This window comes from Pseudoliparis swirei, chromosome 16 (genome assembly GCF_029220125.1).
Source record: "Pseudoliparis swirei isolate HS2019 ecotype Mariana Trench chromosome 16, NWPU_hadal_v1, whole genome shotgun sequence".
Taxonomy (NCBI): domain Eukaryota; kingdom Metazoa; phylum Chordata; class Actinopteri; order Perciformes; family Liparidae; genus Pseudoliparis; species Pseudoliparis swirei.
In genome coordinates, this window is record NC_079403.1 from 19,556,716 (window position 1) to 19,700,894 (window position 144,179).

At 41.7% G+C, this 144,179-nt stretch overlaps 4 protein-coding genes across 5 annotated transcripts; 2 read left to right on the forward strand and 2 right to left on the reverse strand.

The window, feature by feature from the left end:
- Window positions 1–14,590: 14,590 nt before the first annotated feature.
- Window positions 14,591–70,833, reverse strand: tgfb2 (transforming growth factor, beta 2). Of its 2 annotated transcripts, XM_056434482.1 has the most exons (8): window positions 70,277–70,833; window positions 69,724–70,053; window positions 37,861–38,024; window positions 19,067–19,199; window positions 18,858–18,968; window positions 15,905–16,085; window positions 15,239–15,392; window positions 14,591–15,164 (listed from the first exon to the last, which is right to left on the reverse strand). In XM_056434482.1, the coding sequence occupies exons 2-8, from the start codon at window positions 69,983–69,985 to the stop codon at window positions 15,006–15,008; spliced, it is 1,164 nt and encodes a 387-aa protein (XP_056290457.1). In that variant the 5' UTR covers window positions 69,986–70,053; window positions 70,277–70,833; the 3' UTR covers window positions 14,591–15,005. The 2 variants fall into 2 exon arrangements, with proteins under 2 accessions (XP_056290457.1, XP_056290456.1); XM_056434481.1 differs by having other exon boundaries at window positions 69,724–70,833.
- Window positions 70,834–72,168: 1,335 nt separating this feature from the next.
- Window positions 72,169–75,656, reverse strand: rrp15 (ribosomal RNA processing 15 homolog). Its single transcript, XM_056434484.1, has 5 exons — window positions 75,592–75,656; window positions 74,082–74,404; window positions 73,252–73,349; window positions 72,979–73,168; window positions 72,169–72,515 (listed from the first exon to the last, which is right to left on the reverse strand). Exons 1-5 carry the CDS (start codon window positions 75,629–75,631, stop codon window positions 72,402–72,404), a joined length of 765 nt encoding a protein of 254 aa, XP_056290459.1. The 5' UTR covers window positions 75,632–75,656; the 3' UTR covers window positions 72,169–72,401.
- A 6,723-nt stretch (window positions 75,657–82,379) lies between these two features.
- On the forward strand, window positions 82,380–94,993 carry LOC130206474 (alpha-N-acetylgalactosaminidase-like). The gene is made up of 9 exons (XM_056434480.1): window positions 82,380–82,474; window positions 85,383–85,539; window positions 86,215–86,355; window positions 88,258–88,469; window positions 88,616–88,710; window positions 90,651–90,812; window positions 92,183–92,380; window positions 92,541–92,681; window positions 94,400–94,993. The coding sequence occupies exons 2-9, from the start codon at window positions 85,385–85,387 to the stop codon at window positions 94,604–94,606; spliced, it is 1,311 nt and encodes a 436-aa protein (XP_056290455.1). The 5' UTR covers window positions 82,380–82,474; window positions 85,383–85,384; the 3' UTR covers window positions 94,607–94,993.
- A 1,900-nt stretch (window positions 94,994–96,893) lies between these two features.
- Window positions 96,894–140,149, forward strand: hace1 (HECT domain and ankyrin repeat containing E3 ubiquitin protein ligase 1). The gene is made up of 24 exons (XM_056434487.1): window positions 96,894–97,148; window positions 100,004–100,058; window positions 100,250–100,339; window positions 101,320–101,424; window positions 101,582–101,657; window positions 101,789–101,920; window positions 104,201–104,283; window positions 105,196–105,292; window positions 105,387–105,488; window positions 105,562–105,668; window positions 106,750–106,879; window positions 109,397–109,701; window positions 111,420–111,488; window positions 111,650–111,737; window positions 118,990–119,101; window positions 119,544–119,641; window positions 119,789–119,876; window positions 120,009–120,158; window positions 121,729–121,925; window positions 123,178–123,309; window positions 124,985–125,083; window positions 137,050–137,120; window positions 137,212–137,325; window positions 138,085–140,149. The coding sequence occupies exons 1-24, from the start codon at window positions 97,061–97,063 to the stop codon at window positions 138,185–138,187; spliced, it is 2,691 nt and encodes an 896-aa protein (XP_056290462.1). The 5' UTR covers window positions 96,894–97,060; the 3' UTR covers window positions 138,188–140,149.
- The last annotated feature ends 4,030 nt before the right edge of the window (window positions 140,150–144,179 follow it).

Below are 144,179 nucleotides of genomic sequence, written 5' to 3' on the forward strand. Positions count from 1 at the left end.
CAGAAGTGGGGCGGGCAGGCACAGTGAAACGGACTGAGATGGTATCAAATTCGGTCAAATTGCTGTCAATGGAATGCCTTGGCAGCGAGCACCCAAACACACACTATGCAAGGTTAGACTGTAGAATGTCCTTTCTGTCAGTAGCCTAGCCTCTCAGCTGATGGGAGCCAGTGCATTGCTGGCTGCTGATGTCACAGTTTGAGTACCTCTCTCTGATTTTGTGTTATTGTGTGCCGCCAGCTGCAGCTGAGTAACCAAAATCTCCACATCGCTTTTCTCCCTAGAGACAGCATACACTTTAACCCTGCAAATCTGCGCCGTCCTCGGCTAAAGATTTGCACCGCATGCTGTATGGCTGAGGACAGGAGATTTTCACCGGCTGTGTGCAGCATTCAGCAGGACTTTATCATGCCTTCTCATTATTCATACATTTATGGCATATTCATTGAATGGGTTGTCACTCTAAAACGCTGTTCATTCTGTACACATGACATCTATTGCTTCTGTCTATCTGGGGAAAGAGATCCTCCTCTATTGCTCTCCCGATGGTTTCTTCCCATTTTTCCTCGTGAAAGTTTTTTTTGGGAGTTTTACCTGATCCGATGTGAGGGAATGTCGTATATGTACAGATTGTAAAGCCCTCTGAGGCAAATTAGTAATTTGTGGTTTTAGGCTAGACAAAATGAACTGAATTGAGTTGAATCTCTGTCTCGGTTCACACTGTGGTGGTTATATGTGCAAGACAGATACTGAATCAATGTTTCACCATAATCTGAATCTGATTTGATTCAATATTCAAGACGAACACAACTGGTTAGGCGTGATGATTAGATCCAGTCTTCTTAACAGAGCTCAATTTGAATGTTTTTGAACACAGCTGAGATTCACAACAAATTTGTTTTTGGTGGGCATAAGTGATGCAATAATAAATTGAGGAAGTGTATCTTTGCCCAATGTTAGTACGCTTCAACAACCCTACACTTTTGTGGAACAGCTATGCTACAAGCTGCTCCGCAAAAGCAGATATGGACACTGAGGATATAAACCTCAAATGTCACAGGAACCAATTATTTATCAACACAAATCAAATCCATCTTGTTACTGAAAACATCCTTCTGCTGCTTGGATATTCTACCAACACACCTTTTCAAAAATATTTCAAACTGCATGACCACTGATCTTTTACAAATTGTAAACACTTCATTAGTTGTTAGGTGTCTTCCCAAATATCCTAACAACTGCACTTATTAAACCACTCCTAAAGAAGGCTAGCATAGACCTCGAAATAATGAAACATTATAGGCCAATGTCAAACCTCCCATATTTATTATTCCAAATTATGGAAAAAGTATTTTTTCAACAGCTGAACAATTTCTTGGCTAAAAATAACTGTTTTGATGTCTTCCAGTTTGGCTTTCGTCAGCACCACAATACTGACACTGCTCGTGTTACTGACACTGAATTAGACATGGTCGACCATGACATACTAAGAGAGAGACAGACTAAAAGTCTGGGTAGGACTCTCTGGTTTTGAATCCCACTTGAATGACCGACAACACTTTGTGTCTGAAGCTAATAACATATCAGAGCTGACTAGGATGACATGTGTTGTTTCCCAAGGTTCAATACTGGGGGCCTCTTCTGTTCAACTGAGTTCCACTGGCTCAGATTCTGAAAAACAACAAAGTGTTTTATCATAATTATGCAGACGATACACAACTCTACATAACTATATCACCAGGGGACTATAATCCCATACACAGTCTGGCTCCCATACACTGGATGTCTCTTGATCCAGAGTTTGTGGTGTCTTGTTTTGTGTCTTAGTTTGAAGTCCCTGTCTCTCGTGTCATCTGTTTACCTGCATTTCCTGTCCCTGTGATTGTCTGCCCTGTTCCTGATTGTTTCCTCCTGCGTGATTGCTAGTCCCGCCCTCAATGTTTCCACCTGTGTCTCGTTCCCCGGTGTCCAATCACCTGCACCTTCCCTGTGTATTTAAACCCTGTTGTCTCATTCCCCAGTGTGGGTTTGGACTGTTTAGTTATTGTGGTTGACCTGTTTTGAGTTAAAAAAAGATGACATCGTCTGTTGACCGTTGTTGGCATTTGGGTCCCATCTCTCTCTGACAACAGCCATCCTGACAGGATGTACCAGAAGTATTTATTTTCGGTCCCAAGGACGAATGATTGAAAGTCAGTGCTCCGCTTCAATCGCTGATGTTAAAAACCACAAACCAAGCCAGAAATCCAGGTGGAGTTATGGATTCAGACCTCAACCTGAACAGCCATATCAAGAAAATTACAAAATCAGCCTATCACCTGAAGAATATATTTTAAAAAATTGAAGATGTATGTTATAACAGGATTTGGAGAAACTTGTCCATGCATTTATCGACTAATGCAATGGTGTGTTCACAGGTCTCTGTAAAAAGTAAGTCAGAACGCTGCAGCTTGAGTCCTCACTAAGACCAAGAAAGTGGATCACATCACTCCAGTTATGGATTCTTTGCACTGGCAACCTTCAGTTCTTTTGCTCCACATATCTGGTACAAGGTCCCTGAAAGCTGCAGGTCTGCTGAGAACCTCACCTCCTTTAAAGACTTTCTGTTGGCTGTTTCCTTTAATTAAACCAGATTCAAGGATATTAATCAATGTATGCATCTCACTACTGCATTTTATTTCTTAACTGCATTGAAACCGTTTATAGATTTTTGACTTTTTAAGGTTTTATGTTTTTAATTCTTGTTTTCTTTTGCATTATGGTTCGAAATAAACTTTCCTTGCATTGCTTTACTTCAACACTTCATTGGTAAATGACTGGCACTGACTTAATTTACATAGTTACACTTGTGTCTTTGCTGAGTTAGTTAAATGGCTTTTACACCGTAGTGTCAAAAGACGTGTGTGTGCCTTACGTAATGGCTAGATTTTACTGTCTGACTGATTGGCTCCGCCTGCAGAAAAGGTTAAAAGTACTCCAGCTTGTACTCCCATAACATTATTGGACTTCTCAACACAGCTCCTTCTTGAGACGCAAAAGGCTTTATGCTACTTTTTTTAGTTGTGTTAAGTTGTAATAGGTCATTTTGACTTTGCACATGTACATAGGGAACATTTGTGCTTTAAATTAATACATATAGCAAGATATTATCATCGGAAATATTAGGGAGAATATTGATATTGTTGTTGATGTGTTATGAAGCATAGGGGTAATGTCTACTCTATCTCTATGTATATGTCAATGGCAGAAGTAATGTTTATAATTGTTTATGTGTTTATGATTATATGTATGCCGAATGAGAATGAAAGTTAGTTTATTGTTTCAATGTTGACACATGAGTTGGAAGTCGGTTGAAGTCCGTGACGTTGCTTGAATCAGGAGAGTGACATGTGGGACTTTTATTGTGAAAGGGAACTTTCATCACATAGGTGACCGGAAGTAATATTGGTCGCGGGATCATGACGTTTGACCCGGCTATTTTATGACCTGTTTTATTACCTGTTTATGACCTGGCCGTAAGCCAACTAGAGTGTAGCATGCTGAACTGACCAATGGAACTAACTTTTAGGATTAAGATGTGTGGATGCCGTTACTAATAAATACGGGTGGAAAGGGTGAGTTTGTTCTCTAGACGGTCGGAAGGTTACAAGACAGTTGCCTATCAGCTACTTTGCTCTTAGTCTGTGGCGTAATATTCCGGTCGGCCCGACGATCGTAGCTTCAATTTACTGCTTAGACTTCTTGCCATTAAATATTGTTAACCGTATCTATCGGATTCAGATTCTCATTTTTTCTCGAGCACGGGACCTCCAGTTTGATACACTACAATAATTGTTTTGTAGTTTCTCAAAGCGACAATCAGACATTCACAGCCTCCTCATGCCATGATGGGCCAGTGTGGAGATGCAACTCTCTAGCTCTTCATTAATTTGTTCCAGAACTAATTCTTTCACTTTTCATGTCAACAACCACGTGCAATACCAATAATACTGCCATCGGGTCGGCTGCCCTGCGCTTCAAGACGGATATACTCTAGCTAGAGAGCGGTTCAGCGAGATTATGGAACTCAGAAATACAGAAATGAGAGAATTCATAACTTGGATGAATTTCAAATGCCGAATTGAGAGAAGTGAAATCTCTCAAATAAAGCTCAATAATACATCTTACTACTGAGAATATTTGCGTTTATACTGAAACATCTTCCGGTAGGAACACTCAAAGTTGTATGTGTTCATTAATAGAAGTAGAAATCACTGAACCATACACCCAAGTTATTCAAACATCTGCTTATGTTGACTGAATGGTAAAAGACTGAGGTATAACACAGTAATCCAGGTGTGTGTGTGTGTATGCGTGCGTGCGTGGGATTGTGCAGTTCTGCTCTGCTCAACATGATCACCAATGACCCAGATGATGACACAGTGCAATAGTTTCCATCTGATATGTAATTGGTGGAGGTCCAGGTTACGACTTGGAGCCAGTGCCAGGCTCTCCTCGCAGCCTTTATTTATCACTGGTCCGCCATGCAGACCTAATCCCTCTTACAGAGCCTCATTCCAGAGCTAACACAAACCTCCCACACTCCCCTAATGCTGCTCTCACTCCATTTCTCTGTACTCTACCCAGCCCTCTTTTTTACTGTCAGCATCTTGGATTAATGTGTATATATATATATGTGTATATATACATATATATATACATATATATACATACATATATGTTTATATATATATATATATATTTATAAGCACAATTGTTCTCATTAATTCAAGATGCTGACACTAAAAATAATAACACTTTTACTGAGCCTAACCGCATGTTATATAAAATATGCGGGTTAGGCTCAGTAAAAGTGTTATTGTTACTGGTAAATAAAGACTAAAGTAATTTGGATAATTAACTCCGATTACCTGTAAGAAAGTCAAACATACTCTCCACCCTAACTTTTACCTTTCCACCTTTCCTTTGAACCTACATCATGAGGCGCAGACTTATACGAGCTGTACTTCAGTCTCAAGACAGGAACATGCAACTCCTTTCTGATGAAGAAACAGCAGGACGTGTGTCCTTTTGTTTATGCTGATGATTGTTCAATAGTAGTTTTACGGATCATTATTGATTTGTGATCTGGGCGTATCCCTTCTCGCCGTTTGGCAGGCATGCTAACCGCGGACTAATTATACAGTTTAACGTTAACCATCAGTGTGAAATAAATATTCGGTAAAATATGCAATCAGAACTTTAACAATAATGCTTTCTAATTGCCGTTCTCTGATAATGTTATATGGTAAACAACCAATCTGTAATAAGATTGACAGGAAGTGAGCGAGTAACGTTAGCAGCACCACGAACGGCCTCTAACGAAGGTTCCGTTCAGTAAGAGGCATTAGGATGCTTTCAGGCTCTGTTCAGTAAACGTGAGTATTGATGTAAGTTATGATGTTATCTGCTCCTGAACGCATCATCTCACTCTTCCGGTAAGCTCTGGTTGCCAGCTCAGCAGCGAGCATGACTTCTTCTTCTCTCCCTCCCGCTCCCTCTTGCTCAGTGTGTCTCATGTATAGTTATCCCCCTGCCTCCCTTAATGATAACGATACATGCAACAAGTGTAGTTTATTTGCTAGGTTGGAGGCAGGTCTAAGTGGGTTAGATGCACGGCTCCGCGCTATCGAAGCTCAGACAGCTATGCTAGTTAGCCCGCCCTCTCCCGTAGCCGGCGCGGAGCTACAGTCAGCTGTTAGCTGTTCCCCGGCGGTAACCGTGCAGCCGGGTGGTTGGGTAACTGTTCGCAGGAGTAGTAAGTCTACACAGAAGCCCGCTGTGCACCAACCACTTCACGTTTCGAACCAGTTTTCCCTGCTCAGCGACACACCCGCTGAGGAACACACCCTGGTTATCGGGAGCTCTATAGTCAGGAACGTGAAAATAGCGAAGCCGCGGACCACAGTCGTGTGCCTCCCGGGGGCCAGAGCGGGCGACGTGGAGTCTTGTTTGAAGCTGCTGGCTAAGGATAAGCGGAGATACAGTCAGATTGTAATACACGCCGGTGGTAATGACGCCCGAACCCGTCGGTCGGAAGTCACTAAAATTAATGTGGAATCGGTGTGTGCTTATGCCAAGACGCTGTCGGACACCGTAATTTTCTCTGGCCCTCTCCCAAATTTGCAGACAGACGAATTGTATAGCCAAATGTCGTCTTTCAACCGCTGGCTGTCGAGGTGGTGCCCAGCGAATAATGTGGGCTACGTAGACAACTGGAAGACTTTCTGGGGAAAGCCTGATCTGATGAGGAGAGACGGCATTCATCCCACGTTGGACGGAGCACGTCTCATTTCTGCGAATATGACCAAGTTGATCACCGGATTTAATCCATGACAACCCATGGTTCAGATCAGGAACCGGGAGCAGAGTTGTAGTTTAACACCCTTCTCTGCTCTTCCATTCGAGCAGTTACCCACCCATGACTCTAGAGTAGAGACTGTGTCTGTCCCACGGCCACTTCAATTAAATAAATCAAAAGTAAGCAGAAGAGGAGTCGTACACAATAACCTTATACAAGTTAACACCATTATTTCAGCAGTGCAACAAAACAGGTCTATTAAATGTGGTCTCCTAAATATTCGATCTCTGTCATCTAAAGCTGTGTTACGAAATGATTTAATATCAGATAATCACATTGATTTATGTTGCCTAACTGAAACCTGGCTGAGCCATGAAGAATATGTCTGCCTAAATGAATCGACTCCTCCAAGTCATATTAATACTCACATTCCTCGAGGCACCGGTCGAGGAGGTGGAGTAGCAGCCATCTTTGAATCGAGCCTATTAATTAATCCTCAACCAAAATTACACTACACCTCATTTGAAAGCCTTGTTCTTAGTCTTTCACATCCAACCTGGAAAACACTACAGCCAATTCTATTTGTGATTCTGTACGCCACCAGGTCCATATTCAGAGTTTATATCTGAATTCTCAGAATTTATATCAAGTTTGGTTCTTAAAACTGATAAAGTTATTATTGTTGGAGATTTTAATATCCATGTGGATGTTGATAATGATTGCCTTAGTGCTGCATTCATCTCCTTGTTGGACTCGATTGGCTTCTGTCAGAGAGTACAGAAACCCACTCACAGCTTTGGCCACACGCTTGATCTTGTTCTTACTTATGGCGTTGACATTGAGCATCTGAAGGTCTTCCCACAGAATCCTCTTCTGTCAGACCACAACCTCATAACTTTTGAATTTATACTACCGGAGTGTACTCCGTTAGTCAAAAGTTTCTACACCAGATGTCTAACTGACAGTGCTGTAGCTAAATTTAAAGAAGCGATTACTTCTGTATTTGATTCGATACCACGTCTCAATATAACAGAGGACTCCTGGTCTAACTTTAGTCCGTCCCAGATTGATCATCTTGTTGACAGTGCCACAGGCTCTCTGAGAATGACACTGGACTCGATAGCCCTCTGAAGAAGAAGACAGTGAGGAAGAGGAGGTTTGCTCCTGGTATAACCCTCAGACCCGCAAACTGAAGCAAGCGTCACGAAAGCTTGAAGCATATGGCGTTCAACTAATCTCGAAGAATCCCGCTTAGTTTGGCGAGATAGTCTTAAAACATATAAGAAGGCCCTCCGTAATGCCAGAGCAGCCTATTACTCATCAGTAATAGAAAAAATAAAACAACCCCAGGTTTCTCTTCAGCACTGTAGCCAGGCTGACAGAGAGTCACAGCTCTGTGTGGCCGAGCATTCCTATAAACCTCAGTGGTAATGACTTTATGAACTTCTTTAATGAAAAGATTTTAACTATTAGGGACAAGATTAATATTCTCTTGCCCATAACCAGTGCCAATCTGTCCTCAAGTGGAATGGCCTTGGAAACCGCTGTATGCCCTGGTGTATATTTGGATGGCTTTTCTCCCATCAACCGTGACCAATTATCTTCAACGGTTTCTACTTCGAACACGTCTACCTGTCTCTTGGACCCCATCCCGACGAGGCTGCTTAAAGACGTTTTGCCTTTAATTGGCGGCTCTCTATTAGATATTATCAATGTGTCTCTGCTAACAGGCCACGTACCACACTCCTTCAAAGTGGCTGTTATTAAACCTCTCCTGAAGAAGCCCACTCTGGATCCAGAGGTGTTGGCTAGAGACCGATCTCTAACCTCCCTTTCCTCTCCAAGATCCTTGAGAAAGTGGTCGCAAATCAGTTGTGCGACTTTCTACATCATAATAGTTTATTTGAGAAATTTCAATCAGGATTTAGAAAACACCACAGCACCGAGACAGCACTGGTGAAAATTACAAATGACCTCTTAATGGCAGCAGATAAAGGACTCCTCTCTGTCCTGGTCTTGTTAGACCTTAGTGCTGCATTCGACACCATTGACCATGACATCCTGTTACAGAGACTGGAGCAGTCGATTGGCATTTCAGGCACGGCACTAATTTGGTTTAAATCCTATTTATCAGATCGATCTCAGTTTGTATTTGTAAACGATGACCACCAACGTTAATCACGGAGTTCCACAAGGTTCTGTGCTTGGACCAATTTTATTTACCTTATACATGCTTCCTTTGGGCAATATTATCAGGAAACACTCCATAAACTTTCATTGTTATGCAGATGATACTCAACTATATTTATCGATAAAACCAGAGGAGAGCAACCAACTCGGTAAAATTCAAGCATGTCTTAAAGACATAAAAACATGGATGACCTGCAACTTCTTGATGTTAAACTCAGACAAAACCGAAGTAATTTTAATCGGCCCTGAGCACCTCAGATATCAATTATCTGGTGATGTGGTTTCTGTAGACGGCATTGCCCTAGCATCCAACACCACTGTAAAGAATCTTGGCGTTATCTTTGATCGGGACTTGTCCTTTAACTCCCACGTAAAGCAAATCTCAAGGACTGCATTCTTTCATCTACGTAATATTTCAAAAATCAGGCACATCTTGTCTCAAAAGATGCAGAAAAATTGGTTCACGTTCGTTACTTGAGACTGGATTACTGCAACTCCTTATTATCAGGCTGCTCTAATAAATCTCTTAGGTCCCTCCAGTTGATCCAGAATGCTGCAGCTCGTGTTCTCACTAAAACTAAGAAAAGAGATCACATCACTCCTGCACTAGCTGCTCTGCACTGGCTCCCAGTAAAATCAAGAATCACTTTTAAAATTCTTCTCTTAACGTACAAAGCCTTGATTGGTGATGCACCATCATATCTTAAGGAGCTTGTAGTACCATATTGCCCCACTAGAGAGCTGCGCTCACTAAATGCGGGACTACTTGTAGTTCCTAGAGTCTTAAAAAGTAGAATGGGAGCCAAAGCCTTTAGTTATCAAGCTCCTCTTTTATGGAACCAGCTTCCAATTTCAGTCCGGGAGGCAGACACAGTCACCTCGTTTAAGAGTAGACTTAAGACTTTCCTCTTTGACAGAGCTTATAGTTAGGGCTGAATCAGGTTTGCCCTGGTCCAGCCCCTTGATATGCTGCTATAGGCTTATAGCTGCCGGGGACGTTTTAGGATGCACTGAGTACCTATCTCCTCTTTTTCTCTCCTTAAGGATGAATTTTCATCTCTCAATCACACGTTACTAACTCTGCTTTCTCCCGGAGTCCTTGACTTCACGTCTCATGGGGTCATCGGACCCTATGAGACGGCATAGATCCTATCTGCCTGATGGATCATCGAGGTCTGGGTCGTGGAATTCCTGCTCCTGACTACGCCACTGTCCTGTTGAGACTCCGCCCACTCCTCCTCCCCACCGCCATCTGCCTGATGGATCGTGGAGGTCTCCATCGTAGAATATGCCTACTATGAACTATTCATACACTCTGTCATATTCATTGAATGTATTTTAACTCTAAATCTGTCCTTCTGTACACATTACATCTATTGCATCTGTCCATCCTGGAGAGGGATCCTCCTCTGTTGCTCTCCTGCAGGTTTCTTCCCTTTTTTCCCCCCTGAAGGGTTATTTGGGAGTTTTTCCTGGTCCTATGTGAGGTTTTGGGGCAGGGATGTCTATGTGTACAGATTGTAAAGCACTCTGAGACAAATTTGTAATTTGTGAAATTGGGCTATACAAATAAACTGAATTGAATAATGTGTAATCTTGCAAAATATAGATAAATCCTGTAGAGATGTTTTCGCAACATAAATAGATATTAGGATGAATTATTTGTTCAATTTTGATTTGTGATGTTTACAATCGGCTTAAAACAACTGACAAGTTGTGTTTTATTGCGATATTTGAATTTTCATGAATAAAGAAATATTTATGAATTGAAAACGCCATAAAATACTAAAACAAGTACTATTGAACAATCATCAGCATAAATGAAAGGACATTTCGGGTTTACTGACTTCAGGGGAGTTGAAATGATTTGGGATGGTGACAAACTAAAATAGTCTTATAGAACATCTTCTTTAATCAAAAAACAAAAGGGATCTGTATCTGTCAATATGTATCTTCAATGATCATCAATTTCATAATAATAATGTATCCTTTATTGATACCTTTATTGTGGAAATTATTATCTACATTTGTTTTGTCTCTAACAAGAGTATCGTCCTTCGATCAAATATCATATTTTGAGCTAAATTGCATAACAAAAATGATGGAAACGTCAGCGTCTTCTTTGTCTTAGCAAGTGTTCAAGTTCGCAGAGGACAGCAGGAAACTGCAGCAGATTAAATATCAGAAATAACACAACACTGAATTCCCTTGAAAACTTAAATAATTTATTTACCACCACAACAACAATGTTAGCAAAGTGGGTCACAATAACATCATCATCATCACAACAACAAATACACATACAAAATAACAGCTCTATTGTGACAAAGTTGATGCTTAGTTCTCGTAGCACTAAGCAGCCAAAAGGGCTGTGGGTCAGGTGACCAACATCGAGACTATTGGATAACAGGTGGAATTCTGACTAACAAGAAAACAAGGTACATTAAAATAATTTAAAAAAACAGTGCAGTTGCTTTGTATTTAAGAATAATGAATGACAGAATTTTCAAACAGTGCAGTTGCTTTGTATTTAAGAATAATGAATCTGTGGCTGCGCTGTGAGTATGACATGTGACTTTGTGTTCAGCCAGTAAACAAACCGACAATGGAACATGAAGGACACTCTCTGTTTATGGATTTCATGTAAATTATTCTAGATTAGACAGCAATAATCTGTGTTATTAACATTAATGGATAATTCTGGTTTATTACAATTTGGGTCTATAATTGGCAGTTGTCTTTTGGTTTCCACATGGCGTGGAGTTTGTGCTTTCACCCACAGACAAAAGACATGCAGGTCAGGTTTACGTTTTAATGTAAGTATGAACAGTTGTCTGTTCTATTTGTCGACTTACTCAAAAGCTTGAATGTGGGGGAAGATTTTAAAATTCCTTTTCTAATGATCTGTTCAAATTCAGAATTCACAGTAACTAAGTGCAACAGGTTGTGCTGAGTAATTTGTGCGTGAGTAGAGCCGAGCTGTGGGGTCAAACAAATCCAGGACACGTTCCGGTCCCACGTCAAACTATAATCTGGCTGGATTGTTGTCTTTGTTTATGGACAAACAGACAGGCTGGAATCAAACCAACACTTTATCAAAGCTATTCAAAACACTTTTTTGGGAGGTCAAACTTAAAGTGCGAACACCTGAAACATCACTAATATTCCCTCATTGCACAGGAAAACTGTGTACGCTACAGTAAGTACAGCAGGTCAAAGCTGAACTGTGTAAACGTCATACAATGTAATACTACATCAACAAAGAAACTGATGATGTCACTTCTTATAGCCACTGGTTCACAAGCCTCTGTAAAGCAATGCCATCTCTAGAAAGATTCTTTAAATCTTTACCAGTTACAAAACTACATCCAAACGTAAATGACGAGATACCACTAGAAACCTAGCCATTAGTAACCTTTATGATTTTCATCTGTCGGAGTACAAAAACTACAGCTCCTGAGAAAGACATTTAACTAGTATGGCATGGTAACTGTTGGTGGCTTCTTATCCATTATAACCACTGTCACTCTCTTCTAATGCCATTTTAATATATATCCAAGCACAAGTCTAAGGTCAGGTAGTGTCTTTTGCTGCACCGACTGTAAACTACAGCTATAAAGCAAGGAACGTCTGCCTGTCTGTATATATGTCCTTTGCATATCTTTCAATGTGGGTCAATTTGGACATGGGACATGTTTAATATTGATCAACTTTGAATAAACAAGAACACAATCGCTCAGTGCAGCAGCTGAGCTTCAGGGCTCATTGACTGCAGTTCCCTTTTACAAATGAACTCCTCCACAAATCTGGAGTTTACAGGAGCAGATGGCTAACTGGAAGCAGAATCATCAGTGTGATTTTCCTCATGGTGTAGGAGCTGATACTAACTTCTAACACTAATAACGTTATTGCTGGGAAAATACCTCCACTAATTAAATCCATGCTCTACTTTATTACAAGCGACGAATATGCCTATTTGAAAAAATTACCTCCAATAAGTACATTTCACCTATGTTTCTGACTGTGAGTAACAACCACCTGGGAGTGTTTATCAAGGGGCGGAGTTAGTGATTTGGAGGCCCAAGGCAAACGCTGTCCTGCTTTACTCCTCAACCTTTCTCTTACTGTTGGTATTGGCGATAGAAGAATGCAAATCATAACTTTCCTTCAATTAAAGGTAAAACAATAAATACTGCACAAGAAAGCCCTGCATTTAAATCTTTACTTCAAGTGAAGAGTGACAGAGAGGCATTATCAGCACAATGGACTCAGATTTATTTTACGTTGTTTCAAGGTGCTGTCAATTCAAACTTTACTGTGTCTAGTAAATGTAGAATCACAATGTTTTCTTCTGAAGTAGAACTACACAGTTAGTTGTACGGCTGAGTTGCATATGTTTTAAGTGCTTTTTTTCTCTCTCCAGGTACAATGAGTGAGTAATAGAGACATAATTCAATATTATTTACAGTATTTCATGGCAGCAAAGGACCAAAGGAAGCTCAGTGTGAAGTTGTTTGTATGAGCGGATCTAAAAAAGAACACAGGCCAAACATTAGGCAAATTCTTAATCGGCATGTTTTTTTTACATCGATCGCACCAGTTAATAATTGTCTTGAATAAGTAAATCATTGTCTTGATGAGACATCGTGATTCTAAATTAGCTTCTATTTAAAACACTGCAAAAAAATAAATCAAATTAAAAAATTCTGGTTTTACCGATTTGTAATATTGAATGACATCTATTGCTTCTGTCCATCCGGGGAGAGGGATCCTCCTCTGTTGCTCTCCTGTAGGTTCCTACCCTTTTTCCCCTGTGAAAGATTTTGTTCTGTTTTTCCTGATCCGATGTGAGGTCAAAGGTCAGCGATGTCGTATGTGTACAGATTGTAATTTGTGATTTTGGGCGATACAAAATAAACTGAATTGATTTGAATTTAAAGAGATGATGGCCAGCTACAAAAATAAGACCATTATTGTAATAAACTGAAATTATCCTTTAAGGAGCTCCTATGTGATGTTTTTCTGTTGTGGTGGCTTATGTATTCATCATTTGTATCTAATAAAAAAAAAGTAATAGATTTAACTAAACTAAAAAAGGTACCCAACAAATACAAACACAAAAATAAGGACATGGTTTTCCTGTGGTGAGGTTGGGGGGTGCAGTAAAGTGGTGGGTGGTGTTATTTTCAGGATTTATTTCATATATCGACAATTATCACTTATACTTCCAGTGTTTGCCTTACTATTGTGAGTCATGTGATAATCGTGTGAGGTGATTCGTGTTGACAGGGCCTTTAAACTGCAAAAAGGGTCGTACCTGTACAAAAAACATGTCTGTCACTGTACGCCTATGCCTGTGTGTATATATTTGTAGCCATAATTATGTATGTGTTTGTATGTATGTGTGTGTGTGTATATATGTATTTATTTATGGATAAGGATGTGTGTGTTTGTGTGTGTGTTTATATAAATGCCTGTGTGTATGTATGCATATGTGTCCCGTGCAGTGGAATCACAATAATAAAATTGGCATGACTAACCCTAACCCTAACCCTAACACTGCTAAGGATTATTTTACAAATAAATTCTTGTTTTCATTCAATGTTTTTTGCTTGTCAATAATCTCTAGGCAGTGCAGATGTGTGCACTGGAATATCAAACAATAACCAGGGGTGTTTTCAAAGCAACTGGCACTGAAATCTTATAGATTATAACATTCAATTTAATAAGTACTAAGCAAATACACATCGGATCGGCCTACACATCTCCTTTTGTAATACATTTTAAAACAGTCAGATACTTAAACCATGATCTTCTCTGGATTCATCACACGGTTGCTGCTTGGTATCAACCAGTTTCTCATGAACAGGATCCCATTCCATTTAACCCGGTTTATCAACTTTTGCCTGGAGCCGGACATGGAACTATTTCACTGAGAGACAGCAGTGATGAACACCTCAAAACTCATATCACGGTTTTCAACTGCATATAATTACATATGTTGACGTTTTGCTGCCTATGGTTTGGTTTGCATGGCCACATAAGAACAATGTAATGTCATTAACACTGGGCAGATACTCCTCCAGGAGAAGAAGGTTTAATGGGTATAAAAGGCTGCATGTTGACATTGGATAACTCCTGGTGCTTGGAAAGCCAGACATTACACACCAACCACATCATGCACATTAATGAGGCAGTGAGATCCTGTGTCAACCAACCAAATACTGCAATGCAGCGCTGTATTTATGGTACTCAGCATTGGCATCAAAGTCAAGTTCCTGGTATGAACACACTGTGTATGCATTGAATTGCTCTGCACACACACTGCTGTGAATGTACCAGTACATGGACAACAAAGTACAGTTGCGGTTTGACTGTGTATGCACAAATCCACCATGAGTGTGTATGTGTGTGTGTGTGTGTTTGTGAAGGAGGAAGAGAGGGAGAGTGTGTTTGTGCTGGCTTGTGAGGGAGTCTAGCTGCACTTGCAGGACTTGACCTTCATGTTGGAGAGCTGCTCTATTTTGGGGATCTTGCCGATGTAGTAGAGGATGGTGAGGGGCTCCAAGTCCTGAGAGACGCAGCAGGGCGATGCCGATGCTTCAGGGTTGATGGTGTTGTACAGGCCTAACACCTAAAACACAAGCATTACAGCCATTACATGAAGACATTAGGACTTTCAGAAAATTGAAACCCTGTCTACAGTACCTTGGAATGCTGGGTGTCTGCACTCCACAGATAGGGACAGGCTCCGGCACAGAAGTTAGCCTCGTAGCCCTTTGGCTCGTGGATCCACCTCCAGCCCAGGTCCTTCTTAAAATCTATGTAGAGTGACCGTAAGCAGCAGTTGTCCTGAACGTTTCTACAAAAAAAATGCAGGGAAGAAGTGAATTGTAATGTGTCGAAGAAACTGGAGTTTGAGCTCCTGCCTGACTTTGGTGGATACAGTTAATTATAGATTGAGGGTCACTCCAGGATGAGACACCTGAAGAGTCCACCAAAGAAAGAAAGGCTGAAGCTCATAGCGAGAGAGAACATCTTATTTATTTAATTACCAGTATTAATTTATCCTTGTAGCCTATATTTGTTGGCCAATTATTCTGTCAATTCAATGCAAATACCACTGTCAATTACATTTGAACTATTGCCATGAAATATAGCTCATAATTACTGTCGCTGGACTTTGCTGTGCATAGAGCTTGTATGCAAATGATGTGAAATGGGAGTATTTGGCTGCTTATCTAAAAATAAAAACATCTCCTGACAGCGAAGAATACTTTGGATTCCTGACACCTGAAGCAGACTTTAGATCAACATGTAAAACTCAAAGAGAGAATCTCTTCTGATGTGCGAGTGTACATTCCAGATCAGTACCTGGAGCAGTAGGCGGCATCCAGCGCTCTCTTGGATCGATGGCTTGTGTGCTGGGACTGGGACTGGGACTCCAGTCGGTATGAAGGCAGCAGCATGAGGAGAAGGTGTGGAGCTCGAGTGCTGTGCCGGCGCTTCTTAAACACCTTCAGGTCAACGCCATGGATGAAGCGGTCATCAATACCTGGAAACACATACAAAGCTGCATTTTACTGTATGCACGTCAATATGTGAAACAGACACACACTGGACCGTGTCTGCTTAACTGACAATCTATCTATATCTAATCATCTATCCATAATCCTGGACTTTAAAATCAACCACTCCATCTTCCTCACCTGCCTGGAATCCTCTTTTGGTAGCAGAGACACTGCCCTCACCTCTCAAACAGATATAACTTATTAACAACTGCTAATTTGACCTCTCACAAGGTATCCTCTTGATCTTTTACATCCTCCCCCTTGACTACATCATTCGTCAGCATGGTCTCCAGTTTTACTGTTATGCAGACGACATCCAATTATACAGCTCTCCTTAATATTTCACCAACAGTTCCCAATCGGGGCGGCTGTAGCTCAGTGGGGTAAGAGGGCCATCCTGCAACCGCAAGGTTGTGGGTTCGATCCCCGCTCTCCCCATTAGTTGCAAGTCGAAGTGTCCTTGAGCAAGGCACTGAACCCCCAGTTGCTTCCCGGGCGCATCACTGCAGCCCACTGCTCCTTAATAACTAAGGATGGGTTAAATGCAGAGAACTAATTTCCCCTTGGGGATTAATAAAAGTGTATATTTTTTTTACATTTTTTTTTTATCCACCATTCAGGACAAACTAATGTTAATGAGAACCAATTTCCTCAACATAAACTGCATCAAATCTGAGGTCATCGGACACCAAACACAATAACAGCTTCTCCCTGCCTGTCGGTGGCACCACTGTCTCCCCTTCCAACATTCGCAACTGTGGAGTAATGTTTGACTCGACCTTTCCATTTGAATTTCACATCAACCACATTGTCAAAACAGCCCTTTCCATCGATTAAAAAAACAAGGCTGTCTGCATCCACCCCTCTCCTTTTCTCCTGCTGAAATCCTCATCTACTCATTCATCACCTCAAGGCTCGACAACTGCATTTGCCTCTTAGACACACTTGTTCCGTAGAACACATCACCCTTCCACTATGTTCCATGCAATGCACCAATTTCAAACGTCTCCTCATCACCTATACATCTCTCCCCCTCCTACCTTTCCACACTCCTTCAAAAGCACACTCCTAAAAGTACCCTCAGATCAGCAACCGCTAACATCCTCAACCCCACAACAAGGATCAATCACCAAAGCTGGGGTGACTGGAACTTTCTTCTCACTCACCTCCAAAACTCAGATGTTCTCCCTCAAAACAGACCTTTATCAAGTATGTCTTTAACCTCCAACCATTTTAATTGTTAGTCTAAATTGATTTATTTTCTATTGTTGTGATTTATGTTTTTAAATTTTTAAATGTATATCTCTATGTCATCTTTGTGAAGCTTATTTAAGTAAGATCAGACATTTTCAACATTCCCGTCCAGATGCCCGATGATAATTGCAGCCGAACAAACAGTCCCTGGAACCACATCACCGATAATGTTTAGTATCAAATTTGCTGAATACGTATTTTTCACTCATCGCTTTAGAAGCTAATTTAAATGATCAACAGGTTTTTAAGGATAGAAGTGGCTTTGGGTTCCAAAATCTGAATTTTTTTAGTTTATTAAGTCATACCAAATATGATCACTAATATCCTATTATCACAAATGCATCCGGATGTTATGGTTTTAACAGAAACTTGTCTGTCTCTTTTAGTGATTTAAAAAATGTTTGAGCTGGTAGAGCTGATAAATGTGGCAGTGTGTAAAAACATCTTTTATGTACTTAAGCTTAACTTCAGATTCCATTCAATATTTTGAATTTATTTCCTTTTAAATTGATCTGGGACACAATAACTAATGTGATGAATACAAATATTTTGTATGTACAGACCCCTTCAGAAGCCGTTATTAATGTTGATTAATTGCACCATCGCTTGATCAGGAGGTTAAACTTGGTGATCTCAGTTTAGACTGGTTTACCTTGACATCTAAATAAAATTTGTTTTACAATCCTTACTTTAACTTCTCAAACTCACTCCATCTTGAACAATCCCTCCAAATTCAGCTATATTTATTTATTATTATGCAGCAGACCCTCTCCCTCCAGTGGTGTTTTTGACCTTGATGCTAGTGACCGTGGCTCATTTGTTTGTATAAGAAATTCAAGACAGAGGAAAACCAATTCACAACAAGTTATCAAGCTCCTCTTTTATGGAACCAGCTTCCACCTTCAGTCCGGGAGGCAGACAGAGTCACCTCATGTAGAGTAGACTAAAGACTTTCCTCTTTGATAGTACTTATAGTTAGGGCTGTTCATACATTCTGTCATACTCATTGAATGAGTTGTGACTCTGTAATGATTCCTTCTGTACACATGACAGAATACAGAGCAACAGAGGAGGTTCCATCTGGGGAGAGGGAACCTCCTCTGTTGCTCTCCTGAAGGTTTCTTCCCTTATTTATCTGTGAAAGGGTTTTTTTCTATTTTGTGGGAGTTTTACCTGATCCGATGTGAGGTCCTGGAACAGGGATGTCGTATGTGTACAGATTGTAAAGCCCTCTGAGGCAAATTTGTAATTTCGGGCTTTGTAAACTGAACTGAACTGAAACTTTACAGGAGAATGTGCGCACCAATATGGAAACTTTTGCCCATGTGTAGGGATGATTTGGAGACACACAAAGTGAGTTGTTGAACTGAAGCCAGACTGTGGCAATGTAATGTTAGAGTCATCATTACAGGTATATTGATTATTAGAAATAATTGCAAGAAAGAATATCACCAACATTATCTTGAAACAAAATGTTGTAAGAATCTTCTTAATCAATTAACCTGCAAACCGTGCCTCCAGCTCCTCACTCTTGTTGGGAATGATGTAGTTATTTGATGGTACAAACGTACAGCACGGGCAATGCAGGCTGAGCTTGAATCCACTGTTTCTGTCTGGAGAAACAAAGGTCACCACAAGGGGATGCAAAAATGTAGCACATGCAATAAATTATGAGAAATGTGCTGCAGTGATTGGAGGACTATACACTCACCTCTGTGGTTTAGCCATTCATTCACTGCCTCTGTCACGTCAAAGGACAGCCACTCTCCCTCTGTTTGTGTTCGTACCACCTTGCTGTCGATATATCGCTGTGTTGGGGATGTCAAGTCCTTGTGTCCTAAAATCTGTGTACAAAACAGAGGTCAAAGTTGAGAAGCAGAAATTATAGTTTAGACAATGTATTAATATATATATATATATATATATACATACATACATACATATATGAAACAATTCTTGATTAGTTTGAGCAGTTGAGAATGCTGCTGAAGCATAGTTAATGATTTCACCTGCCATTACTGGCCATTATTTGCAATTATTACTGTGCATTTAAGTTCTGTTGTAAATTGCATTTCTGGCAGGTTATGTGTTAAAACTAATTTCTAATTACGTAATAAATGTTTTAAACTAATAACTTATGGTAATTTGTTGAGTTCACAATATTGACTGTAATTTGCTAGCTTCATAAGAAATCTCCGCTCCGTGGAGTAACCACGAATGGCCGGAATTGAGCGAAGCGAAAAATTCGCCTCATTCACCTCAAGTTGAAATAGTTAAACTTTGGTGGAAAATACGTCTGACGTCAAGTTGTGAAAGCCAATCAGCGTTGAGATGCTCCGCCGTTGTTGAATTGTTGATTCATAACATCATCCAGTAGCGCTGGATGATGTTATGAATCCAAACACGAGGGCGTTAGATGTTCCGGCGTTTGTAGGATGTCCACAACAAGTAAAAAGCAGAACTCGTGGTTATTTCTTGAATGTTGGATTGCGGAAATAATAACCGTTTCCCCTCTAAGGTGAAAATGAAGTGTATGGAGCGAATGAAGGGGATAAACCACACCTTGTAAACTCACGCATGTTGTGAACGCAGCATTAGGCAACTTAACTACTTAAACCTGTTTATGTTTGTCATCATGGTTAAAAGACAAATATTGGTACTGATGGTAGGACAAGGTGTTCAGCGTAAGTAACCATGGTGATCTATCCCAGTAAGAAGTGAACCTCTGTCGTAGGTTGTCTGAAAACACAGAGTCAACCCTGAAGTTACCTCGTTAACCCCAACAAATCCTACTTTGTAGTATAAGCTTCCGGTTTGAATACAGGCAGCCGTAGATGCACATATCCAATTAAATGGAGTTGTCCCAGTCTGAATGGAAGCAGACAATGATGGAGGGCTCTCTTTTGATCAACTTAATGCTACTGCAATGTTTCACATCCAAATATCGGCTGCCATGTGAAGTCTGGATAATAGTATATTGTTTAGCAAATGCATCCATAGCAGTTATAACATAATACAATACAACAACATAGAAGACACACAAACAGCCATAGTAGCTTTGGAGGACAGTTGGTTGAGGTCAAGCAGCATGCTCTTTTCTATCTGATTGATTGGTTTGGTCTGAGAGGAGCAATGAGAGAGTGTAACCAGATGCTGGACAGACCTCTGTTATTCTGTCCTTGAGAACCATGTGTTTATGTTGGCTCATCTCTGCTTAATGTGTAAAACACAATCCCTGCTGCTTTTATTGAGATCTCCTGTTAAGACTGGTGTGGGAAACCTATGGGGTCAAATCAGTCTCAATATTTGCAAATGCACACAGAGAGACTCGCGAATGAAAACACGAAGATTCACAAATACGCACAGAACAATTCACACATATATTAAATAAACAAATGCAGGCAGAACAATTCACAAATACATTCCGATGTACACGTAAATAAATTCTGATTTATATAAATAGAAATGCATAAATATATTTGTGATTTTTCTTTTACATGTGGGTTTGTCTATTTGTTTCTGGATTTATATGTATATGTATTTATATGTATTGTAGATTTATATATATTGTAGATAGTTCTATGTTGAAAAAAACAACGCATTTACAGATTGAGCAACGCCAGAGGAGTCTCAAAAATAGGTGTGCAAGTGCAGCGATCCACAAACGCATGCAGTGCAATCCACAAATAAATACATATACTGTAAATCCACTAATAAATTGACAAGTCCACATTGAAATGCATAAATATATTTTTGATTTTCAGGGGGGACTCAAGCGCGTGAAGAGCGGTGTAAAGAGCGGTGTAGAGAGCGGTGTAGAGAGTTTCAAGTTTTTATTGTCACATCCCCTTTTATACAAGTATAATCGGTTTGTGAAATTCTTATGTATAGAGCGGCGAGCCTTGGTACGAGAGGAGGTTTTGGGAACGGCTGGCTGCCGGTACTGGGGGCTGTCGAACCCACAGGGCGGTAGGTGAGATTGTGGGATTGTGGGATTGTGGGAAAGGCTGGGAATCTGTTGCCAGAGAAGGGAAATCATGGAGAGCAAGGATATTGTATTTATTTTCCAGCTAGACGTAGACGTTTTTAGGGGTAGGAGAGGGATGCCTCCCACTCCAGCTGCTGCAAGCACCAACCGGGAACCATGGCTTGTGATAGGATGGAGTGGAGATGATTGGGCTTAAACCAGGGGTCCCCAAACTTTTTCCTGTGAGGGCCACATAACGTTTGCCTTGTCTGATGGCGGGCCAGCCGGGGGGGGGGGTGCTAGTGAGAAGTGAGAGTGTGCTCACCTGTGCGCGCGCATCACGGCTGAGTGGTGCGCGTGCAGACAGCATTTAACGGAGCAGCGCGTGCGCTCTGATCGCTCTTTTAATGTAGTATCGATACTAAAAATATGGGGGGGGGGGAATTATAGAGTGGCGGGTAGAGATTTCACCCTGTTATAATAGTAGGGATAACACTGGAGTTGATAAGCGTGTCTTCTTGTCTGATCAATACGCAATTGTGAGGTGCGCGAATGGACCGAGCGGCCAGCTGCTGATCACTCACTCAACAGGCCGATTTACATGAGCAGACAGTGCGCGCGCAGCATTTTGTTTTCAGAGCACCGAAGACTCATTTTGACCCAGGAAAAATCCTGGATGCGCGCGCCACTCGCTATCAGTGCATGCGCGTGCAGACAGCATTTAACGGAGCGAAGCAGCGCGTGCGCTCTGATCGCTCTTTTTATGAAGTATCGATCCTAAAAATATGCTAAATCACATCGTTTTTAACGTACGGATACTTTGTTAGTATCGCTACACCGTGCAGCGTGACGGCAGCAGATGTAGTGGGCTAACATCCAAGCTAACCTAACTTCCCAAACGCTGTGGACATCTGAACGCTGATTGGCCGAGACGCGAAACGTCCCATCAAAGATGTTCTATTGCGAAGAGCAACACTCCACATTTTCTCCTCGTCTCACTGCAATCTCAACGGCAGCGGGCCAGGTCAAAAAAATAATAAATCGGAACGCGTCTCTGGTATTGTTCAGGGGGCCGGTCCAAATGGGGAGGCGGGCCGGATCCGGCCCGCGGGCCGTAGTTTGGGGACCACTGGCTTAAACCTTTACCCCAAGCCAGGAATACCTATCGGACTGCGAATGGGAGAGTGGCATCATGCACTCGGGTTACTGGTTGTATCGTTTTTTGCAGGAATGAAGATTACTATGTCCATTAGCTTCTCAGCATCCTGGATCTGGTAAAGTCTGGATATCATTCCTTCCAGATGTTTGATTTGATCTGGCTTTAGCTAAACAGATGATACACAGAAAGGATATTAAAAAGCCAAACTTACCAGCACGGGCCCAACAAGTGGACATGCTTTAACCCTTGTGTTGCCTTCGGGTCATTCTGACAAACTTGTTCGGCCGCTCAGAATAACTAAAGCTCAAGTATCATTAATAAACTGTGAAATGCATTTTGTTAATGTGTTTGTTTGCAGTCGACCACATGCTGATTGACCACACACAGAAGTAACACTAAAACCCCCTATGTGTACACACCAACAATTTACAATACACTCTATTTACAACATTATTTTAAATAAAGGAAAACCCTAAACCACAAGCTCACCACTCCTTCCACTCAGAGAGAGAGAGAGAGAGAGAGAGAGAGAGAGAGAGAGAGAGAGAGAGAGAAAAAAAAAAGTCTTCCAAGACTGGAACATTGATCGAAGACGGTGTATTATTTCAGACTCTTATACATCATCCGATTAGTCAGACAACAAACACTCTGAGGACTTCTGGCAAGGAGACACAGACTTCCTTTACCAGCCTGGTTCTCAGTCTGGTTTATTATATGGAGCAGTTCAGTTTGTCGGGTGACAAAAGTCTTTCTGAGATGCACCAGCTTAACTGCGTTAAGGCTGCGATACGTAGGGTTGGGTACTGAAAACCGGTCGTTTCGGAACCTGCATCGGAACCTGCATAGGAACCTGCCCAATAAAACACTCCTCCCCAATCACACACTCCTCCCCCATCACACACTCCTCCCCCATCACACACTCCTCCCCCATCACACACTCCTTCCTAATAACAGACCCCTCCCCCATAACACACTCCTCCCAAATAACACACTCCTCCCCATCACTAACTTCTCCCCCATCACACACTCCTCCTGAATAACAGACCCCTCACCATCTCACACTCCTCCCCCATAACATACTTCCCCCTAATAACACTCCTCCCCTATCACACACTCCTCCCCCTTCACACACTCCTCCCCCATAACACACTCCTCCCTATCAAACACTCCTCCCCTATCACACACTCCTCCCCCAAAACACACTTCTCCCTAATAACAGACTCCTCCCCAATAACACACTTCTCCCCATCACACACTCCTCCTTAATAACAGACCCCTCACCATCTCACACTCCTCCCCATCACACTCCTCCCTGATAACACACTCCTCCTCCATCACACCCTCCTCCCTAATAACAGATCCCCCCCCCATCACACACTCCTCCTCCATAACACACTCCTCCCCATCACACCCTCCTCCCTAATAACAGACCCCTCCCCATCACACACTTCTCCCCCATACCACGCCCCTCCCCAATCACACAATCCTCCCTAATAACACACTCCTCCCCCATCACAGACTCCTCCCCAATAACGCACTCCTTTCCAATAACACACTCAGTCCAAATAACAGACTCCTCCCCCATCACACACTCCTCCCTAATAACAGACTCCTGCCCAATAAAACACTCCTCCCCATCACACACTCCCCCCTAATCACACAATCCTCCCCCATAACACACTCCTTCCCCATCACATTCCTACCCCATCACACACTCCTCCTTAATAACACACTCCTCCCCCACCTCAAACTCCTCCCTTATAACAGACTCCTCCCAAATAACACACTCCTTCCCAATAACACACACCTCCAAAATAACAGACTCCTCCCGAATCACAAACTCCTCCCCCATCACACTATCCTTCCTAATAACAGACTCATGCCTAATAAAACACTCCTCCCCAATCACACACTTCTCCCTAATCACAGACTCCTCCCCAACAACACACCCCTCCCTATCAAACACTCCTCCCCTATCACAAACACCTCCCTCATCACACACTCCTCCCCCATCACACACTCCTCCCCCATCACACACTCCTCCCCCATAACAGACTCCTCCCCCATCACACTATCCTTCCTAATAACAGACTCATGCCCAATAAAACACTCCTCCCCAATCACACACTTCTCCCTAATCACAGACTCCTCCCCAACAACACACCCCTCCCTATCAAACACTCCTCCCCTATCACAAACACCTCCCTCATCACACACTCCTCCCCCATCACACACTCCTCCCCCATCACACTCCTCCCCCATAACAGACTCCTCCCAAATCACACACTCCTCCCTCATAACAGACCCGATACAGTAATAGTTACGATAGCCTATCATTTAACTTTGAAAGGAAGGCATGCGCCGTGAATGACTGCGTGAGCCGTGCCGAGCACATCAGTCAGGCTGTGCGCGATGGGGAGACCGGTCTCCCCTGAAAACGTGGAGACCGATGATGACTAGGGATGGGTATCGGTTAAACTGGTACTTTTAAAATGATACCGGTGCCTAAGCGGTGCCTGAACCGATACTTTAAAAAAAAAAAGAAGCACAATGAGGACATTAAAAACCTCTTCGGCCATATTCCCTGTAAAAGACGTTACCATGGCCGCACTGACAAAAAACACATTGGCACCGGTTTTCGGTAACCAACCCCAATGATGACAAGAGCAGCCACAACTCGATTCGTACTGTCACGTTGATTGCAAGTCTTGCATTCATAAAAGTAGGCCAACAAATAATAAATTAGCCATTATAATCATGTTTAAGCTAGCTACGAGCACGACAGTCTAATATCCATGTTTTGTCAGTGCGGCCATGAGAACGGCTTTTACAGGGAATATGACCGAAGAGGTTTTTAATGTCGTCATTGTCAATCGTCATTTTGTGCTTCTTTTTTTTAAATAAGTATCGGTTCAGGCACCAGTATCGTTTTAAAAGTACTGGTTTAGCACCGATATCCGAAAAGAAAAAAAAACGATACCCATCCCTAGCGATACGTGCTGCAATGCTTACCAGGCCCTGTCCGCCCTCCTGTACGGTATTGCTGATCTCTGCTAGTGGTGCCCTGACCAGAAGAAATCCACAACTGCCCTCTGGATCCCTTGAACCAGGCCTCTTGGTAGAGGTAAGTCTGTGCCAAAGTATCGAGGCAACCAATAGGAAAGCTGAGGCAGCAGCTATTTCCATTAGGACAGTTTGGCAAACACTCGCTCCATGACACCCTTCCAGTTTTTACACTGAAACTCCAAAAACCCAAGATCGTTATGCCCTGCCTTACCCAGCGGAAGTTTCCTGGTACCTTTGGAATTTCCTTGTCTGCCCTTTGCTCAACCTGCAACACTCCACTCTTTTTGCTGATTTCTTTTTCATAAAATCCAAACTACTACCCATCTGGTCTCTAACAAACACATTAATTTCATCAGTATCAGCTGAAACCAGAGATAGGACAATGCCCCTCTGAACATGTACTGGACCACTCAGCCCAACACAACTTTTACCAAACAAAAAAATTCCTTATACAACAAACTCAACGCCAAGATAAAGCCTTCCTCAAAACCCAACAATTTCTCCTGAACTCATGATAGAATTTCAACATCAATGTTGTACAGTTTACAACATATCAAACAAGTCTGTGGTTAATTGATTCCAGAACGTTTTTTTTTAAAGCCTGTTCAATTCAATTCAATTCAGTTTATTTGTATAGCCCAATTTCACAAATTACAAATTTGTCTCGGAGTGCTTTACAATCTGTACACATAGACATCCCTGCCCCAAAACCTCACATCGGACCAGGAAAAACTCCCAAATAACCCTTCAGGGGGAAAAAAAGGGAAGAAACCTGGAGGAGAGCAACAGAGGAGGATCCCTCTCCTAGGATGGACAGATGCAATAGATGTAATGTGTACAGAAGGACAGATTTAGAGTTAAAATACATTCAATGAATATGACAGAGTGTATGAATAGTTCATAGTAGGCATATTCCACGATGGAGACCTCCACGATCCATCAGGCAGATGGCGGTGGGGAGGAGGTGGGGAGTCTCAACAGGACAGTGGCGTAGTCATGAGCAGGAATTCCACGACCCAGGCGATCCATCAGGCAGATAGGATCTATGCCGTCTCATAGGGTCCGATGACCCCATGAGGCGTAAAGTCAAAAGGACTTCGGGAGAAAGCAGAGTTAGTAACGTGTGATTGAGAGATGAAAATTCATCCTTAAGGAGAGAAAAAGAGGAGATGGGTACTCAGTGCATCCTAAAAGCGTCCCCGGCAGCTATAAGCCTATAGCAGCATATCAAGGGGCTGGACCAGGGCAAACCTGATTCAGCCCTAACTATAAACTCTGTCAAGAGGAAGGTCTTAAGTCTACTCTTAAGCGAGGTGACTGTGTCTGCCTCCCGGACTGAAATTGGAAGCTGGTTCCATAAAGAGGAGCTTGATAACTAAAGGCTCTAGCTCCCATTCTACTTTTTAAGACTCTAGGAACTACAAGTAGTCCCGCATTTAGTGAGCGTAGCTCTCTAGTGGGGCAATATGGTGCGACAAGCTCCTTAAGATATGATGGAGCATCACCAATCAAGGCTTTGTAGGTTAAGAAGAATTTTAAAAGTGATTCTTGATTTTACTGGGAGCCAGTGCAGAGCAGCTAGTGCAGGAGTGATGTGATCTCTTTTCTTAGTTTTAGTGAGAACACGAGCTGCAGCATTCTGGATCAACTGGAGGGACCTAAGAGATTTATTAGAGCAGCCTGCTAATAAGGAGTTGCAGTAATCCAGTCTCAAGTAACGAGCGTGAACCAATTTTTCTGCATCTTTTGAGACAAGATGTGCCTGATTTTTGAAATATTACGTAGATGAAAGAATGCAGTCCTTGAGATTTGCTTTACGTGGGAGTTAAAGGACAAGTCGATCAAAGATAACGCCAAGATTCTTTACAGTGGTGTTGGATGCCAGAGGCAATGCCGTCTACAGAATCCACATCACCAGATAATTGATCTCTGAGGTGCTCAGGGCCGATTAAAATTACTTGGTTTTGTCTGAGTTTAACATCAAAGTTGCAGGTCATCCATGTTTTATGTCTTTAAGACATGCTTGAATTTTACAGAGTTGGTTGCTCTCCTCTGGTTTATCGATAAATATAGTTGAGTGTCATCTGCATAACAATGAAAGTTTATGGAGTGTTTCCTGATAATATTGCCCAAAGGAAGCATGTATAAGGTAAATAAAATTGGTCCAAGCACAGAACCTTGTGGAACTCCGTGATTAACGTTGGTGGTTATCGGCGTCATCGTTTACAAATACAAACTGAGATCGATCTGATAAATAGGATTTAAACCAAATTAGTGCCGTGCCTGAAATGTAATCGACTGCCCCAGTCTTAGTAACAGGATGTCATGGTCAATGGTGTCGAATGCAGCACTAAGGTCTAACAAGACCAGGACAGAGAGAGTCCTTTATCTGCTGCCATTAAGAGGTCATTTGAAACTTTCACCAGAGGCGTCTCGGTGGTGTGGTGTTTTCTAAATCCTGATTGAAATTTCTCAAATAAACTATTATGATGTAGAAAGTCGCTCGCCTGATTTGCGACCACTTTCTCGTGGATCTTCGTGAGGAAGGGGAGGTGAGTCATCGATCTGTGGTTAGCCAATACCTCTGGATCCAGGTGGGCTTCTTCAGGAGAGGTTTAATAACAGCCACCTTGAAGGGTGTGATGCGTGGCCTGTTAGCAGAGACACATTGATAATATCTAATAGAGAGCCGCCAATTAAAGGCAAAACGTCTTTAAGCAGCCTCGTCGGGATGGGGTCCAAGAGACAGGTAGGCGTGTTGAAGTAGAAACCGTTGAAAATAATTGGTCACGGTTGATAGGAGAAAATCCTCCAAATATACACCAGGGCATACAGCGGTTTCCAAGGCCATTCCACTTGAGAACAGATTGGCACTGGTTATGGGCAAGATTATTAATCTTGTCCCTAATAGTTAAAATCTTTTCATTAAAGAAGTTCATAAAGTCATTACCACTAAGGTTTATAGAATGCTCGGCTCCACAGAGCTGTGACTCTCTGTCAGCCTGGCTACAGTGCTGAAGAGAAACCTGGGGTTGTTTTATTTTTCTATTATTGATGAGTAATAGGCTGCTCTGGCATTACGGAGGGCCTTCTTATATGTTTTAAGACTATCTCGCCAAACTAAGCGAGATTCTTGAGATTAGTTGAGCGCCATATCGTTCAAGCTTTCGTGACGTTGCTTCAGTTTGCGGGTCTGAGGGTTATACCAGGAGCAAACCTCCTCTTCCTCACTGTCTTCTTCTTCAGAGGGGCTATCGAGTCCAGTGTCATTCTCAGAGAGCCTATGGCACTGTCAACAAGATGATCAATCTGGGACGGACTAAAGTTAGACCAGGAGTCCTCTGTTATATTGAGACGTGGTATCGTATCAAATACAGAAGGAATCGCTTCTTTAAATTTAGCTACAGCACTATCAGTTAGACATCTAGTGTAGAAACTTTTGACTAACGGGGTACACTCCGGTAGTATAAATTCAAAAGTTATGAGGTTGTGGTCTGACAGAAGAGGATTCTGTGGGAAGACGTTCAAATGCTCAATGTCAACGCCATAAGTAAGAACAAGATCAAGCGTGTGGCCAAAGCTGTGAGTGGGTTTCTGTACTCTCTGACAGAAGCCAATCGAGTCCAACAAGGAGATGAATGCAGCACTAAGGCAATCATTATCAACATCCACATGGATATTAAAATCTCCAACAATAATAACTTTATCGGTTTTGGTTTTGGCTGTAGTGTTTTCCAGGTTGGATGTGAAAGACTAAGAACAAGGCTTTCAAATGAGGTGTAGTGTAATTTTGGTTGAGGATTAATTAATAGGCTCGATTCAAAGATGGCTGCTACTCCACCTCCTCGACCGGTGCCTCGAGGAATGTGAGTATTAATATGACTTGGAGGAGTCGATTCATTCAGGCAGACATATTCTTCATGGCTCAGCCAGGTTTCAGTTAGGCAACATAAATCAATGTGATTATCTGATATTAAATCATTCAGTAACACAGCTTTAGATGACAGAGATCGAATATTTAGGAGACCACATTTAATAGACCTATTTTGTTGCACTGCTGAAATAATTGTGTTAACTTGTATAAGGTTATTGTGTACGACTCCTCTTCTGCTTACTTTTGATTTATTTAATTGAAGTGACAGCTGCTGATCACTCAACAGCCCGACCTGCACGAATAGACGGTACAAGGAGGCCAACATATTTTTTGGGAGCACCGAAGACCCATTTTGACCCAAGAAAACCCCTGGCCATGACACCCAAAAAATTTAAGACCAATCCAATCTGAATTTAAGACAATTTAAGACTTCTTAAGGCCTTATTTTTAGGAAAAGCAATTTAAGACTTTTTAAGACTTTTTAAGGACCCGCGGACACCCTGTTCACTCAATCCTGAGGATTTCCTCAGCTCAGAGCCTGACCCCAGACATTGATGAACTTGTATCCAAGATGAGACACCAAGTGTCTGCTTCAGATCAGTGAGCATCACAGAGCAGCAAACGGTGCATTGACGCATTTTCGGTTTTTAATGTAGTTTCATTTTTGCATTTTCTTTCTCTTACCACTACAAGACATCTGATTTTTCTTTGAAGTAAATTATTTTTGGCTGTTTGCCTGTAGAAAATGTTTTCAATTGCAATTACTCTGGAGAAACTGCAGATAGAACCATAAGCAATTAATGAAACAGATTGTATTATTTGTATTTGTATTTATTTATGTATTATTTATCATTTTTATTTCATAATTAATGTTGTTTTATAGCTAATACTCTCTAGGCCTCGTTAGTTCCAGGTTCAATATGTGCACGAAGGTTCTTTCAATATGTTTTCAATAAACGTTGAACCCATCTGGCCATTGACTTGTATCAATTTCTTTATTTCGGCCCACTGTGTATTTCAGTTTGACACCCCTGCTTGAGTCCAATACAAAATAGCAGTTTGCTGAGTACACATTATACAACAACAGCAAAAATCAAAAACAGCATCCCCTTTCATATGGACAATATCAGCACATGGTACAGTGCTATTCAGGGAAATTAGGCAAGCCCATTCCAACAATGTTCCGACACAGACCACTGCTTTTCAACATGATATTGTTGTTGAAGATTCCAGGGCCCATTAAACAATATCAATGTCGTATTAAGAAACCTCCGACAACACAGTTTAGCAGTGCCCACCTCCGCCCCTGGAGTTCTTCATGTTTTCTGGATCCTTAAACTGATGGCTTTTCATAAACATTACTGTCCCTAATATTACTCTTTAGAGTAAATGGGGAATTGTATCTATAACTTGGGAATACCCAGTATGTAAGCAAGGTAGAACTGCTCAAGGGCTATTGGCTGGTACTCTAAAAGGGCGTGACTCCAATATTTCTGCCAGATCATTTCTTGCATTACACTGGCTTTTTGGCATGTGTAATGCCCTGGCATCTTTTCAAAGATTGGTGAACACTGTTTTGACTTGGATGAGTATCTGTAATGCAGATGTGGATGATCTGATTGTTTAGACTAGTGGTCTCCAATCACTGGGTCGCGGACCCATTTAAATCGTGTCCAACAATACGAAGAGGAATGCCAGAAAATGACGTAAACATGGCCTGCTTGTCTAAGTCCAGCACTGCATTTTTAAAACTTGCTGTGTGCGAGCGACCCCTGCAATCAGAGTCACAAATAGTTTACTGATGAAAGCTCTATCAACATGTCTGACGATTATATGCAAAAGCCCAATATCTTTTTAAACGCTTGAGAAACAGGAGGTCTTAAAAATCTACATTTGAGTACATATTTTGCAGCTATATGATAGCAGCCACAAATTGTTCAGGATATAACACCTTTGTTCTATTTAAATAATGCATTTTATACTTCACTTCTTTCTTTACAGGGCTTGTATCGAAGCAATAAAGCAGGCCATGAATAAAAGATATGTGTCTACAGTTAATTACGATTCCATCCTCAGGATTGTGAAGGTTTATTCATGGCATGTTGCCGGTTACACGCGTTGTCTTCTTGCTTCCTCATAGTACATTTTATTTCTACGCCCTCTGGTGATCCAGAGAATAATGCAACCAACAGCGTGTTGAGCGTGAATTCCTTTGTGTTTACTCGAAGCTGGTCGCCATCTGCCGAAGCTGGCGCTACTGTAAAAAGCGCAAGTATAAACAAAGCTCCGGGCTTCATTCTGGTTTGAACAGTGAGTCATGTGGAGACTTGGCTGTGGTAGGATAACAGAGCACCAGCAGAACTTGGATCTACTAGAACATGTTCACCCTTCTTCAATTCATAGAACACAGTATTTTTTCTCATAATCCCATTGCATCGTCTGAAACACTCCATTTATACATTCCATTAACCAAACCGCTTATCCTTCTTTTAGGGGGGCGCTGGAGCCAATCTCAGCTGACATTGGGAGAAGGCAGGGTACACCCTGGACAGGTTGCCAGTCCATCTCAGGGCACATATAGAGACAGACAACCATTCATGCACATCACATTCACACCTATGGATAATTTAGAGTTCAATTAACTTGAACTACATGGATTTTCCCAGCTGCTCCTGAACGCATCATCTCACTCTTCCGGTAAGCTCTGGTTGCCAGCTCAACAGCGAGCATGACTTCTTCTTCTCTCCCTCCCGCTCCCTCTTGCTCAGTGTGTCTCATGTATAGTTATCCCCCTGCCTCCCTTAATGATAACGATACATGCAACAAGTGTAGTTTATTTGCTAGGTTGGAGGCAGGTCTAAGTGGGTTAGATGCACGGCTCGCGCCATCAAGCTCAGACAGCTATGCTAGTTAGCCCGCCCTCTCCCGTAGCCGGCGCGGAGCTACAGTCAGCTGTTAGCTGTTCTCCGGTGGTGCCCGATCAGCCGGGATCATGGGTAACTGTTCGCAGGAGTAGTAAGTCTACATAGAAGCCCGCTGTGCACCAACCACTTCACGTTTCGAACCAGTTTTCCCTGCTCAGCGACACACCCGCTAAGGAACACACCCTGGTTATCGGGAGCTCTATAGTCAGGAACGTGAAAATAGCGAAGCCACGGACCAGAGTCGTGGGCCTCCCGGGGCCAGAGCGGCGACGTGGAGTCTTGTTTGAAGCTGCTGGCTAAGGATAAGCGGAGATACAGTCAGATTGTAATACACGCCGGTGGTAATGACGCCGAGCCCGCCGGTCGGAAATCACTAAAATTAATGTGGAATCGGTGTGTGCTTATGCCAAGACGTTGTCGGACACCGTAATTTTCTCTGGCCCTCTCCCAAATTTGCAGACAGACGAATTGTATAGCCGAATGTCGCTTTTCAACCGCTGGCTGTCGAGGTGGTGCCCAGCGAATAATGTGGGCTACGAGACAACTGGAAGACTTTCTGGGGAAAACCTGATCTGATGAGGAGAGCGGCATTCATCCCACGTTGGACGGAGCGCCTCATTTCTGCGAATATGACCAAGTTGATCACCGGACTTAATCCATGACAACCCAGGGTTCAGATCAGGAACTGGGAGCAGAGTTGTAGTTTAACACCCTTCTCTGCTCTTCCATTCGAGCAGTTACCCACCCATGACTTTAGAGTAGAGACTGTGTCTGTCCCACGGCCACTTCAATTAAATAAATCAAAAGTAAGCAGAAGAGGAGTCGACACAATAACCTTATACAAGTTAACACCATTATTTCAGCAGTGCAACAAAATAGGTCTATTAAATGTGGTCTCCTAAATATTCGATCTCTGTCATCTAAAGCTGTGTTACTAAATGATTTAATATCAGATAATCACATTGATTTATGTTGCCTAACTGAAACCTGGCTGAGCCATGAAGAATATGTCTGCCTGAATGAATCGACTCCTCCAAGTCATATTAATACTCACATTCCTCGAGGCACCGGTCGAGGAGGTGGAGTAGCAGCCATCTTTGAATCGAGCCTATTAATTAATCCTCAACCAAAATTACACTACACCTCATTTGAAAGCCTTGTTCTTAGTCTTTCACATCCAACCTGGAAAACACTACAGCCAATTCGATTTGTGATTCTGTACCCGCCACCAGGTCCATATTCAGAGTTTATATCTGAATTCTCAGAATTTATATCAAGTTTGGTTCTTAAAACCGATAAAGTTATTATTGTTGGAGATTTTAATATCCATGTGGATGTTGATAATGATTGCCTTAGTGCTGCATTCATCTCCTTGTTGGACTCGATTGGCTTCTGTCAGAGAGTACAGAAACCCACTCACAGCTTTGGCCACACGCTTGATCTTGTTCTTACTTATGGCGTTGACATTGAGCATTTGAACGCCTTCCCACAGAATCCTCTTCTGTCAGACCACAACCTCATAACTTTTGAATTTATACTACCGGAGTGTACTCCGTTAGTCAAAAGTTTCTACACCAGATGTCTAACTGACAGTGCTGTAGCTAAATTTAAAGAAGCGATTCCTTCTGTATTTGATTCGATACCACGTCTCAATATAACAGAGGACTCCTGGTCTAACTTTAGTCCGTCCCAGATTGATCATCTTGTTGACAGTGCCACAGGCTCCTTGAGAATGACACTGGACTCGATAGCCCCTCTGAAGAAGAAGACAGTGAGGAAGAGGAGGTTTGCTCCCTGGTATAAGCCTCAGACCCGCAAACTAAAGCAACGTCACGAAAGCTTGAACGCATATGGCGTTCAACTAATCTCAAGAATCCCGCTTAGTTTGGCGAGATAGTCTTAAAACATATAAGAAGGCCCTCCGTAATGCCAGAGCAGCCTATTACTCATCAGTAATAGAAAAAAATGAAAACAACCCCAGGTTTCTCTTCAGCACTGTAGCCAGGCTGACAGAGAGTCACAGCTCTGTGGAGCCGAGCATTCCTATAAACCTTAGTGGTAATGACTTTATGAACTTCTTTAATGAAAAGATTTTAACTATTAGGGACAAGATTAATATTCTCTTGCCCATAACCAGTGCCAATCTGTCCTCAAGTGGAATGGCCTTGGAAACCGCTGTATGCCCTGGTGTATATTTCGAGGGCTTTTCTCCCATCATCCGTGACCAATTATCTTCAACGGTTTCTACTTCTAACACGCCTACCTGTCTCTTGGACCCCATCCCGACGAGGCTGCTTAAAGACGTGTTGCCTTTAATTGGCGGCTCTCTATTAGATATTATCAATGTGTCTCTGCTAACAGGCCACGCACACACTCCTTCAAGGTGGCTGTTATTAAACCTCTCCTGAAGAAGCCCACTCTGGATCCAGAGGTGTTGGCTAACTACAGACCGATCTCTAACCTCCCCTTCCTCTCCAAGATCCTTGAGAAAGTGGTCGCAAATCAGTTGTGCGACTTTCTACATCATAATAGTTTATTTGAGAAATTTCAATCAGGATTTAGAAAACACCACAGCACCGAGACGGCACTGGTGAAAATTACAAATGACCTCTTAATGGCAGCAGATAAAGGACTCTCTCTGTCCTGGTCTTGTTAGACCTTAGTGCTGCATTTGACACCATTGACCATGACATCCTGTTACAGAGACTGGAGCAGTCGATTGGCATTTCAGGCACGGCACTAATTTGGTTTAAATCCTATTTATCAGATCGATCTCAGTTTGTATTTGTAAACGATGACGCCGATAACCACCAACGTTAATCACGGAGTTCCACAAGGTTCCGTGCTTGGACCAATTTTATTTACCTTATACATGCTTCCTTTGGGCAATATTATCAGGAAACACTCCATAAACTTTCATTGTTATGCAGATGATACTCAACTATATCTATCGATAAAACCAGAGGAGAGCAACCAACTCTGTAAAATTCAAGCATGTCTTAAAGACATAAAAACATGGATGACCTGCAACTTGATGTTAAACTCAGACAAAACCAAGTAATTTTAATCGGCCCTGAGCACCTCAGAGATCAATTATCTGGTGATGTGGATTCTGTAGACGGCATTGCCCTGGCATCCAACACCACTGTAAAGAATCTTGGCGTTATCTTTGATCGACTTGTCCTTTAACTCCCACGTAAAGCAAATCTCAAGGACTGCATTCTTTCATCTACGTAATATTTCAAAAATCAGGCACATCTTGTCTCAAAAGATGCAGAAAATTGGTTCACGTTGTCACATTTGAGACTGGATTACTGCAACTCCTTATTATCAGGCTGCTCTAATAAATCTCTTAGGTCCCTCCAGTTGATCCAGAATGCTGCAGCTCGTGTTCTCACTAAAACTAAGAAAAGAGATCACATCACTCCTGCACTAGCTGCTCTGCACTGGCTCCCAGTAAAATCAAGAATCACTTTTAAAATTCTTCTTAACCTACAAAGCCTTGATTGGTGATGCTCCATCATATCTTAAGGAGCTTGTAGTACCATATTGCCCACTAGAGAGCTACGCTCACTAAATGCGGGACTACTTGTAGTTCCTAGAGTCTTAAAAAGTAGAATGGGAGCCAGAGCCTTTAGTTATCAAGCTCCTCTTTATGGAACCAGCTCCCAATTTCAGTCCGGGAGGCAGACACAGTCCCCTCGCTTAAAAGTAGACTTAAGACCTTCCTCTTTGACAGAGCTTATAGTTAGGGCTGAATCAGGTTTGCCCTGGTCCAGCCCCTTGATATGCTGCTATAGGCTTATAGCTGCCGGGGACGTTTTAGGATGCACTGAGTACCTATCTCCTCTTTTTCTCTCCTTAAGGATGAATGTTCATCTCTCAATCACATGTTACTAACTCTGCTTTCTCCCGGAGTCCTTTTAACTTCACGCCTCATGGGGTCATCGGACCCTATGAGACGGCATAGATCCTAGCTGCCTGATGGATCGCCTGGGTCGTGGAATTCCTGCTCATGACTGCGCCACTGTCCTGTTGAGACTCCGCCCACTGTTGAGACTCCTCCCTCCTCCCCACCGCCATCTGCCTGTTGGATCGTGGAGGTCTCCATCGTGGAATATGCCTACTATGAACTATTCATACACTCTGTCATATTCATTGAATGTATTTTAACTCTAAATCTGTCCTTCTGTACACATTACATCTATTGCATCTGTCCATCCTGGAGAGGGATCCTCCTCTGTTGCTCTCCTCCAGGTTTCTTCCTTTTTCCCCTGAAGGGTTATTTGGGAGTTTTTCCTGGTCCGATGTGAGGTTTTGGGGCAGGGATGTCTATGTGTACAGATTGTAAAGCACTCCGAGACAAATTTGTAATTTGTGAAATTGGGCTATACAAATAAACTGAATTAAACTGAATTGAATGTCTTTGGACTGTTGGAGGAAGCCGGAGGGAAACCACGCTGCCACGGGGAGAACATGCAAACTCCACACAGAAGGACCGCCCAGCCCGGGAATTGAACCCGTGGCCCTCTTTCTGCGACAGTGCTAGCCACTACACCACCGTGCAGCCCATCCATTTATACATACATACATTTATTCATACACGCCTGTCTCTTTCAAAGTTCTTCCAAAAAGCCCTGGCTTTGATTGGTCAGTGTTTTCTGATATTCAGCCAGGAAAACACTGTTAACAAGTTCAGCTGTACTACTACCAATAATCTTGCTTCTAAACCGCTTCTAAACCAAGAAGTTGGAAAACACCAGAAATTTGAAGTCCATTGTAAAAAAAAGATTACACTGACTTTATCCTCACGTAAATAGTGTTATTTCTAAATTTCGTCATGTCAGGTTAGTGATCAAACTATCTTAACTTTAAGTATTAACTGTTTAACATATAACAGGATGTTGGTATCTAAAACATTCTACTTTGTAGTCTAATATTAACCAAGTTTGAGTAGGCTTTGGTTGCATGCATGTAAAAAGTCCATGTTGAAAGCAAAAGAGGTGCAAATTAGAAACCCAGCGGATAACATTAGACGAAGATTTAGCTTTTTATTAGTTTAGAATTAGTTTGTATATCTGCTAGTTTTGAAAGAATCCTTTTGTAGACATCGTCCCTCCAATCTCGCATCTGAAGTTGGCTATCGCTGGCTACAACTATCAAAATATTGTCTGTTGACCTTTTCAGTTGATACAATTTTCCTTGTCACAAAACATGCTTTTAACATTAACTTCAGATTATTATCAGATAATTAGTATGTTCATCCTTCTAAAATACTTCATGAACAGGCTACGACGTGTCCACAATAAGTTAAAGAAATGTCTTATTGTTTCTTAACAATCTACAACAATATGTCCCTGAAAATAATGTAGAAAAAAACAATGGGCAAAGGTTGTCCATTGATTTAGTTATGACATTTAAGCAAAGCCTGTACAAAATCTTAACACTATCTCTTTGGTTATTGTTAGAGATCCCTGGGAGCTCCTTATATCAGACCAGTTGAACGTGTGCTTACCTGGTAGAGTTCGATGCGCTGCTCAGACACTCGGGCCCCATGGTTTTGAAGACGAAAGATCCGAAGTTCAGCCTTCACCAGGTTGGAGGCGTTCTTTTCCATGGAAGACACATCAAATGTCAGCCGCCTGAAGTATGGGTTGAAGTGTGTTGGAGAAATGACATCTACAAAAAAGGAGAGAATGGCTGATTTAGGATATTTGTGTAGATCTATTTATTGGTACCAACCATGGTTGCTTGTGGCCAAATAATGTTAAAAATGTAGGCGAGGGGATGACTGGTATACGTCCATATTCACATGGGTATCGAGACCTCAAGATATTGTAATTAAAATGGGTTCTCTGGGTACGCACACATTTTCTTTTTACAGGCAGGGGATCAAACCGCCGATCCTCTGATTGAAGAACGACCCTGCTCATCACTGAGCCACAGTCGCCACCATTTAATGCCAAACTTTATTAGCATAAAGTGGACCTGCCTATAAAAAGGAAATGTGTGCGTACCCATACAACTCATTTTCATTTAAATATCTTGAGGTCAAGGCACACATGTGAATATGGCCATACCACTCATTCCCTCGTCATTGTGGCGTATGCACCCAAGTGTTATAATGGTTGGCGAAATCCTGGGCTAAAATCTTGGAAAGGTTATGTAAACAAACCCATATGTAAACACAACAGGCAATATAGTGGTAAGCAAAAATAAATGAGAATCCATATGTCCTACAAAAAGTCAAAAACTGAAACTGTTACCTCTAAATGTAATTCATATTTAGCTGAAAGGTTCTTTGTATAACTGCCAACACAGTGGTTAAATGGACAATACTTTACCCACTGAGCTTATGCCGACTATGATGAGAACATTAAAAAATAATCAAGACCATGTCGTTAAGTCAATAATGTAAAGTAATGTTTATACAATGTGCAATAACTCAATAACTTAAAATGAGCAAAGTCATGTCTATATAACGTGCGATAAGTCCATGAGGGTAAAAATTATCAAAGTTCTGTCTATATAACTCGCAATGTCATTAACGTGAAAGTGATCAAGGTCATGTCCATATAACGTACAATTTACAAGTATATTTTTCGTTGCATAGCTTAAAGACTCCCTGTTATTAAACATTTGAATATCATCACTACCAATATAAATACAAGCGCAGTATACACTGTATAAACTGTCATCTTCATGTGTTGAGAGCAACATGCTACATTAATCATTTATTGCATCACCTTTTACACTCTGCACCATTGCACAACGTCAGATTTGACAATGATCCTCCTGAGCCACATTACACAATTGTTTTCCTAGAAAAAGAACTCCAGAGAGTGTTCCTTTAAAGATCAGTTTGATATTCCTACAGGCATCAAACTTTGAAAAGCCGGGTCAGTTGAACCCTGACACCCACGGCTACACGCACTGCTACGGGACGACAGCAGCCACACACGGTAGCAGCAACACAATCCCTCTTATACACTACTGAAACCATGTGTGGTAGTGTTTGACATACGCTTCCATAGGGCCAGGGTGACACGCACAGTACTGACAGCCACATGTGTTTCCATGCCTGACAGATGCTGCCGAACACACACAAATGTACAGCGTAATACTGGAAACCATGTGTGCGGTCGAGTGTTTGACAGCGTCCCACAGCACGATGAATTATGAGGCCCGAAGGTCATAAATTGATGGCTGTAACGTAAGGCAGAAGCCCAGGATTAGCAAGATACTGATTTGTTTAAGGAGACTATACAACCTCAGCAACCAGCTAGACACATGGACTGGGATCAGCTGACAATGGCCAACACAGAGAAACAGAAGAGGTCTTTTGCACATTCTTTAAATATGGCCAGTTTTGTCTGTTGCTTTGATAATACTGTCTATGATTAACAACCATAATGGCGAAATAAATAGGTATTAAGAGTGAGAGACAGGAGCCAATGGACAGAGTAAAGGAGGATTGCTTTCAGACTGGCACAGTCACACTGTAACAGTAGGTAGCATTTTTCCCATAGAATAAAATAGAACACAACTTTATTGACCTATAGAGAAGAAAACTGTCCAGTTCAGAAAAACATTAAACAGTCTGAATACTCCCATGTCATAAAACTGAAGAGAAGATATAGTCCTTCTCAAATCTGGTGAACAGAGGACAAGCACGTAGCCTTCCTCCTCACTCTCTGTTACCCCTATCTGGCTATGATCGTTTTCTTTATTGATCGTCTTTCATTTCCAGCCTGTCCAGCTTACCATCCTATTGATTGATATGGGTAAAGCCTCCTATCTTCAAAACATTGACAGAGAAAAAAGTTGACTAGCTTAGAATATTCCTAGGTACATGAAGTTCATAAATATTAGGGCTGTAATCATACTGCTATCTGAACCTCTTTATTTAACAAATATAGTGATAAAATAACTGAGGATGTTAATAAAAATACAAGGCAAAAATGCATACTGCATTATTTTTTCTTGTTTGTCTACGAGAAGGCAAGTGAGCAGACTTGAATCACCCTGGCAACTGGGATGGTCATAGCATATGATTAATTTCTTTTGTCACCGTGTGTCATTTATGTGCTGGCAAAGGAATTATTTTTCTTTGCTTGGTGAAAAAAAAGTGACATCCTCAGAGGATTTGAAGTATCAATGTAGGGCTGCAACTAACGATTATTTTGATAATCGATTAATCGGTTGATTATTCTATCGATCAATCGGATAAAAAAACAAAAAAACTTTAATTTTCAACCCTTTATTCAAAACAGGGTTCGTACGGTCATGGAAAACGTGGAAAAGTCATGGAATTTTTAAATGGCTATTAGCAGGCCTAGAAAAGTAATTGAAAAAAATAAAATCCCAAAATATTTGGAAAAGTAATACAAATTTGGTTTATTCCAATTTTAATTTACACGGTATATATACGGTATGCTTTGGAATTATCATTGTTAGTTTAAATACTGCATCTTCTCACTTTGTCACGTATAGACAGAGTTTTCACAAAATGTTTAATCATGGAAATTTGGTTTAAAGTCATGGAAAGGTCCTGGAGATCCACTGGTCAGCATGTGATGAACCTGTTCACTGGTCAGCATGTGGATGAACCTGTTCACTGGTCACCATGGTGATGAACCCGTCACAAACAGACTGACAGCTTTCCTCTCCTGAGCAGTGGTCCCCATTTGGTCCGGCCCCCTGAACAATATCAGAGACGCGTTACGATTTATTATTTTTTTCACCTGGCCCGCTGCCGTTGAGATTGCAGTGAGACGCGGAAAAAATGTGAAGTGGTGCTCTTCGCAATGAAACATCTTTGATGGACGTGTCGCGTCTCGGCCAATCAGCGTTCAGATGTCCACAGTGTTTGGGAAGTTAGGTTAGCTTGAATGTTAGTCCGCTACATCTGCTGCTGTCACGCTGCAGCGATACTAACAAAGTACCCGTACGTTAAAAACGATGTGATTTAGCATATTTTTAGGATCGATACTTCATTAAAAGAGCGATCAGAGCGCACGCGCTGTTCCGCTCCGTTAAATGTTGTCTGCACGTGTAGCGCTCACAGCGAGTCGTGGCTTATCTCCGTTGCCTTTCTCCATGGAAAGATATTTTCCGCTATCCGCCACGGAATAAATAACCACGTTTTCTACGTTATACTCTTGTGGAAATGCCACACACGTCGTGACATGTAGCGCCCTGGTGTCTGGGTTCATAACGTCACCCGTAGGCGCACTTAGCTCCGTGAATGTCTCCGACGACGTGAATGACTTCCGCATCCAGCGCCACGTGAGCAGCAGCAGCCAATTAGATTCATCAATAGAGGAGCAGCTCAGCGCTGATTGGCTCTCACAACGCAGCGTTCAGTCTCTCCTCTCCCTCTCGCTCCGCTCTTGTTTCTCCTGCGCCGCTCTGCGCTCAACTCAACTTTGTTTATACTCCGTGACTTATTGAGCGCCGTAATAATCGCGCGACACAACGAATCGATAATGAAATTCGTTGCCAACTATTTTAAGAATCGATTTTTATCGATTTTATCGATTCGTTGTTGCAGCCCTATATCAATGCAAGTGACGACACAGAAACACACTGCAGCAGAAGAATGAAGCCTCACTGTTTGCCTCAATGTCTGACTGTTTGTCCAGCCAGCTCTCAAGATTATCACAGCCACCTGTGAAATACCTCGTCTGCTGATGTTTTTCAACATGTCTGTCTCTGGAGAGTCTCTGTACCTCCTTATATTTCCTCATGGGGTTTGTATTTATCATCAGGCACTACGGTTTGCACCAGGAGATTTGTCCAATATTGCACAACAACTCCTGCAGCGTCTGTGTTTATATCATATTTTGTTGTTTAGGGTGTGTCACCACCACATTCATGAATCTCCTGCTTTTCTGTTCAGAGTAACAACAATGTACAAACCTGGCAACTCCATTATGAGGATAATTTCATTTGTTGCGATGCTGAACCGACTTTTCTCCAACCAGGAGTTATTAGAGTTGGAACAATCTCAAATCTTTCAAGGACCAAGAAGTATTTCTCTAGACAATTTCTCTGAGCTAACTCATCCTGTTCAGACTCATGCGAGACTGGAGCCTATCCCAACACACATTTAGCCAAAGTGTCTATAATTACGAATAGGGTTTGCCCAGCCCCACAATATTATACAATATATGAAGAAATCAGAATGTATGTTCAAAAGCAAATATTTTAAGGTCATTGAATAATGTTGGGATTGCAGTTTGGCTCAAGTATTTTCACCCTATCAAGACAAAAGTTGACCTCTAGTCCAGCGTTTTAATTATGGATCTGACGTCCTTCTCGACTGTCGGTAGCAAAACCGTGTCCTTCACAGGTGGACTGTTGTAGTGTAAATTCGCTCCACCACTCCCTTTTCTGTCATGTGCAGTGTCTCAATGCAAATGTCTCTTTAATCGATATCTGACCTTTGACCGTTGACCTTAACTGGCGTAACTGACGGCCTCGAGACTGACGACCATGATTGCACTCTCCATCTTCCACCACGTTCTTGAGGTGACGGCCATCGCTAATGTTAGCGCCACTTGGAACAATAGTGGCCACTATGATTTTAAAACAAAAACGCAGCTCCTCTCGAGGACACAGGTTCTTCTAATCTAAAGCATCTCTGATTTCCCTTTCTTCATCCTCCATCTCTGTTTTTCTTTTCTTGAATGTGTGTAGTGACGGAGCCTCTCCCAGCTGATATTAGACTGTAATACTGTCAGTTACTGTATATATTAGGTTTAAATTTATAAATGTTTTATGTCGTACATTTGTAAATGTACAAATGAAAAGGGTGTGCAATACGGTCCACTCTCAAAGCTCCCCCTCTTCTGCTTGAGCGCTCTTTATGGCCATTTTGTAGTATGTTAGTATATGAAAATGTATATTGTCAGACAAACATAACCTGCATATCATAGGAAACCGTGTTTTCAACAATAATAATTTGAATGCCAATGTTATGTATGAAGCTTTAAACTTTTTGATACAGGCCAACCTGTTTTAAGTTTGTCCTGTATTAAGTTTGTACTGTATTATTTTACCTGGACCAGAAATTTGAAGCGGTTTACTTATTTCCGACAAACCATCTTTTCGTAGCAAAAGGAAAAATCTTGATGAGATGAAAAGTTCAGAGCCTCTTGCTTTGTGGTACATGGTCCTGTACTATGATGTTGTTCCCTTTTTCGGCTTTCCATACAGAACAATGCTGAAATTACCACCCAATAAAGGCATGTTTTTCACTCAGCCGACACCTGACAGCACGGCTCGCAGTGTGTGGTGTCCACACTGACAGATTACAGTCACCTTTTATCTGCATCATAATTAAGTAAAGCCGTTCCATGTAATCCGTTACTCCCCAGGCCTGCTAGTTCATCAACACTTTCACAAGCAATTTGAAATGTCGCCAACAGTGAAATGGAAACATCAGTGATGCAATCCACCTTAAACTACTGTTACTACATCCCGTTGTATGAATGCTATTTCCAGAAGCAGATCAACAAGAACCGAAGCACATGGAGAAGCATGGGGCCTTCAGGAAGAAACCTGATGACAAACCATATGCGCAGCTCTATGACAGGCATGGGACCCAAATGAACTCTAAAGTAATTCTTCGGTCAAACAAGCACACATCAACATGTGGCTGTAGCTCATTCGCCAATGTTGAACAGGATGTAGTGTGAGTAGCTGAGGCAGATGAGCCAAGACCAACAATGCTCTGTCCTGCTTTGGAGAAAGTCACACTTCCAGCTCTGGAGGACCAGCTGAAGGCGAACTGTTTACACAAACTGCTCGGAGCCTCATGAATGAGTTTGCTGTGCTTGAACGCAACACTGGATGCATTGAGCAGAGGCCACGCTGACACATGCTGTGGATGGGGGACACACAATCGACATCCACAAGCCCTGATGGACATTCCCTAATAGAGCTCAGTACTCGGGCTGGACTGATACCTGCTTTTTAAATGCTATTATATTATATAGGCTGTTATACTCAAAAGAAAAATGCTCACTCTGCCCTGAAAGACAGATTAAATGTAATTGGTTAGCAGCTCCTTTAGGTAGAATGAGACAGATACACTGTGTAGTATGACACGTACACAAGTACTGAAACTGACACGGATATAAATATGTTAACTAGGTCTACTGACTGATGAGGGAGAAACCTCCACCACATTGGAGCTGCACGACACTGACCTCACAGCAAGGCCTGGACAGCCTCAGTATGCTTCACGCAAAAATGGTGTCGCCGTTCAACGCGTCGTCCACCCATGATTAACAGCTGAAGGTGATAACCCTGCTATCATAGCCTCAAACCCAAAGCATTACAGTGCCTCTCCAAGAACTCTGTCGTTGTGGTCTTCATGCAATTGCACACATGGGGATAACAAAGCACACTTTCAGGCAGTCGACCGGAAAGGCATTCATGGAGTTGCCCTAGATTGTTCACACAAAAAGCAACCGAAGTATCCGAGAGTACGCGTGTCCTCCACACACACACACGACCATTCACCATGCATTAGGTGGGTGTGATTGTCAGAGATTGTCTGCTTTGGAAAGGCAAACAAATGTGAATTGCAATTCTTCATTTTCCTCTTTTTTTCAAGGGTGAGTTCAGATGGATATCAGTCTTGTGGTGTGTATTAAGTATGGAAAAGACTGTGGAAACAGTTTGTGGTTTAAGGGGGCGTAACATGTTGGAACCATTTCTTGACGAACTGCAGTATTTTAGTCACAGTGAAGTTACCAGGTTGGTTATCATGGAACAAAACCAGATATTGCTAGAGAGCAGCAAAAACCATATCTGGCAACCTGCACTGCACACTGCGTAGAAATACTGGGTGAATGGATACATTCATAGTTGTCAAGAAATAGTTTCACCATTTAACTTCCTCTAAACTTCCTTTGGGGCGGCTGTAGCTCAGTTGGGTAAGAGGGCCGTCCTGCAACCGCAAGGTTGTGGGTTCGATCCCCGCTCTCCCCATTAGTTGCAAGTCGAAGTGTCCTTGAGCAAGGCACTGAACCCCCAGTTGCTTCCCGGGCGCATCACCGCAGCCCACTGCTCCTTAATAACTAAGGATGGGTTAAATGCAGAGAACTAATTTCCCCTTGGGGATTAATAAAAGTGTATATTATTATTATTATTATTAAAACCTGTTCAGTTCAAACAAACGAAAATCAACAATCAGGGATCTTTAGAGGCGTTCTTGGAGTAGCTTTAAAAAAAATGTGGACTGGGCAAGGCCAGCTGTCTCCACCTGTCTTCATGCTAAGCTAGGCTAACCTTGCGGCTCTATACTAAACACATAGAAATGTGATTGATACCCATCTTTTCATCCCGATGTTGTCAACAAATATTTTGAAGTATGATTTTTAAATGCTTTACTGCTCATCAACATATTAACAACAGTCATATGATACGATAGGTATAGCTAGGATCACAGAATGAGAACAGCCTACATATCTACAAATAATGCTCAGCAATCACATTTAAATCCTCACAGACAGTGCAGTAAGTGGGCTGCCAGTTGAAATGCAGTTATTATTCTAGTAAAAAGAGATCTGCAGGAAAATTCCAGAGGTTGGTTGACAGTGTGGGCCATAAGCAAATCACTGCTTGACTGCCTGGAGGCAGCGGTATACAGCAGAGTCAGCCCACATTACCACTGATTTCTCCAAAGTTGACATGAAAAGGATCCACCACAACTGGCGCCGCTGTGGTCTGGCTGTGAGTGTGTTTGTGTGTGCGCATTGCTCCAGCACATTGACGTGACTAAGACAGAAGTGAAGCGAGTGATGTCATATCGCCACACATGTGTGTATATACACACAGTGACTTGGATGCTGCTCTTTCATGCAGTTCCTCCCTGAGAGAAAAGCTGATGTCACACGAGAGCTGTCACACACAGCCAACACAGGGCCCCTGATTCCTGCAATCATTCAATTCATTACTCTTCACTGCCTTAAATACACGCAAAGCTTGAACACATGTGCTATGTTAACAGTAAAAAAAGTAAACTGTCTATAATATTCCTCTGTTGGTTGTCAACTGATTCAAATGGTTATGGTGAGTATAGAATACATTTTTCTTGTTTTCTATAATTTCTTACAGTCCTACTTTTAATATTCTTGTGTCTCCTGGTTTGAATTTAAAGCCCCATTATGTAGTTTTTCCCTTTTAGCGACCCCTTCAGTTTTTGAGGTATTTAATGTTTACTTCAGTGTCGTAAATACCCAGTTACGATAGATGCAGCCCGGTAGAAGCAATCCGGCGACTGTTTCTATTTTGGATTTATACCAACGGGTGGGATCACTAATACGAAGACTGCGCAGGAACACTGTGAACTGGGCCCAGCACCTACCGGACTAGGGTGAAGTAGCGCGGGGATTGAACGCGGCGCCTCGCCACGTTTCCGGCTCGTCGGTCAGCTGTTTGCCGGCTTTTGGGGGGAGGGGGGGTGTGTGCCCGTGCAGTCATTTACTTTTGTTTTGGGGGACTGCAAAGACTTTGGGACTGTCGGGATCCGGGGATTATACTTCGTTTTGAGTGGGTTTGATTGTTTGTAGTGTATGTGTTCATTTTGGGGGCTTGCAGATGCATTGAATTTGATTTAATATAATAACATTTGGGTTTCCGCATATCGACTGTGTTTTTCTTTTACGACCATTTAAGCAGAGAGAGTTCACACCAGAATTCGCAGCTCCGCCCATTCCCTTTTTGTTAGCGTATTGTACCTTTCCCCTTGTTTGAGTTGCTAAGGGCGAATTGTTACAACATAACCAAAAGAATGACAACATTTAGTTTAGATGAAATACCGATCGTGTTTTCAGCCTATAAACGTTGTTTTCTAAATGTTTGAATGTGGAGTACGTGTGATCGAATACAATATTGTTGACAACACCAAAAAGCTACATAAAAAAGCTACCCTTATACTGTAGCTGCGAGCGTGGAGTGGCACTATATGACATTGCGTAATCATTGCCAGAAAGCAGGTCGAAGTACATCCGCCCCGGATCGGGCGGCTCCAGAATCCTACATAGCGGAGTTATTTCCCCACAGACCCCCGATGGCAATGGCGGAGCCGCAAATCGCCATATTAAAAGTCATTGTAGCGGCACAATTTTTTTCAAGCTGTTATTTTAAGGTACAATTGTTACATAATGTTACTTTAAACCCCAAAGAGAGTGTTGATTAGTGTCCTATCTTTGTATTTACAGCCACCTAGTTTGTTTGGGACCTGATGACATGTGATGCTCTGAATACATTCTATGCGATCGCCATTGCCAGTTACTTACTGTCAACACTGTCGGTGACTGTCAAACACAAGCAGAATATGAGAATCCTGGAAACAAAGTCACAAATCTGCGCTTAGCTTGGACCGCACATTCACATGGTTTGGCAAATGAGCTAAATTTATCAAAATGAAAATTGTAAATGAAATAAAATAAAATAGGGATCATTGGTATATGCTTGGGTTAGCTGTGGAAAGTTACATTGGACATAATCCCTCCAGTAGGGTTTCATGTTCTAATGTGTTTTATGGCGACCATGTAGGAATATTTCAATTCAATTCAGTTTATTTGTATAGCCCAATTTCACAAATTACAAATTAGTCTCGGAGTGCTTTACAATCTGTACACATAGACATCCCTGTCCCAAAACCTCACATCGGATCAGGAAAAACTCCCAAATAACCCTTCAGGGGGAAAAAAGGGAAGAAACCTTCAGGAGAGCAACAGAGGAGGATCCCTCTCCCTCATTTCACAGGACATTGACACAGTACAAGAGACAGAAATTCCCCAAGTGCAGTTTAAATAGTGCGCCGGAAGCAAACGGGGGCCCATCTGTCAGTATTTTAAATAATAAAACCTAAAAAATCTTCCTGGCTGCAGCTTGCAATAAGGAACCACATAGAGGACAGTTTCCTACTGATTAATACACTGGTGCCAATACCAGTGTTACCATTTATCCATCCATCAATCCATCCATTCTCATCCGCTTAATCTGGGGTCGGGTCGTGGTGGCAGCAAACTCGGCAGGCTGACCCAGACTTCCCTTTCAACTGCAACACTTTCCAGCTCATTCTGGGGGATCCCAAGGCGTTTCCTGGCCAGCTGGGAGATATAATCCCTCTAGCGTGTCCTGGGTCTTCCCCAGGGTCTCCTGCTAGTGTTACCAATTACTTGAAGTATAAATCACTAAAATGAGACTAGCTGGTCCACCTGAAAGGTCACCTTCAGTGAGCCTGAGCCAGAGTTGTTGCAAGTTTTAGGGTTCTCAGATTATATTTGGGCAGATGCGTTCCGCCTCTTTTACTCTCCACATGGACAGTTTACCAGCAATCAACCGAAGCCTGCTCCGACGTGATCAGTCAATACAACTCAAGACTACACATCCTCTAACATTGTATTAGCGTCACTTTATAAGTGAGAACCGAGTCCTGCTACTCTGAGCGGCTGCTCTGCTGCTGCTATTATATGAAGCAGACACATTCCATTTATATCTGTCGCATCCGCTGTTCTACTAAGAAACATTTTTGGGTGGTGGGTATTAAATGTAATCGCTGTAAATCCAAACTCCGTGTAATACTGACGACCGTGAAAAGACTTCTTCGGAATTTATAGGAAACCTGTGTGAGGATCCATCAAACACAGGCTTCCTTCCTGGGGGGAGAGGGCTGAGAGTGCTGTACTTGGCTGCTCTCCTCCTCCTCCTCCCCTGGCTCTATGACTGGTGGCTTTGTCAGCAGAAACCCCTGGCTTCACGGTTCTCTTCCGCTCTGCAATGACAGAGTTAGTACCACTATGAGTGCCGGACCTCGAGCTAATCTGTCATGACAACATCTTTTCCATATGAAATGCAATGTAAAAACAGTATTGGGCTGCAAACAAATCTGTGATTAGAGCGGTAACTCTTAAATATTCTCTTACTTGGGTCATTAAAAATAATATTTAATTATAATACATTAAACTATTCATCCTTCCGGATATGTTCTGGGAGATCATAAAGACTGGAGAGGACTCAGTATAACTAGATTTGAACCCAGAAGCAGTTTAGATCAAAGTTCAATTCAGTTCACTGGTGGTCTGAACAGATATGAGAAGGAATACTTATCCAGTTAGGTATCAGGCAAAGGGTCAGAGGTCAGGCAGACAGATGTGAAGGCTGGAATGCTACATAGCAAACACATTCCAAGAACTGGCAGGGAATGATCTATATCAGCCCATCAGTTATATAATTATGTCAACAACTTTAACTAGTGCTATATGTGTCGGAATCTGTCTATAACTTTAAGTTTGTCATACTTGGTGACTATTTCATAAACACTCACTTCAGTTTAAATGTACAGATTTCTACAGTTTTCTTCAGAAAATTACAACAGTCTGTGTCACATCCCGTGTTATTGTTGCTGGTTAAAGCGAAATGTATGCTGGGATACTACCCCAAGTTCACAAACACAAGTCTATTCCAAAAGGATCCTGGTTAAACTGGACAGAGCAAGAATACTTCCAGCTATTTGGTTTTATATTTTAATTACCTTCCCAAAGCCTGGACATTTTTTGTTTGTTTTATGTTTGTCATGTCATGTATTACCTTATATATGCTTCCTTTGGGCAATATTATCATGAAATATTCCATAAAATGTCATTGTTATGCAGATGATACTCAATTATATCAATCAATCAAACCAGAAGAAATCAACCAGCTGGCTAAACTTCAAGCATGTCTTAAAGACATAAAAACATGGATGACCTGCAACTTCTTGATGTTAAACTCTGACAAAACTGAAGTTATTTTACTCGGCCCTGAGCACCTCAGAGATCAATTATCTGGTGATGTGGTTTCTGTAGATGGCATTGCCCTGGCGTCCAACACCACTGTAAAGAATCTCAGCGTTATCTTTGATCAGGATTTGTACTTTTACTCCCACGTGAAGCAAATCTCAAGGACTGCTTCTTTTCATCTACGTAACATTTAAAAAATCAGGCACATCTTGTCTCAAAAAGATGCAGAAAAACTGGTGGACACGTCTGTTACTGTTAGACCAGATAACTGCAATTCCTTATTATCAGGCTGCTCTAATAAGTCTCTTAAGTCCCTCCAGTTAATCCACAATGCTGCAGCTCGTGTACTCACTAAAACTAAGAAAATAGATCACATTACTTATGTATTAGGTGCTTTGCAATAGCTCCCTGTAAAATCAAGAATCACATTTAAAATTCTTCTCCTCACCTACAAAGCCTTGATTGGTGATGCTCCATCATATCTTAAGGAGCTTGTAGTACCATATTGCCCCACTAGAGTGCTGCGCTCACGAAATGCGGGGCTACTTGTAGTTCCTAGAGTCTTAAAAAGTAGAATGGGAGCCAGAGTGTAACAGCCGAGTGTCTCGGACAGGGACAAAAGAGGCAACACACGGGATCTTGCAATTTACCGGTTTTACTAGTTCCGTTTCACTGCCGGTTGGGTTTCCTCTTCCCGAACGCTCCACCGGCATCTGCTAAATGCTACTTGTAGTTCCTAGAGTCTTAAAAAGTAGGATGGGAGCCAGAGCCTTCAGTTATCAAGCTTCTCTTTTATGGAACCAGATTCCATCTTCAGTCCGGGAGGCAGACACAGTCACCTCATTTAAGAGTAGACTTAAGAATTTCCCCTTTCATAGTCCGTATAGTTAGGGCTGAATCAGGTTTGCCCTGGTCCAGCCCCTAGGTATGCTGCTATAGGCTTATAGGTTGCTGGGGGATGTTTTAAATTACACTGAGCTCCTATCTCCTATTCTCTCTCCTTGTGGATGAATTGGCATCTCTCCATTGCACACAACTAACTCTACTTCCTCCCCGGAGTAATTTTGACTTCATGTCTCATAGGGTCCATCGGATCTGGCTGTGTCTGAAGCTGGTCCTGGGTCTCTTTCCTTGCTTCCTCTATTCAGCCTCTGGCCTAGACCTGGCGTCCTTCCCAATGGCCCTGCCTCCTTCTCTGTGCCTCCTGCCTCAAAGGCCGACCTCATTGGTCTGGCCTCTTTCGCGATGCCTCATGCCTTGTGGGCCCGCCTCCTGCCATGGCCCTGTTGATGCGCCCTGCCCCCACCGTCCTCTCTACTTCCTCTGTTTCATGGATTGTGGAGGTCTGGATCATGGTACATGCCTGCTAATTATTCATACATTTCTGTTATATTCATTGAATGTGTTGTAACTCTGTAATGCTGTTCCTTCTGTAGACATGGCATCTATTGCTTCTGTCCAACCCGGGGAGAGAGATCCTCTGTTGCTCTCCTGAATCTTACTTTCCTTTTTCCCTGTGAAATTTTTGTACTCCTATTTTCTGGGAGTTTTTCCTGACCCGATGTGAGGTCCTGGGACAGTGATGTTGTATGTCTCCAGATTGTAAAGTCCGCTAAGGCAAATTTGTAATATTGGGCTAATTAAAATAAACTGAGTTGAATTTAATTGAATGTCAATGCAATCTGAGCCTAGTGGGAGAAACTCTGTGAGCATGTGCAGAGGGTCCTATAATGCGAAAACAAACCCGTAAGCTCGGAAACGTTTTTGTGCTCTGTGCTCTCATTGGAGATAAGATGAAGTGGGATGCGGTTTTACTTTCAACGTATATTGTTAAAACATGGCCAGTTGTCTGATAAAAGTCTTGCCTTCTAAATTTGATATAAATGCATTATTTCAGCTAGTTGCGGTTATGCACTGAATGTCTCAAGGTCATAACTCAAATCATTGTTGATTCAGCAGGTTTGAGGTACCGGGGTCAGGCCTCCCCACCAGCAGCCCCCAACCTCAGCTGAGCTGTGCATGTGTCAGTTACAGGCTGCAGCTGACCAAACTCGGCTTTTTCCATACCAAGCTCGATGGTTTCTGATGATTCAGCTGCAGCTGGACTAGACTTAACAGGCAAACTTTACACACTGTCAGGGAGTTGGAGGTTGCAACATGAAAGGGTCATTTTAGGCTTGGCCGGAGCAGAGCAGGACACCTGCAGTGGTTAAACATCTGACCTGGAGCACAGGAAAAAACAGTTTGAGCTAAAACTGTTTATTTTGAAGTCGGCTTGTGAGGATTCAGGCAGCCTTGATACTCCACTTCAGCTCAGGCTTATTACTATTTCATATGTCAGTTTCCATCCCTCTGTTCTCTCTCATGACCTGAACAGGTGGCAGCCATATTTTTCAGCTCTATCCATGAGCGGAACAATAACAGATTCAAAGTGTGGGAATACATAAAAGAAAACATTTGCTGTGAAATAATTACACTGTGATCCCAAGCTGTTAGGAATTCAGCTGTGACTGTATTTCCAGATGTACTGGCATGAAGTAATCCACATGTGCATGCGTCTCTTCAGCACTGGCACCCACATCATCATCATCATCATCATCTCTTTCTCCACACACACACACACACACACACATATGGCAATATTATTAGTTTTTTTGTGTCATACTTTTTACATTTTAGTTAACAGAGATCTTTACTGCAAACACGCAGAGTTAATAAAACACAGCATTAGGTTGTATAGAGTTTATGAGGAAATATTTCTGTTTGTGTAAATTCCCCAGAAGTCATATTTATTACCAGATGCAACTGTTTACTACCTCAGAATCACTTTTACCATTTGAGAATGGAAACAGGGACTAAATATTGGTCTGCAGTCTTGCAATGCTGGGACTGACTTAAGGGGAAACTATTTGACCTACTTTTGAGTATTGCTCACTTCTGCAAGGCATGCACAGGGGAAGAGCAGGATAGGAGAGAGTAAATAAGTTAATTTCGAGTGAAAAATCAAAAATATAAAAAGAAGATAATTATAAAATCAGACATCCTGTGATCTGGAGGTCCATGTGTGCGATAAGGATGTGCTGCTTCATGGGGAGTTTTGGAGGTAACAAGTAGCAGTTTGGCGTAAGACCTGGACAGAATCAACATGTAACATTGTGTGGTTGGTTGTTGTTCTACAGGTGTGTTCTATTACAGTGATTCAAACAAAAAATAGCTATGAATTACAACTCATAACTTTAGCTTCATTTTTTGGGGTATGTAACCAATGTGAAGACCAGAGAGCTGTCTATGGGGGAAAAGCAAACAATTCTGAAGCTGAGAAAAGACGGAAAGTCAATTAGAGCCATTGCAAAACATTGGTTATAGCCAGTACAATCATTTGGAATGTCGTGAAGAAGAAAGAAACCACTGAAGTACCGAGAAACAGACGTTGAACCATTGGACCAAGGAAAACATCCGGGGTTTATGACAGAAACATTGTGAGGCTTGTAAAGAAAAGACCTTGGACAACAACCTGAAGGTATCACAAAAGATTTTGTGAGTAAGAAGATGCAAATCGCTCATCAGTCATAACAAAGCTAAAAAGAATCGCAAATTTGCCAAAATGAGTTCTGGGACGAAAATGTATGGATTTAGGGCAAAGATTAGCGTCGACCAAGTGATGGAAAGGCTAATTTGATTTATGTTTGTTCAAACCAGACTTTTTAAACAGATCTTTTATATAGTTTTGCTATTTTTCATTGACATTTCAGGACATTCCCTACATTTCAGGATTTCCGTTCACCATGGAAGCAGGTGCGTGGCAGCGTGAGTATCACGAGAACCCAGTGGCGTGCCGTGGGCCTGGGGCCTGGGCCTTCAGTGAGGTCCTACACTCAAAGAAATGACTCATTGGATGAACTCAATTAAATTGTTGGCAGGTTTTCCATCCAATAATTATATGCAACTCCAACTCAAATTTAGCACATCAGTGCAATAAAATGTAATTAAGTTAGTCCAACTCATTTGTATCAAATACATCTAAAATAAAATAACGATATTCATTAAATTAAATTAATTTGTGTTTGTCCAACTCAAAATATAAACTAACTAACTAAGAAAATATGCAAACTCCACACAGAAGGAACGCCCCGACTGGGAATTGAACCCACAGACCTCTGGCTTTGAGGCGACGGTGCTAGCCACTACACCACCGTACAGCCTTGAAAGTGTCTTCACCTCATGTAAACAACTGATTTTCAGCTGGCGCATGCGCAAAGGGTAGTCCTCAATGAAACACATTTATTTTGAGTTGATATGCACACCATCTAACCTAAATAAATCTAATAAATGAAAGAATTCATACATTTTGTGTTACACCCATTAAATATAAATATCTATTTTTGTAATTGATTTATTTAAATGTATCAAACAATATTTAAATGTGTCACCTCGAAGAAGGGCTTGAATCGTTTTTGTGAGTGTAACCTAAATAAATCTAATAAATGAAAGTATTCATACATTTTGTGTTACACCCATTCAAAATAAATATCTTCGTTTTGTAATTGATTTATTTAAATGTATCAAACAATATTTAAATGTGTCACCTCTAAGAAGGGCTTGAATCGGTTTTTTGAGTGTACACAGTCCCACCCGAATTAATCCACCTCTTATTACTATCATTATAATGCCATGGCTCTAGACACTATACTGTTAGACAGAGACGCAGTATAACCAGGCGTTGCGTCACCTTGAAATTGACATTTTTATTCAGAGAATTGCAGGGGAAGAGTACAATACAGTACAGTTCAACTAATAGGCAAGAACATACTCGAGTGCAACAGAGTTATATTAATATTCGTCTTCTATCCATTTCTGGTCCACAAATTTTAAACTTTAAGTCCAACAAGTGTGTTCACTAAACAGCGCATTGTCACCCAAAGCAGTTTCACCGTGATAGATGAAAGTTCCTGTTTACCCAAATACATGACACAATAATGAGTCTTTTCAATATTTCCCTATATTTCTTCACCTTTTCATTGTGCAGCTCCGCTGCCCTGCGCGCTTGTTCGTTGATCTGTAGATCCGCTCCGTGTCCCCAAAAGTTTTCAAAAGCAAAGATGCTTGTAAGTGCCGAGCCGTACTTTTGTGTCTCGTTGCTGCCTTGGTTAGACAACTCAAGTTTGCAAAGCCAGTGTGGCTCCAAACACCAAATCGATCACTTGCAAATAATAGGCATTCCCAGCAGTCCGGTGTGCAGAGCTTCTCGGAGCCTGAGCCATTGGTAGCGCTCGTAGTTGGAACTTTGAAAGTGGCGAACGAACCCCTTCCCCGCCTGTGACGGGCTTTGTAGCGTCGGCGTCGGTCTTAAAGTTCGTCTTGAGAATGGCGTTATAATTATATCCTCGACCAAATCGATATCTTCTCCTCCTTCCGCCATTGTGGGTTGAAAAAACAGCTTAGTAGTACGCAAATTAATTCGTTTATCAAATTCAGTTTCCTAGTTCTGAGGTTCTGCATATACCTGCCCATAGGCCCCGCCTCTCAATATTGGTAATCCAATCAAAAGACGTGAACGCCCTCCGCCTGCTAGCTGCTCCTGTGCCGGTTCCGGGGCCAGCTAGCAGGCCTTCAGGAGCCAACTCGAAAGCTGATTGGTTGACACAAAATTGTCATTCCCATTCACTTTAAGCTACCAGCGCCCGCAATGTTGATTCTGAAGGCCTAAGGGCAGATTTTAGCCCCCTGGCAACACACAATGGCTGAATATGATTGGATAAAAGATCTAACATAAAGACCAGCCCTCCAAATCTCAACCTGGGGCTGGAAGCAGTGCAACCAAGAGGAATGCTAATGAAGAGTATAACTCTTACTCTGGGGAATAATTTAATACATATTTGTGGGAACATTTATTTAAAAAAATATATATATTCTGATGATGTTTAGGCCAGCAGAGAAGGCCTTGCTGGCCCTGACGGCCCACCACTGCGAGAACCGAGCACTGGAGATTGAACATGGGGGCTCTCCGATGTCCAGCTTTAGGAAGCCAAATGAGCCCAGAGGAAATCATATAAAAACAAAACCAAAACCACATGACATCTTTTTCCTTCTTTCTTTTTCTGTCTTTCTTACAGTTTAAAAAACAGACAAATATGATGATTGACAGGGACTTAAAGTAATTAATCGGCGACGCATAGCTGGCAATCTAAGCAACTGGCAAATTATTAAAACAATACATGAACGATGTTGGTCTTGGCGACAGATGGAGAATGATCATCCAGAGAATATTTTTCATTCTACCCACTCTACAAATGATTCTCAAAATTAGACTGATAAGTAATCAATTCAAACTAAAGAATAACACCATACATCCAGTCATTAGTCTACACCAATTTCACTACCAAACACCCAGCTTGCGCTTCAATACCTTTGTATTGCTTTTATACAGAGAGCCTGGGCACTCTTTATGGAATTGAACATATGGGAAACAGGTAAAGCAGTAATTAGAGGAAAAATAAACAAACACTCAACAAACAAGAAAAAAAAGGAACAGGAGCAAGAAGTGGCTTTTCAACATAGCATTCACACCACAATTTCTTCAAGAATGGACTGCTTTACTTTTTGACTCATACGCTCCTTCAGTGCCTTTTTAGAAGACAATCCATGAAATAAAAGGAGGAAGAGAGAGAGGGGGGTAGTTAGTAGTGTGCAATGGAAAGTTGTCAATTCATCCATAAGGAGAGAGAGAAGAGGAGATAGGTGCTCAGTGTATCCTAAAACGTCCTCCAGCTGCCTATAGCAGCATATCTAGGGGCTGGACCAGGGCAAACCTGATTCAGGGGCAAGGAGGCAGGACCAGTTTAAGCTTAACTGAGAAAGCAATTGCGACAAAGCAGAGGAAGAGGAAAGAAAGTATGATAAAGAGTGCAGCAGATAGGAGCAGACGGCTACAGACACACAGCAGCCAAGAGGAAATGAAGAACACAGCAAGAGGACGGGGGACAGGAGGAGTCGGCATGGAGAGGAAAAAAGAAGCGCCTGAGAACAAGGGGAGAGACTGAGTGCGAGAGAGGAAAATAAAAGGATCTCCAGAGAGGGAATGTGAGCAGACTCCTCCACCCAGACTCTCACCTGCCAACAGTCAATTGAAAACAACTCTGCACATAATCCCTGGGAACTAAAAATACCCAGCGCTTTGAAGGCCTCTCAGTCTCCACACCAGATCCATGCTCCTTTGGCTCTGCGAGGGGATTATTCAGGCATGGGTTGAACAGAGGCAAGGGTAGAGATACACATTTATATTTACTCTGTGCACATATGGATGGAAGATAAAAAAGATATTAGAAACACAACTAAGAAACTAATGTTACTGCAAGCTTTGCAAGAACTATGTGTTCAAAGCTTATTTCATTATCACACGCATATACATATATATATATATATGATGAGATTACTGTGCATTCTACAAAATTATTAAAAACACAACTAGAGACAAGGCCAGTGTTCAGGACTTTGAGTGTTCCACCTCTGCAGGACAAGTCTCCTGAAGAAGTCTGTTTCACGGTGACCAGAGCTCCAGCCGTCTCAGCTCCACCAACCTGTTGCGTAACTCAAGGCTGAAGCCTCCAGCATGAGAGCCTGTTCACTCTCATTTTACACAGGACTTGTGTCGTTGTTGTAAACAATAGAGAAAGAGCTGGAGGAGAACTCTCTTTCTCTCCCTTCTGTTACGCAATGCTGCTGGCCACAGCGCCTGATCGCTGCAGAAGGCAGCGGCGTCCAGCTCTTGCGTAAGTGAACAGAGAGCGGGCTCTTAACAACAACTTGCGGTGAGGGCCGTCTCTCAGTTGAGTGACACTTGAGTCATCACAGCTGAACGCTGGCTCTTCACAGAGCTAAAAGATGTTGGTTAGTGACCGTGCGGCAATAACAGCAAGACCGCCTGAAAACCATCATCCATTACGGTAACAATCTCAGTCCCACTCTAAGAATAGTAGTGGTGAAAGTGTCTCATTCTGCTGATTTCACACCTTGTCTTTTAAGTCCAAAACACTGTGCTTGCTTTTATGCATACGTATTTTTAGATGTAAATATATGTATTGTTATGTAAAGCATTACTTTGGTATGATGTGGTGCCAGTTGAGTGAATGAAAGACCTTCCTTCCATTCATCCAAGACCTTTCTAGTCCTTCCTTCTTTTGAAAATCTTCTAGTCCTTCCTTCCATCCAACAACTTTCTAGTTCTTCCTTCCATCCAACACCTTTCTAGTCCTTTCTTCCATTCATCCAGGACCTTTCTAGTCCTTCCTTCCATCCATCACCATTGTAGTCCTTCCTTCCATCCACCCATAACCGTTCTAGTGCTTACATCCATCCACCCAGCACCTTTCTAGTCCTTCCATACACCCACCCAGCACCTTTTTAGTCCGTCCATCCATCTAGTACCTTTCTAGTCCTTCCATTTCTAATCTTCCGACCTACATTTACACTACACGTCATCATTCACCCATGTATACAAGTCATGGACAAGCGGAGCTAGGGATCAAACTGTCGATTCTTAGCTAGAAGAACGAACCGTTCTACCACTTAGCTGTCCATCTTTTCGTCCATCTCCTGCCAGCAAACTGTATTTCAGAGAAAAATGGAATTTAAAGTGTGTAAATAAATAGTCAAACTTCATAATAAAGAACAGAACAGCAACTCAGTGTCACAGAAGCATTTTGCTTCCACAGATCAATTTACCTTGACAATAGAAGCAGACCCCCTCAAACTGCCACTCATTCACATTCTGGTATGGAGCTTCAATATTAAAGCCAACTGAATGTCCCAAACCGATTGTGTTTCCTCTAAAATCAGATGAGCTAACTCGAATGATCAGGATGGTATGAGCATACGCCTCAAGCCGTTAAATCAAACAGTTATCTATTTTAGTGACAGTATAAAAATATCTACAAATATCATATCTCATGTTATAGCCTTTCATTTTAAGATCCAATGCTACATTTTTCCAATGCAGTACTGACTTTTAAGCACATTCCATTAACTCTCTCTCTCCGCATGAACGGAGCCACTCCTTTCAGTCGTTCTGCTTCCTATTACAAAAGTGACACATCCTTCCTGCACTCTTTAAAGGCCTGATTAGAGGCAGATCTGAAACTTGTGCCAAACAACACTTTCTGTCCTGCACCCCTCTGCAATTTACACACCACAGGAATGTCTCTCCATACTGTTGGTACCTGAAAGACAACAGCTCTCCGCTTCCAGATGATCAGCTCTTTTCAATGTTTAAATAAATCTATTGTTTTAGTTCCCCCCATTGGCTTTAGTTCATGATATTCATAGTTCATCTCTGGTTCATGCTGCAAACTGAAGTGTTAGAAATCCCTTTTACTGTTTTTTTTGCCAACACAAATGCTGTATAAAGCAGGTTCAAAGTGTCTTGTGTGGTGAATTGTTACCTGATGGGGAGCTAATTACTGCCTTTGAATTCAGCTCACTAAATAAAAGCAGAGAGCAACATGTGGTTTGTAAATAAGCAGTAAAGCTTTGGCTCACCATGTTTTACTCCTTGTAACTTTCTTTAAATGCTGTTTGAAACAGGATATTTACGGCCATGGGCCCTCTGTGTCACCTTATGATGCAGGACTTGACGCTGTGATGTAGGATTGTGTCTGTGTGTGTGTGTGTATCCAGGGCACTTCCAAAGAAAACAGCAGCACAAAACAAATGCCAGCTATCATTACAGACAAACATTGGCTGAGAAAAAGCTGTTTTTTTCAGGGGGAGTGTGTTCAGCCATGCTGAAAAGCCGGTCTGCCTTAATCATAACGTTTCACACCGTTACTCTGCACTCCACAGGAACAACACGACTCTCTGCTCCGACATCAACCTCTCAGAGAGTATGTGCGTGTGAGTGTGTGTGTGTGTGTGTGTGTGTGTGCATGTGTGTGTGATACAGTTAACAATATCTGCTGTAGTATGAAAGACTTTGAGCAAAAAATGCTGCCCAACACACGCTGCACAAAGCAAAGATTTTAGGTGACCGTAAATGTGCAGAAACAAGTATTCATTCATATTCTCCTATGATTCCGTCAATATGCAGCTAATGCTGTCTGGACGGTTAATGAACAAACAGTGAGAGATGTTTTCTCCTAACATGTTGAGGCCATCTACACTTGATCGACGGCTGAACACAGTTCAGAGGCAACAGGTTGGAGATATTTCTGTCAACATCATGCAACAGGTAGCAGGAAATAAACCCATAAGAAGCTTTGCAAAGGGAGACTGGTATTTATTCTGCTTTGAAGAGCAATACAGGAAAGGAGCTGATAATCAAGAAGAGGTTAGGTATATGAAACCGCTTTCTTGATTCAAAGAGATTAAACTAGAATTTCGCCAACTGGTCGAGATGTAGTTTACATCCACGTCGGTCCAAAATGTCTGTTTGTAGACTAAGAAGTTGCTAGCTGTTTCTCAATATGCGTTCTTGTCCATACTTTTCTGTACTTGTGTTCTTGTGGACTCGTGAAACGTCATCAGTCGTAGCCCGAGTATATGTTCTAATTCAAAGTTCGCTTCTCCCAAAGCACGGTCAAAATGCCCGGATGTGACTTGATCCTCCCACTTTCCGGAGGATGCATCAGAGGAGACGTGTGCGTACTCTGGCCAGCCGATATCCCAGAATGCATTTCGAACCAGCAACCGGAAACAATAGCGGAGGAGAAAATAAACAACTGACAGTTGACTTTCTCTAAATACTATTGTTGTTGAGTCATGGAATATAATTTTAGGATGTTTTCAGGCGAGAAGTTAGTAGTTTAAAAATCAAAACTGTGGTCGGTTTGTTATGATTCAGCCTAATAAAGATATGCGCCGTAGATTTGAGGTTCCGCTCGCGGGACCAGCGAGCTCCGCAGCACCGGGCGGTCAGCGCGCTGTGTGGCCGCCGAGAACAGCCTGATCTCGGCAGGACTTTTTAAATGCTCCGATGTCTCCGTAGCGGTTAAAAATGAGATAAAATTCAGTTTGGAGGATCTAACGAGCAAAAGTAGTTTTCTAGTTATTCACAGATAATGTTAAATCAGTTTGACTGAGGGTTAAGATTCCTAACTTCATATTTTAATTAAACTTTAACGTTGAACTATAGTGGTGTCTTTACTTTTGACGGAATTGTTTGCAATTACATGTGTAATATAACAATATTATATATATTGTATTTACACTCCCGTTCAAAAGTTTGGGGTCACCCAGACAATTTAGTGTCTTCCATGAAAACTCACACTTTTATTTATCAAATGAATTAAACATTTCATAGAACATATAGTCAAGACATTGACAAGGTTAGAAATAATGATTAATATTTGAAGTATTAATTTTGTTCTACAAACTTCAAGCTCAAAGGAAGGCCAGTTGTATAGTTTATATCACCAGCATAACTGTTTTCAGCTGTGTTAGCATAATTGCACAGGTTTTCTAATCAGACATTAGTCTTCTAAGGTGATTAGCAAACACAATGTACCATTAGAACACTGGAGTGATAGTTGCTGTAAATGGGCCTATACACCTATGGAGATATTTCATTAGAAACCAGACACTTCCACCTTGAATATTAATTTACCACATTAACAATGTATAGAGTGTATTTTTGATTAATTTAATGTTAACTTTATTGATAAAACAGTGCTTTTCTTTGAAAAATAAAGACATTTCTAAGTGACCCCAAACTTTTGAACAGTAGTGTATATATACAAATATGTATATATATATATATACTGTATATAATCTATATATTTATAAAATATATTTGGTATATATATTTATAAACAATATATATATATTCGTTTTTATTTTTTACACAATATACAGGACTGTCTCAGAAAATTAGAATATTGTGATGAAGTTCTTTATTTTCTGTAATGCAATTAAAAAAACAAAAATGTCATGCATTCTGGATTCATTACAAATCAACTGAAATATTGCAAGCCTTTTATTCTTTTAATATTGCTGATTATGGCTTACAGCTTAAGAAAACTCTAAAATCCTATCTCATAAAATTGTAATATTTCCTCAGACCAAGTAAAAAAAAAGATTTATAACAGCTGAGTGTTTGTCAAGGCTCAGTAAACCCTTGCAGGTGTTTCGAGTTAATTAGACAATTCAAGTGATTTGTTTAATACCCTACTAGTATACTTTTTCATGATATTCTAATATTTAGAGATAGGATATTTGAGTTTTCTTAAGCTGTAAGCCATAATCAGCAATATTAAAAGAATAAAAGGCTTGCAATATTTCAGTTGATTTGTAATGAATCCAGAATGCATGACATTTTTGTTTTTTTAATTGCATTGCAGAAAATAAAGAACTTCATCACAATATTCTAATTTTCTGAGACAGTCCTGTATATGCAATTATTTGTGTATGATTATTTTTATTTTGAATTGTGTGTATATAAATATATATATATATCCAATCACATAATTTAAAATCAGATAATTATATTTAAAGGATAATAAAAAAAACAGGGTTGTCATTTTTTGTTTGACTGTAAAAAATTATTTACAGTGAATAATTGGATAAAACTCATTAGCAGGAAGAACCGATGTGGTGACGTCATCAAGTCAGCTGCTGTTCCAATCGCAGAAAGACAGTCCTCCCGTTATTTAGAGTCTGGACTCCGAAGACCTAACTCCCAAGTCCAGACTCCAAAAGACACAAGTCTGTACTCAGTGTACTTAGAATTGAGAAACGGCTAACGTCTTTATCCATTATCCCGTCTCTGACAAGCTCTCCCAGCACCATGTGCCCGACTACACTTGCAAGCGGATCACAGACTTCCTGTCTGACAGGAAGCAGCACGTGAAGTTGGGGAAATATATCTCTGAATCTCCGACCATCAGCACCGGACACAAACTTTATGGGTCACTTGCCTCAGCTTGCCTCTGGCTGCAGCCCATCAGGACCAAAAGCTCCAAACACAACAAGCCCCCGGGTCCCTACTGACTCAGATCTCTTGTACAAATATGTACACATCCCTCCACAACTGTACTCATTAAAACAAGATATGTGTACATATTCATATTCTATTGTAAAATGTGTATATTTTAATTAGTGCTGTGAAAAATAACGCGTTAACTCAGTTAATCCAATTACAGGTTTAACTAGTTTTTTTTTTTTTACGCATTTAACGCATGCGCAGAATGAGCTTCCAATCCGTCTGTTGTTGGTCGTCGGGACGAAAAAAAAGTCACTTGCAAAATGAGCTTCCAATCCACCACTTCAATCTGAACTCTGTCCGCTCTCATGCAGACGGTCTGTTCATCGGTAATGATCCTTCCGCAGGTTCACCTCCGGAAACCTTGTTACGACTTTTACTTCCTGTAGATCAGGGTCTCAACACGTCGATCGCGACCTGCCAGTCGATCGCGGCGTAGTGTCGGTAGATCGCATGACATTAAAAAGATTGGCCCGCCCCCTGACATGTTCTCTATAGCACGTCTTTGTTCTTTTATTAAACTAAACGTCTGTTGTTGATCGTATCTCCACAGCAGCATGTCATTTCTGTCTCTTCGCGTTGCGTTAACACTTATCGATCTCCGTCTGGCGCGCCACAGAGCTCCGTGCGCGCGCATCGGGACCGAGCAAAAACAAAGTCACTTGTCAATCTGTCCACCTGTCTGGGCCGGTGAGGTTTCAGCTTTGCAGCGGTGTCCCCGCCGTCCCTTTCATCACGGCCCAGTTCATGAAGAAAACCCACACAGTCAGTTTGCCTCAGCAGCTGCTAGAGGAAGACTAGAGGCCTTTAGATTGTATCATGGTGGAGTTAATGGTTGACAAACAAGAGACAAATGTTCTGTTTAACCCTCCTGTTACCTTTACATTTACTCACATATTTTACCCTCGGGGTCAATTTGACCCCAGCAATTAAAACCTCCAGAAAATTATTAGAATTAATATTGCTTCCCAAGTTTAAGTGTTTGTTTGTTGACTACCTAAATAGCCCTTTAAATAAATAAAAAAGTTGATATTTCTGATATGTTTGACACAGTGAAAAACAGCCTGGGGTCAAATTGACCCCAAAGAACACCGACATTAAACATCGAATGGGGTCAAATTGACCCGAAAGGTAACAGGAGGGTTAAACATTCTGTTTAGGATGAAGATGTATTAATGTTCCATATGGAAGAAAACTGCTAAATAACTGCTGAGTTGCAGCACCATTGTATAGAAGAATGTATAAATGTATATATCCGTCTTTTGTCATAAATCTCTATGTTCTCACAAAATATACCGAGAATATCGGTAATATGTGATTAATCATGATTAATCCACAAAAACCTGTGATTAATCAGATTAAAATTTTTAATCGTTTCACAGCCCTAATTTGAATTTAAATTGTTTGCTCTATGCTCATTATTATGTACCCGTTTTTAAATGTCCTGTATATGCAAACATACTTGACAATAGACCAATTCTGAGACTCTTTACATCACTTACATGAAAATTGACTGGACGGACGCTACGGAAAAAAAAATCCAAAAATAGTTTTAGCAGTTATTCACATCACAATGGTGCTACCGTGCGAGGTATCCATCAGGACTCTAACATTCATACAACAGTCACCACTACGGGGGTTTGGAGTTAAGTGTCTGGCCCAAGGACACGTCAACATGGACTAGCAAAGCTTGGGATCGAACCACCGATCCTCTGATGTCTGATTGAAGGGTGACCCTGCTCTACCACTTATCCACAGTTGACCCAATTTAATTATTCAATAATCCCCACATGATATATTGTGGATTGCAATAGTTATACACTTTGTTATGGGAGAGATGGGCTTAAACTATGAATACAAAACCTTAGCTGTCTCAGTCAGACTCCTCGGTACATGACACTATGGTTGTTGTCTTTTCTATTGTACAAAAATACACACAGTGAAAACCTTCCATCCTTATGAAATGTAAATATAAATAGCAAAGTAGTCACGTGTGGAGAAATCCAGTCAGAGCAGATGCAGCAGTGGGGGGTCTGCTGTGGAGGAACTGGAACTCGATAGCACTCCAGAGACATACGGGGAGCTGGAGGGCACACCGGCATCCTGTCCTCAAACAGAGAGGCACTGTGTCAACCAGCCCACACTATTAGAGTCTTTACAGCTGAGGCTCACCGCTATGCCATTACACACATTCACATACAAGGGGCAGTTGAAGTGATGCACTAGTAAACAGTAGCATTACTGCTTTTGTTCTAAGAACACTACATTTCAAAGTAAATTAGAAAAGTTTGGAGGGTAAACATCGGAAACATTTGCATGTTTTCGAACAGTGAGATTAGTGTTCAAACTTTGTGCGAATGGCAGATTTTTACTTTGAGCAAACCCCAGAAGGAAAAACACCAAAAGTGAAAAGCTGATAGTGAAACAAACTGATTCAGTGCGATTAAAACAAGATGTGAGGAGAAAACACATTAATAGGACTGGTTCCAAATGTTGGAAATACACGCGGCGATTGAGACGAGAAGATTTGAATTAAGACTGAAAACTGTTTGGTCTCCGCTTTCTCAACTGGCAGGTTTTAGTGAATTGTGTTTGTGCCTTCAAATAGAAATCAAAACATTTGTATTTATTACTCGATTGTTTATATGTATTACATTATTGTTTGTATTTGTGTTTATAGTTATTGTGCACAAGAATTTCCTTTAAGATTAATAAAGTTCTAGTTTGGCTTATAATATTATGAGGTAACTTTTATAGAGTGATGCGTCATTTTCCAAAAACTTTAGTCAAGCTTAAAAAAATGCAGGTTCCTACATTTCACATGATGCAATTTATATTTATTGTCAACAGACCCATGTTTTTCCATGAACCTGTACTTGACCTGTGGTTGTTTATGGAACCAGCTTTGACTTTCAGTCCGGGGGGGCAGACACAGTCATCACATTTAAGACTTTCCTCTTTAACATCGCTTATAGTTAGGGCTGAATCAGGTTTGCCCTGGTCCAGGCTCTATATGCTGCTATAGGCTGGAGGACGTTTTAGGATACACTGAGCTCCTCTCTCTTCTTCTCTCTCTCCTTATGGCCGAATGTACATCTTTTCATTGCACATTACTAACTCTACTTCTTTCCCGGAGTCTTTGTGCCTTCTCGCCTCATAGCACATATGACCTGGCTGTGTCTGAAGCTGGTCCTGACTCTTTGCCCCCAATTCCTGCATCCAGCCGCTGGCCTGGGCCTGGCCTCCTTCCCCATGGCCCTGCCTCCTTCCTTGTGCTTTTTGCCTCAAGGGCCTGGCCTCAATGGTCCGGCCTTTTTTGTGATGCCCCCCCCTTCCTCTCTTCCTCTTCCTGTTAATGGAGTGTGGAGGTCTGGATCGTGGTCCAGGCCTACTACTCATTATTCATCATTGTTGCCATATTCATTGAATGTGTTGTAACTCTGTAATGCTGTTCATCTGTATAGATGACATATATTGCTGCTGTCCATCTGGGGAGAGGGATCCTCTTATATGGCTCCCCTCAAGGTTTCTTCCTTTTTTTCACTGTGAAAGTTTTTTTCTCTTTTTTTGGGGAGTTTTACCTGATCCGATGTGTGTACAGATTGTAAACCCTCTGAGGCAAGTTTGTAATTTGTGATTTGTGGCTGTACAAAATAAACTGAATTGAATTATAGCGCTTTTCAAGTATTCCAACCACTCAAAGCGCTTTAAAACTACATGACATCATTTACCCATTCACACTCATTCAAACACTGATGGGAGGGGCTAAGGTTCCACCTGCCCATCAGGACTAACCAACATTCACACACATTCATACACTATAGACACAGCTATGAGAGACATTTGGTTAAGTGTCTTGCCCAAAGACACATCGGCATTGGCTAGCAGAGCCGGAGATCGAACCGCCGATTCTTTGACTGAGGGATGACCCTGCTCACCACTGAGCCATACGTTTCTATGATGGATGTCCAAACATACCTAACAATGTATTAGCTACCAACTTAGCATCTCTCCTGCTGGAACTTTCCATGCAGTGAGTAGCAGGCGGGGTATACACACAGAGCCCCATAGCTAACTGGGTTTAAATAAACCACTGTAATACCTGGCACAGTGTCTCCCACCCCCTCAACCCTCGACTTCCTCATTCCTCTGCCCAGCCTGTCTGTGAGGCTTTCAAGCCCATGTGCCACACATTGCTGCCTCTGAGGATTTCCTGGCACCCAACCAGACAAGGCTGATACTAAATAAATAGAGCCTATCAGCTGAGGGGCTCACTGCTTGATCTGCCTCCTGTCAGCATCGGCCTCCAGATGTGAGGACCTGGCCAGTGTCACCAGTTCACATGAATGGGAATCTTTCCTCCCTGCGTGTAAACTCAGTATTATTTATACCCTGTAAATGCTTTGCTGACTGCCCTTGGCATCAGGCCACATCTATTCATATTCAAGGTATTTACACAAGAGGCAGGGCCAAGGATAACATTTAATGCAAAATACACCTCAGGGCATACAAAATGTCCTGCTAATTTATTTTTGCTTCAGCTCATGTGCTCACATTTTTGATGGGAATGAGAAAGCCATATTGGGGATAATGGCTCTGCAGTTTCATTTAATATGATTATTTTGTTTCGACAGACATGCCTATCTTCTGATGTCTCTTTGATCCGCTGAAAAAGAAATTCAACTTCTCCACATGGGAGGTCAAAGTTCAGGGTCAGCGAGAGAACGGCAGAGAAGAGAACCCACGATTTCTACTTGAAGGGTTATAACTCAAACGTGTCTTCCTCTGTAAACTGTATGTTTTTCTCCAGGAGGCAACGTCTGGTTCTTAAACCTGCATTCTTTCTCATGTCCATCAGGGGGCAATTCCTCTGTTTGTGTAGAAGTCTATCGAGAGAATGACAACTTGAATGATATTTCTCACTATATTTATTCCCTCAGTAAACATTATAAACATGAGTGTATGGTCTTAATCTCTAGTTTCAAGTATTCTTCATTACAGCATTATGTTAAATTTCGTAAATTATGGTAGATTTAAAGAGACCATATGCTTTAGGGCGGGGCTACAAAGTAATCAACACGTCTCTACCAGAGACGTGTACGGTTTCTCTAAGTCACTCCAACTAAGTCCAAGGACAAATCCTAATGTCCCCCCTAAACCCTTAAACCATGAACCCTCAGGGACTTACTGACGTCACCTGGTAAATGGTTGAGAGTGAGAAACTGTGAGGGCTTGAAATATGAATGGGACAGAACTTTGCTGCAACATATCAGGTTACCATGACGTAAAAATAGTGTGGGTATTTATTTTAATAATTGATTTGAACGTCTTCCAGCTTTTTCATCACGAGATGAGACGTCACTTCAAATAATCCATTGACTTGTTTTTGTCAAAACAGCTTCAATAACAAAACGAAATGTTTGATGAATAAACCTAAGATAAGATAATATTAAAAAATGTCTGCTTGCATTCCTGTTATTTCATGTGTTTTATGTTCCATCTTTAATCCTTAATGTTGTTGTGCTGTCCACTTTGTTTACCTTTTTTTTTTACATTTCCATACTTCCATTGGTAACTGATTGTTTACGTCACATTGCAATAAATTGTGGGTCGGCATATAATGCATCCTTACGGATCCATAAAGGGCTCAAAATGTCTGCCAGAGAGCCCTCAAACAATCGACGATGTGACAGTGGAAGAGCCCTAAACCCTCACGGACTTAGCGGGAGTGCGCCTCAAAAGTCTGTGAGTCCGTGAGGGTGGAGATTGGGATTGGGCCCGAATATTCACTTCTACTCACTGGTTGACAAAATCCAAGAAGGTGACGGCCAAAATGCTGAACTCAAGGCTTCAAAACAAACCAATGGATGACTTCATGACAACTATGTCCACTTCTGAAATGCAGTCTCTAGTTGACCCTTATTCAGACATGAAACTACTGATTTTAGCAGATCTATACACCGCCTCCCCATTATTTCTATCTCGTCTTTTGAGGTGACATCATGCATTTTAGTTCAGTCGGTGAGAATGTTGGAAATCAATTAGCTGGGGACGGTTGTGAGCTCCTCCGTTCGCTCGTGTCTATACATAATAGGATGCTTCACCAATTTGTTTTAAAGTAGAAATCTTTGCACGAGAACAAAGACGAGTAACACCAAACACCGAACATCGACACATAATACAGACAACTAACAAGGACACGTGGGGTCAGAGTGTGTCTCAGGAAGATTTCCACCCATAAACACAGACACTTTCACAGGGATTCTAATGTTAGTAGAAAGTAGATCCAGTGAGTGGGGTGGAGGCCGACAGTAACTCACAACCTGAGTGAACTAGTAGCGCAGAGACAGAAATGAATGTGTGGTTGAGGTCCACTCCCACGCTACGCCCTGACCTCCTTGGTCCTCAACTAATCTGCATGCACACATTCTACTGGAGCAATCACCAGCAGTGACGTCAGAGAGTTAGAGGAGGACACGGCTCGTGTCCCCCGCGTCTCATCCACAAGAATGTTCCAAAACAATCGCAAAGACGTGACCACGACTGGAAGGGTTTCAACTTCTCAAGTTAAATCAGTTGGCGTCACATTCACGCGCACACTTACTCTCTGCCGGGTAGAAGGGCTGCATGTCGACCTTGTGCACCTCCTTGGCGTAGTACTCCTCCTCGCTCCGCTGCCGCTCGCACGTCGCCGCGCGCGCGTTCGCCTTCTCCTGCAGCAGGTCGCGGGTGCTGTTGTAGATGGCCACGATGTCCTGAGACACTTCGTCGGGCTCGGGGAAGTCCTCCGGGGGATTGGTGAGCTTCAGCTTGCTCAGGATCTGCCCTCGAATGGCCTCGATGCGCTTCTTCTTGAACTGGTCCATGTCCAGCGTGCTGCACGTGGACAGACTGAGCGCCACGGCGGCTAGATCCAGAGTGAGGAGAAGACTGACTACACACAGGTTCATCTTCTGCGGCTTCCAACACAAAATAAATTGTTTTTTTTTAATAATAAAAAAAGATCGAGGATAATATTCACCGAAGCTATTTTAAACCCCGCCAGGCAGACACATTTCTGAGTCCAAAATCATTTATGACCGCGAGCCAAGTGGCCCCGAACCGCTATGTGTAAAAAAAGCGAACGGTTCGAATTCCCCAGTTTCAGTAAAGTGTACCTGAAAATCCATTCAACTGTGTGGACAGAAGGAGAAGCCGTGACTAACGCCGGTAGAGTCGGTGCAGCGGAGTGTTGGCGGAGTGGGACGTGCGGCCATCAGGCGGCTGCAAGAGGTCTGGATGGAACCAGGGGAGCTGAAGACGACGGGACCGAGCTCACCTCCATCGCGTTTACACTCCACACATCACACGTCACAATAGTGGGTCAAAGATCGTCCGAACTCGAACGCGGGCCCGAAATTCACGCGGGGACGCGCTTTGAGAACTTTTTAAAAAGTGTTTTCTGACTCGCTGAAATCACGAATCCATACAAAGCTGTGATTTCACGATGAGAGGGTCCTCCTTCAGAAGTAGCTCAGCGACTGCATATCGCTTTTTACGCGTCCCCCTCAACCCATCTAGTTGGGGGGCGGCTCGTGCCAAGCGGACAGCAGCGGGACGCTTTCAAAAAAGAGTTTAATACAGGACGAAATTCCACGTGCTCCTCCTCTGGTCTGTGGTCTTCACTGTCGGAGAAAGGGACCCTTCAAATCCACCTTACGAGACGGTTTGTTGTGAATAGGAGCGCTCACTGTGCCCATTGGGACAGCGCTGCAGCGGCTAATGGCCCGTCGGCCCCTGTTGCGTTCTGACGCAGGGTCCTAAAGCCGGTCCGCGCGCGTTTCTCTCTGCGTCATTAGTTAGTTTCTTTCAGACAAAAGTTCCATTTTTCAACTGGTGTTCGAACCGTGCTGAGCTCTGCTGAATGTCACATGTGGTTGTTGTGTACAGACCGAGCTGCTGTGGTTCAGTAATGCTGCCTGCATAGTGCATACAGACCATGGTTTCATCACGTGGATGCTCTGTTTGAATAGTGGACTTTAGGCATACTGTCACTGCAAGTTCAATTCAATGCAGTTTATTTCATATAGCCCAATATCACAAATTTGCCTCAGAGGGCTTTACAATCTGTACATTTACGACACCCCTGTCCCAGGACCTCACTTCGGATCAGGAAAAACTCAACAAAAAACATTTTCACAAGGGGAAAAAGGGGAAGAAACCTTCATGAGAGCAGAGGATCCCTCTCCCCGGATGGAAGAATACATGTCATGTGTACAGAATGAACAGCGTTACAACACATCCAATGAATATAACAGAAATGTATTCATAATTAGTAGTAGGCATGGACCATGATCCAGACCTCCACAATCCATAAATCAGAAGGTTGGGGAGGAGACGTATCAGCAGGGCCATGGCAGGAGGCCGGCCCACCAGACAAGAGGCATCAGAAACAGGTCAAACAGACCCTATGAGACATGAAGTCACAAAGACTCCTGAGTGTGCTAGTGAGTTCACTTTACTGCCATTACAACAAACATGACAGTGAAACCATGATCTAAATAGAGTGATGCAGAGACCGTGAGGCCAAACTGGTCTGCTGTGGGTTTCAATGCACTCTGAACTTTGGATTCTGATGCATTCGTTTCAAACTGAACCAAACCCAACTGTGACACAACAGAAGGCGTTGAAGCCCCCCAGGCTGAAGCCCCCACAGGCTTTTACAGGATGTCACCACCACAGACTGTAAAAGCATGAGCTAGCCACCGTGTCAATCAGTAGCTTCACTCACACTGATCTTTCTCAGTGACAGGATCTAACTAGTCACTTTCAATGCTGATTGGCTGTGGTGACAGGCGGACTTGATGTCTTCAAATTGAGACAACTGTACATGTCCAGGAGTCTTTACCAGATAGGTTCATGCCTCCTGAGGAATACGAAGAGGCATTTGTTTGACACCAATACACAAAAGTCGATGGCCACTGTCCCTTTTCAATCAGATTAAATGGAAGGCTGAGCTGGCTGTTTAGCTTTGATATTTCATCAGTCACACCACAGAGCACTCACAGCCTTTCATCAATTGGTCGTTTATTCAAAACATTCCTATTTACAGAGTTTACAATGATACAATAGTATGACGGAGAAGCCCCTTCAAGTTTCCCCAGGTCCAACATCTGTCATCCTGCTTCCACATGGTTTGTCTCACAGTGGCAAAGGGGCTTGCTATCGGATTTAACCTTTCCACCCTTCCTGAGGTTCAGCTGTTCTCTGCAGGTTAGGGTTTCTGTGCACCAGAAAGTCCCTTCAGTCCTTATTGGCGGTGTCATCCTCCTCTTTGTCCCAGTCTTTCATGGTGGCCCCCATCATGAAGTCATCAGAGAGGACCTTCCATGAAGACTGGTCCTCTGCTGCAGCCGCCTACACACACACACACACACACACACACACACACACACACACACACACACACACACACACACACACACACACACACACACACACACACACACACACACACACACACACACACACACACACACACACACACACTTTAGGGTTCACAGTATTTAGGGTTCACAGTGTTTAGGGTTCACAGTGTTTAGGGTTCAGCACTGCTCATGTCTTCATGGGATTCATGAGAGAACAGTGACACCATGAGGTGACACAGGGAACTGCAGCGCTTTTTGTTTTTTCTCTGACTGGTTCGGTGTACAACATGAACGATAACAAAGAGCAGTGACACATCCATCTCTTCATCCTCTGCCGCAGCTGTGAAACGTGCCCAACATTTGGCCTAAAATGCTATGCCTTTCAGTCCTAGAACACTGATGGATACATGGCGTACTCCTTCTGTAGAGAAGGAAGACGTTATTGAACTTACAGCGGTGTCTTCAGTCTTGCTGCTGGCTCCGCTGCCTCCCTCCGTCCTTCTCAGCACATCGATGAAGTCTTTCTTAGAGACGGATGAAAGAAACTTGGCCTTCTTCCTCTCCGAGCCACCAACTTCCTTCAACTTGATATCGATGGTTTTCTGGTGCTTCCGTACAGCGTTGAACAGCTGCACCACCCCTCTGAACAGAAACACGCACTGGGATCAGGGTTGAAACTCATTGTTGAGAATGTTAAACAAAGCCACACAGAAACAAGTAAACACCTGGTAGCAATTCTCTGCAGAGCCTTTTCAGTTTCGCGGTCCTTCACCACATCAGGTTTCTCTCTGGCCATCATCTCCCACACTCGCTTCTTGTCTACCTGATGCACACATGAAAAAAAGTTTCATGCTGGACATCTCGCAAAAAAAACACTGGTCTGCAACCACTTTTGCAGCATTTCTACATAGAGCTTGTAATACACACACATATATATATATATATAGCTTTTGGAGCACTGTGTAGCGTACGATATCTCCACATGTTAAAGTTCAATTCTTTCCCCACAATTGTACCATACGGCTAAATTCAGCGGGCAAAGATTTTGGGCTATACAGAATAATTTGAATTGAAATTGAGCTGCTGCCCAGATGCCAACAAATAGAAAGACAAAACGGAAATGGGGGCGCTAGGGCTTGGTTCTGGCTTGACTTTTTTTTTTTTACACGTCGTCAGGGTAACAAACATTCTCACTTTATAGCTGAACAGTTCACTTCAATGTATATCTGAATACATTTGAGAAATAGGCCATGCAATAGCAGAAGATCAATTAATTGTTGATCCGCGCTGCCTGTTGGATCAGTTTGCATAAAGTTTAAGTCGGGTTGTAGTTATGCAAATGTAGTTATGGTAAATAGTCAGTGAACCGGCCGTGTCACAACCACAATGCATTGTTTATGCCTAGTGCATAACTAGTTTCCCTTATTACAGTTGTTACATTTGCCGGGAAATGATTTGGAAGTGTTATACTATCAATAAAGCCTAATTAGTTGTAGATGGGATACACAGACAAGATGAGCCAATAAACAATCTAACTCCTCACTGTCCCCATTACCTGTTTCTTTCTCTCCAGCTGCTCCTTTTTCTCTTTCTCCTTCATCTTGTCCAGCTCCTTGTTCTTCACAAGGATGCTGGTTCTGCTCTCGGGGGTTTTCTTTCCCAGGATCTTGGCCATGGCGTCAGCCCACCCAGCATTTGCATTACTGGCATCTCCCTCCACAGCCTCCTCCTCAGCCTCCTCCCCATCACTCCCTCCTTCACTATCTCCGTCACTGTCTCCTTCGTCATTTGCTTCATCGCCTGAGCTTTCCTCGGCGCTCCCCCCTTCAGAAACGCTCTGGTCATCGTCGTCCCCACACTCAGGATGTGCATCGACTCCTGAGTCACAAAAAAACCGAATGCAAATGTATACGGCTGCTGCAACCCGCCCGAGTAACTTACATTACTCATGGTTCACCACAGTTATGAGATTAGGAATAGGTGAAAAACAACACTCTGGAAAAACAAATTTGGACAATATTCATTTAGAGAATTTGATCGCATTAGGAAACCCGTCGTCTAAATGATTCTGTGGATAATCTGCTTTTGAATGACACTTTTATATCTTTTATCTTGCCATCAACTCTGAGAAATGTCCCCAAATGCTGTCAACTGATCTATTTTGTTTCTTTGTTTGCTGCTTGGTGGAACATTTACAGCAGTGTCACTATGGAGCTTTGATGAAAAAGTGTATGAGGAGTGACAGTGACAGCAGATTGGTGTAAAAGAAAAAGAGTCGTTAAGTGTTGTTATGTGGAGCTCAGCTATGGGGAGCTGGTTTCTAATGCAGTGAGGCAGCAGCGTTGCATAAAGTTAATAAGAACCTCTCTGTTGAACACAGAGAGTGCCGTGAGGAGAACTCCGAAATTGATTTTGGATTATTGATATTCTAAATATTGAATATACAGTTTATGGCTGTGAACAACATCCCTGGACTGCTATTGTTCCTGTCCACCAATATCTGCCGTCTCTGCCACATTACTAACATGTATGTTACTGCAGAGAGTTTTTGTTGTCATGTATTCTTTCTAATTTCTTTGTGCTGAAAAACGCGCCACTCTGTGAATCTCTCACTAACTGCTCAGCGTGCTCAAAGTGATGGTTGCGAGTTCACGTAGAAACCCAAGAGGTACTGTGGGTAAGTTCAACTCGCTTCTAAGTGCAGGTTAGTCAACAATAGGTCCTGAAAGACTACTTCCACGAGAAGCACCGGCGAACGCATTTCGTATCTGGACTACATTCAACATATAAGGCGACGGAGTTTCCCTGGCTTTAACTAACCTGACAGGTTAATGCTCACCGTACAGTGCTGCACTTCTTTAGAGCCCTCCAGCTTTCGTTGCGTCAAAACTGGGTAACGTGGGCTGAACAGCAACATGGCTATTGCTAAGCTAGCTACGGAGCACATCGTCTACTACCAAATGAAGTTACGTTATCTAGCGAGGAAACGTATCTGGGACATTACACATAAGTTTGCAACACGTGTGTCGTGTTTTAGACAGTGGATTTTGTATTAAAAAACTCACCAGGAGACTGCACATGTGTTTTCACCAGAGCTGCCATCATGGAGTTACACTTAAACCTCTCCGTAGAGTCCCGACTACGATGAGGTTCCGTCCCTACTTCTTCTTTGGTAAAATGGTGGGTCGTGGTAACCAGCGTAAGGGCATTACCGCCGCCTACTGCGTTGGAGTGCGAACCAGAGTTATCTTAAAAACTGACGTCTGCTTGAGCGTGAGAGACTGTGAGAGGCTTAAAATGGTGTAAATACGAAAAAACAATGTATACAAGTGTTGTTTTTTGTTTCAACTTTGTACTCCCAGATTTGGACGTCTTCCAGCCTCTTTCATCATAAGAGGAGTAGTCATTAGTTGGAATGCTTCAGCAGTCCAACTATTGTTCTTCACTTCTTTAATTAGTTGGAATGCTTCAGCAGTCCAACTATTGTTCTTCAAATCTTTAAGAAACTTCTTCTTCTTCTATTTCTTCCGTACATATTTTGGACCCTTTCTCCTCCTTCATATATTAAGCTACAGAAACTGTTCAAATATTAAAATATTCAGCTCCTTCAGCTCATGATTGCTATCACTTTTCATATTTCTAACTCTTCAACTGTTCATATTATAAATATGTTATGTTTATTAATTTGAATGGGATCACAATGGAGAAAGTATTCAACTTTAAAAGTGAAGGGTTATTTGGGAGTTTTTCCTGATCCGATGTGAGGTTTTGGGACAGGGATGTCTATGTGTACAGATTGTAAAGCACTCCGAGACAAATGTGTAATTTGTGAAATTGGGCTAAACAAATTAACTGAATTGAATTGAAAAGCTTCTAAGATCTTCATACTTTCAGCGAATTCAATCATTTATTTTTTAAATGTTGACATAACCTTCAACTTTTACTGTATATTTTTAGATATTTTTTATCTTTCCACATTATCAAATGATTAATATTTTTATGGAATAAATAATGAATGGGTTCCTATGGAGCAAAGCTTCAAATCAGCTTAAACTGTTTCAACTTTAAAAGATTACAATGTTGGCATATGTTTAGCTACAGACACCATTTTACCTTTAAAATGTTGAGAAAATCGTTAGCTATAACTTTATAGTTCGGTGTTTTTTTATAGCGCTTATATGTATTTAATTGTCCCCGTTTTAGTTGTATGTGTTTTTCGGCTCCTCTTTGAATGTTCAATGTGTGTGTGTGGGGAAGTCTAGAGCTGTGTCGTCATCACTGGAGGGAAAGGCTGCATCAGAATCTTGAAAAAAAAGATTTGTATTTCGTCACTACGGCCGAAATTCTCACTCTTTAGGCATTATTTTCTGGTAAAGTAGTAAGGGATCTTGTGCTTGTCGTAGACATGTGACTCTGGAATCCAACAGTTTCCCAGATTTTTCTAGAGGAGCCTTAATGAGGGAGCAAATCCACATTTTGCCCCATAGAGCACCATTACATCTTTCCCTCCAAAAAGATTTCTCACAGACAATCATACCTGATTTCTAAATTGCTGCTAGAGACACATATCTTACCCGACAGTCCCACCATTCACACTATCTGTTCATCAAGTCATCCTTCCTCTCAAAAAATATTGCCGAAAGAAATGGAGCTATGGTTATCTGACTTTGTGAGATAGTTTAATAGGAGTTCCCTAGCTTTAACTCCATGTTAATCCTGGCCACTTTCTTCCCTTTGAAGTGATCACTATGGCAACCTTTGATGTTTGCAGCAGACAGGTGTTCTCATTAGTGCAGTTTGAAAGAACCAAAGACACATCCACACACGCACACACACAGCGTCTTACTTACATATACACATTACACATAGACGGCACCTCTTGGTGGATATTAAGAGAAGTGGATGTCATGCTAGCATGACGTTAGCTCGTCTTAGACGAAATGGCTGACTGTGTCTGTGTTCTATCTCATGGATTTTAGATCATCATGCATATGTCAACAAACAAATGCATATTATACCTTAAATGTGATTTTCTCTGTAGACCTCCACTGCCTGACCCACACAATGAAATGCAACGTTCCAGAGCAACAACCGGTTGATAGAAGAATAACATTTTGGTCAACGTTTCCAGACAGACTGGTCAGAGATCTAGCATCATGGACGACAGTGTCAAGGTGAAGACAGAAGAGGGAACAAAACAGCTGCTTTTGTTGACCTGGGGGTATCAATTCAGTTTATTTGTATAGCCCAATTTCACAAATTACAAATTTGTCTCAGAGTGCTTTACAATCTGTACACATAGACATCCCTGCCCCAAAACCTCACATCGGACCAGGAAAAACTCCCAAATAACCCTTCAGGGGAAAAAAAAAAGGGAAGAAACCTTGAGGAGAGCAACAGAGGAGGATCCCTCTCCAGGATGGACAGATGCAATAGATGTAATGTGTACAGAAGGACAGATCATCTTATCATGGATCAGATGACAGTAACTAATAGTTACTGTAAACGTTGAGTCTGTGGGCGGAGTTCAGGGCTCAAGGATCCTGCAACATTTATTTAAACGACTCAGTTCCAGACATTACAGATGGAAATAAAAAGAGCCGTGAAATAAAAGAAATACAATTCTGCTGGGAAAAAAAGGTGAAATAATAAATAAAATCCTGTGAAATATGTCCTTTTATTATTATTTAGTATTTATTTATTTATTGAACTATATTGACTTATTATTGAACTATATTTACTTATTTCAACATTTCAACATTTATTTATATGCATTTTATTAGTTTAGTGATTTATTTTAGAGGCATATGTATTTATTTATTTGTGTATGTATTTATATATAAAATATGGAATTAAATGACATTCCATACAAACACAGCTACATACGCAGAGAGGAATCTTGATGGTATTTTGAATACCATCAGGTATACAGAAAGGACAAACCATAGTGGGTGTGTCCTGTATGGGCTGCTGTCATACAAATAGGGGGAAAGAAGCACTTCCACCCATATCCTTTGACTCACAGGGTTCTGTCGACTCACTTAGGAAACAGGTCTGGAGAGAGCCTGACAAACCTCCAGGGGAAGCGGATTTGTCGGTCTACTGCCCATCTCAGAACAACATGTCACGGACTAAACTAGGTAAATACATATCCAGTGTCATTCATATCTCTGTTAATAACTGAACTCTGCATTCTTCTGTAAACTGTGCTTAACTATTATTAGTGTACCTCTTGGGATAATACTTTGAGTGCTTTTATTTTTTACATGTATAGACAGTATGAAAGTGTAAAATTACTTTTTCACACTGCCAACTAATAGTAACTAACTACCAAGAACTTCCTTCAATACTTATGGACACACAATGATTTTTATGCGTAACTTGAATACTTTCCCGATCCTTGAAAGGTACCAAGTCCCTTAACCCAGTGCAGCAGTCCCTGCTTTGTTTTGGAGTGTGAACTGATAGGAATCGTGGCAGCATGGTGTCTCTGCTGGCTAAACCTGACTAACCAGAATATGCAGTCGTGTCATGCATTACTCATGGTGACTTTACCATCTCACACATCTCATTAGAATGCTATTGAAATGGTTAACTGGCAGATTTGAATAAAGAAATAGGAATTTTGTGATTCAAATGAAACCTTTATCCAGTCATTGAAAAGTTTAACATTTCATAAATAATCATGCAGTCCTGAAGGGCAACTGTTAAAAAGGAAATGTCCTTCACATTACTAAGAATAATTGTAAAATAGGAAAAAACATTAAATACTAATAATAAATAATACCCCCTGCTACAAGTTATTAAAATAGCCATCGACCGTGGTAAAAGGAACCAAATAACCAAAGCTCTATCTAACTATTAACACGTCACACAAAATAACTTCCCCAATGCTGAATAGTAATAGTTTTGCTCTTGTCATATTTCAGGAGCTAGGAGCCCTTTAATGGAGGCAGCTGTGGGGTTTGCACTAGGAGCAGTGGGAGGCTGCATACTGGGAGCCACAGAGGACCCAGTGGACAAGACCCTATTACTGATGACTGCAGCCGGTCCACTGAAACCAGTGGTGGATGAAGTCAGGACAGTGGGCGCTCTGGGGCTGGGGACCCTTATTGGAGCCACAGCCCTGACCACGGCCATGACTTCAGTTGTAGTTGGCGTGATTCTGGCAGCATCGGTTGCTTCAGTGCATGTTAGTACCTCCCACACGGACTCTGTTAGATTCTGGGCATTAGCAGGACTTGCCGGGGCCTTCGGGATCACTCTCAGCGGAGCCACGCTCGGGGTCTCCATCGAATGGATTGTGAAGAATTATGGGATGGTGGGCCTTCTTTTGGCGCTGAGCATGTTCACCATGCTCAAACTGCCCCTGCACTTTGCATTTAAGCTCCTGTGGAAGCAGGGAGAGGCCTGTTGCACTCTAGGATCTAAAGACTGGGACAGTCAGAGGAAACACACAGAGATCACCGAGTTGCAGCACAGACAGAGAAAGGCTCTGCAGATGGAGCAGAGGATCCTGACACTGGAGAAGGGCGGCAGCGACAGTGGGATGGAGAACACGACCACATGGGCCACCGAGCAAAGGCAGAGGGAGGAGATAGAGAGCAGGAAAATGCAGAATGAAGAGGCAGCGATGGCGCAAAGGACGATGCAAGACTGGATCAACACAGTGGTGGTCAAATATGTGGACTTTCTGGCTTTCTCAGGGATACCAATGACAGTGGTTGCCATAGTAACATCAGGGTTTGGGGTATTTGGTTACGGAGGCCATCAGGCTGTATTGATAGCTCTTCTTGTCTTGGTTGCAGTGATAGCCTATTGGCTCCTGCAATCCTCAGACTTTAAGTTCTGGATGTTGATAGGATGCATGGGAATGCTGGCAACTTTTGTCATCGCCATGCTAACCCTACACGCGGGTCAGGTGGTCGTAACAACCGCCATGAAGATGCGTGCAGCAGGGCAGAGCCAGTCCAGAGAAAACATCAGTGCTCGAATGTACCACCAATCATCTCTTGAAGCTTTGAAAGCAACTTTCTTTGCGGCAAAATTATGCGAGTTGGGTTTGGGAGCTGCAGTGGGGGGTCCGCTGGTGAGGCGAGCAGCTGGAGAAGTGAAAGTCATAGTGGGGGCAGCTTTGGTTGCGGGGGGTTTACTGGCCGGGGTGGAGTTTTTAGCCCCAATGCTAGGAGGCGGGGGGAAAGCGGGGGCGTTGCTGGGGGTGGTGGGGGCAGCAGGGGTGTCTGTGGGTGCAGCGGCAGCTATGGCTGGAAGGTGGTCCTCATGGCCAGGGACTTTGGGAACAGTAGCAGGGTTGGTTATTGGAGCATTAGTGATGGGGAAATGGCATATTGTCAACATCGGCCTGCAAGTGCCTGTGGCCTATGTCTTTGCTATGACCAATTCATTTTAACACAGCACATGTTAAGATCCTATCGATCTACTGTGAAAAATGTTGTCAATGCAGTTTGAGTTGCCAGTGTGTCATTTGCACTAGATGCCTGTGTGATAAAGAGCTATTGTTGTCTCTAAAACAATCCGTGAGCCACATCGTTGTACATGTTTCCTTCACTCATTAATGTGGACTCAATCTCACATACCTGCTTCACAATTTCTCACAAAAGCACCAAATGTGGATTAAACTGAAAATAATGACCAATAAACCGTTTCTTCCTTTTTGGGTAACATTACCAATCACAGTGACCAGCTGTTCACGATGTTTCGTTTTTTAAATAATGAAACGTTTAAAGATTTACATCTGTAGGGCAACCAATAAACTTGAGGCTGAGAGCCATCAAAGTTGCAAAGCATTGAGAGAACCATTAACACTATAGGGTTTGAGATACGTTGAAAATGACAAAAATAAAGAATAAAGCTGAAGTTTAGTTTTGACCTGATTCTTATTTTGCTCGATTTTCTTCTATGTACCAATATTTTTTGTCAAAATCTTGTAAAATCCTTCACTCAAGTATATTAAATATATTTCTTGCTAGATGTGATTCTAAAACCAAACAAAAGTGATCAAATAAAAATCCAGTGTTTTAGCCCATACTGAGAGGACTACCTATTGTAGGATGACACAGGTCTGAAGATCGGGCCTCTCTGTGTTTAAATGTTTCTGTTGAAAAACTGCCATTTGAGTTCACAGTCTCTCTCAAACCTTCAGGGAACATGGATGATAATTCTTTGAAATTAGTGGAAGTTTATGACTTAAGAAAGATATCTTTACAAAACATCATCCAAAGTCCTAAATAAACTCTAAAACTCTGCCCACCCTTTCTTGGTAGCATGATTATACCACCCCTGTTGTACAGAACCTCCACTAGCCCCCTGTCCCACAATGGATCCAGTTCAAAGTCATTCTCACTCACAACACCCTTTATAACCAGGGCCCCTCCTCCTTAACCAGAGCCCCTCCATAACCAGAGCCCCTCTGCAAGTTGATGAGAGAGAAAATGAATAACTGAATAATTTGCCACTGAACTATTTCTCTTTACATGTTCCCAATGCAACTATTTCTCAGTTTTCTAAAAGTTGATACATTTCCATTCATTTAAGGCATAGCCGTTATGGTCACTCTGTGTAATTTTCTGATATGATTAGTCCCTTAACAACCACTGATAATAATGCAACACCATCATCATACTCACCGTAAAAACATGAGTAAAAATAATGTCTAAAAAAAATACTAAATACCTTCAAATACCTTATATGTACTTAAAACAATCTGCAACACCAAAAGACCACACATCTGCCTCTTTAACCTGTTTCCTGTTTTATCATGTGACAGAGCAGCCAATCACGTGATCTCAGTTTACCTGAACAGGAAGAGGTATAGTAGACTTTGCACCTCAGGGCAAAATCCAGGAAACAGAAACAAGCAACAATGTGCCTGCACAAACAGGACTGACACTGACTGTCAAAATCAGCCGTGAAGTTTCGGTTAAACAGGTAAAAGACATTTCATAGAGACTTTTTACAGTTGAAATAATGGCTTTACAGAAATGTACAACTCTTGAACGGACATGCACGGTCACAGTATTACTGTTGTGTGTTTAGTCAGATATCAGCTGCTTGGGTGTTCTGCTTTCGTAGCATTTCTTCTCTGGCCAAGATATCATATACTCGGATTGTTGTAATAAGCAAACTAAACATAGATTGTTTTCAAATCAATAACTCAACTATAACACTGTTACACTGTTGTTTGTTTGGCTAAATCCTGTCACTACTGTTTAGTTTGTTTAGTTTTGTTCGGATGTACATTTAATTTAATATAATTATTATTTTTGTGTATATTGTGCATTTTACTTATTATTCTATTCGTTTTTTTTATATATTGTGCATTTTTAATGTTTTATATTGTATTACTTACCTGTATGTATACATGCTACTGGTAACTATCTATCTATCTATCTATATGTCTATCTATCTGTTTTGAGAGCAATACAATCTAATACTAATCCATTCATTTTATAAATTCATATGATCTTAGTTTTTACTTATATGGTAAATGGACTGTACTTATATAGTCACCCATTCATAAAGCCCTCTGAGGCAAATTCGTAATTTGTGATTTTGGGCTATATAAAAAAAAAAAATTTGAATTAAATTAAATTCAGACACTGATGACTGGAGCTACCTCCAAGGTTCCAACTGCTCATAAGGACTAATGTTCATACACCGTAGGCACAGCTGCAGGAGCAATTTGGGGTTAAGTGTCTTGCCCAAGGACGCATTGACATGAGCTAGCGGAGCCTGGGATCAAACCACCTTTGATTGAAGGACGACCCTGCTCTACCACTGAGCCATAGTGTATGAGCAGACTCATAAGTTTTCAAGATTTTCAAAAGTTTTTTTATACAACATTCTGAGCATTAATATCTCCTCAAATAACTATTATATATTTAAAGATAGTCGAGTAATGTCTTCCTCAGCAAGGTATTACATTCCTCTCCCTCTGTGTGTTGTGATCAGAACTTCTCTGTGATTTGCTGACATAGCCGGGCAGCTGCGTTTCCTTTAGTGCATATTAGTACCACTGTTCTGCACTGCTCTCATAAGACGCTTGCCACTGATAACTCTGACAGCGTGGTTATAATAGCGTAGAACCCAGCCACCAGTTCCCCATCAGATAAACACGGTTGGCTCTGTCAGCACCCTTGCCAGGCTTGTCCAGAGAACGTGATCTCCCAAAGCTTTAATGAGCCCCTGTGTGTGTAGCTTCCTTGTAAACAGAGTCAACTGATTTGAAAGTGGCTGCTAACAGTGCTGTAGTGATGAGGCCAGACAAATAATGAATTGTAGAAAGACAATAATATGTCATAACTATACATTACTGGTTAAAATCAAATTTATATCGGTACATTTTGAGTGCAGTTTTAAAAGAAGACAGTGACAGAGATGCTGAGTGAGAGAGTTCCAAAGGAAGGGTACAGCAATGGAGAAGGCCCTCTCCCCCAAGATCTGGTGCTTGGAGGTTATATTTATCAGCGTTGCAATGGAATCTTATATCTGGGTTCCAAAGTGTGCAACCTGGTCCAAAAGCCAAAATGCAAACACAAAGATTCACAAATTCGCACAAAACAATTCACAAATCCATTCGATTTACAAATACACACAGAACGATTCACAAATACATTCCAATGCACACATAAATAAAATATGATTTATATAAATTTAAAAGAAAAATCATAAATATATTTCTGCATTTCTATGTGTATTTTTGTTTGTCGATCACACTGCATTTGTTTGTGAATCGTTACACATGTGTGCATGTTTTTTTGAGACTCCCCTGCCGTGGCTCGATTCACAAATGCGTTTTTTTCAACATAGACCTATCTGTAGCCAATCAGATGTCACCTTCTTTTTCAACCAATCACTTGACTTGAGTATCATTTGCTTCATTCGCACCTTAGAGGGGCGTGTCTTACTCCGTGGAAACAGTTGTCATTTTCGCCATCGACCATGGAAGAAATAACCATACATATAACGAGAGACAACCATTGACACTCACATTTACACCTAAGCTGCATGTCTTTGGACTGTGGGAGGAAGCTGGAGAACCTGGAGGGAACCCACGCTTTGGGATGGACACCCAGACCCCTCTTGCTGTGAGGTGACAGTGTTAGCCACTACAATTCAATACAGTTAATTTTTTATAGCCCAATATCACAAATTACAAATGTGACTCAGAGGGCTTTACAATCTGTACACATACAATTTCCCTGTCTCAGGACAAACTCCCAAAAAATAGAAAAAAAACTTTCACAGGGAAAAAAGGGAAGAAACCTTCAGGAGAGCAACAGAAGAGGATCCCTCTCCCCAGATGGACAGTGGCAATAGATGTCATGTGTACACAGGGAATCATTACAGAATTACAACACATTCAATGAGGATGACAGAGTGTATGAATAGTTCGTAGTAGGCTATACAAAGCCAGAACACTAGCCTCTGCTGGGTAGGGTAGTTGAAGTCAAATAGTTGGCGCTCCACCACAGTGCAGCCACGGGTTGCAAATTTTTGGCAATAAGAAATTATACCGACTTCAAAATCTCCTTTTTTCCCTTTCCGAGTTGGCCAGAAGCTTTGCTATCCCTTGTTCGAGTGTTCTTTTGTTCGCAGCGACCACAACCGGCACCTTTTCATTCGGCTCCGGGTGGAAACATGAAATATGTTTTTTCATGTTTGTTGTGTTCCTGAAATATTTTAGTTTAACACAGTAATACACAGAAATGTTGAAATCAGAGGTGTTTGAAAAAATACTTAAAATAAGCTGCCATTTCAAAAAAACACATTGAATGTTTGCTTGTTCATTTGAGTAAATATTTTGTATATTTTTAATTTGCACTTGTCTTTTTAGAAATGGGGCCCTTAGCAGTAACTCAGCTTCTTGCCCTGATCTCACTGATTGTTGCCATGGACAACGGATTGGTGAGGACCCCTCCTATGGGATGGATGGCCTGGGAACGCTTTCGCTGTGATATTGACTGTAAAGATGACCCGAAGAACTGCATCAGGTATAATCACTTTGGGCACTTCAGTGATTTTGATTACTCTGGATATTCTGAGCAAAGCTATTGAAACTTTAAGATAAGGGACTGAGTTATAAACCGATCAACTCAGAAAATACACTCAGTTCCTGCAGCAGAGAAAAAGAGGAAACAGTCCCAGAGTAGGGAACCACATGATGAGGTAGTTCTGCTCTTTTGATGGGAGCTATGGTTGTTATCTGTAGAAAAGGGTTGGAAACCTCATGCTTCAGAGCTTGAGGAGTGGGACATGATGTTCATGCCAGGCTACATCGCAATGACGAATGATGACCTAAGTCTTAAAAAGATAGTTGGAGACAGTTTGCAAAATTAATAGTCAATCAATTTGCTGTTGATGCTGTTTGAAGTGAAAGTGTGAAACCCCGGTAGTTACATCCACACGACTAAGGTGAATAGCTGAATATTTATACAGACATTGTATATACAGGGTTTAGCGTGAGAATAATAGACTCACAGCCAATTTGCAATCCCCAAATTATGTTATTATATTAATAGAACATTTTTAGAAATTCATACTGCCTTTGCCAATGACTAATCCTCATTTATTTATATAATCATATTTAATTTTAAAACGTGTTAAAGGATGTAGAAATAATGTGTTTCAAACTCTGTGTTCCTTTCCTCTGTCCATCGCGTCCACAGGGAGGACCTGTTCAGGGACATGGCTGACCGACTGGTTGAAGATGGCTGGAAGGAGCTGGGCTATGAGTATGTGATCATAGATGACTGCTGGATGTCCATGCTAAGAGATGAACACGGGAGGTTGCAACCTGACCCCTCCAGGTTGGTCTACTTGTCTCACTAAATGTTCCAATTAAAATTCATTTATTTGCATTCATTTGCAACAAATGTTCATAGTAATGCGTCATATAACGCCGCCTAGGTCATTGGAAATAAGCGTCAGTCTATGAGCTCTCTGTAACCCTCCTGTGTCGCATTGACGGCGTGTGTTTTCAAAATAAACGTCTGTCTTCACAGGAAGTTTAGAAATAGAACATGGTTGTGGGGAGGGGGGAAAGGGATCGATACCAAAGAAAAAGGACAAGTTACGAAATAAAGACAACTTTGTCTCCTCTAGTCCAGTAGAACCAATCTGACGATTTTCAATCTTATCTTACACTATCCAAGTTTGGTATATAGTGTGAACATCGTCGCAGTTACTTATGTTCTCTGTTTCTTTGCGGCGTAGCTGAAACATATGTTGTGAAGAGGATGCTTGAGGCTATGGTTAGATGGCTGTTGGTGACCCTCCAGAATCTGTGCTGCCACCAGCAAACACTGACTTGCCCTCTGATCAGGAGTGAAAGTTGTGTGAAGTTATTGCGGGTACTACTGCCTTAACCTTCACTGCTATATATTATTCTAGTCCCCAAGCTGCAGCCTTTGCAGTTTTAATGGATCGAATTGAACAGATACAATTGTTAAAATGTTTGCGGGTTCTAAATTAAAGTTTGACTTACTATCCGGAGGGGGGCCGGGATGCTCTATTAGTCATCTTGAAGGAAACAGACACAGATGCAGCAGACACACATTTCTTTGTGTGCTTTGTCTGTCTTCGTTTTACACAACCGACTGTATGTCATTTGTTGACAAACGTTAGCAGATGAGTTTTCTTGTCTGAAAAATGCATTTGTGACAACAATGACAACCAAGAGAGAGGGCCGTGTATGCGTAGCGTTACCATGCATGACTCGGACAGGGGTGTGCTGGACACCTTATTCAGGATGCCAAAGATAAACTGGAAAAGACCACCAGGTACAATACAAGGCGATTTTTGTCGTTGTATTTTTCAAACTTCATGGTTTGCCTCTGAAGGAGTGCTAACCGCTGACAAGCTCACAGACAAGAGACAGCAGGGAAAACAGAGTGTAGAGCCGGTCATGTCTAACTTAGTAAATTAAAGATTTGTTGAGACCAAACCAGAGTTCCCGAGTTTTGGAACAGTAACCAATAGGTTTTTGAGTCTTATTTTATTTTCATCCAGTTTAAATAAAGTGTGTTTTATGATAGGTTCTGTAACACCCTGTTCTGTTTCTCCTGTGTTCCGTGTCTCTTATGTCTCCTCTGTCTTCTCTGTCTTAATTGTTTAATTCCCTGCACCTGCCCTCAGCCACTCTTGTCTCGTTACTGTCTGATGTCGTACACCTGTTTCCCCCCCCCCGAGATATTGTGTCAGTCTTGCCCTTGTCTCCTGTTGGATTGTCGTCTATAGTTCTGTGTCCTTTTCCCATCGTCCTGTCCGTATTCCTGATTCTGCCTGTTTGACCCTGCCTGCCCTGAACCTGGATTCTCTGCCTGCCCCTTTTTGGACCTTGTTGTTTTTTTTGTTTTAAACTTTTGCCTCATTAAAGAGCACCTTTTTTTGTTATTCGTATTGCGTCCTGCCTTGTTCTCTGTGCCTGAGCCTCACCCCGTGACAAGAACTCGACAGGTTCAGGAGGCAGTTAAGCCTGTTTAAGTTCTGTGATAAAGAGACACTTTGAGTTTATTTTGTTTATTTGTCAGACAACAGGAGTGTTCAGCTTTCTTTATCAATACAAGGCACAGGGAGGGAATTTATTTCTTCAGTGGTCTACACTGATTGGTCATCCACATAAAAGATGGCAAACGTTTCCTTTAAGTACAAATTAGGCTTGACTAATGTAATAACATCTCATCTCAGGGGTACTGTTTTTTTCTCTCCAGGTTCCCAGGGGGCATTGAAAAACTGGCAAGGTATATCCATGACCGTGGATTGAAGCTGGGCATCTATGCAGACATGGGCACTCACACGTGTATGGGATTTCCTGGCACCACACTTGATAAAATCAACATTGATGCCCAGACCTTTGCCAGCTGGGGGGTAGACTATCTGAAGTTTGATGGCTGTAGCTCAAATCCCATAGAACTCATGCTGGGTAAGAGCATACTAACCAACTGGCTTAAGAAGCGTAGGTTTACAATGACTTCATTCCTGAGTCATTTTAAACCTACACTTCTTAAGTACAATATGTCACAAGAGATGGTGGACTAGTTATATGAAGTGTTTTCTTGTGTCCCACAGGTTACCCGCTGATGTCCAAGGCTTTGAATGCTACAGGCAGACCGATCGCCTACTCCTGTAGTTGGCCGGTCTATGTTGGAGGCCTTCCCCCAAACGTGAGTGTCACCTTTTAGTCAACAGAATCAATATTACAAATGAACTTTTGGTTATTAAATCATGTTGTATTGAGTCACAATACATAAATGCAAAATTAACTTTTAGGTTATACTTATTTTTTTCTCTGTGTTCTGTGATCTTTTTAGTCCAGGCTTTATGCTTATTACTAAGTGCAGTTCTTCTGGAATCTCAACTCTACTTGACAATACACACATAAATACATACACATGCAAACATATATACATGCAAACACACACACATACTTACATACAAACTCCCAGACAAAAACACACACATATGCATGCTTATATACAAACTCCCAGACACACACATACACATGCATGCTTACATACAAACTCCTAGACACCTCCCAGACACACACATACACATGCATGCTTACATACAAACTCCCAGACACACACATGCTTACATAAGAAAACACACACACGCACACTTACATACAAACTCCCAGACACACACACACATGCATGCTTACATACAAACTCCCAGACACACACACACACACATACATGCTTACATACTCCCAGACACGCACACATGCATGCTTACATAAACACACACACACACACACACACATACGGATGCATATTTACATACAAACACACACACACACGCACACACAGATGCATACTTACTAGTGCTGTGAAAAATAACGCGTTAACTCAGTTAATCCAATTACAGGTTTAACTAGTTTTTTTTTAAACGCATTTAACGCATGCGCAGAATGAGCTTCCAATCCGTCTGTTGTTGGTCGTCGGGACGAAAAAAAAGTCACTTGCAAAATGAGCTTCCAATACACCACTTCAATCTGAACTCTGTCCGCTCTCATGCAGACGGTCTGTTCATCGGTAATGATCCTTCCGCAGGTTCACCTACGGAAACCTTGTGACGACTTCTACTTCCTGTAGATCAGGGTCTCAACACGTCGATCGCGACCTGCCAGTCGATCGCGGCGTAGTGTCGGTAGATCGCATGACATTAAAGAGATTGGCCCGCCCCCTGACATGTTCTCTATAGCACGTCTTTGTTCTTTTATTAAACTAAACGTCTGTTGTTGATCGTATCTCCACAGCAGCATGTCATTTCTCTCTCACTTATCGATCTCCGTCTGGCGCGCCACAGAGCTCCGTGCGCGCGCATCGGGACCGAGCAAAAAAAAAGTCACTTGTCAATCTGTCCACCTTTAGATTGTATCATGGTGGAGTTAATGGTTGACAAACAAGAGAAAAATGCTCTGTTTAACCCTCCTGTTACCTTTACATTTACGAACATATTTTACCCTTGGGGTCAATTTGACCCCAGCAATTAAAACCTCCAGAAAATTATTAGAATTAATATTGCTTCCCAAGTTTAAGTGTGAGGTACTTTATGTTTGTTTGTTGACTACCTAAATAGCCCTTTAAATAAATAAAAAAGTTGATATTTCTTATGTTTGACAGTGAAAAACAGCCTGGGGTCAAATTGACCCCAAAGAACACCGACATTAAACATTGAATGGGGTCAAATTGACCCGAAAGGTAACAGGAGGGTTAAACATTCTGTTTAGGATGAAGATGTATTAATGTTCCATATGGAAGAAAACTGCTAAATAACTGCTGAGTTGCAGCACCATTGTATAGAAGAATGTATAAATGTATATATCCGTCTTTTGTCATAAATCTCTATGTTCTCACAAAATATACCGAGAATATCGGTAATATGTGATTAATCATGATTAATCCACAAAAACCTGTGATTAATCCGATTAAAAATTGTAATCGTTTCACAGCCCTAATACTTACATAAAAACAGACATACACAGATGCACACTTACATTAAAAAAAAACACACAGATGCATACTTACATACAGACACATACATAATTACATATAAAGGTCCATAATAGTTTATATATATTCTATCTCTCTGGTCCTACCAGGTGAACTACACTTTTCTGGGTGAGATCTGTCACCTGTGGAGGAATTACGTTGATATCCAGGATTCATGGGACAGTTTGCAAGGCATCGTTGATTGGTTCTCCAACAACCAGGATGATTTGCAGCCGGCAGCGGGGCCTGGACGATGGAATGACCCTGACATGGTATGATGGTCTTTATTATTGAGCCTGTACAATAAGACATTACACAACTGGTCATAGAGGCAATTAGAACCCTAACTGTTGTCTCTTAAGCTGCGTTCACATCTAAGATGACCCTATTTCAAACCATAGGAAATGCATTTTCTTTTTTTGTATTTGGTTTGTTTGTGTTCACACTGTCTGATTGCATGACTTGTATACAGAGGTCATTTGACTGACAAGTTGCAGTCTATTGGACAAAGTGTATCCAAAGTCATCCTTTCCTCAAGACAATAGCCACATAACCTTTCCATTGTTTAGGCCAGGGGTGCTCAACACGTCAATCAAGATCTACCAGTCGATCGCCGTGACCTACCAGTCGATCGCGGTGTAGTATGGTAGATCGCATGACATTAAAAAAAATTGGCCCGCCTCCCTCTATAGCACCAAATTACAGCAGAAGTAGGGGTCTCGCGCGCCGCAGAGCTTCGATGCCGACGTGCGCATCGGGACGGAGCAAAAAAAAAGTCACTTGCACCCCCTCCCCCCTGTAGGTAGATCATTTTCACTTGGTCAATTTATAAGTAGCTCACATGCTGAAAAAGTGTGAGCACCCCTGGTTTAGGCCTTTTAGCCACACAAAGCTGCCCACCTAACCTCCAGCTCCATGTTCGTCTGACTGTGCGCTACCAGTAGGGTCCAAGGACTCTGAGGACCTCCTTGCCTATACATCTCCATACTCGGCACCCATTTATATGATGACAGATAAGGCTCGGAGGGCAAGGTGCTATATTTCTGGGGATTCCCTAGTCAAATATAAAGATGGTGCTTTTCAAAAATGCTAGGAGAGTCTGAAACAACAGTATTGTTTCATGGTCAGGAAAACAAGGCTTTTCCTAAACTGGGAAGTTTGTTTTTACAATTGAGTGGTTGTGGTTGGGCAGTAATGGAAAGGAGCCCCCCACTCTCTTCCTTCACAGCTCTACTCTTTTTTTACCAGGGTTTCCCATGCGTCATGGAAAACACATTGATAAAGAGAGAAAATCAAATATCCTGGGACATGCTTGTGTTTCTTTATTATTTCAATCTTCTCCTATCTTCCTTTTGCTGAGAATGAATGAACTACAAGGCTATCGATCAGAACTCCCCAAAAAAAGGAATACCATTGCCATCTGAAAGGGAAAAGGTTCGGTCGAGGATCATACTACTTAAATCAGACTTCAACACAGAGGAACATATTAACGTGTGGCAACACCCCTGTCTGTCTTACCACCAGCTCGATCATCGCTGAAAAACTTCTGGAAAATGATGTCTAGAAAAGAGTGGCAGCCTAACTGTATATATATATATATATTCAGTCACAATGCACCAAAACATGTGATATCTCTCCTCAGCTCATCATTGGAAACTTTGGTCTTAGTGTGGACCAGGCTCGCTCTCAGATGGCTCTGTGGGCTATAATGGCTGCGCCTCTCATCATGTCTAATGACCTCCGAAACCTGGACAACAGTGCACGGTTCATTCTCCAAAACAAAATGGCTATTGCCATAAACCAGGACCCCATGGGAATCCAGGGAAGACGCCTTTTACAGGTAATTATCATTATCACGAGACATTAAGTTTAGTTACAGTGAACCAACAAGGCTGGGAAACACTACACAATAAAACACTAATGTGATTGTCAATCGTGAATCACAGGTATAAGCACTGTAAAAAAGAAAGGTGTGTGTAACAGTGTGTGTTGTTTCTCAGGAGAAGAATCATATTGAGGTTTACTGGAGGCCTCTATCTCATTCAGCCAGTGCCCTTGTGTTCCTGAGTCGACGGACAGACATGCCCTCCCTCTACCACACCTCTCTGGCTAAACTCAAATACGATGCTGGCAACTATGAGGTTTGTACACCCATTTTGTCTTACCTTGTGTATCTTTTTTTGTACTGAAATGCTTAGTTGTTTACTGAAATGTTAGATTATTTGGTGGGACAACTAATCCATTAATCAATTACAGTGGTGAAAGCGTGTGTCAATTTGGATGCCTGGTAGAACCTTCGGAATAATTCAGCCAACAACTTCTCTCGGTCTGGTATATTTATTCTCTGATCACAAGCAAGGTACAAACGCTCACTGTAATTGCAATCAGGTTGATAGGAGAATAACTCTCTCTCCCAAGCAAATTTAGGCCTTTTAATACACAGATTTCATCACATCCTGAACTTGAATTGGCGCTGAACCGTCTAGGAGGAGAAGGATTCCAAGAATTCCATCTCCTCAGCCCTTCTCACAGGACTGGGCCGTTCAACGGTCTCTGTCCCCCTCCTTCATGTAACAATAACGATAATATGCGTGAGTGTTGTGTTATGAGGCTCGTATCTATTCTTGAGAAACAGACATTTAAACATTTCTCAGGGACACACATATTTAAGCTGCTACATATTGTTATTCTGAATCTGAGTAACCTGACAAGAACATAATAACATTCAATATTTATATTAACAGTGGTCAGAAGACAATAAAAGGGATATACTAGTGTGGTCCATTTACCATTTATCGAGAAATGTCATATTATCGGTTCCAGCTAATGTAAAAAAATGTAATAAAAACTTTGATCACTTGAACATTTTTATTGACATTTATTTACTATTTTCTGATATTTCATACACTAGCCAATGACTGTATTCAATTTAAAGAGGACAAGATACAACATTATTATATCTAGCTTTAAAGCAGCACAAGAAACAGACCAGAATGATAACTCATACGTCTAACTAACTGTAAACTAGTGCGCCTGTGGATCAGTGTTGGAGCAAGGTTGTCCTTTGTGGCAGCTGTGGAGGTGTGTGGGGTCTCTAATTGGCCTCGGCTGCTGGCTGATTGGTAATCAGCCAGCAGCTGACGCTGCTCCCATAAAGGGGCACTAGAGAGTGTGGAGGAGAGAGCAGAGCTGAGGCACAGTCTGCGTCCTGAAAGAAATAAAGCATATTACCGAATACCTCATTGTTGGCGAATCCTTGGTGCTTTGGGGTGAAATCCACGGGTGACATCCTTCAATCAAATGATCGACGGTTTGATCCCCAGCTCCTTGTCAATCTGTCCTTGGGCAAGACATTAAAACCCAGATTTTCCCCTACACGCTGCTCATGTGGTATGGCTGGTTAGAAAGACAAGTCCTGATGGGCATGTGGCATCTTACATGGTGTTAATGTGCTTTGAATGTTTGGAAGATTAGAAAAGCTCTATACAAGAACTTTCCATTGACCATTTACTAGTTGGCATGAATGTAATACAAATCCAGTGACAAATTAGTTTATTTCTAATTGAAATGTATCTTGACGGCATATTAATTCAAACACGGCAAGCACGAAGACACAAAACGCTGGCAATATTAGCGACTGCTGTCATGTATGTACAGTAAAAATTCAGTAAAAAGTTATTGTTTAAAAGTACTTTATAGTTTTATCTTTGTCTTTTTTACTCCAAGCTTCCCTAACAGTTAAATTCTCCATTAATAAGGAATTACTTTTTCTTTTTGATTTGGTCAAATTTGGCTAAAATCATTAAATGTTAATGACTGTCTTTTTTCCATCTTCAACATGTCCTCTTCTTGCTTTTAGGCCTACGATGTGTTTACTGACTCAACGGTGAAAGGGTTGAACGCCACCACAGAGTTTACGTTATCCATCAATCCCTCGGGTGTTGTCATGTGGTACGTCTACCCAGAACAACATTCCAAAGAGACGGAAACGCTCCACTACCAGCACAAGAAAGCATCACAATTCGCATTCCACAAAGCTGAACCTGCGCATCTGACAGTGTTATAAAGGGCAACTGTCGGTCAGTGGATAGCAGGGCCATCTTTCAATCAGGGTGTTGACGGTTCAATCCCTGTCCTAGTTGACGTGTCCTTGAGCTAGACACTTATCCCTGAATTGTTCCCTGTAGCTGTGTCTACGGTGTATGAATGTAACATGATTGTAAGTCGCTTTGAATAAAAGTGTCAGCTAAATGTAATGGTGAGAGAATAATGCTTTGTTGGAATTCTATAGAATCATTTATAGGCTCAATAAAAGTCATGTCAGCTTTGACTTATCATTGAACAGATGCTTTTTTGTTAAAAAAAGTCACGAGACTAAACCAAATTCTCTTCTCTTTTTAATTGTTTAGAGGTGCCTTTACCTTCAATTAAAAGAAACATGTACTAACTGTGATCCTTGTTTGTGATATTTGTGCCCACAAGTAACTACAAGTCATATTGTCCGAATCTAGTTCTAATGGTGACACAATTAATATATAAAATCAGTGGTCGAAGTAACTAATTCAATTTACTCATGACTAATTTAATTTACTCATGAATTATTTAATTTACTCATGACTAATTTAATTTACTCATGACTGTAACAGTCATATTTTTGTGTACTGGTTGATTTTGGAGTATACTGTAAAACAACATTAATTTATTTGGATTACATTTAAAGTCACATTTGTTACAGAGTAAGAAACAAAAGTCATATTAACTGTCAGAAAAAATAACAACAGACAGGAGCTAAATCCGATGTAACAGTTGCTGTTATGTTAAACAGCAACTCTGGCAAAATAGTCTTGTATCTCATATTCTGGGATAATAGCATTTATTCAAGAAATAAAACATACTTAGTAAATGTAAAATGTATCAGTGGAACAGACTGTGCTTCCGAGCACAACCCTTTCTGCAGCTCTGACAGGCCGGGCTCCCTGCTCTCCTTCTCCCATCGCTCCTCCGTTGCTACTCGTATTTTTATCAGAGAGAGACAGAATCAAAGATTGGTTCCAGGTGAGGCTGATTACGCCTCTTCCTGGCAATGTTCCTTGAACCACTCTGTCCTCCTATGTGCTCATATTTCCGGACTCTCATCAGGATCCTGGCAGCGCTGTTTTTAATGTATTGCAGTTTCTGGATGTTCTTGGCAGTGATCCCAGTGAAGGGGGAATGACAGTAGTCCAATCTAGAGGAGATAAAGGTGTGGACGAGATTCTCTGCATCTGCCCGAGTTAAAGTGGGGTGGAGTTTGGAGATGTTTTTAAGATCATAAAATGAGGGTTTGCACATGTATTTTACATGGTCATTAATCAAAGGTCAGGTAAGGGTCAAACCTAACTCCCAGATTGGTGACTGGGTAGGAGAGGGGTATGACCTGACCGTTAAAGGTGAGATGAGTTATGGTGGATGTGCCAACAAGGAGGGCTTTGGTTTTGCTACTGTTTAACTGGAGAAAGATGTTGCTCATCCATGCCTTTATCTCCCCAAGACAGGCGGTGAGACATGACATGGCTGCAGTGTAGTTTGGGGAGGTTTTGATGTAAAGCTGTGTGTCGTCAGCATAACAGTGGAAGGACATCCTATGTTGGCTGATGACATGACCATGGGGGAGAGCATGTAAATAATGAACAGGATGGGGCCCCAAGACCGACCCTTGCGGGACACCACAGAAGACAATCTGGACTTGCATCTTCCCAGTGAAACATATTCAGTTCTGCCAGAAAGGTCGGAGTGAAACCACTTGAGTGCAGACTAGAGTCTGATAGTCCAACGGTGGTGTGGAGGCGCTCTAGGAGGAGAGTGTCATCCACTGTGTCAAATGCAGCAGTCAGGTCTGATAAATCAGGTCCGATAACATGACGAGATCGAGGCGGCCACCGTTTTTCGAGCCAGGAACTGCAGTATCATGTTGCGCAATGAAGTGTTTAATTTTAAAAGCATATATTGTGTGGTTGACAATAATACATTGTATTTAAATAACACAGAAAAGAAATAGAGAAGAAGACAAATCCATTGAGATCGCCTCCAAGTCTCTTTAAAGTGAGCTACATTTCTACAAAACGTGCAGCATAGTGTGATCGAACAGGAAGTAACTGTTTATTGAACCACTATTATAATTTTATTTGAACTACTATTAGTTGAAGGCAGCTGAAACCTGTCTGATTTGACCGCCCCCTGCTGCTTCCCAGGAGAGGCGCAGTTCATCTCGGATGGATTTCTCCAACAACACCCACACTGCATAGCGCTCGAACGTCATCACAACAGGAAGTATGTGAGGCTGTACAATACCACTGTCGGTGTGGCAGGAAAAAGTGAGTGTAACGCTACTGTAGCTGCGTGTGTCTCGAAGGGAAGCGGTTCCCCCCTTCCGCCGGCCCCCATGGACGACGCCCAGGAGCAATACACCCCAATTAGGAAGAAATAAATCCGACAAGGCGAGGCTTTGTCCCATCAGTTCTCATTTGGTGGACACCATAGAATGGATCGGGCGATGGAGCAGCTAAACGTACAGCTCAGTCGGCTGACCCGTTCCCTCCGCCGGGCCAGGACAGTGGAACTTCCGGAAGGTAACCGCAATGGGGCTCATCCAAAAGTGTCACAGCACCTGCTTCGGCCCCGTGACTATTAGCCACACAGTGATTTGATTGTGTCGGCTGGAGGTACAGCTGTAATGACACCTTGTACCCTATAGCCTGTGTAGCCTCTGACAGCCTAGCAGACAGCAGTAGACATATGTTAACTTTTTATAACTTATGCCAATATGACAAGCACATGACATGTGAATGGTGTGACATTATAGGAACTAGGAATACTAGAGTAAGTTACAGTCCATTCAATGGATCTATACAAACCCATCGTACTTGTATTCGTTTATGTAACATTAGTGGATTAGAATGTTATTGCATCTTACATGCATAGATATGCTACGTTTATCTATTGATCTTGTGAATACATCCTAATGGCATTCTGGCATCGTTCCATGTATGAAATAATGTTTGCTTCAAATATTCCTTTGTATTTGATGCATTGTTGTTGGTGCTCTGTAGCTTACTGTAACTTTAGAAAGCAGTATCCCTGGGGAAGTATCCTTAGCCCTCACCTCCTGTTGTTGCTTTATAAAAGCATACCTCAACCTATCCTACTCTTATTCAACTCATCCACACTTGTTGCCTACAAAGTTGTATTAGCCCCCACCCCAGATTTTTACATTGGGAAAGCTGACTGTAGAGTTGCTAATGAAGCTTGTACAGAAAAGAGACTTACCAGACCACACCCTGTAGTATCTCTGTCTTTCTGTTCCATTGTGTACAGTTTATATTTAGTTATATTTGTTTTATGGATGGTTTTGCAATCCTTAGGTTTGTATTTTGCATCAAAGCAAATATGTTTGGATTCATTCCTATCCACAAGTCATGGAGGGATAAATGAAGTCCTACCTGGAGGGAAGAACCCAGTGTGTTAGAGTAGGTGAGGCTGTATCGCCTATGCTGGGATATGAAGTGGGTGTCCCTCAGGGTTCGATTTTGGGACTATTATTATTCAGCCTGTATATAAATGACCTCCCCAGTGTCTGTAAGGGATGTAGTATCCAAATGTACGCTGATGACACAGTGATCTATGTCCATGCAAAAAGCAACGTTCAGGCTGCACTTCAACTAACTGATACCATGGTCCATGTTTCTAAATGGCTCTCAGATTCCTGTCTACAACTAAATGTCAAAAAGACAGTCTGCATGTTTTTCACAAAGACGGCATGTAACTCACCTGAGCCAGATGTCTATGTCTCTGGTGAGCGGCTCCAGATAGTGCCTGAATATAAATACCTAGGTATCTACCTCGACTCAAACCTTTCTTTTAAGAAGCAGGTAAAAAACGTGGCAAAGGTTGTCAGATTTCATTTAATCAATTTCAAATACATAAGAAATAACTTAAACATAGATACTGCAAAACTGTACTTTAACGCAATCATCATTCCATATCTGACCTACTGCTTAACCAGCTGGGCTCAAGCCAGCAGCACCACTCTGAAACCAATTCAAATCCTCCATAAACAGGCTCTAAAAATACTGGATCAGAAGCCCAGGAGTTATCACCACTGTGCCATTTTAACTAAATACAGTCTCCTGAACTGGGATAACCTCATCAAACTCGCCAATATGTGTCTCGTTTTTAAAGTTGTTAATGATATGGCTCCTCCCCCACTTGGTGAATTTATTAAACAAAAAACACAGAGTAGCAGACAAACTAGATCTGTGGAGAGAGGCGACTGCGTCATCCCATTTAGGAGGAGTTCTTTTAGTCAGTCTGCCTTTTCAGTGAAAGCAGGACAGCTCTGGAATGCCCTGCCTCTGAATATACGCACTAGCAGAACTTTTTACTCATTTAACCCTTGTGTTGCCTTAGGGTCATTTTGACCCGAATCAATATTACACCCTCCCCCCGCCTTAGGATTAATTTGACCCCATTCAATGTTTAATGTCGGTGTTCTTTCGGTAGTCAACAAACAAACATAAAGTGCCTCACACTTAAACTTGGAAAACAATATTAATTCTAATAATTTTCTGGAGGTTTTAATTGCTGGCGTCAAATTGAACCCAAAGGGTAAAATATGTTAGTAAATATAAAGGTAACAGGAGGGTGAAACATTGAATCGGGTCAAAATGACCCAAAGGCGGGGGGAGGGTGTAATATTGATTCGGGTCAAAATGACCCTAAGGCAACACAAGGGTTAAACACGGCCTGAAGAACTGGCTTTTTACCAGTCTGATGTGTGAGCATGAACTGTGACTCCCTCCTCAGTGATTGTGTAAATAATTATTGTTTTTATTTTTTATTTTTTAATTATTTTTTATTTATTTGATGTTTTAATGATTTTATGAAGAGGCCAGTATTTTATCGTAACCTGTATGTTTACTGCTTTTCTATTATGTTACCGTGTTAACCTCTTACTCCTTTAGTGAAGGCTGTAACATCTGGCCACAGGGACCAAAGCTGAAATGTAGCCTTAGCTAACGTTAATACATTTACCCATGGGTTGATTAATGTGTCCGGTCCCTGTACAAATAAATAAATAAATGAAATGAAATAAATGGTTAGATCAGTGTTACAGGTAGTCGCTGTAACTGTCAAAGAATATTTTTAGAGTTTTGAGATAAGTTTTTTTAATATTTGTAAATTGAAGTATTTCAATAATTATGCAGGTTCACATGGGTTATGATTTATGTTAATCATTGTTTTATTCCAGTTTTAAGTGTAGGTTTCTTAGAAACTTGTGTCTCATAACAATTGTATAAGATCTTTGAAATCCAGGTACTAGTGAAAAAGATGGTGACGGTGTGTGATACCTTTTTTTTGTGCCCATGTATTTTGTTAAGTTCAAGTCTTAATAGAATTCTAATATATCCAATTTCTTTTTCCACAGACAATGAGACCGCAGTGTACACACTTATGCCAATGGTCATGGCTGACCAGCACAGGTAAGGATCGAACCAGACAGGAAAGAATGAGTAGTGTGTCAGAGCTCGATTAAGAATGCATGTTTTGTGCCGCACTTCTGCTTTTGCTCGTAGTCTTTCTTCTTACATCTGTTACAACCGAGGTATAGGGGATTTGTGTTGTTGTCTACAAAGACACACAGGATTTATTTGTTCCATCCTGTCTCTAAAAGGTCAGTGTCAGAGTTACTGCTCAACTCCAAGTTTGATGTGAACTACGCCTTTGGACGAGTGAAAAGAAGTCTACTACACATCGCTGCAAAGTAAGATATTGTTCACTCTATTCTCATTTAAGAGTGCGCATCCCCTTGAATTCTATCATGACCCTCCTTCCTGTCCGGCATATTAAAATCAACATGTCAACAAAAAGATGGGAGAGTAGGAGGAAAATGTTGGTTTGAGGTGTGGCCTTGTGCCTTTGTAGTGTGTGACGACAGAGGGGTTCATATCAGCGCTAGACCAGACGATATTAGCTTATTGGAGATATATTGATAAAGGTGAATATGTCAGCCAAGGTCATTTAGAAACAGTGTCTTCTTTTATACTTTGTCCATCAGAGACCTTTTGCAGTTTCAAATGGAAAACGTCACGCTCAGAGTTTTTACAAAATAATGAATACCAAGTGTCCAATGCTTCAATTGCAACACAACACGCATGCACACTACTTCCTTACCGATGGCATCACACTTCTCGCTGCACAGTAACTGCTGCCATGACTGTAGTATGGATGATCCCAATGCCCAACAGTTATTTTGTGTTTATCACTAATGACATATGACAGAATACATTCATCAAAATCTAAATAGGAAGTGTGAGGATTGGATTTAGGTGCAGCTGACTTTGAGACCAACCAGGCTGACCTGCTGTCCCAAACACCTTCAAACTGGCTCAGAGAGCTGCTTGGTGCTCAAACAGTCAAAGTTGATGGGCAATGTTTTCCTCATGAGAAGATATTGGCCATATTATCTGCTCAGAGAATTGTTTTTAATGCTGCTGTTTACATTCCTAACGATGCTAATTAAATAAATACACTACCGTTTTGTTTATTTGAAAATGGGCTATAATTGAATTTTCTTGTGCATTTCTGTGCTGCACAATGACAATAAATGATCCTTAAAACATGAATGTCTGGACACCGATCCGATATCAGCACAGTCTGTCTTAAATAGCGTATTTGAGAAGCTGATGGGATTTGCCTGCAGTCTGAATGTAGCCTATGTTGCTCTGTGTTCTTTCTGTACAGCTGTGGGTCAGTGGAGTGTCTGCTTCTGCTGCTGAAGAGAGGAGCCAACCCAAACTACCAGGACATCTCTGGCTGTACCCCTCTGCACCTTGCTGCTAGGAATGGGTATGAGCCATAACTCTGTTTACAAGTTTGTGTTTTTTGCAGGTTTTATTTTAGGTCTTGTGTCACTTGGTTTATTCTTCTTATTAGACTTCTATTGGGGGGGGGGGGTGTGTGTGTGTGTGTGGCTACTTAACACTTGCCTTCACTGTTGCTTCAGACAGAAGAAGTGTATGGGCAAACTACTGGAATTTAATGCTGATGTCAACATCTGCAACAATGAGGGACTAACTGCTGTGAGTTGATTTTAACCCTCTTGCTGTTTGTGTTGTATTGAATGTCTTAAAATCATGGTTAATCAACATATTGTAGGCTATTTAAGCCCTAACGTCTGGATTGTGATTGCGCATGTGAACCTCTGCTGCAGATCCACTGGTTGGCAGTGAATGGGCGGACTGAGCTCCTCCACATTCTGGTCCAGCATGTGTCCAACGTGGATGTGGAAGATGCCATGGGGCAGACGGCTCTACATGTGGCCTGTCAGAACGGACACAAAACGGTGAGCCAATTTGAAATTCAAGATTCAAGATTCAAGATGTTTTATTTGTCACATACACACACAGGGTGTGCAGTGAAATGAAAGTGGCAATGCTCAGCAGGAATGTGCAAGGGCAACAAGTACACACTATTTACAATAAAAAACAACACAATATTTACAGTAAGTGTGTGTGTGTGTGTGTGTGTGTGTGTGTGTGTGTGTGTGTGTGTGCCTAAGAGGGGCAGTTGTGTGGGTCTATGTGGGGGTCCTGGTGAGGTCGGAGTTCACAGTCCTGATGGCCTGAGGAAAGAAACTCCGTCTCAGTCTCTCTGTTCTTGCAGCGTGACTACGGGCGCCTGCCTGACCGCAGCAGCTGAAACAGTCTGTTGTTGGGGTGGTGAGGATCCTTCATGATCCTGCCGGCTCTGGTTCTGCACCTCCTGGTGTACAAGTCCTGCAGGGTGGGGAGTGTAGTTCCAATAGTGCGTTCAGCCGAACGCACTACTCTCTGAAACCTTCCTGTCCTGAGCGGAGCAGTTGCCAAACCAGGCTGTGATGCTTCCTGTCAGGACGCTCTCTACAGCTCCAGAGTAGAAGGACTGAAGGATCCTCTGGGAAACTTTAAATTTCCTCAGCTGCCTGAGGTGGTAGAGGCGCTGCCTTGCCTTTCTCACCAGAGTGTCTGTGTTTGTTGACCATGTCAGATCCTCGGTGATGTGGACTCCCAGGTATTTATACCCGCTCACCCTCTCCACAGTAGTCCCGTTAATCCCCAGTGATGAGTACGTCCTCTGTTGTTGTACCCTCCTAAAGTCCACAATCAGCTCCTTAGTTTTGGTGACATTCATGATGAGGCTGTTGTCCTGGCACCAGAGTGACAGATCAGCAACTTCCTCCAGGTAGGCCTTCTCGTCGTTGTCGGAGATCAGGCCCACCACCACTGTGTCATCTGCAAACTTGATGATGGTGTTGGAGCTGAACCTGGCCACACAGTCATGTGTGTACAGGGAGTACAGTAGGGGGCTGAGGACGCAACCCTGGGGGGATCCTGTGTTCAGGGTGAGGGATTTGGAGGTGTGTCTGCCCACCCTGACCACCTGTGGCCTGGCGGTCAGGAAGTCCAGGATCCAAGCACACAGGGGGGTGTTCAGTCCCAGCTCAATCAGCTTGCCGGCCAGTCTGGAGGGGACTATGGTGTTGAAAGCTGAACTATAATCAATGAACAGCAGTCTCACATAGCCCCCCTTCTGGCTGTCCAGATGAGAGAGTGTGGTGTGCAGTACCTGGGAGACAGCATCATCTGTGGATCTGTTTGGGCGATAAGCAAACTGCAGCGGGTCCATGGAGGAAGGGAGGAAGGCGCAGATGTAGTCCTTTATCAGCCTCTCAAAGCATTTCATGACCACCGAGGTGAGGGCCACTGGTCGGTAGTCATTCATACATGCTGGAGAATATCCCTTTCATTGAAATTATCTGTATTTGATGCCCTAGTTGGAGTATAGCACACAAATCTGGCGGAAGATGTTGTTCTTTGGAGTGATCAGTCAGCCAGTCACTTTAGTCCACTTGGACATTAGGAGCTTCTGAGAGGCTCTTGTTGGGTGTTTAGGCCTTTCAGGGCTCAACACTGGATTATAACCGTGGTTACCAGGCTTTTTGCTGCCGAAACTAAAAATATAGTTGCTATTTATTTAACTTTTTATATTTTGAGTATTTAAGATACTTTTCAGTTATGTGTCAGCTTAATGATGAAGTTATGACATAAATAAGACACATTTTATTATAGTAACAGAGCAACATTTTTGTAGTTTGAGTTTTTTATCTGATATAATTATATTCTCGAGGGGTAATATATCCACCCACAACTCCTACTACACCAATAATGCAGCTGCACTCGACACAGATTCCTCAAAAATTAATCCATCAAGCATCTGGTTGCTTGTTCATTCAGTCTTTTGTTAACAGATTTAGCTTTTTTTAAATATTGTGAAATTGTTGTAATGCCTGTCTTTGGTTGGGTGTGAACCTGATAGTATCAGATGGGACAGATGTGTGTGTGTGTTTAGGAATAGCTTCTGCACAATGCTTAGCCAATGGAGCGACTATCCAAGCCTGGGCCTCCTTCAGAAGTTTAAAAAATACAGAGATTGCCTCGTTTACTTACCTTTCGTCCGATTGACTATCTAGCAATTACATAATGAGACAGCAAAGTCATTTCAGTAAATCTTGAAATTGTTATTTTTTCTTCTTCTTTAATCCCAATGAAATTATTTCTGAGTGAACAACATTGTGTCTTCCTAGACGGTGTTGTGTCTTCTAGACAGTGGAGCTGACATCAACCGGCCAAACTTATCTGGAGCCACGCCTCTGTACTTTGCCTGCAGGTGATCTCATTGTAACGTTGGAGATTCATAGTGTGCTCTCAACCTCTCTTGAGGCACCGGGGCTGATCATTTTCGTGTCATTGATTTACACGTATGTTTTTTCCAAACTTTCAAAGAGAAGGCTAGCTCAAGATGGATTTTTCTGAGCTTTCGCACTGTTAATGTTATTCAAAATGTACAGTGTACAACAACACGGAGGCTACAAAGTCCCAACCAAAACAGTATAATTGATTTGTCTTTTCCACCTTGACAAAGGCAGCGCATACTAGATCCAGTCCTTTTGTCTTACCTTTCACAATAGAAGCCATATTTGGCTAAAAATAAACTCAATAAAAACATCACAGAAGCTGAGACTATACAATGATTCTATAAAATAGGGGGTGGGGGCTAATACAACTTTGTAGGCAACATGTGTGGATGAGTTTAATTACAGTAGGATGGGTTGAGGCATGCTTTTGTAAAGGAACAATAGGAGGTGAGGGCTAAGGATACTTTCCCAGGGTTTCTGCTGTTAAGTCAAAAGGCCCCGTGGTGTCTGCTGCTGTCAGCTCGGCTGTCAGAGCTAACATACACAGGCTATAAGGTACATGAGTCAATAGGATCCTGGAGTTGCACTGACTGCACAAATCTATTTGAAACTTTGAATGACATTTTTGCAAATGTACATCGTTTTTGGTACCAAGAGTTAAAATGTGAAATATTCGCAGGCAGTACAAAGGCCTTCACATTTACACTTCCTCTTAACTTTTCAGGAGTAGACATGCACTGACGCGTGTTCACTTGCATAAGAGTCAGACTCATTTATTCTCGTGCCAGGATACTAAAATAATCCAGAATGTTGGGAATTTAAATGTTCTAAAATACCCATTGAAGAGCCAGTATATGACGGTCCTTTACTGTATTATTCTGTAGCCATGGCCAAAGAGACACTGCACAGATCCTGCTCTCTCGGGGTGCCAAATACCTCCCTGACAAGAATGGAATCACTCCTATGGATCTATGTGTGCAGGTGAGGTTCTTTTAACCACCTTTTGTCTTTACACTATTTAGTCTTAGTGTGGTTCAGTTCATGTGGTTACTGTCCCACCATTTTCTGTGTTCAGGGTGGATATGGGGAGACCTGCGAGATCCTCATCCAGCACCACAGCAGGCTTTTCCAGACCCTCATCCAGATGACACAAAATGATGATTTGAAAGAGAGCATGGTATGACCAGTTTGTGTCTGCATTCATTGATAGCCCTGTGAATACTCTTCTATTGACATGTGTGTTTGTGTAGCTTAGGCAGGTTCTGGAGCATGTCTCTCAGCAGAGTGACAGTCATTACCTGAGGATCTTGACCGGTCTTGCTGAAGTGGCTACCACTAATGGACACAAGCTTCTCAGGTATAATTGTACATATATTATTTATGTTGTTTACATATTAATAAGTTCATGTAGAAACCTTTTGTTCATTTTTTAATTTTTTTTTACTGATTCCCAATTGTGTAGGTATGAATCCTTACATTTTTTTGGGGAATCACTTTCTTTTAACCCTCCTGTTACCTTTAGATTTACTAACATATTTTACCCTTGGGGTCAATTTGACCCTAGCAATTAAAACCTCCAGAAAATTATCAGAATTAATATTGTTTCCCAAGTTTAAGTGTGAGGTACTTTATGTTTGTTTGTTGACTACCTAAATAGCCCTTTAAATATATAAAAAAGTTGATATTTCTGATATGTTTGACACAGTGAAAAACAGCCTGGGGTCAAATTGACCCCAAAGAACACCGACATTAAACATTGAATGGGGTCAAATTGAACCTAAAGGTAACAGGAGGGTTAAGTGAGACGTTCACATTAATGAAAACAAAGACTGTGGGCAGGGGAAAACTCCCCAGACTCTATAACTGCATACATATACAATTTGTGATTTCAATTATCCTATTACACTATAAATTGTATATAAGAAGTGGATTTAGTCATCGTGGCATCAAACCTGTTTGTGAACTGATGTTTTGAAGCTTTGAGTTTGGCATTTTGGCCATTGCCATCTTGGTGTTTTGGAACCAGAAGTGACATGAGGGAGGAGCTAAGTTCACTTGAGCCCTGAATGAGACATTTTATATGGCCAAACTGTTAGGATGAACTTAAATAAATTGAACTTTGACCCTCTCCCGTGTGCGTGTTCAAAGACGGAAACATGGACTGACTTTACAACGCTGTCAACCACAAGGTAGCCCCGCCCTAAAGCATACCCTGATTTATGGTATATTTGACTCTAAATAGTCCATTATTTACTCAAAGAACATAATGCTGCATTGAAGAAGACATTGAACTAGAGATTGAGATAAATCAGGTGAGTAAGTTTCTCAAAGATGTCCATAAAATCAGAGGAGTTGTCCCTGATGGACATTAGGGAGGTTTCAAAGATCTGTATATAACATTCTGTACCCCGTGTTTGTTATCCATTATCCATCCTCAGCCTGTCCAGCAGTTATGACGCTCAAATGAAGAGTCTGCTGAGAATCGTTCGTATTTTCTGCCATGTGTTCAGCCTGGGGCCTTCATCACCCAACAATGGCAACAAGACGCCTCGGAGCCAGGTCTTTAAGGTAAGTAGGAGCTGTACATACGGTGCGTTGTAATCTGCAGGTGCTGTAAGAACCCCCGGGGAGGCTGCTGGAATGGAAGTATGCTCTATGTTATTTGCAGAAGTGTGAGATTAAACCAACCAAAACATATTGTTTTAAATTTAACTATGTTATGATGATCACCAATTGAAATTGTGATCTGGTCAATGCTTAAAAGATCCAGTGGCTGATAACATCTGGCCACAGGGACCAAAGCTGAAATTTAGCCTTAGCTAACGTTAACACATTTACCCATGGGTTGATTAATGTGTACGGTCCCTTTACAAATAAATAAATAAATGAAATGAAATAAATATCTTTTGAGGCGACATGACTACATCACTTGGACCAATATAAATCAACCAATATTGGCTTATAATCTAGATCAGTATCAGCATGCAGTCTGTGTAAATAACAGGAAATATCACTGCAGAAATCTCAAAGAAATTATTTAATTTAGAAACAATGTTTCAATTGCAAAGTTTGTCAGAACACTAACATGTTTATTTTTGCACTGTAGAATGTCCTGCTCACTACATATATTTGTCACTAATCTTTAAGAACCACATTTAAGGGACCAGAATTATTGTGTTAAATGAGGAAAATAAGACTTTTATTAATCCCCAAGGGGAAATTAGTTCTCTGCATTTAACCCATCCTTAGTTATTAAGGAGCAGTGGGCTGCGGTGAAGCGCCCGGGAAGCAACTGGGGGTTCAGTGCCTTGCTCAAGGACACTTCGACTTGCAACTAATGGGGAGAGCGGGGATTGAACCCACAACCCTGCGGTTGCAGGACGGCCCTCTTACCCCACTGAGCTAAAGCCGCACTTTCACATAACACACAACTTGTTTTAATTGCTTCTTTGATTGGAAGATAGTTGGTTACGCATCATAACACGGTATCTTGATCATACTGACTTGACTGTATGTCCTTTCAACTAAAACAGCCCCAATAAGAATTGACTCCATTGGTTGCAGATGTGTGCGAGACAGATGGAGGTGGAGACGATACAAAAAGATGAATGTTCCTGGACAGGTTCTGCTGTCTTTGATGTGAGCCATTGACATTTTTCTCATTTGCAGTTGAAATTTGGGAAACATGATCTCTGGAACCCTGCAATCTCATAATCATACTTACTATTGTCAAGGTAGCTGTGTGTTTGCATTTATTCTCCCACTGAATGAAAATCTGAGAGATGATTGACTCTGATATGTAATGTTCCAATTCTGTAAATCAAATGTAGTTCTGTTCAATGATCTTCAACACTGCCTGCACATCTAACAAAACAAAAAAAGAAGTTACTCAGACTTGGGTAGAGATTGTATAGAAATGTCTCCTGTAAGTGTAACATGTTTCATAGTACACTGTTTATTTCCATATTGCCAAAACATAAACAGAGTCTTAAGGTTTTTAATTTACTGCTCATTTGGAATATTTGTCAAAAAAATCCTTTCCAAGAGTATTGTTGTGGGACTTAACAAGATTCTGCTCTAGCATAAAGCCCAAAAACTCTAAAACCCTTAATGCATTACTTAAAATAAAAAGGGGGGGGGGGTTCTCTCAAGTAACAAAAAAAAACATATACGACCACACAGATAGTTCTGATTGTATTTGGTTTTGAGATTCAATTCAATTCAGTTTATTTGTATAGCCCAATTTCACAAATTACAAATTTGTCTCGGAGTGCTTTCCAATCTTATGTTTTATCTTGCAACACAAAGTTGTGTATAGTCTTTGTCTCTGATTATTTTTGTCTCCATGTAAATAGAAAGGATGTAGGCACTGTCCTGTTGAGACTCCGCCCACTGTTGAGACTCCGCCCACTCCTCCTCCCCACCGCCATCTGCCTGATGGATCGTGGAGGTCTCCATCGTGGAATATGCCTACTATGAACTATTCATACACTCTGTCATATTCATTGAATGTATTTTAACTCTAAATCTGTCCTTCTGTACACATTACATCTATTGCATCTGTCCATCCTGGAGAGGGATCCTCCTCTGTTGCTCTCCTGCAGGTTTCTTCCCTTTTTTCCCCCCTGAAGGGTTATTTGGGAGTTTTTCCTGGTCCGATGTGAGGTTTTGGGGCAGGGATGTCTATGTGTACAGATTGGAAAGCACTCCGAGACAAATTTGTAATTTGTGAAATTGGGCTATACAAATAAACTGAATTGAATTGAATAAGGAAAATATATATTTGTAATTTGGATGAACCGACCCATTACATGCAAACATCACTGCTGGTGCAAATGACAGTGTCCTTACAATGGCCTTTAGTAGATTCAAAATTGTCATGGCTTGTACTCACTTGGACGCAGGTCATTGGTCTTAACTCGATCTTAGGACAACATGAAACATGTTCTACGGCCTGGAATGAAGCTTTGTGAAACCTGCAGACATCCTGAAAGCCACTGTCACTTCTTGTCGTGTTGTCATGGATGACTCCCTTGAGTTTCTCTGATCCTATGTGGCTCTTACCTCCTGTCTGTGTCTCTGCAGCCTTTGGAGCTGCTGTGGCACTCCCTGGATGAGTGGTTGGTGCTCATCTCCACAGAGTTGGAGAGGAACAGAAAGAACCCGTCTTCCTCCTCTTCCAGCAGTGAGATCGCCTCTCTGCTTCTCAAACAACGGGAGGCCGACCCCTCTGACTCCAAGCCAAAGGTCCCCTCCTTGCTGGACCCTGAAGCCGTCATGGAAACGGAGGTGTACGCCGATGGGGAGGACGTCATCTCCATGACAGCCAGTCGGCTCAGTGCTGTGATTCAGGCCTTCTATATGTGCTGCTCCTGTCAGATGCCACAAGGGTCTGTGCTCAGTCTTCATCTGTCAATCTAATCCGTTTACAAAGACAATCATGATGTTGCTACTGCATACTGCTACAAACATATTAGCTACAACTACTACTGCTGGTACTACTACTGCTACTACCTCTCACATAATACTTCTGTTATAGCCACAACTACTATGGCTGATACTGCGACTACTTCTGGCACACTACTACTGTTATAGCCACACCTACTACTGCTGGTATTACTACTGCTACTACCTCTTACTTAATACTCCCGTTATAGTCACAGCTACTACTGCTGGTACTACTATTGCTACTACCGCTGACTTAATAGTACTGTTAAAACCACAACTATTGCTGCTACTACCTCTGACATACTACTACTGCTATTGCCACAACCTCAACCCCGTCTGCTGCTCTTGCAACCAATTTTGAAACACTTCTGCTATAGCCAGAACTTCCAACTTCTTATGCTGGTACTACCTTCACTACTACTACTATTAAAGCAAAATACAACTATTGGTGGTTCTACTTCTGACGTACTCTATCTGCAATAGCCACAACTACAAAAGCTGTTACTACTTTTGATGTACTACTACTACTATAGCTACGCCTACCACCATTACTGCTGTTCCCACATCTAGGACTAATACTACTTCTGACGTACTATACTGCTATAGCTACCACTGCTGTTACAACTAATGTTACTTTTAACATACTGATTTTGCATCAGCCACAACTACAACAACAACTGCTGGTACTACTTCTTAATCTACTTTTGACATACTATTGGTCTAGCCACAACTACAACTTCTACTGCTGGTAATACTACTGCTATTACTTTTGATATACAACTACTGGGATAGCCACAACTACTAATGCTGGTACTACTACTGCTTCTACCTCTGCTATAGCTTTACAGCTGCTTGTACTATTACTGCCAGTTATGCTTTACTAGTACTGCCATTAATACCACAATCTTAACTACTACTGCTAATAATATTACTTTGACCACACATTATGTTGCTGGAACTACTACTACACTGCCGATACTAGTATGAACATAGCATATAGGATATGATTACTACTTTATAAGATTACTACTTTACTTTAATACTCACACAGTAAAGAAAGAAAAGTATACATGTGTATATATATATATATTTATAGTTTAAATGTATAGTATAAATATATATATATATAGCAAAATAGTAACAATATAATAAATATCTATAGATACTTTGCAGTTTGCCATTATTCCAGATTACACCAAATACATAAAAAAGGTGCTAAGGCATTTGCTAATTTCTGACTCTGGGAAAAGTTGGAATAACGATACAGTTCCCCAAAATGACTATCACTTTAACAAAATGACATATATTAAGGGTATTCTATTTGATCTTTTGATCTAATATTTGTTCGCTTTCACTTAACTGAGCCTCTGCTGAAACTTTTTGATAGGCCCGCTTCCCACTTTGAAAACCTCTTATCTAGATGTAGTAGCACAAGCTGGAGACAAACTAATCCAAAGTATCCCTATTTATCTTTCAGCACTTAGTTTACTGCAGCAAGTGATATCTTCTTTAACGATCCAACATCACTTTCAGTTGATAAGATTTTGCCATTTCAGATGGAAATGAACAGAATTTTTAAAACACATGGCGCCGACATGATTTTGCTGTCGGCCTTTTATCCTGTATCACTTCATCCTCACTCTTTTTTTCCCTCACCCAGAATGACATCCCCTCGCTTTATTGAGTTTGTCTGCAAGCATGATGAGGTGCTCAAATGTTTTGTCACCAGGTGAGTCAATGTGGCCCTCGGCCATACTTCCTCCTCTCCGCAGAGCACCCAGACACTGGCTATTGATCCAACAACTTCTTTCCTCTTCATGTATATTTTACTTTAATGTCTTTGTTGTCTCGTTTCTCACACTGGTCATCCCTTGGCCTCCTCTCTTTTAGAAATCCAAAGATCATCTTTAACCACTTCCATTTCCTTCTGGAGTGTCCAGAGTTGATGTCACGCTTCATGCACATTATCAAGGGCCAGGTAAGACATGATGAATTATTTCACGAAATGTTTGGAGGGACTGAATACGGAAGCACAACTTCTGCCTGCCAGGAAATATGGTCTTTTCTTTCTGAGCGACAAGTAACACAATGTTTTCTTCTTACAATTTGAGTGGTTGGTTACGACATGGCAACATGTTTCACATTTAGTCATTGAACTAACATAAAAGGAACTTTGTCCTTTTTTATGTTCAAATTGTCAGTTCATTTGAAAAATAATTTACTTCTGTTAGTGGTCCACTTCACCTCAGTCCTCCTTTCTTTTCACACTAAAATGACTACCGTCATCACTTTGCTGGTCGATGCTTTTCCCTTCAAAAACAATTTTATGGATTTGCACAGGCGCAAGCAGAACAAGAACACTGTCAAGGGTGTCGTAAAGGGGCATGTGTCTTTTATTTTATATTTGTTGTTCAGTGTGGTTATCAGGGATCGCTGACTAGAAAGCATGAATCCCGATTTCTGACTTTAACTTCGATCAATAAGGATTGACGGCCGATTAAACGATCCCTAACGGCAAACCTAGAGGGCTAAAATATAATGGCATAAGGCCGAGAGAACTAGGAGCATGTTGAGTTCACAATGCAGAAGTAAAGCTTATGAAAGCGCAAACATGAAGCCAATTATTCTCCAACTTCCTTTGTTGTCACAGTATTATTTTGTTTCAGAGGGTTCTAAATTCTGTTCACCTTCATAAAAATGCTGACGAATCGCTTCAATTGTTTGGAGGGCTGAAAGTAACTAAGTGTGAAAAAAACCCTTATTGTACATATATAGTTGGTACTAATCTCATAATCTAAAGTAGTACTTCAATCTAATTTAGGAATTCAGTTATCTACTTAAAATCTGTCAGCTGAAGCTCCATTTCAGATACAGTAAGTTGGCTATATCGTTATACTGAACGCTTTAGCCATTTATTACTTTTTTGATAATTTTTGATTTAGAAAACGTTATACAATTTGGGGAAATGGTCCATGTGCTTTCCTGAGGCATAAGGTACTGTTTTCAATCGTTCCAATTAGTTTGAATTAGTTTCAAGTAATCCAAAATGTAAGAGTACATTAAAAAAAACACGGAGATGTGAAAATGTTATTGGCTCTGGGAAACTCATAGACTTTTTCAAAGTTTTTTGGCATTTTATAGACAAAGCAACGACTCGATAATATAAAAAATAATAGGCCGATCAATCATGCAAAGGAAAGTGAGATGCGATATGCATCATTGAATGTGAATCTGACAAGTTTGTTTTTCAACTTTAAAATGTTCCACTCAATCCTTCACAAAGTAATTTCACGGTATACGAAAATGTTTTATTTTAAAATGTATGCAAGACTTGACATATCTATGTATTGAAATAGTGGGGTAATGTCCACCTGAGCAGAGAATGAAGTGCCCCTCCCTTTTTGTTGTTATCAGAGCTTCTCCTTGCGTTGTTAGTGCATGTGACCCGTTAAACTGCTTAGCTCACGGACACCGCCCTGCACTCCTGGCATACAGCAGTACAGCTGATGAAACCATCCCAACTGACAGCGTCGTTGTGTAAGTGTAAAGCCCACCCACCGGGTTCCCCTTGGTAAACAATGTGAGCCAAGCCATTATTGATAGCAGTCCTGAAGACATCCCAGTCAGTACAGTCAAAGCACGCCCGTAGATCCTCCAGAGCCTCACTGGTCCACTTCTTGAACTTCCTCACCACAGGTTTGCAGAGCTTTAGTCTCTGCCTGTATGAGAATCAGATGGACCATGCGTGGTCAGAGTTTCCCAGTGCAGCTCGAGGGACGGCGTGATAGGCCCTGCTGATTGTTGTGTAGCAGTGGTCCAGAATGCTCTTCTCTCTGGTAGGGCATTTAATTAACTGTCTATATTTAGGAGTTCGTGGCTGAGGTTTCCTTTGTTAAAATCCCAGTACAATAACCAAAGAGTCCGGAAGGTCCGCTCCACACCCGTATCTGTTCAGCGAGTGTCTGTTGTGCCCGTTCACGTCCCTGCGGCGCATGTAAACCCGCCAGGATGAATGAAGCGAACTCACGTGGGGAGTAGAAGGGTTTGCAGTGGATGATAAAAGATTCCAGGTCCGGCGAACAGTGCTGTAGAATCACCGTTACGTCGTTGCACCAGCCGTTGTTGAGGTAAAAGCAGATTCCTCCACCCTTTTTTTTACCGGAGAGCTCCGTGGCCCGGTCCGCTCGGAACAGCTGGAAGCCAGCGAGCTGGAGCGCAGAGTCTGGTATCGAGCCACTAAGCCATGATTCCGTGAAACACAGAACGGAGGATGAGGAGAAGTCTCTGTCTCTCCCCACCAGCAGCTGGAGTTCGCCCAGTTTGTTGCACAGTGAGCGGACGTTGGAGAAATATGCCCGCAGCGCTGTACGAGATCCCGTTTCCGTGAGCCGAAAGCGCCCCGAACGTTTCCTCTCCGCCGGCGTTTCACCACGTGGGCGAAGGTGAGCACACCTTTTACAAAAATGTCCAGTAACTCCACAGAAGTTAAAAACGTTGGAAGTAAATCCGCTGGAGTTGTTCCCCTTATGTTCAAGAGTTCCTCTCTGGTGAAAGAGCTCTGGGAATCCCAGCAGAAAACAGTATTTAAAACGAAAACAATAAAAAACATCGCGCACCAACACACCGAGGCGACCTTTCGCGGCGCCATCAGGAAACCCTTTATTAATCCCCAAGGGGAAATTAGTTCTCTGCATTTAACCCATCCTTAGTTATTAAGGAGCAGTGGGCTGCGGTGATGCGCCCGGGAAGCAACTGGGGGTTCAGTGCCTTGCTCAAGGACACTTCGACTTGCAACTAATGGGGAGAGTGGGGATCGAACCCACAACCTTGCGGTTGCCGGACGGCCCTCTTACTCCACTGAGCTAAAGCCGCCCCCGTCTGCTGCTCTTGCAACCAATTTTGAAACACTTCTGCTATAGCCAGAACTTCCAACTTCTTATGCTGGTACTACCTTCACTACTACTACTATTAAAGCAAAATACAACTATTGGTGGTTCTACTTCTGACGTACTCTATCTGCAATAGCCACAACTACAAAAGCTGTTACTACTTTTGATGTACTACTACTACTATAGCTACGCCTACCACCATTACTGCTGTTCCCACATCTAGGACTAATACTACTTCTGACGTACTATACTGCTATAGCTACCACTGCTGTTACAACTAATGTTACTTTTAACATACTGATTTTGCATCAGCCACAACTACAACAACAACTGCTGGTACTACTTCTTAATCTACTTTTGACATACTATTGGTCTAGCCACAACTACAACTTCTACTGCTGGTAATACTACTGCTATTACTTTTGATATACAACTACTGGGATAGCCACAACTACTAATGCTGGTACTACTACTGCTTCTACCTCTGCTATAGCTTTACAGCTGCTTGTACTATTACTGCCAGTTATGCTTTACTAGTACTGCCATTAATACCACAATCTTAACTACTACTGCTAATAATATTACTTTGACCACACATTATGTTGCTGGAACTACTACTACACTGCCGATACTAGTATGAACATAGCATATAGGATATGATTACTACTTTATAAGATTACTACTTTACTTTAATACTCACACAGTAAAGAAAGAAAAGTATACATGTGTATATATATATATATTTATAGTTTAAATGTATAGTATAAATATATATGGCATATAGCAAAATAGTAACAATATAATAAATATCTATAGATACTTTGCAGTTTGCCATTATTCCAGATTACACCAAATACATAAAAAAGGTGCTAAGGCATTTGCTAATTTCTGACTCTGGGAAAAGTTGGAATAACGATACAGTTCCCCAAAATGACTATCACTTTAACAAAATGACATATATTAAGGGTATTCTATTTGATCTTTTGATCTAATATTTGTTCGCTTTCACTTAACTGAGCCTCTGCTGAAACTTTTTGATAGGCCCGCTTCCCACTTTGAAAACCTCTTATCTAGATGTAGTAGCACAAGCTGGAGACAAACTAATCCAAAGTATCCCTATTTATCTTTCAGCACTTAGTTTACTGCAGCAAGTGATATCTTCTTTAACGATCCAACATCACTTTCAGTTGATAAGATTTTGCCATTTCAGATGGAAATGAACAGAATTTTAAAACACATGGCGCCGACATGATTTTGCTGTCGGCCTTTTATCCTGTATCACTTCATCCTCACTCTTTTTTTCCCTCACCCAGAATGACATCCCCTCGCTTTATTGAGTTTGTCTGCAAGCATGATGAGGTGCTCAAATGTTTTGTCACCAGGTGAGTCAATGTGGCCTCGGCCATACTTCCTCCTCTCCGCAGAGCACCCAGACACTGGCTATTGATCCAACAACTTCTTTCCTCTTCATGTATATTTTACTTTAATGTCTTTGTTGTCTCGTTTCTCACACTGGTCATCCCTTGGCCTCCTCTCTTTTAGAAATCCAAAGATCATCTTTAACCACTTCCATTTCCTTCTGGAGTGTCCAGAGTTGATGTCACGCTTCATGCACATTATCAAGGGCCAGGTAAGACATGATGAATTATTTCACGAAATGTTTGGAGGGACTGAATACGGAAGCACAACTTCTGCCTGCCAGGAAATATGGTCTTTTCTTTCTGAGCGACAAGTAACACAATGTTTTCTTCTTACAATTTGAGTGGTTGGTTACGACATGGCAACATGTTTCACATTTAGTCATTGAACTAACATAAAAGGAACTTTGTCCTTTTTTATGTTCAAATTGTCAGTTCATTTGAAAAATAATTTACTTCTGTTAGTGGTCCACTTCACCTCAGTCCTCCTTTCTTTTCACACTAAAATGACTACCGTCATCACTTTGCTGGTCGATGCTTTTCCCTTCAAAAACAATTTTATGGATTTGCACAGGCGCAAGCAGAACAAGAACACTGTCAAGGGTGTCGTAAAGGGGCATGTGTCTTTTATTTTATATTTGTTGTTCAGTGTGGTTATCAGGGATCGCTGACTAGAAAGCATGAATCCCGATTTCTGACTTTAACTTCGATCAATAAGGATTGACGGCCGATTAAACGATCCCTAACGGCAAACCTAGAGGGCTAAAATATAATGGCATAAGGCCGAGAGAACTAGGAGCATGTTGAGTTCACAATGCAGAAGTAAAGCTTATGAAAGCGCAAACATGAAGCCAATTATTCTCCAACTTCCTTTGTTGTCACAGTATTATTTTGTTTCAGAGGGTTCTAAATTCTGTTCACCTTCATAAAAATGCTGACGAATCGCTTCAATTGTTTGGAGGGCTGAAAGTAACTAAGTGTGAAAAAACCCTTATTGTACATATATAGTTGGTACTAATCTCATAATCTAAAGTAGTACTTCAATCTAATTTAGGAATTCAGTTATCTACTTAAAATCTGTCAGCTGAAGCTCCATTTCAGATACAGTAAGTTGGCTATATCGTTATACTGAACGCTTTAGCCATTTATTACTTTTGATAATTTTGATTTAGAAAACGTTATACAATTTGGGGAAATGGTCCATGTGCTTTCCTGAGGCATAAGGTACTGTTTTCAATCGTTCCAATTAGTTTGAATTAGTTTCAAGTAATCCAAAATGTAAGAGTACATTAAAAAAACACGGAGATGTGAAAATGTTATTGGCTCTGGGAAACTCATAGACTTTTTCAAAGTTTTTTGGCATTTTATAGACAAAGCAACGACTCGATAATATAAAAAATAATAGGCCGATCAATCATGCAAAGGAAAGTGAGATGCGATATGCATCATTGAATGTGAATCTGACAAGTTTGTTTTTCAACTTTAAAATGTTCCACTCAATCCTTCACAAAGTAATTTCACGGTATACGAAAATGTTTTATTTTAAAATGTATGCAAGACTTGACATATCTATGTATTGAAATAGTGGGGTAATGTCCACCTGAGCAGAGAATGAAGTGCCCCTCCCTTTATGTTGTTATCAGAGCTTCTCCTTGCGTTGTTAGTGCATGTGACCGCGTTAAACTGCTTAGCTCACGGACACCGCCCTGCACTCCTGGCATACAGCGAGTACAGCTGATGAAACCATCCCAACTGACAGCGTCGTTGTGTAAGTGTAAAGCCCACCCACCGGGTTCCCCCTTCGGTAAACAATGTGAGCCAAGCCATTATTGGCATACTTTTTGAGCTGTGAGCACAGATAGCTGTGAGCCGTCAGGTCGGCTGACCAGTGAGCGATCGTGACCCTAACTGCTCAAGGTCAATGCCTAACCTGAACCAAACGTCTCCGTCACCTCTGCTAGTGGCGTGAGTCTTGCCGAGAGGAGTGTATTAATAATTACTCTGACCTGCAGTCACCATGTTAAGAGCTGTATTGAAATCTGTATTGGCCTTAATAATCTAGTTTCATTTACTGCAATTTCTTGTTACTTATTGGCCGACATGCATGCTGATAATGATGCGTCTCTGATTAATTAACTTTAAATATAGACACGTTCATCAACGTTTCCAATTTATCAGGCGCCTTATGTTTAGCTCTTTTTTTATTAGCAGGGAGAGGTAACTCGAAATTTTTATTCACGGTTCTTTTCACCATGTATCCTGTCAGGGCCTTGGACCATCAGCCATCATTTATTAGCTGCCAAAAATACACAATATTTTAACCTGAGACTTTATTCTCTACGTTGATGTCACGCTGTGTCTTTATGTTCGCGTCTTCAGGGACTTAATGGAAAGTGACTTTGAAAGTCCTGTCTTCACTCCAGGATCATTTAACGATGGCGATAATACTCGTCTTAAGTTCCATTTATATGGCTTCATAAATTTTAAGTGCTTGCTCCAAGTTGTGTGCCGTTCCCTTACTCTTCAGTATTCATATTTGAGCTGCAGCGTTCGAGCCTCGTTACCCATGGATTATGGCCCGCCTGGGAGTCGGCCCTTGTTTTAATTACAGACTTTAACCTGGTGAATTTGATTTCATCTCCTGATTCCTCTTTCAGTACGGCCCAGGGGGAAAGCCTTTCTCTCTCTTGCATGCGCATCCCTCATTCTCCCTCCAACGCTTGGAGAACAAAGGCATATATTATGCAAATAGACCCCAGCCCCATCTCTGTATTAGACGAGTATTTCAGAACTGAAGGCTTTCCGAGCCGTCGGTCGAGACCTGAGAAATTCCCAGTCTGAGAGTAGAATACACAGCAAAGTGGTAATTGGTTTAGGAAAGTGCTGTGCAGTGGGGGATGCCGTTTTTTATTTTCTCTCTCAGCCCTTCAAGGATCGCTGTGAGTGGTTCTATGAGCATCTGCTGGCTGGCCAGCCAGATTCAGACATGGTTCATCGTCCGGTCAACGAGAACGACATCCTGCTCATCCACAGAGGTACAAAGGCTCCTCTTTATGCACGAGCAGAAGATGTATCGGGAGTGATAAAATCGCACCAAAATTCGTTTTCAACGATTTCATTTACACTCCAAGTGCCATGTTGCCTGACTTATTAAATGCTCACAGAATGAGCAGACATGGATATGTGCCGGTTGTTGGTGCCAACATTTGGACCACGTTGATAATCAAACAGATCCCCAGAATTCTTACCTGAAAGAAGCTTTATTATTTTTGATACGCAGCTGCGTCACAAGGGTAGAGGGGTGTTTTAGTTTAGTCCCCGCATTAAAAAGTTTTCTTGCAGGTACCAGTGAGATGATGAAAAGCTAAATAGATAGGCCGTTTGAAAAACATTTTGCGTTTGTAGAGTAATCTACCATAAATACACACTTACATGTTGGCGAGTGGCGACTGATAGTTTTCTTCGCTCACTCAACAGATACCGTATTCAGAAGCAGCTGTGAGATGTTTTCCAAGTCCAGCAATGAGAAACTCAAACAGGGCATTGCTGTTCGCTTCCATGGAGAGGAGGGGATGGTGGGTTTCTGAATTCATAGGGCCCTGCGGAAGTTCTTAGTAATAAAACGCCTGTTTCAGTCATTAGCTGATGGAGCAGCAGTATTTCAGTTCCGTGTCTCATGTCACCCAGCAGTGAACTGTTTTATATGTGTCTGTATGTTACAGGGCCAGGGTGTGGTCCGGGAGTGGTTTGACATTCTGTCCAATGAGATCGTCAACCCAGACTATGCTCTTTTCACTCAGTCAGCTGATGGTAAATGCCGTTTTCTTTTACTGTGATAATATATATGTTGAAATATATATATATATATATATACTCAGCGTCACAAGCAAAACTTTCTCATGTAGAATAACGGGGTGTGTTGTATGTGTGTGTGATCTGCAGGTACAACCTTTCAGCCCAACAGTAACTCCTCGGTGAACCCAGACCATCTGAACTACTTCCAGTTCGCGGGTCACATCCTGGGTCTGGCTCTGTACCACCGACATCTGGTCAACATCTACTTCACCCGCTCGTTCTACAAACACATTCTGGGTAAAAGAACTCGAGGCACACGTGTACATTTGAGTCAGACTAGTGTAATGGTTGTTGATAAATAATATAATAACGGGAATGTACATCATGCACCAAACTGCTGGAAATAGCGTGACTTTCTCTTTCCGTTGATTGTAGAGAGTAGAAATTAGATAAAAAAGACACTTAGAACTTCGGCACAGAAAAGACGAAGAGATATGAGTGAAACCAGGCGAGTGCAGTGTCCTTAATACCAACATCGACCATATCAAATGCGGAATTAAAATCAAACTTAATTAATTGAGAAGCATCAGACTTTTTCATTTATTATTTTAGATGAGAAATATTACATTTTAAGTTTCTTCAGGGGGGTCAGACTATTGCTTTTAAACTAAGTGGGACAGAGCCATTAGATTATGAGAATCTGTCTGCTCACGTCTCAGTGGATGCTTCCATATGCTGGCTAGAAGTACGGTCAACCACCAGTTGATTACAAGCTTATTTAACTGTGCGCTAATTCGGCCCAATTTCTTCTTTTCAAGGTATTACAAGATACCTTGAGTTTGTCTTTCTTGCATTTTCTTCTCCGCTCACCCACGTTGACTCTTTAAATCACGCCTATTGTCATTAAGACGGCATTATGTTTTCCTCGTCTCATATCTTTATAGGGAAGATCTCATCAAAGAACCTAAATTAATCAAAAGTAAAAACTAACTTGTTGTTCAATTTCAATTTACCATATTGGATGGCAGCAAAACATCTGCCTGTTGCCTACAGGTTCCACATGTGAGTTTATTTGTTACGTTTCCTGACGGAATCCTAGAGGAGGCAGGGAGTAACAATGAATGTAGCGTTACCCCGAGGGAGAATAACTCACAGGCAACGAATGGATAAACAAAAGCTGGTTTTATTAACCAAAGACAAAACAAGAACTACTTCCTCAAATTGAGGAAGCGACAATACTCACAGTATCAATGGATATGGCGGTAGCAACGGTACAACAAATGGCACACTATCTACCACACGTAACGGCACCAATACACAACATGTACTCTTCTATGGGGCTCAAGGGGTTTCTGGCTGGCTTCCTCTTATCCAACTGTAGCTCTAAATCATCCAATTGCCCTCAGCTGGAGGCTCATCTGCAGGCAGGGTCACGGGCATCACCTGCATGGGATCGAGCATCAGCCACCGCACTGTCCTCAGTTCCCCGTGGGCAACTTATCCGCAAAGACATGGCCAACACGGCACAACCCTGTACTCACTCTGTGCTCACGTAGTTGGTGTCGGAAAATTTCCTTGACCTCTAAGTTCCCCCTATTTCCTTTACATTTGGGATGAATAATTTCACGGGCTCAGATATCAGATTTTCTTTTGTCAGAACATCCGTTTTATGGATTTCTTTGAGAATGTAAAGAGAATTTCAACAAAAATATACAACATGTGTTTAAAGAAAATGCTACCATGCAACAGTAACATTCAGACACCCAAAGACACAAGGTCATGGACTCATTCAGACCACTGAGCACAGCTCAGGACTCCATGATAAATAAGAAATGCATATTGTTGACATCCTAAAATGTCTCACCAGGTATCCCGGTGAGCTACCAGGACGTCTCGTCCATTGATCCAGAGTATGCAAAGAACCTGCAGTGGATCTTGGATAACGACATCAGTGATCTGGGTCTGGAGCTCACCTTCTCTGTAGAGACGGACGTGTTCGGGGCGATGGAGGAAGTGCCGCTTAAACCTGGGGGGACCAGCATCCTGGTCACCCAGGACAACAAGGTCAGTCACCATAAACACAAAGGCATAATGTCTCCCAGTGTCAACATAATGAGACAGCTTCTTTCATTGGTGAAAGGGCAAGTTCAGTTATGGCTGGTATGCTTTTTTTGGACATACTTCTCAATATTTTTTTTTAAGTGTCCTGCTAAAAAGAATATACTTTCTTTCTAATTCTAGATAAAACATTACAACGATGGTTACTCATCCTGGGGCTTGAGTAAGAATATGTTTTAGATGGCCTGAATGCAATTGATAGAATTGGCTTTCGATGTTATTTCTATTATTCATCTATATGATCACAGATTGAACAAAATAAGATGGTACGTAACATTTTTCCAGTGGTTTCCCAAGAAAATTACGTAAAACCCCAAATTGACATTTTCCTTTTTTTCGTACGGATTAATAACAGCAAACAAACTAATTTGTCAGCACCAGAGTTGGATTACAGTATCTGTAGCTAGAACCAGCCCGTTTCCTTTGCTGAGGATGAGCCTTTTGCCTTTCCCCACTATTTCATGTCTCTATGCTTAGTAGTTTGCTTCTGACTCCAACTTTACCTGACATAAATGTCAATTTAATCTAAAAGCCCAAAATCTAAAATTATCCCTTTTTTTATTTTAAAAAGGCCACTAGGGTTGAGTATTTCGCAGCAGGTCAATTGTCGCCAGACACCAACATATTTCCTAATATATCTATTTAAAATACTGGGCATTGCCAATTTTGTATAGATCTGTTGTTTGGATTTACATGTGTGGCAGCCAAGATTTGAAACAGTTTGCAAGATGTGACATCAGAATATCTTGGTTTCTCCTTTTAGGTTTGAGTATTTAGACAGGTTTCTGCATGTATGATGTCTCTGACTGAATACAGTCGGATCAAATCACTCAACATTCCAGAACGCTAGTGGATGTGTATGTGTGGACTTGGTGTTGTGATAAATGAATGTGTGGAGACTTCAGGATGCTTGTGTTACCATGCTGCAGCTGAAAGTGTCTGGCTTACGGTCCCGTTTAGTATATTCATCCATACTTGGTCTCCTATTGATCTCTCTCTTGCAGCTAATTGGCAGGAAGAGTCCCAATTAGATAGTACACTACTGCAGTGTTCCTGCAGATGGCACTGTCTTGTAAAGCAGGTTACAGTCCAACAGGAGCCGATGGACAAGAGAAAGAAACGGAGCTCGTACATGATTATTCCATCAGTATTTCTTGGGGACTTTGATCTGTGTGAGTGTGTGTGTGTGTCCTCTCAGGCCGAGTACGTCCAGCTGGTGACGGAGCTGAGGATGACACGAGCCATCCAGCCTCAGATTAACGCCTTCCTGCAAGGATTCCACACCTTCATCCTCCCCTCGCTCGTCCAGCTTTTTGACGAATATGAATTGGTTAGTCATCCTGCTCCAATCTTCCTGTCTCCTCCTCCTCCTCGTCCATCATCATCCTTTTCTCCGTTGCCATTCTCCTTGTTTCACTGCCTGGCCGCTTGGCCCAGATGTAGGGATTGATTAGCCACGTCCGGACAGGCGTCTAGTTGGGGAAGCGGGAGTGACCTTGAAGTACATCCCTCTCCTCCAACTGTATTAAAGGTTTTTTTTCTGCTAGTGTCAGCAGATTTCATGTCCTCACTTGTGCAAGGATCAATAGTGTAGCATGATGATTATCTCAACTTGGTTTTGTTGGACATGCCTTGGCCATGACGTCATTGAAGGGCAGCCAACAAGTGAACAGCTTGCTTTGTTTTCTCACAGCTCTCACTCTAATTAGCTGCTGTCAGCATTGTTTGTGTGCCTACAGTTTAAAGGACAAGGATGGAAATATTATATATATATATAAAATTATATACAATTCCATTGGTGAAGTCAGACAAACAATGAATGTATCTTGCAAACTTATGGCACCAAATCCATGTCAAAATCCACAAGCACAAATGACAACCACGCGTGTGGCTGTAGACGAGCCGTGTGTGCAACTCAAACAGACAAACAGACACGCACTACCTTTTTAAGAGCGTTTCCTTATCGCTTATAATATCTCTGCTGGCACAATAGGTTTCTGATTCACAGTGTTGTTCTCAACAACACTGCTCCCTCTCTTCATTACCATCGCATTGAAAATGCGGAAGGTTATGTTTTGATCGCCGTGTATTTATTTATTTATTTATTTGTATGCGTTTTACTCGCATAACTAAAAAAGTATTAAACCGAATTGCATGAAATTTGGTGGGATGATTGGTTATTATCCGGGGACCATTTGATTAGATTTTGGGATCGATCGGGTCAAAGGTCAAGGTCATGAAAAGGTCAACATCTTCTTTTTACCATAGTGCGGTCAATTTTTATCCAATTGGCATGCAACTAATACCAAAATGTTCATAATTCAATGCCTAATCTTGTGATATGCGAAGGTATGCGCTCTACCGAGTGCCCGTTCTAGTTCACTCTATAGGTCGCCCACCCATCGCTGCTTTGTCTCTTACTCGTTGAGCCGAGAAGGAGGAGCCATTTTTTAATGCCATGTGTTTACCAACAGCAACCGCCAAATTCAATATAGACTTGTTAAAGGTGCTAAACTTCAAAGAGCCTATATATGAGGAATTGCCTCCACATGGCTATCAACATAACAATAACTTTATCGGTGCAGAGTGATGGCCATTAGCTAGCCAATGGGGGACGCACATTGGGACTCACGTGCTATAATAATGTGCTCGGTAAACAAAGCACAGAGGAGCTCATACTACAACGTACAGAGAGAGTAAGTGGAACATTACTCTGCTATATCTTCATTTTTAATGTTCTGAATTTCAAATGTTGCACCTTTTAAACTGAAGTGCTGGTATCAATACTCCTTGTTGGCATAAGCATTACAAAGTGTAGCTTTGGATATTGGAATGATGAGAGCAGAATCTCTAAGAATCAATGTAGCCAAAGGGCTATCTTAGACCGTCGTATCTGCCTCATATTCATCATATCAGAGGTGGACAGAATTGGTTGATTAGCTATAAAAACTGTGGGATTTAGTCTCTGACTAATTTGAACATGTTTTTATTTGCTGTGTTTGCAGGAGCTCTTGTTGTCAGGCATGCCAGAGATCGATGTGCAGGATTGGGTCAGGAACACTGAGTACACCAGTGGCTACGACCCTCAGGAGCCAGTCATCCAGGTGGGACTGACTCCTTCATAACTACACATTTATGTCTCACTTGAATCATCTGGATGCCGATGATGTTCACCAGTTATGGTATCCAAACCTTAGGCGCAGATTGTTACCCTATTGCATTTATGGATTCCTTTGAAAAAAAATTCAAGAAAAGTAACATTTCTCAAGTGGGCAGGGGTATCGGAAACCTTTTGGGATTTCAGAGCAGAAAGAACAGCGATCAGAATTGCTTATGCCAAAAGGGATGCAATATGTACACTACCGTTCAAAAGTTTGGGGTCACTTAGAAATGTCTTTATTTTTTAAAAGAAAATCACTGTTTTTTCAATAAAGATAACATTAATCAAAAATACACACTATACATTGTTAATGTGGTAAATGACTATTCTAGGTGGAAACGTCTGGTTTCTAATGAAATATCTCCATAGGTGTATAGAGGCCCATCTCCATCAACTATCACTCCAGTGTTCTAATGGTACATTGTGTTTGCTAATCGCCTTAGAAGACTAATGTCTGATTAGAAAACCCTTGTGCAATTATGTTAGCACAGCTGAAAACAGTTATGCTGGTGATATAAGCGATACAACTGGCCTTCCTTTGAGCTTGAAGTTTGAAGAACAAAATTAATACTTCAAATATTAATCATTATTTCTAACCTTGTCAATGTCTTGACTATATTTTCAATTCAATTTTCAATTCATTTGATAAATAAAAGTGAGTTTTCATGGAAGACACGAAATTGTCTGGATGACCCCAAACTTTTGAAAGGTAGTGTAGGTAAAACATCAGGTCGCCTGCTCTCTCTCCTCTGCATATAATGCGTTCAATATTCACCACTATATATGACATTAGCATGTCAGAGCTTTCACACATCTTTTATAGATCACGCGTTGCATATTTAAAGGTCACCTATTATGCAAAATAAACATTCTCATCCTTTTAGACATAAATGTGTCCTCAGTGTGTCTACAGAGCCCCCAGAGTGTCAGAAAAGATCTCAATTTTCTGTTTTTTTCCTGCTACATCTCTCTCAAAATCTGTGAAAAAATTAGCGAACCAGAAAAAGGGTCTTGAATGGTCGACATTTGGTGCCGTATGTCATATGGGTTCCTCTGATGGAACAGTGGAACTATCCTCTGATTGGCAGGAAAAACAAATTCAGCTACGTTACACAGCATGATTCACCTCAAACTGAAGCTCTGGATGGATCTGGACCGGCTGTCTGTGACCAACTTTAAACTTGGAGCTGTAAGTTTCTTTCATTTTCATGTTATTTTAGATACTGTGCATTTAGCAGAAAAGTAACGTTAGCATGCCAATGCGGCTAGCTTCCATTGTAGGCTGGGGGTTGTACAGTAACCTTAGAGAGACTGTGTGGACATTAAGTCTCATATGAAGCCAGTTAAATAACGACAGCAGTAGGTTGGATGTGGCTAACTGGTTTTTTCCTTCCTGCCTTCTGTAAGACTGAGTACTGTAAAGCAGCTTAGCTAGCTTGGTCATCAGCAGGGCCATGACAGGAGGCCGGCTCACCAGGCAGGAGGAGTCTTGTGAAGTCACAAAGACTCCAGGGAGGAAGCAGAGTTAATAATGTGTGATGGAGAGATGTAAATTCCTCCATTGGTAGAGAAGATAGGTGCTCAGTGTATCCTAAAACGTCCCCCAGCACCCTATAAGCCTATAACAGCTTGTATGTCCTACTTGACTACAAAACGTTTAGCGAGTGAATGGCCGAGCAGAAAATAACAGTAACGTGTGTAAACGTCTCCTCGGTGCTTCTCGATCATGGAGAGACGATTTTAAGACTGAAGTAACATACAAGTTGGAATACTGTAGCAGTCCTCAGTCTCTCACTGAGTTTACATGCTTTTGGTTTACGCAACCCCAGTTACACTCAAAAGCCCTGTATACTTCATTTCTTCCTCCATACTTCATAAAACTGATTTATCTTTTTTTCACTGTTTGTAGCTGTTGCCATCACTACACATGTAAGATGATGATGTTGCAGTAAACTATCATGTTCCTGCTGTCATACACCATGAAAGTTATTGCACACCGGTATTACGTAACAGTGAATCTGCCATGTTTTACAGGTGATCTGAGTGACCTGATGCTCCTCTCTGAGGATGTGCTCCTGAAGCCAGAAGACTCTCCTCATAGTGTCAGAAACCATCAGCGGAGAAGACGAGCCAGGATGACCTCTGACCTGACAGCTCCATCAGCATGCTACACGACTTCAGAAACCCTTTACTAATGGAGCACATGGTCTGGACAGTTTACATCCAAGTCAAAGAAAATTTGTGATTTTGGGCTCTAAGAAATTAATTGAATTGAAAGGCATTGCACGTTTTTGTATTATGTGTACCTAATGTATATTTCAGTGTCTTTAAATAAAGAGCTTTATTTTTAAGGAGGGTTTTTGTTATTTTTCAATTCAGGTACTAAATACTGATGTAAGCAACACACACTTGTCTGTACATTGTCTTTATTAGAGTGACCAGATGACAATATACTTTTTACATTATCCTCCCTCATTTTAAAAGTGTTTAATATAAGGGGGGGGGGGGGGGATGGTGTTTCCGCGTCAGGGGGTTTCATTTGCAAATCCATCTTTACCTGTATAAAAGCCCACGATTTGGTGTGGACACCAAATACTGTCTGAGGTAGAATCATGCTTTGACTGTAATATGCCTTTCAACTGTGTAATAATTCAATTCAATTCAATTCAGTTTATTTGTATAGCCCAATTTCACAAATTACAAATTTGTCTCGGAGTGCTTTACAATCTGTACACATAGACATCCCTGCCCCAGAACCTCGCATCGGATCAGGAAAAACTCCCAAATAACCCTTCAGGGGGGAAAAAAGGGAAGAAACCTTCAGGAGAGCAACAGAGGAGGATCCCTCTCCAGGATGGACAGGTGCAATAGATGTAATGTGTACAGAAGGACAGATTTAGAGTTAAAATACATTCAATGAATATGACAGAGTGTATGAATAGTTCATAGTAGGCATATTCCACGATGCAGACCTCCACGATCCATCAGGCAGATGGCGGTAGAGAGGACGAGTGGGCGGAGTCTCAACAGAACAGTGGCGTAGTCGGTAGCAGGAATTCCACGACCCAGACCTCGATGATCCATCAGGCAGATAGGATCTATGCCGTCTCATAGGGTCCGATGACCCTATGAGGCCAGAGAAGGAAGGACTGAGAAAGCAGAATTAGTCACAATTCATCCCTAAGGAGAAAAAAAGAGGAGTACTCGTGCATCCTAAAACGTCCCTGGCAGCTATAATTTAAGACTCTAGGAACTACAAGTAGTCCTGCATTTAGTGGCGCGCTCTCTAGTGGGGGCAATATACTACTACAGCTCCTTAAGATATGATGGTGCATCACCAATCAAGGCTTTGTACATTAAGAGAAGAATTTTAAAGTGATTCTTGACAGCTAGTGCAGGAGTGATGTGATCTCTTTTTAGTTTTAGTGAGACAACAGCTGCAGCATTCTGAGATTTATTAGAGCAGCCTGATAATAAGGAGTTGCAGTAATCCAGTCTCAAGTAACGAACGGCGTGACCAAATTTTTCTGCATCTTTTGAAACAAGATGTGCCTGATTTTTGAAATATTACGAAGATGAAAGAATGCAATCCTTGAGATTTGCTTTACGTGGTTAAAGGCCCAAGTCCGATCAAAAGATAACGCCAATTCTTTACAGTGGTGTTGGATGCTAGAGCAATGCCGTACAGAAACCACATCACCAGATAATTGATCTCTGAGGTGCTCAGGGCCGAGTAAAAACTACTGTTTTGTCTGAGTTTAACATCAAGAAGTTGGGTCATCCATAGATTAACGTTGGTGGTTATCGAGCGTCATATCACACAATACAAATTGAGATCGATCTGATAAATATGCTCCAGTCTCTGTAACAGGATGTCATGGTCAATGGTGTCGAACGCAGCACTAAGGTCTAACAAGACCAGTACAGAGATAAGTTCTTTATCTGTGCTGTGGTGTTTTCTAAATCCTGACTGAACGCCCAAATAAATTATTATGATGTAGAAAGTCACACAACTGATTTACGCCACTTTCTCAAGGATCTTGGAGAGGAATGAAGGAATGTGGTCGTGACATTGATAATATCTAATAGAGAGCTGCCAATTAAAGGCAAACGTCATATACCATGATATATTACTGCAGAAATAAAATAAAAATATGGCCCACTCCTAGTTTCAAACAATCTACATTTAATAGCATGAATATGGCATTACGTGTCAAAACAAATTGAAAATGTGTATTCATTCTAACCCGTTAGCGCTGTATCTCGAGTGGTTGTAAAAAGATACAATATCTCCTCACATCAGATGCTTTCTTCTTCACTGGGCTCCAATAATTTCTCATACTCAGGTACCTGGAGAGTAGAAACATAAGGTGCATGTAATGTAGATACTGAGCTGAAGTGTATCAAGTTTGGTTCTTAAAACTGATAAAGTTATTATTGTAGGAGATTTTAATATCCATGTGGATGTTGATAATGATTGCCTAGGTGCTGCATTCATCTCATTGTTGGACTCGATTGGCTTCGCCCAGAGAGACAAAACCACACTCAGCCAGCCCTTGATCTTGTTCTTACTTATGGCGTTGACATTGAGCATTTGAAGGTCTTCCCACAGAATCCTCTTCTGTCAGACCACAACCTCATAACTTTTGAATTTATACTACCGGAGTGTACTCCGTTAGTCAAAAGTTTCTACACCAGATGTCTAACTGACAGTGCTGTGGCTAAATTTAAAGTAGCGATTCCTTCTGCATTTGATTCGATACCACGTCTCAATATAACAGAGGACTCCTGGTCTAACTTTAGTCCGTCCCAGATTGATCATCTTGTTGACAGTGCCATAGGCTCTCTGAGAATGACACTGGACTCGATAGCCCCTCTGAAGAAGAAGAGAGTGAGGAAGAGGAGGTTTGCTCCCTGGTATAACCCTCAGACCCCATAAAACTAAAGCAAACGTCGCGCTTGAAAGAGCATGATGCTCAACTAATCTGGAAGAATCCCGCTTAGTTTGGCGATAGTCTTCTTACTTATAAGAAGGCCTCCTATGCCAGAGCAGCCTATTACTCATCAGTAATAGAGAAAATAAGAACAACCCCAGGTTTCTCTTCAGCACTGTAGCCAGGCTGACAGAGAGTCACAGCTCTGTGAGCCCGAGTATTCATAGACCTCAGTGGTAATGACTTCATGAACTTCTTTAATGAAAAGATTTTAACTATTAGGGACAAGATTAATAATCTCTTGCCCTTAACCAGTGCCAATCTGTCCTCAAGTGGAATGGCCTTGGAAACCGCTGTATGCCCTGGTGTATATTTGGAGGGCTTTTCTCCCATCAACCGTGACCAATTATCTTCAACGGTTTCTACTTGAAACACGCTACCTGTCTCTTGGACCCCATCCCGGCGAGGCTGCTTAAAAGAGTTTGCCTTTAATTGGCAGCTCTCTATTAGATATTATCAATGTGTCTCTGCTAACAGGCCAATGCCACACACTCCTTAAAAGTGGCTGTTATTAAACCTCTCCTGAAGAAGCCCACTCTGGATCCAGAGGTGTTGGCTAACTACAGACCGATCTCTAACCTCCCCTTCCTCTCCAAGATCCTTGAGAAAGTGGTCGCAAATCAGTTGTGTAACTTTCTACATCATAATAATTTATTTGAGGCGTTTGTCAGGATTTAGAAAACACCACAGCACCGAGACAGCACTGGTGAAAATTACAAATGACCTCTTAATGGTAGCAGATAAAGGACTCCTCTCTGTATTGGTCTTGTTAGACCTTAGTGCTGCATTCGACACCATTGACCATGACATCCTATTACAGAGACTGGAGCAGTCGATTGGCATTTCAGGCACGGCACTAATTTGGTTTAAATCCTATTTATCAGATCGATCACAATTTGTATTTGTAAACGATCGATAACCACCAACGTTAATCACGGAGTTCCACAAGGTTCTGTGCTTGGACCAATTTTATTTACCTTATACATGCTTCCTTTGGGCAATATTATCAGGAAACACTCCATAAACTTTCATTGTTATGCAGATGATACTCAACTATATCTATCGATAAAACCAGAGGAGATCAACCAACTCGGTAAAATTCAAGCATGTCTTAACCCTTGTGTTGCCTTAGGGTCATTTTTTTTGATCAATCATACACCCCTCCTCCTTTTTTTCATTTTTTGACCATTCAATCACCCCTCCTGTTACCTTTATATTTACTAACATATTTTACCCTTTGGGTTCAATTTGACCAGCAATTAAAAAACCTCAGAAAATTATTAGAATTAATATTGTTTTCCAAGTTTAAGTGTGAGGCACTTTATGTTTGTTTGTTGACTACCGAAAAGAACACACACATTAAACATTGAATGGGGTCAAATTAATCCTAAGCGGGGAGGTGGTGTAATATTGATGAAAAATAAAATGAGGCAACAAACACAAAAAAAAAAGACATAAAACATGATGACCCCTGCAACTGTTAAACTCAGACAAAACTAGAGAGCTACTTGTAGTTCCTAGAGTCTTAAAAAGTAGAATGGGAGCCAGAGCATTTAGTTATCAAGCTCCTCTTCTATGGAACCAGCTTCCACCTTCAGTCCGGGAGGCAGACACAGTCACCTCATTTAAGAGTAGACTTTCCTCTTTGACAGAGCTTATAGTTAGGGCTGAATCAGGTTCACCTGGTCCAGCCCCTTGATATGCTGCTATAGGCTTATATATATGGGGACGTTTTAGGATGCACTGAGTACCTATCTCCTCTTTTTTCTCTCCTTAAGGATGAATTTTCATCTCTCAATCACACGTTACTAACTCTGCTTTCTCCCGGAGTCCTTTTGACTTTACGCCTCATGGGGTCGCCGGACCCTATGAGCAGGGCATCATATCTGCCTGATGGATCATCGAGGTCTGGGTGGAGTTCCTGCCCCTGACTACGCCACTGTCCTGTTGAGACTCCCCACTGTTAAGACTCTCCTCTCTCTACCTCCATCTGCCTGATGGATCGTGGAGGTCTCCATCGTGGAATATGCCTACTATGAACTATTCATACACTCTGTCATATTCATTGAATGTATTTTAACTCTAAATCTGTCCTTCTGTACACATTACATCTATTGCATCTGTCCATCCTGCGGGATCCTCCTCTGTTGCTCTCCTGAAGGTTTCTTTCTTTTTTCCCCCTGAAGTGTTATTTGGGAGTTTTTCCTGATCCGATGTGAGGTTTTGGGGCAGGGATGTCTATGTGTACAGATTGTAAAGCACTCCGAGACAAATTTGTAATTTGTGAAATTGGGCTATACAAATAAACTGAATTGAATTGAAGTGACAGAGATATAAAAAGCATTATTTACTGGAAAAAAGGGGCCAAAGAACTTGTAATCTTGGCGACGGGTCACGTTCCTGCTGTAACGTGTGCCGTGTTTAGTTTTGCATTACAATCTTTTAATTCCTGGTAAAAGTGCTGCTAAACCTCCATTTAGGAGCTGAGGTCCTATGTTTCAGTTTTTCAAGTGACCCTACCAACAGGTGATCTTCAGCTAAATGCATCTGTGGTTGTTGTTGTTGTTGTTCTTTATTACAAAGTCTAATCATATCTGATTTGCATTACGTTTTGAACGGCGGTTGTTGATATTGAAAACAGCCCTTTTTAAACGTAAAAAAAAAAATAGAATACATAAAAGATTTGAACTTATAACACTGTGGTAACTTTTAACTTGAGGACGTAGCATAAAGCAACTCGTACAGCCAGCCAGCTCTGAGAAACAGGAGGCAGCCTTTGACCACACGGTTCATGGAAGTCCGCTTGAAAGCATTCTGTCCTCCGGCTGCTTTCCGGTGGAGTTCTTAACTCTCTACATTTCTGCTCTGGAAAACAATTATTTTTTATTGTGAGGCTGATGCAGGATCTTTAAACTTCATTATTCCTACGCGATCACCTCCAACATAAATATTTGCTTCATTAATTTTCAGCACCACAATTGCGTTTGTAATTTAATTAATGGCGTTAAACAGCAGTGTTGGAAACCAGTAAAATAACAAAATAGTCTGCAAGCCAAAACAGGATCTTGAATCCCATATCTATTTATTTCTAACAAATAGTCTTATTTAGAAACTTTATTAAAGATGGATGACATTGTTTCTCCCCGTTTTCAACATCAACAACCTCCATCCATTTTTTCCTTTTCTTGTGAGGTCCCGGGACAGAGGATGTCGTGTATGTACAGATCGTAAAGCCCTCTGAGGCAAATGAGTAATTTTGGGAATTGAATTGATTGATTGACAGGCAGCCCCTCACCACTGACCAGTCATAGCAGACTCGGCTTTTGCAGCATGCAAACAGAATACATAATTGACAACATCAAAATAAATGTTTCAACTCAGAAAAAAAGATGAGAATAAGTCAGTCAAAGTCAGTTTTATTTGTCAATTTTCCATATGTGCAAACATACAGAAGATCGAAATTGCGTTTCTCTTCTGTCCAACATAAAGTGAATTGTGCAACATATAGACAACATAGAGTGCAAAAATAGTAAAAAACATGTGAACATATAGACAACATAAAGTGCATAGACAAACATGTAAACATATAGATAACATAAATTGTGCTAGCAGCATTCAGACATGTGAGTCTGAAAGAGGATGGGAGGATGGGAGAGAGTTCAGCTTCCTGACAGCCTGGTGGATGAAGCTGTTGGACAGCCTGGCGGTGTGAGCCGGAGGCTCCACCTCCTCCCAGAGGGCAGGAGGCTGAAGAGACCGTGTGAGGGTGGCAGGGTCACTCACAATCGAGGTCGCTTGCGGTGAGGGCGGGTGTTGTATATGTCCTGCAAGGATGGGAGGGGGGGGAGTGAGGCACCCATGATCCTTCCAGCTGCCTTCACTATGCGCTGCAGGGCTTTCCTGCTGTAGTCTGTGCAGCTTCCGCCCCACACAGTGATGCAGTTGGTCAGGATGCTCTCGATGGTGCCGCGGTAGAAGGTGCACATGATGGATTCTGCATTCCTCAGTTTCCGGAGGAAGTAGAGGCGCCTCTGTGCTTTCTTTGCCAGCGATGTAGTGTTTGCTGTCCACGAGAGGTCCTCACTGATTTCCACCCCCAGGAATTTGGTGCTGCTGACCTGCTCAATGTCCGCACCGTTGATGGTCAGTGGTGGGTGATGGGTGTGGCCTTTCCGGAAGTCAACAACGATCTCTTTGGTCTTGCTGTTGTTGAGCAGGAGGTTGTTGACTCCGCACCACGTGGTCAGAAGGTTGACCTCCCTCCTGTAGAGGGTCTCGTCATCCTTGGTGATGAGACCTATCAATGTTGCGTCGTCTGCAAACTTGACCATGTGATTGGTGCTGTAGCTGGTTTTGCAGTCGTGAGTCAGCAAGGTGAAGAGCAGAGGACTGAGCACACAGCCCTGAGGGGCCCCTGTGCTGAGTGTGATGCTGCTCGAGGTGTTGTTGCCAACACGTACTGCTTGTGGCCTCTCACTCAGGAAGTCCAGCAGCCAGTTACACAGCGAGGTGTTGAGCCCCAGCTGGTCAAGTTTGCAGATTAGTTGTTGTGGGATGATTGTGTTGAATGCTGAGCTAAAGTCTATGAACAGCATTCTTACATAGGAGTCTTTTTTGTCCAGGTAGGTGAGGGCTGGGTGGAGAGCAGAGCAGATTGCATCCTCCGTGGACCGTTTGGCACGGTATGCAAACTGGAAAGGGTCCAGAGTGGGGGGGAGAATGGATTTGATATGCGACATGACTAGTCGTTCAAAGTACTTCATGATTATGGGGGTCAGTGCCACTGGACGATAGTCGTTGAAGCAGGACGGAGTGGATTTCTTTGGCACAGGTATGATGGTGGTTACCTTGAAGCATGATGGAACAACAGCTTGTCTCAGAGAAGTATTAAAGACATCCGTGAAGACGTCCTTAAGCTCCTCTGCGCAGTCCTTCAGCACACGACCAGGGATGTTGTCTGGACCTGTTGTCTTGTGGGTGTTGATGGACGAGAGAGACCTCTTCACGCTGGCAGCAGACAGGCACAGAACCTGATCATGGGGAGGGGGCGGAGTCTTGTGTGGACGAGTGCTGTTCTGTGCTTCAAACCGGGCAAAGAAGCTGTTGAGGTTGTTTAGCAGAGATGTTGCTGTCGCAGTTCTGTGGCGTGGGTTTATAGTCTGTGATGGTCTGAATGCCCCGCCACAGGCTGCGTGTGTCTCTGCTGTCTTTAAAGTGCCGGATTATCTTTTTTGTGTAGACATTTTTTGCTTTCCTGATGCCGTGGGACAGGTTGGCTCTCGCTGTTTTCAGGTCCGTTTCGTCCCCAGCTCTGAAGACCCTATTTCTAGTCCTCAGCAGCCGATGGACTTCCCCTGTTAGCCACGGCTTCTGGTTAGCCCGAGTGGTGATGGTCTTTACATGGGTCACATCATCAATGCACTTGCTAATGTAAGAAGTAACAGTGTCTGTGTACTCCCAATGTCTGTGTGGTCGTTGTATGTGGCTGCCTGTTTAAACATTCCCCAGTCTGTTGAGTCAAAGCAGTCTTGGAGAGCGCAGGAGGCCCCCTCTGGCCACACCCGTACCTGCTTCAGAACCGGTCTGGAGGCTTTCACTCTGGGTCTGTATGCTGGCATTAGCATGACGGTGATGTGGTCAGAGAGACCTATGTGGGGGAGGGGGGAGGCCTTGTACGCTCCTTTGTGGGTTGTGTAGACCAGATCCAAAATGTTGTCTCCTCTTGTTGGGAAATCAACATGCTGGTGTAGTTTGGGAAGGACAGTCTTAAGGTTTGCATGGTTGAAATCTCCAGCAACGATGGTGAAGCCGTCTGGGTGAGCCGTCTGTTGTTCGCTGATGGCCTGATACAGTTCACAAAGTGCCGCATTTCTATCACTGTTGTTGGAGGTCGGGGGATGTAAACAGCGACTAGCAGAATCGCCGTAAATTCCCTCGGCAGATAAAAAGGACGGCACCTTACGATCATAAACTCCGCCAGTGGTGAGCAGTGTTTACATACCACGGCAGCGTCCCGGCACCATGCATCCCGGATGTAAACACATACCCGTTTCCCTCCATCAGCGAGGCTCTGTCCGCCGGTAGCATGTTAGCTGCTCCAGTCTCACAGCAGAGTCGGGGATGTTGTCGTTTAGCCATATTTCCGTGAAGATAAGCACACAGCAGTTCCTCACGTCTCGCTGCTCCGTCTGCAGCAGTCTAATGTGGTCCATTTTATTGTCCAAGGATCGCACATTAGCCATGATAATGGATGGTATGGCTGGACGAGTTGGCCTAGCCGCTAGCCTAGCTCGGGTTCCTCCGCGCTTACCCCTCTTCTGCTTCCTCTCACAACGCTTGCGGCGCCTCCTTTCTGGGGGAGGAGTGGCAGTCGAGTCCGGTGTGGTCGTAGGCCGGCGAAGTAATCCGTGCTCCGCGAGTGTTTCCGCTTGTTCAGCGTCCAGAGTGCCGTGTAGTTTGGTCCTGCCGATGGTTAACAGAACCTGGCGACTATATTTGGGTTCCGACGTAGACAGACGAGGCGAAGACGAACAATTTTTGGACGAACTTTTGCACAAACATTTAGAAACAGAACAAAACACCAAATGGTCAGGACAGAGAGGGGCCGCTGCATCCGTACGCGCCGCCATCTTACTGTACTGAATAATAACTGTGAATTCTGAAATGCATCCTAGGCTTCATAGCAGGTTCCTCTTAAAGCTCTTGCTATTTCACGCTTGAGCATAGTTTAAACAACTGAGGGATTGTTGAGGAGAAATATTTTACTGTCTCCCCGAAAATCTCAGTACAAGGACATGATCTTTGTTTACCACAGGTTATGCAGATCTATATTCATGTCACTTTTGCATCAACTTCTTTGTGGACAAACAGAGCCAGCTCACCTAATTCTGTCAACTGCTCTACATTTGTTCTGCAGTGGTTCTGGAAGGTGGTGAACGGTCTGTCCAAGGAAGAACGGGTTCTTCTGCTTCAATTTGTCACTGGAAGGTTTGTCTGTCTGGTTTCTACTAACACTTTTGAAATGGAAAAACATTTATGAATATCTATGAATTAGTCGAAAAGTATCCTTCTTTATTAGTTCCAGGGTTCCGCATGGTGGCTTTGCCTTCCTGATGGGCGGCAGTGGTTTACAGAAGTTCACCGTTTCTGCAGTGGCATTCAGCTCTGACCTACTGCCTACCGCCAGTACCTGGTAATGACTATTCCTGTCAGACTCTTTCTATTGACATAATCATATTCAAGCATGTAGGGTGTGAGTCTGCTCTTAGTCTGGAGTCCTTTTTAAAACACATTCTGTTATCCTTGCCTTGTCATGGTTTCGTGGGTGTTGTGACTCCACAGGCCACAGGAACCACCTGCCAGTCTTTGCCTTCAACAGTTTCCTGTTATAAAAAAATAAGAATGCTGTGGTATTTTTGTCATATTATTGGGGAATTAAATTTATTTAGAAATAATTGCCAATGAATTTCTTTACCAGAAAAGTTAAAATATTGATGAAAAAACATTTATTTATTCTGAAAGTATTTTCTCTATAAATATACTATATTATATATTGTTACATTTTCCCTTATATACAATTGTTTGCCAGAAAGAATCTTTCAACCCTCGAGTTAAATCACAAAGCACTAATTGTTTCCTGTTCCTAAATTCAAAGGACTGTGGTGATATATTGTGATGAACTTAAAAAATGAAGAAATACAGACCCAGTACGTGTACTCTACACACCTTAACTGAGGGGCATAAGCACTAGAGGGCAGTATGTCTCTTCAGTGTAGCTGGTAGTGATGTCCTCGTACACTGATGACAGTTTGAAAACAGGGAGAGGTCTCTTTATGGCAGAATTTGCAACAGGTAATTCATATCGCAGCAGGTCTTTCACGTGGACAGGCGTGAGACATCAGAACTCCTCCGCCAGCTCGATGAATGTTTTTTTTTCTTTTTTCCTCCACAGTATCAACATGCTGAAACTCCCAGAATACCCAAGCCAGGAGGTCCTGAGAGACCGGCTGCTGGTTGCGCTGCATTGTGGGAGCTATGGTTACACCATGGCGTAGTATCAGTCTCCCTGCTGCTACTCTGAGGGTTTGCAGACTCGTGCACACTTTCTGCAGCCAGGCGCTGCTTTTGCTGGACAACAAAAAAAGGGAAATTCAAATTGTTATGAATGAGCTGCTGCAGAGCCACACCAGACTGAATGGAGACCACAGAATCTGGATCTTCATACCGGTGACAACTTCTTTTCATTGAAGTTGGTATCTGATAATTTATGCAAATAACAATTGAATATCTTCTAAATCTGAACATGTAAAACATAATTGAAAAACATAATTTATACCATGAATTCTCTACTTAAATAGAATAAACACAAGACAACATATTCATGCATGCTTTCTGAATGTCAACAATGGATTTGGTTTCAGGAGCTTTCCATATGGAACCATTGTAGAATTGAATAGTTTCTAACATGGAATCAATCATTGCGATCAGATCCAAATCACTGTTGTCTTCAATGGTCCATAATCAGGCCCACATACCAGAAAACTGGTATGATAAAACAAAAACATTTCATTTTCACCTGGTTTTAAGATTTTCTTTTTTATCATCTCCATAAGAAAAAAAGTCCTTGTCTTTTAGGCTGGTAGCTTATGTCTACTACGAAAAGCCCTTCCCACCAGGGCTGGCGATTATCAGAGGTTTAAGATGCCACGGTGCCAACATGATACCTTGTTTTTTTATCCCATATGGCAAGAAACCAAAATCTCTTACTTTGTTTCACAAAATGATCCAAACTTACACAATACAGTAAAATCAATATGTATGAAAGTTATTATCATTTGATCCAAAGTCATCTGGTCAGTCTATATGGTTTCAGGGATGTGGAGCTTTAAATACGCTAAAAGAAGAAAGGCTGTGTCTATCATTTCATGTTGTAGTATAAAAATAGACCATCATTGGATCTATAGGACCCTGGCCCAGATCAAAAAGTACACTAACAAATATTGACAAGTAATGATCACTCTCATTTTTATGAACCTGTACTTTACAGATTGGTTTCAGTATTTCTAGTCTGGATATATTGAAATTGAGCTATTTTTAGAGCAACCAAAAAATATAAGATTCAGTATTTCCTCAGCTGAAGTTTAGTTCTGTGTGCAGAAGGATTTAAATGACCAGTTAACTATTTAAATCAAATACTCGTTGCAGGAGTCGGGTGGTGGTGATGATGGATTCGTGACCTTAGTATTTCTGAAATATATACTGTATGTTTGACCAATCGAATAGATGGAAAATAATGTTTCAAATAATGAACACCAATATAGGGGGTGCTGTCATTGTCGGAAAAAGTGTTTCTTTCTTGTTTTTAAAATAAGTGCTGAAATTAGAATCCACACTAAGGATTAAAGAGATCATGGATTTCTTTTGGAGTTAAATGCACTGTACTGTATGTAAACTGGAATCTGATCCCACTGTGATGAAACGTGTTTAAGGACTCAAAGCTGTATTATTGAACTTACTATAAGACCACGCCCCTCAAATGCTTTACGTTAAATGCTTAGTTCAAAGATGAAAAATTATTTTACATCATAAATCTGAGTTTTTGCTGTAATATCTATTTTTTCCAGTTTGGAAGACTTTCATAAGGAGCAATACGATATATCTACACGATAAGTGTTGGCTTGCAGTGCCGAAAGACAAAACCTGAAAACCTTCTTTAATTTGTATTTTTGCTGACAAAAATATGCTGAATATGCTGTGTTTTTATTCTTCTTGAGAGAAGGGCCGTGACATTTTCCTTTCATTTGTAAAGGGAGTGTAGATGTTGACTTAATATTTCATATTTTCTATCAGTGTTGTTTTGAGGACCTCGGCTGAAATGCTTTTGTAAACTGCTGTTAAATGTTTATTGAAAATTCATCCTTTATAGATATTTATGTAAATGTCTACAGTATCAAATTATACATATTCAAATATGTTGTGCTTTGAGATTTTATCCAATAAAAGTAATTTTGACAATCCTGGTGATCTGGGTGATGTTGCCAGCCGGCTGCAGAGGGAGACATGGCTCATGTTTGTGCGTATTGAGAGTGAAGAGAAGGTAGGTGTGCAGCCCTCTGGTGCGTTTGCCCATGGACCGGCACGTGGACCTGGGTAAACATATGTGGCCGCAGCGTGAGTGCTGTGTCGGGTCACCAGTTTAGAGCAGCCGGTCTACTGGTGCTAAATGGCCCCGAACCAGCATTCAGTGAGTCCAGCATCTGCTGCGGCTCATTAAACTGGCTGCAACCTCTGTTCTAGTATCAGACCAGTCTGGTCTCAACCAAAAGCCTTATTACCTTCGCATTGAAAATGCGGAAGGTTATGTTTTGATCGCCGTGTATTTATTTATTTATTACCTTCGCATTGAAAATGCGGAAGGTTATGTTTTGATCGCCGTGTATTTATTTATGTATTTATTTATTTATTTGTATGCGTGTTATTCGCATAACAAAAAAAGTTGTAAACCGAATCGCATGAAATTTGGTGGGATGATTGGTTATTATCCGGGGACCATTTGATTAGATTTTGGGATCAATCGGGTCAAAGGTCAAGGATAGGTCAAAATCTTCTTTTTACCATAGCATGGTCAATTTATATCCAATTAGCAACTAATGCCAACATGTTCATAATTCAATGTCCAATCTTGTGATATGCGAAGGTATGCGCTCTACCGAGTGCCCGTTCTAGTTTATTACCTTCGCATTGAAAATGCGGAAGGTTATGTTTCGATCGCCTTGTATTTATTTATTTATTTGTATGCCTGTTATTCACAGAACTCAAAAAGTATTGAACCGAATCGCATGAAATTTGGTGGGATGATTGGTTATTATCCGGGGACCAGTTGATTAGATTTTGGGATCAGTCGGGTGAAAGGTCAAGGTCAAAGGTCATGAACAGGTCAAAATCTTCTTGAATTGCATGAAATTTGGTGGGATGATTGGTTATTATCCGGGGACCATTTGATTAGATTTTGGGATCAATCGGGTCAAATGTCACGATCAAGGTCATGGAAGGGTCAAAATCTTTTTTTTACCATAGCACGATACATTTTTGTCCAATTGGCATGCAACTAATGCCAAAATGTTCATAATTCAATGCCCAATCTTGTGATATGCGAAGTTATGCGCTCTACCGAGTGCCCATTCTAGTTTATTTATATATTTGTATGCGTGTTATTCGCAGAACTCAAAAAGTATTGAACCGAATCGCATGGAATTTGGTGGGATGATTGGTTATTATCCGGGGACCATTTGATTAGATTTTGGGATCAATCGGGTCAAAGGTCATGGAAAGGTCAACATCTTTTCTTTACCATAGCACGATACATTTGTGTCCAATTGGCATGCAACTAATGCCAAAATGTTCATAATTCAATACCCAATCTTGTGATATGCGAAGGTATGCGCTCTACCGAGTGCCCATTCTAGTTAAAGCTTTGTTTCAGGAATGTAAATGCGGTGCGAGGCAAGAAAAACTACTAGTACTGTCAAAAAGCTCTAAAGAGGGAATGCATCAAATATATACTTAAAATAAAGCACAAGATTGTACTGTGACATATCTTAATAGCAACTAAATATTCAAATGTGAAAACACTGCTGAATACTTAAAGTTGGAGTACCTCAACAAATCATCTTGCCAAATTCCTGTTTTTTTTATTTCCCCTGTTTGAAATGATTTGTGATACAAATTGAAATATATTCAACACGAAAAAAATATATATATATTCAGATTGCTGAAATGATGTTTGTCAAATCCTGGTTAGAAAAAAAGAAAACAAACTTTAACGTGCAGGCTTACAAGTATATTTAATTCAGTTTGTTTTATAAAGGGGCATCAGAAGGCCGGCTCAGGCAGGAGGCATCAAATATAGCCATGTCTAATGGACCATATGACTCAGGGGATGAAGCAGAGTTCATTATGTGAAGGAGAGATGGAAATGTATCCATAAGTAGAGAGAGAAGAGGAGATAGGTGCTCAGTGTATCCTAAAACATCCCCCAGCAGCTTATAAGCCAAAAGCATTTTATCAAGGGGCTGGACCGGGGCAAACCTGAATCAGCCCTAACTATAAGCTCTGTCAAAGAGGAAAGTCTGAGTCACCACATTTAAGAGTAGACTTGTGTCTGCCTCCCGGACTGAAAGTGGAAGCTGGTTCTATAAAAGAGGAGCTCGATACATGTGATCTTTTTGTATTTTCGTTAGAATAAACATTTGAATCACTGAATGACATCATGTAAATTTACTATTTTAGTAATATTTAGGTTTTTTTTCTATAGCTAAAGGGATGATCATAAGAACTTCAGGGAATAACACTAACTTGTATGCATTTATCTTTAAACTATCATTGATTTCCAGATAGACCGCTGTACAACAGCTGTATGGTTTACTCTCTTTAAGCCTGATAGTATAGTTGGTATAGTTGTAATACTATAATACGTTGTAATACGGTGTCTTTCATAAAGTAGTTTTCCCCATACGTAACATGATTTGGACCGAACCCAGAAAGCTATATACAGTAGTTGTGTAATCAAGAAGCCTAAATGAGACACTGGTGGTCGTATCTGATAACATCGCGAGATTTAGAGGTTTAGACAATAGTAACAAGGACATACAAGAATCACCATTGGCAACACCAAACCAAAGTTATGAGATGTTGAATGAAAAGCTGCTATATTTCTAACCTTATTCTTCAACACATACCTGGTCCCCATGGCAACCACTCCCGCATCCTCCACCAATAATGGACTGCACTCTTTCATCACAGAACGCCTGCCATAGCAACACCTTCCTTTCAACATTAGTCTGGTATCAAATTGTCACAGCTTACCGGTTCCCTGCTGGCCGGTCTGAACCACACAGAACACTTGAGGACTGACATTTACAGATGGCTCTGTGGGCCTGTCAGTGTCACTGCCCCCCGGCTGCAACTTCACTTTTATACCTCCCGTCTATTTACTGAGTATTGTTGTGTCGTGTTCAACAGCACGTCACCATTTTGTTTAGTAGCATAACATTACTTTCAAAATGACTTTCCTTCTTACAATGATTCCACTGTGCAGACTTTCTACTCATCCAAAAGACATTACCGGATGGGTATGCAGCACAGTGTGAGATACAGTAAACATCTTTCATAGAAAAATGCAAATGGATTTCGATTGTGCTATTAGCAAGTAGGAAAATGGAATTATTGATATCAATAAGATTATAGAAAGAGGGAGGAGACAAAGGAGAGAGGGAACAAGATGGTAGATACAGTCTCGTAAGACTCCAAAAATGGTGGTGAGGCCGTATTATTTAAAGGGGGAATGAAACACACGAAGGAGGCTTCGCTTACACGCCACATGTCTATGAAATAAGCATAACTAATAACTATGTGTGTGTGTGTGCGTGCGTGTGCATGTTAGTTTGGAAAAAAGAAAAAGAAAGCACTCATAACAAGGTGTGAGCTCCTCACAGTAACTGTAACTTTATCAGTAAGGATCCACATTTCAGTTCGCCAGTCAAGCCTCTGTGTGATAAAGTACAGTTTGTTGACTTTCCTTGCAGTAGCAGGTTTTAAAGACAACAAAGCAGTGTGGAATAACACTATTACAGGAGCAACAAGCACAACAGTCAATTGACACAACACTGAATGGGACTGTAAAAAGCGGTAAAATAGACAATAACATGTTAATAGCACAGTTAAACAAAGCAAGAATACAAACTCAGTACAACCTATCTCTGTCTAGGCACAAGCTTCGAGCTTGAGACTGCTTCATCGTGGTCCGTGTGTTGCCTCTGACTTGTTCGCCGGAGTTCCTCCCGTCTACGACCGGGAAGCGCGCCACGCTCTATTGGCAGCGAATGTCGAATGTGATCTTCCTTCTGCAGGTTAAAGTTTGTTTGTTTGTGTATTTTATTCAGTCAATCAAATCAAATACAATACAATATTATCCTATATAATATACAAAAGAGAAAGACTGAAAAGGTATAGGTAGAAGCAAAAAATGCTTATAAATTCCTATCCTAA

Bases quoted from the DNA above. Each gene is read 5' to 3' on its own strand.
- tgfb2 (XM_056434481.1), bottom strand. From the start codon at position 70,069: ATGAACCTGTGTGTAGTCAGTCTTCTCCTCACTCTGGATCTAGCCGCC. The intron at 18,969-19,066 runs GTGAGTGTATAG...TTGTTTCTCCAG, and splicing joins TGAATGGCTAAACCACAGAG to ACAGAAACAGTGGATTCAAG. The intron at 15,393-15,904 runs GTACTGATCTGG...TTTTTTTTGTAG, and splicing joins GATGCCGCCTACTGCTCCAG to AAACGTTCAGGACAACTGCT.
- rrp15 (XM_056434484.1), bottom strand. From the start codon at position 75,631: ATGATGGCAGCTCTGGTGAAAACACATGTGCAGTCTCCTG. The intron at 73,350-74,081 runs GTAATGGGGACA...TGTGTGCATCAG, and splicing joins AGCTGGAGAGAAAGAAACAG to GTAGACAAGAAGCGAGTGTG. The intron at 72,516-72,978 runs GTAAGTTCAATA...GTGTGTGTGTAG, and splicing joins GCAAGACTGAAGACACCGCT to GCGGCTGCAGCAGAGGACCA.
- LOC130206474 (XM_056434480.1), top strand. From the start codon at position 85,385: ATGGGGCCCTTAGCAGTAACTCAGCTTCTTGCCCTGATCTCACTGATT. The intron at 88,470-88,615 runs GTAAGAGCATAC...TGTGTCCCACAG, and splicing joins TCCCATAGAACTCATGCTGG to GTTACCCGCTGATGTCCAAG. The intron at 90,813-92,182 runs GTATGATGGTCT...ATCTCTCCTCAG, and splicing joins GATGGAATGACCCTGACATG to CTCATCATTGGAAACTTTGG.
- hace1 (XM_056434487.1), top strand. From the start codon at position 97,061: ATGGATCGGGCGATGGAGCAGCTAAACGTACAGCTCAGTCGGCTGACC. The intron at 101,425-101,581 runs GTATGAGCCATA...CTGTTGCTTCAG, and splicing joins CACCTTGCTGCTAGGAATGG to ACAGAAGAAGTGTATGGGCA. The intron at 119,642-119,788 runs GTGGGTTTCTGA...TGTATGTTACAG, and splicing joins TCCATGGAGAGGAGGGGATG to GGCCAGGGTGTGGTCCGGGA.